Source organism: Hypomesus transpacificus, chromosome 4 (assembly GCF_021917145.1).
Source record: "Hypomesus transpacificus isolate Combined female chromosome 4, fHypTra1, whole genome shotgun sequence".
NCBI lineage: Eukaryota > Metazoa > Chordata > Actinopteri > Osmeriformes > Osmeridae > Hypomesus > Hypomesus transpacificus.
The window spans coordinates 11,368,450-11,481,881 of NC_061063.1; the positions used below are offsets into that span (position 1 = coordinate 11,368,450).

The 113,432-nt window shown below is 45.2% G+C and overlaps 7 protein-coding genes across 8 annotated transcripts; 5 read left to right on the forward strand and 2 right to left on the reverse strand.

Moving 5' to 3' along the window:
• Nucleotides 1–754: 754 nt before the first annotated feature.
• Nucleotides 755–2,572, reverse strand: LOC124467456 (leucine-rich repeat and immunoglobulin-like domain-containing nogo receptor-interacting protein 1). The gene has a single exon (XM_047019741.1). The coding sequence runs from the start codon at nucleotides 2,570–2,572 to the stop codon at nucleotides 755–757; it is 1,818 nt and encodes a 605-aa protein (XP_046875697.1).
• Nucleotides 2,573–7,487: 4,915 nt separating this feature from the next.
• On the forward strand, nucleotides 7,488–10,529 carry LOC124467169 (cathepsin S-like). The gene is made up of 7 exons (XM_047019331.1): nucleotides 7,488–7,958; nucleotides 8,206–8,328; nucleotides 8,464–8,616; nucleotides 9,014–9,238; nucleotides 9,600–9,765; nucleotides 10,050–10,152; nucleotides 10,234–10,529. The coding sequence occupies exons 1-7, from the start codon at nucleotides 7,839–7,841 to the stop codon at nucleotides 10,331–10,333; spliced, it is 990 nt and encodes a 329-aa protein (XP_046875287.1). The 5' UTR covers nucleotides 7,488–7,838; the 3' UTR covers nucleotides 10,334–10,529.
• A 742-nt stretch (nucleotides 10,530–11,271) lies between these two features.
• On the forward strand, nucleotides 11,272–37,814 carry spire1a (spire-type actin nucleation factor 1a). Its single transcript, XM_047018964.1, has 18 exons — nucleotides 11,272–11,772; nucleotides 15,639–15,670; nucleotides 23,574–23,810; nucleotides 25,737–25,862; nucleotides 28,905–28,979; nucleotides 29,199–29,363; nucleotides 30,122–30,208; nucleotides 30,598–30,727; nucleotides 32,128–32,175; nucleotides 32,720–32,886; nucleotides 33,179–33,245; nucleotides 33,420–33,568; nucleotides 34,965–34,991; nucleotides 35,731–35,868; nucleotides 36,371–36,441; nucleotides 36,543–36,570; nucleotides 36,713–36,867; nucleotides 36,983–37,814. Exons 1-18 carry the CDS (start codon nucleotides 11,526–11,528, stop codon nucleotides 37,239–37,241), a joined length of 2,208 nt encoding a protein of 735 aa, XP_046874920.1. The 5' UTR covers nucleotides 11,272–11,525; the 3' UTR covers nucleotides 37,242–37,814.
• A 3,911-nt stretch (nucleotides 37,815–41,725) lies between these two features.
• Nucleotides 41,726–46,901, reverse strand: klhl38a (kelch-like family member 38a). The gene is made up of 4 exons (XM_047019307.1): nucleotides 46,521–46,901; nucleotides 43,909–45,265; nucleotides 43,674–43,779; nucleotides 41,726–43,531 (listed from the first exon to the last, which is right to left on the reverse strand). The coding sequence occupies exons 1-4, from the start codon at nucleotides 46,742–46,744 to the stop codon at nucleotides 43,242–43,244; spliced, it is 1,977 nt and encodes a 658-aa protein (XP_046875263.1). The 5' UTR covers nucleotides 46,745–46,901; the 3' UTR covers nucleotides 41,726–43,241.
• Nucleotides 46,902–49,180: 2,279 nt separating this feature from the next.
• fam91a1 (family with sequence similarity 91 member A1) lies at nucleotides 49,181–65,571 on the forward strand. Of its 2 annotated transcripts, none has more exons than XM_047019273.1 (24): nucleotides 49,181–49,460; nucleotides 50,000–50,084; nucleotides 50,672–50,823; nucleotides 51,955–52,012; nucleotides 52,901–52,968; nucleotides 53,300–53,413; nucleotides 54,086–54,176; nucleotides 54,670–54,732; nucleotides 55,490–55,596; nucleotides 55,784–55,822; nucleotides 57,070–57,182; nucleotides 58,344–58,453; nucleotides 58,805–58,914; nucleotides 59,072–59,158; nucleotides 59,476–59,605; nucleotides 59,990–60,138; nucleotides 60,765–60,899; nucleotides 61,162–61,275; nucleotides 61,386–61,458; nucleotides 62,171–62,317; nucleotides 62,984–63,097; nucleotides 63,299–63,422; nucleotides 63,540–63,609; nucleotides 63,896–65,571. In XM_047019273.1, exons 1-24 carry the CDS (start codon nucleotides 49,389–49,391, stop codon nucleotides 64,082–64,084), a joined length of 2,514 nt encoding a protein of 837 aa, XP_046875229.1. In that variant the 5' UTR covers nucleotides 49,181–49,388; the 3' UTR covers nucleotides 64,085–65,571. The 2 variants fall into 2 exon arrangements, with proteins under 2 accessions (XP_046875229.1, XP_046875230.1); XM_047019274.1 differs by having other exon boundaries at nucleotides 62,984–63,085.
• Nucleotides 65,572–69,588: 4,017 nt separating this feature from the next.
• On the forward strand, nucleotides 69,589–71,723 carry lratd2a (LRAT domain containing 2a). The gene has a single exon (XM_047019288.1). The coding sequence runs from the start codon at nucleotides 70,064–70,066 to the stop codon at nucleotides 70,898–70,900; it is 837 nt and encodes a 278-aa protein (XP_046875244.1). The 5' UTR covers nucleotides 69,589–70,063; the 3' UTR covers nucleotides 70,901–71,723.
• An 11,677-nt stretch (nucleotides 71,724–83,400) lies between these two features.
• Nucleotides 83,401–101,007, forward strand: znf516 (zinc finger protein 516). The gene is made up of 5 exons (XM_047019742.1): nucleotides 83,401–83,752; nucleotides 93,093–94,723; nucleotides 95,283–96,620; nucleotides 97,975–98,039; nucleotides 99,183–101,007. The coding sequence occupies exons 2-5, from the start codon at nucleotides 93,271–93,273 to the stop codon at nucleotides 99,231–99,233; spliced, it is 2,907 nt and encodes a 968-aa protein (XP_046875698.1). The 5' UTR covers nucleotides 83,401–83,752; nucleotides 93,093–93,270; the 3' UTR covers nucleotides 99,234–101,007.
• The last annotated feature ends 12,425 nt before the right edge of the window (nucleotides 101,008–113,432 follow it).

Here is a 113,432-nt window from a genome sequence, read left to right on the forward strand (position 1 = left end):
TTTGACAAGGTCCCCATTTTCAAAGCAATATTTGGCACAGGTCTGGTGCAAAACATCTAATGAGATACCTTTTCCAGGCAATATAGAATTATAAAAGGTATTAAAATTCTAAAACCAAGGAAAATATAAAACAAACTAAAACAGCCTCAATTGAATGACAATGTATTCATTGACATTCTTAATTATGATTGACACATTTGAGAGACTACTGCCTACACTGGTTGCTATTTCTCTTTTATTATACAAAGTTTAGAGAAAAGCATGGACATGGAACATGGAAGTATATTTGACACATTCAATTAACATCTGAATGATTTATAGCAAATTATTACATTTTCCCCTGTAACCTGGGCACCCTATGATTTAAACATTATGCCCAAATGTGGATAACATAAGTTTTTTGGAGCATTTTCACCAGGGTCAGAATACAAGCAGTTATACAAAGCCTAAAGCAAGATATGTTATGTACATATAAGAAAACACTATTTAATAACTGAAAATGTCTTTAATTGTATTAAAGTAATGTATAAAATCATTCCAGCATCCCACAAAGCCTTTATTGGTTATGTAGTATGGTAAACACCAAAAACAATTGACTTTCAAGTCAGTTTAGAGTCACTGGTGCTTATTGTAATTGTGTTGTTTTTGTATTTTTTCCTTCTTATTGTTGTTTTGCCTTTTCTGATGACTTTGTACAGCACTTTGGTCTGCATTGGCTGTTTTTAAATGTGCTCTATAAATAAACTGACTTGACTTAAATCAGTTTCATTGTGAATCTGCCAGATTCCACGCGGTTTCCACTACCGTGACCTGCAATGGTGCTTCGTGGCACAAAGTCAATTGTGGCTGTGTGTTTGATCTGACCTTTCCCCTGGCTCCAGAAAAACATGAAAACGAAACATATAACAACAGAGCCAATGAAGGACAGAAATCCCAAGGTCACCGCGATCACCAGTGTTTTGGCATCAAACGGAAAAGGTTGATGTGCGTGAGATGACCCGTTGCCGGCAGGGTAAGACAACGCCGGGTGAATCCTTCTGGAGTGGTTCTGGGAAAATCCCCACACTTGAAGGCCTACGGCGATGCTGTCGTTCCCTGCAGCGTTGGACGCTACACACCGGTATGCGCCGCTGTCTTGCACCTGGGCGTAGCGAACCTCCAACGAATTGTTGGGTAAAACATGTACCCTCCCCGTGGGCGACAGAGGTATGCGCTGTGGACTCAGCCAGATGATCGAAGGCTTGGGGTCACCATCAGCACTGCAGTAAAACAAGACTGTATGTCCCTCATCGATCCGTACTTGTTGAGGTTTTCGGTTTAAAATTCTTGCTTGACGGCAGGTGAACAAACCCGGGAGCTCAGCTTCAGAGAAGTCACGGAAAACCCGGCCCTGCACCTGGACCGGGGCGGTGCAGACTGGCGGACGCCCGCCAAAGTCCAGATACAGGCGCCTGTGCACCACCCATAACAACCGGCAGTCACACGCCAGTGGGTTCCCGTCTATACGCAGGGTTTCCAAGTTAACGACGGAATGGAAAGCCTTCTCCTCGAGTGTAGCTAGAAGGTTTCCAGACACATTGAGCAAACGAAAGCGTTCCAGGCCACGGAAAGCTCCAGGCTCGATGCGCAGCAGTCCTCCGCCCACCAGATGGAGCTCCTCCAGTCGTAGCAGCTCTCTGAGGCGGTTGCCCTGAATGTACGTGATTGGATTAAACGAAAGGTCAAGATAGCGAAGGTAGACCAGGTGATGCAGTGGAGTGTAGGGCATAGTGCTGAGGTTACAGTGGCAGACAGTCAGAGATGTCAGGTTTAAGCCAAAGAGACTGTTTTCCGCCAGGGTTTCCAACCAGGGGCAGTGTGACACGATGAGTTCCCTAAGACGCCCAAGGCATCGGAAAGAATTATTTGGCAAAGTCGTGAGACCAAGATGACGGAACCGCAAGCGTGTCAGTCCACTTAGTTGCGCCAGAGCCTCTGTTGGCACAGAGGTCAGATTGCAGTGGTCGAGGTGAAGCTCTTGTAGACTGGACAGGCCTGTAAATGCTCTCTGCGAGACATAGACCAAGTCATTTTCTCCCGCCTCTATCCTCTGCAGGGCTGCCAAGTCACGGAACGTGAAATCAAGCAAAACCAGAATCTCATTTTGACTGACGTCCAGGAGCCTCAGTCTGGTCAGGCCAGAGAACACCCCGACAGGGATTATCTTGAGACGATTACGAGCGATGCGCAACGTTAGCAGGTTTTGCAAACCCAAGAAGGCTTCCGCCTCGATCATGTTCAGAATGTTGTCACTTAAATCCAAGTCCCAAAGTTGGGTTAGACTGGAAAACTGCTGACGTTCCAAGGTTTTTATTTTGTTATAGGTGAGATTCAGAAGCTGGCTGTCTGTCGAGAGTCCATCTGGTACCTTGGGGAACTGGCACCTAGAACAGTTCACCTCAAGCACCTCAGAGTTGCACCGGCAGCACAGCGGGCAAGGCCATGAGGTGTCAGCAGCAAGCACCACACTTGCTGCCAGAATGTAAAAGATGACCCTGCACAGCCACCACTGGACCAAGGTCTCCACAAACATCTGGTGAGCTGCCTGCACAGAAGAAGCAACAAATTAGCACGTGGTGAAAACGTTGTTCATTTTTATTTTATTTTCAATTAAATTACCAGCGGCTAATGATCTAACTACATTTGGGTGCTAATATGTCCTGTTTCCATGAGGCCCCCTTGTTTTTTTTCCTTCTACGGAAACACATTCTGCCAAAAGCTATTTAGATCTTGTCTGTTTAAACATACGGTTTTAAATCTTTTGATTTGCAGATGGTTGTTGTCCCATATGTGTGGCTTGCGCAACTGAGATGCGTATCATTGTCAGCAGCAAGCTTTCACTGTTCATTTCAGTTTTAATGACAAATTGAAATGATTTCCCTGGCATCATTTGATGTGCACCAAATAATGATTCCTTAGCTAGGATACACAATAATTTTGCTGAATTGTAGATTATCATGTCTTGATCATTACAGCTATTCACCACTGGGCTGGGAGGCTGGATCTTATCATAACCGGATAACTCCCGATGGCAGGTTCAGCTCTCTCTGGTAATAAGCATATTTCCTGTAATAAAAGAAGAATTGTATATGTTAAAAAAGGCTCATTGTGAAATAATTTTGATAAACTAGACATCAAAGTGCATTGATTTATGCATATGAATAAAAATAGGACAGGATATTAAGGGAAAGATGTAATCATATTCTGATTCTAATTACTCACTAAGTACTTAGAACTTTGGAATCAAAGTACTTAGTTCTTTTCATCTTGCGTAACGCTGACCACAAGCCTACTTGTAGTGGATAATCTAATGGATTTATGATTGCTGTACCTGACATTGACCTTATTATAATAATAACTTTTGGTTCACTGACAGTTCCTGACATTTTGTGCATTAATAACAGCTGTTTGTTGAATTTTTTTATTCATTTATTTGCAGTAGCACAATAATAGCAGTTCTAAAGAACATTACAAAATACTTTTTAAATTGTCTCAAAATACTTTTTAAATTGTCTTAATTTACCTAACTTCTGATTTAAGCTCAGTCCACTTTAAGAGTACAGATCATTTTGTTGGTTTAACAGTTACAGGTACAGATGATGGCATTTCTGCCAAAATATCCACCTGCACTGAATGGACAGTCACCCGTTTTCAATTCCGTTCACTTTTAATATCCATTTGGATAGATACAACCAATCATGGCTACAAATGTGATCTTGGTTGTCTAAAAAAATGCCTAATCGGCACTCCTCTGTAGTGATTGTATCAATCATGCCCCATGTTAGGCAAACAGATGCGATTGGCCCGGCACCATCGATGCCCTGTGTAAATCTGTTACCACTTGTTTTGCCAGAGCCAATAAAACATGATCTCTTAGATGTGGGTGTAATAGGTATGGTACGTGGTCACTTATCATTAGCGCTAGTTACACAGACCATGTACTGGGGTCGTTTGGAGCACCGGTTCATCAAATGCTTTGCGTGTTGTTATGAATGTCACTATTTGAGTGAAGCCTATTAAAGTTTCAGTTCCACTTAGTGTTTTGCCAAGTTTCATGTGCTAAGTGTTGAAGTGGTGCCAAATGCAAGTGCCAATTTGATGGATTGTAGACAGAGGGTGTAAGGGATTATAACTGAGATACATGCGTGACTGTGACTACAAATACTGCATTTAAAGACAAAAACATGGTCTGTTAACATTTAACATTAGTTAACATTTATCAAATGCACAACAAATTTGCATTTTAGGTCTTTTTTTTGTTTGTCCATTGGACATGTCAGTTGATTTTTTACTGACATTTCTGTTGTCTCAATTACTGCTACTGTGACTACAAAAATTATTTCAAAATATTTCATTTGTAATAAACACTATTTGTTGTGTGTTTATTACAAATGTGAATCTGGGTCATTATATTGTGTCCATATATATATTTTTGGTTTTTGAAGTTAGTATTAAGTGCACAAAAGGTAATTTTATCACAAAGAACAAGATAAAAGCCTGTAATGATAACATGGGATAGGATAAGGGAAGCAAAAGAAAACAGATGATAGAAAGTTTTCTGGGTAGGAAAAACTCACCATTTGTTGGATTTTGAAGACACGAGGTAGACATGTTTCCATAATGGAATTATTCTTGACAACAATGTAGCAAAAGACCATCCCATTGCTGTAGACCATGCATCAGCAAGCAAACTTGCCTACAGTTACATCTCACTTTGTCTTTGCACTGCAATAATTATTTTTCACTCCTCCATTTATGCGCAAAAACATTTGTTAAACGTCTAACACATACGCTGAGTCAAGCGATAGACGTGGCAAACAACTCTCACATCTATATCCAACATCATTAGCTGACAGAAATTTTTTGGTATTCCCTAGTTGCTGCATTTGTTGTCCTTGTGGCAATAGAGATGCAGCTCTTCCTGTGCTATGGGAGACATGCTGGGGGATTATAAAACGCAATGATGAAATTCAGCCAGCGCAATGCTTTACTTCTCAGGAAGCATTTTCCAAAGGGATGATGGGAAGCAAGGAAGGGGTCAGCCAAATGGAGAGATTTGGGTATAACACCAGATGGGAATGGAATTAAGGACTGGGGGATGGTTTCAGAAGGATCCCTCTTTACGTCTTGTGGCTTACATCAGTCCTTGTCAAAATAGGACAGAGGTGTCGTCACAAGTACCACTGCAAATGTGCAAAAAGAAAACAACGTGTTTTGGTACATATTTAAAAAAAAGATGACAAGCCCCCTGATGAAATACTGTGATCATTTACGTCATCCCCAACAGAAGACTTAACAAGCTACTGAAGGGACCAGAAATTGTTATAGTCAGTGACCAAATTCTCCTACCCTACACTCTGAAAGGAAATGGCAGTTGGTTATAAAAAGGAGAATCTGTATTGAGAACCAGAGGTCGTAAGGGGACATTTGAATGTAAATAATAGCAGAAATGAGGCATCTTATGTAATTTTTTTAAATAATCGTATTTGCTGAAACTACACAAATCCTATTTTGTATTCTACAGACCATGATCGCAGTCTGCTTCACAAATTTCTCTTAAGTTTGTAACTTCTATTGTTTACTATTGTCTGTCGACCTAATTTTACATAGAATATAATATCTGGAGATCAAAATGAATGTAAAGGGAATGTAAACACATTTAGATAATCTTTTATTTGTTCAGCCTCTCAGGATTTGATGCTTAAGCTGCGAATGGTCAGGGTCCTGTTCTTAGGCTAACAAATCCTTTCGTAACACTACTGATTGTCGTAGGGATTACTTCCCTATTTTGTCGATTTATCGCTGAAACATCCGTGATGTAATGAAAAGATGAGGAAAACAAACAAACAGCTCAAGTCTTCATATAGAGAACATTGTTTACCCTTGTTCGTAACCAATTTTTTATGTAAACCATTAAGCTGTTGGTTTGAGTTTTCAGTGCATACTTGGTTTCAAATCTTCATCCATGACTTAGGGTTAGGGTCAAGATCAAGACTGGTTGTCAAATAAACAGATCAACAGAGCTCAACATTGCACTTACCATGGTTTGATTGCATTTGGATTTATCCTTTACTTTTATAAACAAGTTCAACCTGCAGCCCAGTTCTTGGTTTGACCTTAAACCTTTGGATAGTTGAAGTTATATTTTACCATCTACAAAACTGATTGAAAGTAGACTTGAAAATATGGAACTCACTTTCTTAGTCACAATTGGATATAGTACAGGTAAACTATATTCTCATCTTTTGATGAACAAAAATGTTAGTCTGTTTTAGGACAGCATCAAATACTTGCTTTGACCTTAAATGTATTACTCAGGTTGCAATTTGTAAAGACCTACCTTGTACCCAATCTTTAGACTCCGCTTCCTCCGCTTATTACATATTCTCAGACACCCCAGTTGGTTTGTACTGGAGAAAATGATGAATCAGGAAATCGCCATCTGTTGTCTTGGAAACCGCACTCATGGGTTTTTCTCTCCATACCCCGTGGACAGGAAGAGATTGGTGACGCAGGCACAACTCATCTTTTGCCAAATGTCACTTAGGTCATTAAGGGTCTTGGCAGGGCAGTCCCTTTGTTTCTATGTCTTCATACCAGTGTCTGACAATAGGTCCAAGTCATGCAATATAGGCTACACCTCATAAAATAAAAACCTGAATGGGATACATGTACTACACTAAATGTGTCGATTTCTTAATTATACTAGTTATAGTTACTCCTGTGTAGCATATGCCTAGGAGTGAGAATGTATGTTGTGATGTTTGCTATGGACTAGGCCTACTATCTGACGTTTCATTGTGTTTTGTAGACTGGTGACAAATCTTAACGAGAAATGATATCTCAATAACAATTAAATATCTCGTTGCAAGGACACACAGCTGTTTTGTTTTTTCCTTTTCTGGCAGCAATAAGCCGTCGTGTTTGTGAGAACTAGCCTACTGCGGCGAGTAATATTGGTGGTTACAGAACGCAGTGTTCTAATGACGTCACCAACATCAACACATTTAGTAATTTCTTACAGTGACATTCGTGATTAGCGGCTTCGTCTCTGTAATGTGTCTTATTCAAACAAGGCATGTTCAAAACTTCGTCCTCTTTACAAGTTAAATGGGAGATTGCAATCATGATTTAGAAGTATTGCCGCCACCTACTGTTCTGGAGTGTGGGCAGCCAGGCAACCTATTGAAACAAACTCAACTAATCATAAAACAAGCAAAAAATACCTCCACCCCAGTTTCTCGAAGAAACCAAACTGTGCGCCGCCCCCCAAAATTGCACTCACATACACCGTGCTTATTATAAACAAGCGCAGTAGAAACGCTGTAGGCATCCCTTTCCATTTACTCCTTTAATTAATGGGCTACACCCTTCCAAACTCACTAACCTTAATCCTGAGGGTGACACTCGCTCCGTGCCTATTTAAGCAATCGTTAATCGGTAAAAGTGAATTACGTACACGTGTGAATCACTGCGTACATTTTTGTTATGGCATGATCAGAGACAATTGGGATTTTGGTTAGTAATTGTGTCGACGACGATTATTTTAGTTACTATAGTTGACTGACTTCACGCCGTTATTACCTTTAGTCTGATGTAGATATTGCAATATGGTACAGTATTAGGATACTTCATGGCACGGAGATAGACAGACCTGAAGTTACCGGCAACCTACATATTCAACAATCGGGCCTACGTTTTAAAGTCACTCTTTCAAAACCCCACCACAGTTACCGTTTTTCCAAGGCTACATTACATTGTCTAAGAAGTGAAAATTGTTACTATTAGCAATAGGAAAGATGTTCGGAAGCCTGTTATTTGTTCTTTTGTGGGGATCTGGAGTCGCCTACACCGAATACACTTTAGATGAGCAATGGGACCTTTGGATGAAGATGCATGGTAAATTGTACCTGCATAAGGTATGGGGGAATAACGTTTCTCAAATTAAATTAGTATTTGTTGGTTTCCTGAATCGCATGCATTGACAAAAGGAAATGAAATAATTTGATTTACTTTATTGAATGACCTGTGTCATTGCACCAAAGCAAAATGGTCATTATGTTGTTTTGTGAGTATCAGGTGTCTTCCAGACAGTACACTATTTACAGCACATGGATAATGTCAATGCATTTTTAAACTTACAAATTGGAATGTTCTTTTTGTCAGATTGAAGAGTTTGGCCGCAGGCGGGTATGGGAAGAGAACCTCAAGATGATTAATCTGCATAACCTGGAGGCGTCAATGGGCATGCACACGTACGACCTGGCCATGAACCACATGGGAGACTTGGTGAGTGAATGGGCTTTACTCTTACTACAATACTGTGGCTTTCCAAGCGTGGAAAGGCCTGAAATAATACTTTTTTTAAATGGATCTTCTCAATATCTTTTACGGATGGCTTATGTAATCATGTCCTTCTGGTAGACTCTTGAGGAGATCTCCAGCACACTTTCAAACATCCGCGTACCCACTGACCTGGAGAGGGGGTCCTCAACCTTCACTAGGATGCCAGTGATATCTGTGCCACTATCTCTGGACTGGAGAGAGAAGGGCCTGGTGTCTGAGGTGAAGTTGCAGGTAAAACCACAAATTAACTGCCACCGTATGTGGTTAAACCAGCATTTTGGCTTTGAAGACCATTTTTATTGATATGGTTACTTGCATAACCATGTTCAGATATGAAGGGCAACATCTCAACTGTAATCCTCTAGTATCCATGTAACTGGAGCCATGATTTGCTGAAATAAAGAGCTAGTGTATCATGGCAGGAACTGGAACAAGATGGCTGGCTTTTTAGTCTCTGTGTTGTGTTGTCAAAATTATAAAGGCATCCCATGAACTGAGGATAACTATATCTGCAAACTATCATATTTAGTTGAGGGGACATGCTTACTAGTGATCTACTGTTCCACAGAATCAACCGTAGAAATGTGGTCTAGCTGGATTAGATCAGGATATTTGCCCTGTTCTGCAGGGTTCCTGTGGGTCTTGTTGGGCCTTCAGTGCTGTAGGGGCCTTGGAAGGTCAACTGAAGAAGACCACTGGAACCCTTGTCAACCTCAGCCCTCAGAACCTGGTGGACTGTTCTGGAACGTACGGCAACTATGGCTGCAATGGCGGCTTCATGACCAATGCCTTTAAATATGTCGTAAAAAATCAAGGGATTGCGTCAGAGGCAGCCTATCCCTACGTTGGCAAGGTGAGTCTGATGTAGACTTTCTACTAGAACAGTGATTTCAGAGAGTATGTATAGCAGACATATAATGCCATAAGGTACTTTTTAATTGGTTTGTTAAAAGCTTAGCTATCTAGTGATCATCAGATGTAATTAGAGAAGGTGGAGGTGGGATACAGGAAGACGAACACACCATATCGATGGTTCGTGATTGTATTAGTGGTAATCTATGGACTGGTCTCAGATGCATATTGTAATTAGCAGATGGGTGTGAGATGGTTGTGATTGGTCATCAGGGGTGTGTTGCTGAGATTGCGTATGCGGTGTGGTTTTAAAAGGTTTGTGACCTCAGCTGAATCTTACTCCATTTGGTTTTCTTTTTTAGGAAGGAGGGTGCAAGTATGAGACAGAACATCGAGCCGCTAACTGCACTGGTTATGAGTTCTTACCCAAGGGGGATGAGGAGGCGTTGAAGGAGGGTCTGGCTGTTATCGGCCCCATCTCTGCCGCCATCGACGGCTCCAGGCCAAAGTTTGTCTTCTATCACCAGGGTAACGATTCCAAATATTGGCAACTGAACTTTTATCATGATGATGGTTAACAACTTCACCTCTGACAATTCTCTCCCCTGATGCAAGTCTACGCTGGCCACTTTATGTCACGTTCAGTTGGACGTGTTTTTATGCTGTACAGATACATTTTATACTGTACATTATGAGCAATAATGAAGCAAAAACCGACAGGCAGGTAGCCTTCTAGGAACAGTGTTGCCCTGCTTTGCGTACTGTTTACACAGTGATAATGCTGATGAATATAATTTGACTGTCCTCTACAGGAATTTATAATGACCGCACATGTAAAAGAAAAGTAAATCACGCTGTCTTGGTTGTGGGTTATGGCTCTGTTGATGGACAGGACTACTGGCTCGTCAAGAACAGGTTTTTATGGTTTCCTTTTTGTCCTTTCATGATCCAGAAAGTAAAGATGTAATATAGTAAATGTTGTTCCCTTCACTGCAGTTGGGGTGTATACTTCGGGGACAGAGGCTATGTCAAAATGGCGAGGAATGAAGACAACCAGTGTGGCATAGCTTTATATCCATGCTACCCTATTATGTGAAAACCATACCAAGGATTGGATATTTACCCGGTCGTTTTGGAGTCTGAACAAAGCAAATGGAATGGTTTGTGTATATTCACCAATGAAAAATGTTATAATAAAGAATAACAATTGTAATTTTTTTTTTTTTCACTACCCACAGCATTACACATAGCATGCCAGAAGGGGGCGTTCTCACTGCATGAGACGCAATATACATAGCATGCCAGAAGGGGGCGTTCTCACTGCATGAGACACATGCAAAAGCAAAAGCAGAGTGGCAGACTTCAATAAACAGACTCCGTGAATGTTTGAATGCTCTAAAATCATGAGAAGCTTACCTGCATTGAGTTTTATATTGTGACTAACTGCGTAAAAATAAGTCCTAAAATGGCAGTTCAACATGCATGGGCCAATTCAGCTTTGATTAGTTTGCTCAACAAGTGATTTGTCAGCATTCACACAGTTCTTTTGAATCAAAATAAATCCTATGAGAAATATTTTGTATTTGAGTTGTTATTTGGAAATCCATCTTAATAGCTTGTCATGTTTTAAACCCACCCGGTTCTGTCTATTGACAAAATACCATGTGAAAAAAGGTCTACAACCAAATAAAGGCTAGTATTTAGATATGCAAATAAGCATGTTCAGCACAATTTATAAATCTGTTTAGAGGTTACTAAAACTTTCAAATTTGATTTCTCCTTCTGGGTAACAGTTCTGGTTTTAGGCTATTTCTTAGCAAAAAAGAGCCTAAACTTGTCTTTGTACTTTAAATGAGGGCTTATATTATTTACCTCAACTTAACATCAGAAAATATTCTTTTGGGAGCACAAAATCGATCCTATTGATTGAATAATTGGTATTGTGTGTTACTAGCTTGGGGATGGTGTTAACAGGGCAGACTTTGAGACCATGCAGAAAAGGTTGTGGCGTTAGAGACGAATTGGCGTAGGCAATAAACCGCTGTTGCACTAAATCGGTGGATAGGGAACGGGTGACGAAGACGGATGCATCAGTGTTGTCAGCGGCTCTTCATTTGTAGAGAGACCATATTATCGTTCTTTTTGTAATATTTTTTGTCGGTAACAGTGCTTATTCACGTAGGTATGATGTGAGAATGACCAAAAGGTCAGGTACAGACGGTTGAAAGTTTATCTCACCAACGCTTCTCCAAGATATTGGCGTCGATTTAAACGCCAGGGACGTTAACATGGATTGTGGGGATGGTGCAGAGGAGCTGTCTTTGGAAGAAATTCTTACCTTATACAGCCAGCCGATCAATGAAGAACAAGCATGGGCTGTTTGTTACCAGTGTTGCCAAACTTTAGCTCAAAAAAATCGGAATTCCAAATCGACTGGCGCGTCAGTTGAGGACTGTGTGAGAAGAATTGAAGGTCCAGGGGATGTTCGTATTCGGCGAGATGGGACCGTGAAATTGCATTACCTAGACAGTACAGGTAAACAAATAACTAATTGCTTGATGTCCTTTTATGTTGACTTATTTATGCGTTAACAATTTCAAATTAACCCGACTTGGATAGAATGGTTGATTGAATTTATCACGTCAACATAATTATGAAGCATACGAAACTATGCATCTTAACAGTGGCCATGTTGTCGCCTTTTCAGCCATGTGTTGATTTTGTTTACAGACTTGGCTAAGCAGAAATCATGTAGTATAGATTATAGACCACCATGCATTTGATTTTAAGAAACGAGTGACTGACTTGGCTTCTAGAAAGTTAGAAATATTTCCAGTGACAAACACGTTATTTAGAGCTCCTTGTTTTTATTAGAAGTGGGCAGGATTCTATTACGCTATTTTCCAATTTAAAGACAATTGTTCAAACGAAGTCTGCTGATAAGAGAGCGTTAGAGGCCACATTTTTGAAGTGTGGCATTCAGTCAACCATGATAATGTGTTGTGAAGTGGAGAATACCATTAAAAAGGGGGCTTTGAGGGCACTTTCCCTGGTTGGATTAATCGTTGCCATATTTTAAAAACACGTATTTAAATTTCAGTTGTAGCCAAGGACGACGTTTCCTTAACTCTAAAATTATAACGTCAATAAATTCAAAACATAATCAGATGACATGCTGGCACAATGCTGTTTATAGTAACTTGAAATGAGATGGATTTCGTTCTTCAGGGTTTGCCTGCTTTAGCTTGGAGGACAGTCACACGCATATAGCCTACCCTTCCATAAATGTTTGAGTGGGGGAGAGGTGAGGCAATAACAATGCCTGAGGCATTGGTTTTGATTTGCTGTTCTCTCTATTGAGAACTTATTAGCAAAGCCTTCCCCCCCCTCCCTCCATCCCCTCCACCACCATTATTTCACTCTATCCACCTCTGGTCTTTCGGTCCTCTCATACTACTGAACCCATCACAGCCTTTCTTTGTTCGGCAATTCATTCCAGAAGCGTCTGTCTCTTGGTTTGGTTGAACTAGTCGATCCAGATCAGAATGGTACTTCCAGGCGTCCCATGTTCCCTTCAAAGCAAAATGAGACTGTCACATCTAAAAACAAATGGCCTACATTTAAAAAAACGTGATTTAAATCGGCCATAAGTTTACTCAGTTTTCCATTTGAGATTTCCAGAAAGCTGAAGGTAGGATTTGCAAAACAAGACACGTAATTTGAAATGACAAGTCACTCAGCGCAAGCGGAGAGAAAGTCGTAGGCCGAACTTGCTACTGCTCCTTAAAGGGTGCTTAGATATTTTGGGATGTTCTTGTCTGTCCTGATTCTCATTAGGGCTACGGATGAGAAAGACGTGAAGTCTATTAAGCACATGTCCCAGCCCTACAGTTAACTCGGACGGCCACAGTATCTTCGGAGGTTACTATCAGTGCAGGAATTCAGGAATATAATTAATGTAAATACCACTCAGCAAGTTGTGCTAACTGTTTGATTGGGCTTCCGGCAACATTAAGGCAGTCCTCTTCTTAGACCAGTCTGACTGATGACATTCACCTCACTGATCTCGGTTTCATCACGACCTAGTCCGGTCATGAATCAAACTCTCGTTGGGGCAAGACTCCCTGTCTCCCTGGAGAATTGAGGGTTTAGTGCTTTCTGAAACGACCAGAGAGAATTGAACTGATCCACAGAATCGCAGTCAGGGGCTGTTTCAGGCTCCAGTGATGCAGTTCACTATGGAGACGGAAAGAGAAGTGGAACCGCTCTCTCCTCGGCTGTTTTCATTAGTATATGGACGGGAAACACTAGGTATAGTTGCATTTGCTAAACATATGTTCTTTAAAATAGAGATTGTTCAAACAATCTAGAAGACCATTCGAGTAAATGGTTTACCCAAGGCCCCTGATAATACCTGGTTAAAAACATCAGACTTTTGTAGGGAAATTTAAAATTAGACTCCTCCAAAGTGTCCTTTACAAAGTTTTGTATAACCAGGACAAAGAGGTTGGTGTTAGCCTGAAGAATGAATAGTCAGGGGCGGCACTAGGCAGCTTCAAATATGCCAACCGGGCTTTATCTGGTGGAAAGGATAACTTCAGGGTTGCTGTCCTAACCTCTCCTGACTGTTGAAAAAGCAGGCCGGTGTTTCTGAGGTTATGGTTAAAACTCCATTGCAGTGGCTGTTTTCCTCCCTTTCAACTGCAAATCCTCAGGACAAGACTAAAGGCTGATACAGAGTTTACACAGTTAGGCATAAACTACAGCCAGACAGTGTTGCTCAGGGCAACAAATAAAGTTGTTCTTCATGGAAGTTAGACACGGAAATCACACATCCAACAAAACTGCTCATTGAGAGGGAAACTTGTTTTCTTGTATTTTCAATTCTTGGAGGAGAATCATAGCCTTGGTACAGGGATTTGTTTCCAGCTTGTGGAAGGTTGGAGGGACGAGGAAGAGAGGCCTGTTTTCTCCCTGTGGACTGACTTCAAAAGTCCTCAGTGTCTTGCGTACCTTGACCCCTGATGTGCGGCTGTGTTCCTGGGTCGAGGGGAGCTGAATGATCCTGACAACTGCCGCGTCTCAACCTGCGTTCCTCTTGACGCGAGAGAACAACATCTTGCCCTACATACAGAATTGACTCACACGTTCAAAGTAACATTTGTCAGTATAGAACCAACAGTTTCGTTATTAAAATAGAATGTGTTTCAGATGCGTTTTATGGTTCCCTTGGAATGCAATCTGACTGATGAAGGCGGGTATATCAGTGGTGTCAACAGCTCATGCGCAGAAAAAGCTGTTTATCTTTTTCAAATTTTCTGTTTTAACAGTGAATGAGAGGTAACAATCAGTCTGTTCGTCTCTCTCTCTCTCTCTCAGGCTATTGGCCGATATTGAATGAAGATGTTCAATAATCACAGCCAAAAGAAGAATGACTGTTCTATGTCGTATCAAAGAGAGTAATTGGGATCATCATGTTATTTAAATGATTTGAGATCCGACTTCTGTCATGTTGACCTCCCTACGTACACAATTGTTTATGTTAGATAGAATCATCGGTTAGGCTAGATCTGACTATAATCATGTAATGGGATACATGTATTTAAATTGATAAATTGTTCTAGATTAGATGCATTGTCCAAAACGATTGAAGGCCTTGTCGGCTATTGATAAATTCATTGATATGGACGTGGTGTAAGTTCGTCAGTTTTATTTTGGGTCTCTGTTTTTGACCGGTGCATGAGCCCTTGTGGCACATCGTTTCACACCATGAGAAAAGGGTTCCCATGGAAACAAGTCTCGTGTTGGCTGGGAGGGGGGAGGGGGGAGGGGGGGTGTAGGCAGCAATTCTCCAATAGGATTGAACACACAGTATATCCCCCCCCTGTCAACTCATATATACACCCAGACTATAATCTGTCTCTCTTTCTCAGTGGTCTTACCACACTGGTAAATGAAACCCAAAACGTCTCTTAGCAATTGAATTAATCAAAAACATGGGGACTGGGATTGAACATTTTGACTGTATACTTTGAGTCGGGATTTTGGTCTGTGTTTTGACAGAGAAAAGGCATCCTGTGCTTTGTGCAGCCTGGCATATTCTCTCTCTGGTGACCTTGTGTGGTTTTAATATTTGATGCTGTGTAACTGTCTGTGGTGAACACCCCTCGACTCTCACTGGGGAGACTGTTTGTGTTCTGTGTAGTCAGTCATTTAACCTTTTAATGAGTGTATTCATCTGAATCTACACATGCAGCAAACTGGAGTGTTGCCCGCCCCTAGCCCCCTCACCTACAGCTTGACAAATACAACACAATGAAACTTGAGGTGGGATGTGTCTGGGGGGAGGGGAAAGATGGAGATGGCTTTGAATAACTAATATTTCTCCCTTCTCTTCACAGATAAATACAGATCTGCCGGCACATCAGAAGAGGTGAGTTAAATATACTGTCTTTCTCTCAACTGAGGATTCTCCACCGGTTTGACTCATCACATTTTAGTGTTTTCAAAAGGTCATGAATGACTTGGTTTGGGTGTGTATCTATCCAGGGAGGCGATTTAGCTGCAATGTAGCTGCGCACCCTCAGTTTTCACCATGGTTCAGTCACATGGCATTGATCAATCATACCTAGGTCTGGTGGTCATAGATTCATCTGAACTTTGCAGTTGCGGTTTAATATGGACTTATAGTCACCAAAACCAGTGACACTTAGACGTAGTCTAAGATAGTCTTAGTCGTAGATGACGACAGGGATTGTCTTCAGTCTCAGGAAGGAAATAATGATTTGGTTTCTTCTATAATTGTACCCACCCAGTGACCACATTGGAAAATCTTTGTCGCCTTTCAGACATCAAAACATTAGCATGACATCTATGATGCAATGCTAAGCTAACAACTAGTCTTTAACTAACAGACACGAACGAGGACAAGTTTCTACCTAGCCTTTCAAATTTTCCGATGTAGGCCTACTGAACGTACCACCCGAAAGATGAATCCAACATGAACTCAAACATGAGTTCCTCAGAATGAATTCATGAAAGGCTGTTTACTTGGTTCCTTCCAGCCTTGACAACAAGCCAATGTGTCACTCCCAGATGGTTGAGAACGACTCCATACTGGCCACAGCAGCTGACGTCTGTGTAAATAGGGGAAGGCTTGGCCACCAGCTCTGCCTTCACAGATGGGGAGTGACAGGAGACCTACATAGACGCTACTTCGACCCAACACACACACACATACTTCTTTCTGACTTAAACACGTGAAGCACCTTTTTATAGCGTCTTAATTACTTTTGACACAGGACTGGTGAAAATGCATTCGAACAAAATACACACACACACACACACCCCCCTTACACCTGTAGGCAGTCATGCTCTTGGTAAACAACGCCAACTGCAGCATCATAATAAATAGGGGCGAGACACGTGTGTAGTGTTTGTTCAGATCGGCCGATCATGAGAAAGGACACAACTCTCTCACGGTCTCTCTGTCTGCACATACAGTAATTATACAGGGCGTGTGTGTACTTGTGTGTCTGTGCGCGTGCGTGTGTTTTGTGTGTGTGTGTGTGTGTGTATGCACTGTCAACAGCTCGGTTGGACAGCTTACTTTTCATAGCTTGTTTGCACTCATCATCTCTCCTTCTGCTTGTCTCCCAGATCACATGATCACATGAACATTCCAGAGTGTTAAGCCAGTTCAAGATGGCTTGTTTCACTGTGCAGTGGAGACTCAATTTAATTGTTTAGGTGTTTTTTCTTTTTGTTTTTACCATCCAAAACACCTCTTTTGGTGCGTTTCTCAGATCATGTGATTGTCTCTGCCCTAGACTTGGCGATCTCGGTCTTGAAAGTTCAAGTTCAGCTGATCGTAGCTGAGCGTTCATGACAGGCCTGGTCTCATGACCCAACCAATGTTGGCTGACGTCTCGTGTCTGCAATAGCTTCTGCTCCATGATTTAATGCTGCTGATCTCATTTACGACATATTATGTTTATATTATGTTGTATCGTATTGGATACAGTAGGTTACACACACTAATTACACCGTGCCACACACACACACAGTCTGTTTCTGTACTCCCAGAGTTTGTTGGTTCGGTCAGTCCATCTAGATCCCCGTCCAGCCAGTTGTCAGCCAGCTTGGTCTTCATCATCTCTAATCGCTGGCTTGCATCATGACCCATTTCCCCCTCTCAGGGTCCTAACTTAGTGACCGCTGGAGACCGCACGGACTGGAGTGCTCAATGACACCCTGTTTTCTGGTTTAACTAGTCCAGTAAATGTCATTGTCTCAAAATATGAAGAACCACATGTGTATAAGTCGGTCAAGTATCAATTTAATGTCTTGTTGCTAGGTCAATGCATCTCAACACTGCAGTACATTTTATTATCTTTATGATCTTTTTTGTGAATCCAACTAAAGTACAGAATTTATAGGTTTTTGTATGCAGTCCCTTTAAGGTTTGGATCGCTGAATGATTTGTCACACTGACCAATCCTTTGAACCGTCACAGCCTTCTCTATACCATACAAACTGGTTTAACCCAGTTCGGCACCCTCGTTTGGGATTATGGTGAGATTACACAATGATCAGGTATCCTATTAGGGGGATTCCCTTACAGAAAGGTGGCTACATCTGGCCTTTTGGTATACTTGTGGAATATTGCATTTTTCTGCATGATAATAGCATACCGACAAACCGTTCCCATGACAGTAACCCCTGAAATACTGTTTACTTCTTGTCCTTGATTATCGACTGCACCTTGGCCAGTAAATGCACTATTTGCACGTTGGAGTAAAGTATCAGCTACATGTTTCAATGTAAAACAACAGTTTAACGTTCACAAAACAACAGTTTAACGTTCACAAAACTCTTCACCCAGTCACAGTAATGGTACTGGGGTATGACATGCATATATTTGGATACACATTCTCCTGACTTGTCCTACAATCATAATAGCATTGTTTCACTTGAAAATAAAAACGTAAAACCTGGCTTCTTGGATTAAATATTTGATGAGGTGTGTGTGTGCACACGAGCGTCTGTGGGTGGCAACTCGGGTTGAAAACCCAGACGCACAGTAGAAGATGCCAGAGCAATCTCAGCAGTTTCGTATCAGCGAGACTGGGGGAAGGGGCGGGCCAAAGGGTGATGTGAGGATGAAGGGGCAACTAAGGTTGCCTCAGAAATGTTCCGTCCAGGGCGTTGGCTGACTGACTGTCTGTCTGACTGACTGGTGTTGGGATGCTGCAGGGAAGATGGAGCAGCCGTTACTGCGGAAAACTTGGTCTAGATTTAGCCTGCTTATGTAACTTCTCTGCAATGTGTGTGTGTGCGCCTGAGATTGGCTCCCCTCGACTAGTTACGAGTACTCAAGGAGGCTGTGTTTCTGGTTTGGTCAGTTTTTTTTTGTAATCATCTCTCAGTTTTGCCATTGGCCATCCAATGGCAGACGGGGACCTTGGCTGACCTTGTCCCCAAAATGCATTGTTTAAAAGGCACAGAGGGGTGCCGTGAGACCCACATTATTGAACAGATGTAGCCTATAGTATCCTGAGGTCATCATTAGCACCAAACCCACGCTAGCCACCCCCAATTGATGGATGGGATTCCAGATCAAAACTCTTTGATTATCTCTACTGAACCTCATAATTCTGTTAGTCCATTTCCGTATGTGGTCATATGTTGCATCGATAACGACCTAGATGCCTATTCATTTGAGGTTTTCCACTGATTTCACTTTCATTAATGTGGATAATGGTGTGGGTGCCTTTATTGATTCTGACTGGTCGTTTGGCTGGAGGACAAGGCCACCGTGACTGACAATCCCCTACAGCTGTGTGTGTGTGTTTGTGTTTATGCGTGTGTCTGTCTCAGGGGAATCCTGAGGGGCTGAGCGGTTAGGGAATCGGGCTATTAATCAGAAGGTTGCTGTTTCGATTCCCGGCCGTGCCAAATTAATTTGTGTCCTTGGGCAAGGCACTTCACCCTACTTGTTTCAGGGGGGAATGTCCCTGTACTTACTGTAAGTCGCTCTGGATAAGAGCGTCTTCTAAATAACTACATTTACACATAAATGAATATGTGAGCTTGTTGAAGAGAGAGTGTTTCAGAGAGAGAGAGACACAGCTGGAGGGAGAGCGAGTGATGGTGGAAACCTGAAACAAATGTCTCATTCTTCTCCTCGTCTGTGTTAGTGTAACCAACAGGCCTGGGGTCTTGCTGGCCTCGCAGGCGGGCTGCACATCAGTAGGAGCACACAATTAAGGGCAGTGGCCACCACAGCTGCTCTGGGAGTCTCCCCTCGAACAGAAACGGTGCTTTTCATTTGGAATTCACCCTCCACTCAGGGAAACGCCCACTGTGCGAGGTTGATGAGGAGTGATTTCATTAGCTGTGCGTGTAGTTGTGGTACTTTGGTAGAGCACATACAAAGTGTACCTCAACATTCCAAGGGCACTACTGCAGAGTTCCCCTTCTCAAATATTTTTGCAAAAAGGTTTCTAAAAGGTTAGAAAAACGGTTTTCAGGCATATCTTTGTATTTATTTAATTAATTTCCTTTCTCAGCTGCCATCTGAGACCACAATAGGAAGTGTGACCGCGTCTCCAGCAATGATGTCATGTAAAGAACCCAGCTCACAGATGCATTTTCACCAACAGTCATTGTCTTGTGTGGTGTGAGAGAAACTGTACCCCAGTGAGAATAGAAACAGGATCAGTCTGACAGGACACAAGACTCCCTTTCAGGAAGATGAAGCATTCTGGAATGCTGAATTGCAAACGTGTTCTATCGTCCTGTAATTCTATAGACCATAATTCTAGAGCGATTTGTATCGATGAATCTACTCTTGGTTTGCGATTTTAACGAAACAGATTTAATCTCACAGCTCCTTCACCTCATTGCCTGGCTTTAGATATTGTTTCATATCGCGATGAGATTTTGTTCCCTCAGAACAAAACAAACCTTTGGGACGTCACATAAATAGTTTGGCTTTCTGTAATGTCGGGGTGAGGTTAATCAGGTTGAAAGTGCCCTGGGTTGTTTGAACATCTGGTTGATTAAGCCGTAGGCTCCTGCAGGCTTCAGTTACATCACGTACTGTACAGTGCAAAATGTCTGGAATTCGGTAAACGGCAGATTTTCTTACTGCAGCGTGAGTTCTACCTTAAGTATGGGCTTGTCGGTTGTACACTCGTGATGACTGTGTTCACTTTAGCACGAAATGGAGCATTAGCCTACTCTGTGACAAATTACATTTGTTATTTTGGTCTTGTTTTTGTTTCCATGGGCGTCGATCTGTTCTAATAGTCCTCTACCCGCCGCCCCCCTTTTGAGTCTCAATCTCATTTGAAGACTTCTGACTTGGCAGGACTGGGATGTGAGTCCTGGATTTCCCTCCTGTGTCTCTGCTTGTGTGCCTGCAAAAGCTGTTCTTCCTTCACCCACACCTTCCTATAATCAAACCAATTTTACCTCAGTGTCTTTGACGGTATGTTTGACAATAAATTAACAGGGATCAGATAGGCTGTATAATACATTGTGCAATTAGTGATGGTTAATTATTAGAATAGAGAATACTAACAACTTTTATTACATTGTTATTTGTTTAATTGTAGTAGTTTTTTTGTTTTTTTGGATGCTTTTAATCTCCACTGTAAAAATGACTTTCGCATATCAAACACTAGATTAAGCACAGCTGTGGACATCACCTGTGCTTATTTTAAACTCCTGAAGCGTTTTTAGCATTTTCTCCTGTCGCATGCCATTTGTTGATTGTGTCAACTAGATTGCCAGTAGACGTTCTGGAACAGAACATTCCAAGTTGTTTTCTACCCTTCCGAAGAGCACATGAGCAATCTTTTTTTTTTTTTTTTTTTTTTTTTTTTTTTTTAATCCAAACACTGTGGCCACTATGTAATGCAGGTCTGGCAGTTGGCTTGCTGGTGCCACTCTTGAATGTACACTGTACCACCTGTCAGTCAGTCACCTATCGGATCTCTGGACCATGGGCGGGGCGGGGCTACTGGTTGACTGGCCTCTGATTGGCTAAACGGTCTTTTGAAAGTTCAATTGGCTGCTAGGCTGAACGTGCTGAACGGTCATGCCAGTGTGTCTCTTCAATGTGCGTGTGTGCCTGTTGTGTTCAGTTGCTCAGTGGGCTCTCATCAAGGGTGAAACTGATTTCTAGAATAAGAAATAGTATCATAAAAATAAACAAGTAGTATAAACTGAGTAGATTCTACTCAGTTTCTCTGGAGTTTGTATCATACTAGGCCCAACCCCAACCCTACTAAGTCATGTTTGCATACTGGACATGTTGGCCGTGACCTCTGAGCACTCTGGATCCGTTTAGAGACTGGCATGGGGACGAAATGTCTGTCGTGGTTCGTCCTGCCGCTGACCAGCGTGTCCCCCTGGCCCGTCAGTCCTGCCCCACCCCTCTAGGACTCACAACAGGATTATGAAGTTACATAATGATAAAGACCGTTGGAGGGTATTTGTGTTAGCCATCAAGGGGCCATGAGGCAGGGTATAGACCTTCTGCTGTATGCACTATTTGTTTGTCGCTTTGGATAAAGGCGTCTGCTAAATAAATAACATGAACATTAATTATGGGCTGGCACACAGATGTCATGTATTATAACATCAGAACTTCGGGAAAACAATGATCTACAAAGGCCTTTCAAAACGTGAAGTAAATCCCTTGACTGTATCCAGGTGTTCTTTTTTTGTCCTTACTAAGTACTGAGTTTTGGAAAAAGCAATTATATTCTTAAAGGGATTTAGTGAATGTTATTTGATGAATAGGGACAGGTCAGTACACACTGAGGCCACGCCCTCCTCACCCACAGCCTCACCCTCAGAACTTGTTGGGCGACTCCCTTTCACAACAAATTCACTTCATGTCCTCACATGGAAAGAAATTATGACTCACCATTCCTTTAGAGAGAGGACACACACACACATTACTGACTGACCTACCTAGCCTGCTGTGTCCTTTCAGTATAGCCTTTAGCATTTTAGTATGGGATGGGACTTTTAGTTACAGTACTAAGCATGAGCCAAACCTTACCTGTCAAAGTGCTCTATTAAGATGGACTCTAAATGTAGGCCCGCCAAAGGTGTGCCCTTATTCAGCCATGCTCTGCTCACCATTTCGCTTTCATATAGTCAACTCTCTGGGTTCCCCGGTAGCTCACTGGATGTGCGTAGCATGCATCCTTACTGCCACGGCCCTGGGTTCGACTCCTGCCTTAACTGTCCGATAAAGCATGAAAACTGTCAAAGATATCTCAAATTACTGTCTCACTTTTAGTGCATGTGTTGACTTAGTTTTTATCAGATTTGTTTATATTTCTAACTGTAAATGGAAAATTGCCAGTATTGGTGAAATGCGTTGTGGGAGCTTGGGTTGTCGACCCTGAACGGGCGTTTCAATCCTGACCTTCACTGTGGTCTCTCTCCGTTCCACCCCTGGTTCGCATAAATAGACGTTCACGGTCAGAGTTTAGGACCAGGTCACACCAGGTTCTCAGTTACGTGTCCAGGATTGTTTTTGTGTTGTCTTGGGGACACTCAATGTCACCTGATTGATGAGATAACGTCCAACGTTGAGATCACCCCTGTAAACAAACGGGTCACTTAAAAGATGATTCGATTGTGCGGCGGGACAGAATGCTGCCCGTTCGGCCAGGTCACCTCAGTGGAGCCTTTGTGTGAAGTTGTGTTGGTGGTTCATACGAAGTTAAGATTAGTCAAGAGATTTATGGGTGACTGTTAATATCCGGTCGCAAACTGTGTTAAAGTTGTTACATAAAATAGTTTCATGTCTGGTCAGGAGATGATGGAGGAAATGGTATTTTCAGAAATAATTGTAGACTCATAGCAGTTTGGTTCCTGTTCCGTCCTGTCCGATGATGGTCCTCGTGACTTTAATACATTTCAGGTAGAATTTGTTATTTTGTGATGTCAGTACTCTGCTATGCAAACGTTAGCCCAATGCTGTCTCCACTTTGACCGTATGTTATCCCTGTCATCACTCCCACATTATCCCGATGCTACGTTATCCTCACATTGTCGCTTCATTACCTTGACATTATCTCCCATCATCCTTATACCATCATTGTATAGTCTCTAAAATCACCCCAGAACAATTCTCCCCATGGTTATACCACACCGTCGTCCAGCATTTCACCAAGATTTTGTCAAGATTTTTCCAAAAGTTAGCCAACGTTTCCCCACATTTTGCAAGCGTTAAGCCACATTTCGCCAGTGTTTCCCCACATTTTGACAGCGTTTTCCAACAATGCTCTCTCCCATCCCCCCCGCAGGTGATTGAGTCCTTGGGCATCATGATCTACAAGGCGCTGGACTACGGGCTGAAGGAGAACGAGGAACGCGAGCTCAGCCCTCCGCTGGAACAGCTCATCGACACCATGACCAACATGACGGAGTCGGAGGGTGACATCTGCCCCGACGAGGGCTACGAGGCCACCGAGGAGGAGGACGAGGGCGAGGAGAACCCCAGCGTCACCTGCAACGTCAAAGGCTTGCGGGACATCATCACGGTGAGTGCTTTGGAGCGTTAGCGAGCAAGACCAGAATCAGAATCAGAAAGGGATTTATTCGCGATGAAAGTTTGCACAGACAAGGAATTCACTTTGGCAGGAAGGTGCATACAATAAACATATAGGAACCTAAAATTAAAATATGTGGACTATCTATACTAAGGGTACATAAACTAGCAGTACTAAGACCAGAGTTTTTTTTTAATGAAGGATGTTTGAGGTGAGAGGATGAGTAGATTTGTTTTGTTAACATTCTGCTAATGAAACTACTTCAAATTGGATTTGAGGTGTTTTCAGACACCTCAAGGTGTTTTGAAGTGTTTACTAGACAGGAGGTGCAAATGGGAATTCTTTCTTTTTGGCATCTCCGACTCCCATGGTGTTCAGAGTCTGTTCCCTGAGACCCTCCCAGTCACCGTCACGGTTTCTCACACAGTCTTGTCTGTTCGGCCTCCAGAGACCTCTACACACAAATCCCTCAGCATCTCTGCAAGGGGGCCGCTGGTAATCACAGCTATGTAAACACCCTTGTGTGCATTTGGGGGGGGAAAACGGCTTATAGGTCCGGCAACGGTTATGCACTCTCAGACCTCTTGCTATATAATGCCCCCAGTGTCTGACCCTGGCTCACTGTGAATAGAAGGTGTGCTCATAGCCAGCTGTAAGTGCTCCAACAATTGGCGTATTAGTGGGTTACAGTATGGCAGTTATTGGTACTATTAGATAACTGTACCATACATTTTGACACCCCACTCCTAATTTTGTCATTCCATTAAATAAATAACAATAGGCATTAATGAAGATTTCTATATATATATTTTTTTTCTGCTTCTTTCACTTAGTGAAAAAATAAAAGGATAAATAACATGTAAGCATGTGAATGTGTCATTAGATGAAGATACATTTGGGTCATACAGATTTGCAAGTGTAAGACTTGGATAAACGGTAAGTGCGGAATAAAGATATGTATCTTCTAAACCCGTTTTTGAGAAAGCACAGAAAAGATTTCCATTTTTTGAAAACAGAAATGATCTGTACGCTCGCTCCTTTCAGTTTTACAATCTCTTGCTTTTGGCTGTGTTACATCGCCAGATTACAGTAAAAAAAAAAAAGATTTGAAGCAAGGCCAAGCCCACAGCTATGAGTTACTCCCTTTTTGTTTTTTGAGAAAACCTTTAGTGTAGAAGGAAACTAGAAAAACCACCCAAGCGTGAGAAACATTCCCACTGGCAGTGTCAGGTTCCTGTAATTCCCCCAAACATCAATTTACTCAAAAACCAGACTTACTTTCAAACACAGAAAATGTAACACAGTCCCTGAAGGACTTGTTAACTTGTTTATCGGGGTTTCACATTTGACATTCAGCCGTCCTGTCAGTGTGCTGGTGTCAGTGCACCTGTATCTTTCCCCTGAGCCTCAGACTCACTGGGAAGACGGCATCTCTGCTGTGTCAGCATCAGGCCAGCATTCCTGACCAGGGCCTGGTGCCTGAGGCCAACGAAGGAAGGGAAAAATGTCAATAGTCTGGTTCCTTCTATTGTTCCATTCTAAACTATAAATGTCTCTTCTTCACTCTAGAATACCACAGAGGTCAGGGCACCAAATGGAGCGTGTTAGTGGCATGACTTGCAGGAATCTCTGTGTGTGTTTATCTGTCATACCGTGTTCTCTGTGTCGATAAGGACACGTGGAACATCAAGTGGTAAAAGCTGCAGATGGATACTAATGCTGTTGGCATCTTTCAACACAAAACCACCCTCTCGTGACTGTACACATTGTTTGTTGTAGTTTCAATGCAAGACAATATAAAAATAACTCTTTTATTTTGATAACATACATTCTAAACATAAACCTTTTTATAATATGATATTTTGCTCGCAACTTCTGTTTTGACTGTAGTTTAATGTGCTAACTCCTCCCCTCCAGCTGTGTTCGTCTCACCTGCCCAGTCCAACTGATGCACCCAGCCACTACCAGGCGGTGTGCCGTGCTCTCTATACCGAAACCAGAGAGCTGAGGACCTTCCTGGAGAAGATCCGAAGTGCCAAGGAGGTGAGACGTCACCTCCAGTCCAGTGGTTCCAAACCCTGGTCCTCAGGGAACACCTGTCCTGCATGTTTTAGATGTTTCCCTGCTCCAGCACACCTGTTTCAAATGAATGGGTGGTTATCAAGCTCTGTGGAAGCTGGATAATGACCATTCATTTGAATCAGGTGTGCTGGAGCAGGGAAACATCTAAAACATGCAGGACAGTGGCCCCTCGAGGACCAGGTTTGGGGAACCCTGTTTTAGATGTTTCCCTGCTCCAACGCACCTGATTCAAATGAATGGGTCGTTATCCAGCTCTGCAGAAGCCTGCTTATGACCATTCATTTGAATCAGGTGATTCTACTATAGAGACGGTATCTGCTTCTCACAAACACCTGTTCTAGAACAAAGACAAGCTTTGTTTGTATGGGCATTTACGATTCAGTTGGTAAGTTAGTATTGGCAACCCTGCCCCCTCTCCCCTGTTTACTGGCCTCTACAGAAGATCCTGAGGTAAACCACTGAAACTTGATTCACTGTTGGTGTGGAAACGACCGTGGAAATTCGGCAGGTTCTCGATTGCCAATCGCAGGAGTGGTTGAACTATTTCACAAATCATAGTCGTCATCAATCTTGTTTGCTCGTGTTTCAACCCTCTACTCTCCGTGGGAGGTTGTCATGAGTCATAACTAAGGCATTCGACTGCATTGCAGTTCTGGATATATCTAGCTTCTATCAATGAAAACAAACAGTATAAATCTAATTTATGCATCATAGTTATGAATGGGGGAACTTGCACAGCAAGATAAGACATACTTGATGCTTATCTTGAAGCCTGTAAGGGTAGCATGATGCCTGAAGAACACGTACTGGTTGGACTGGGTCATTAAGACATGTGGACTTCCCCACTAGTCCCTGTTCCAACCTGGGACTTCTTCCAGAGAGAGTCCTGACCAGGGAGCATCTCCACCCCATCTGCTAAATTTAGATTTGTTTTGGTGTGCTAAACGTATTTGGTATTGTCAATAGATAGTTGCCCACTACATTGATTAAAAACAATTTGCATCAGGACTGCCTAGCATTTTGTAAACACTGATTTAATGTACTCCCCGACAGTAAATCAGTCATCAATCATCACATTCTTGAATCAGTTAAGCATAAAATCATTCATCAATACAGCTATAGATTTCTTGGGCCGCAAGCGTATGTCTGTGTTAAGTGTGTTCGTGTCTGGACACTTGTGCTCCCTGTCTGAACTCTCAGACATCCCAGTCAGCTAGCAATCACTCTCTCCCTCTTCCCCGAGACTGCTTAGCGATGCTTTGATAATCCCAGTCTCACGCTGTGTCTGTGACCAGTCTCTGCCCTGTCTGAGATGAACCCAGTCTACCACCAACACTGGCCTCTGGGGCCAATAGCTTCTCCCTGGTTGTCATGACTTCTCCCTGGTTGTCATGACTTCCTGCTAGGTTGTAGCTCCTGCCGTGTGCACTGTCTGGAAAACGTTTCATACCTGAGTGCATCCTTAGTTTCACCCCTACAGTACTTTCTTGTAGACTGTTCACATTTCTCCATAATGAATTTTCAACCTGGGTGTGTCTATGTGTTGGTATTATGATGTTGCCTAAGGGCTGTTTTGGAAACTGTTACATTGGTTCATGGATACAAAGCTATTAAATACAAATTCGGTATAAAAAGTTAGCGTCCATTTTTTAAAGTTAAGCACACATGTACACAGTTGAATACAGGAATGCAGGGGTGGGTTTAGCCCTTTCTGCTTACATAATGTATGGCTCCAAAGCCAGCCAAGCCCAGTCTTATTAGTTTGTTTGCGTAAGGGGATTACGACAGGACCGTAAGGGGGGGCGATAGGGGTTGCTTAGCGCTCTGAGGTACAGCGTAGTCCACTCTATAATCAGGGATAAAATCATATGTCATGGAACTGGCATGGTTCTCAGTAACGCCCTGCCAATAATGTACCCAGGCATGTGTGTGTGCTCGCGCAAATGATAGTCACCTGGGCTATTTGTTAGTCTTTGTGAATGCTGATAGCTATGAATAAGAGCGTCTGCTACATGACTAAAAAATGACGAGATTAGATGTTTGCGTGTTAACAAGCAGTTACTCCTTTAGAGATGTTGGGAGTGGGCGAGAGTGGAGTGCTTTGGTAGTGTTGAAAAAGAGAACGGGAGGGAGGGGTAGAAAAAGAGGATGGAAGGAGAGAAGGAGGGAGACGAGAGGAAAAGGCGAGGAAAAGTTTTCAGGTTGTTCCTTTTGATCCTTCTCTGTTGGGTGGTGATTTCCTGTGAAACTATTTTGTGACTAATCAGTTCTGGAGTACATCCTGCTTGGTTACCCAGGGCCAGACCAGACTTGACAGCTGTACTTGCTTTGATCTGTGGGTATAGAGTGTGCTGGAAGCAATTCCGCCATGCCCCCAACATTGGGCGGTTTCAGACATACTGTAGGAGTGGGATAATCCCTAAGGTCAGGAAGCCAGGTCGAGACCTTGTACCAAAAGGCGGGTGTGCCAGCCTTTCATGACAAGTCACCAAAGAGATGTCACAAACATCCTGCCATCAAGCTCTAGTTTATTAAACTAAAACTCCCCAAAACTACAAGGGGAAAACAGCGTAAATGTTCTAGGCTCAAATTGACTTGTCAGCTTTAGGGAATCGTAGTCTATGGCTGTCTGCAGAGAGAGGCCTTTGGCAGAGTACCAGATATTTAAAAGGCATAGTTAGTGGCCCATTGATTCTAGCTCACAGGGGAGGCAGGTCGATGGTGCCAGTCTGATGGGGATCGAACAGGTTAGATATTTGACCTGATAGTTCCACACAAGAAGTAGCCATCAACTGACTATCGTGCCAGACAGGAAGTGCGTGCCAGACAGGAAGTGCGTGCCAGACAGGAAGTTCGATGTCTAAATCAACCTGGGCTTTGTTGTGGTTTGGTCCAGAGCCACAATGGAGATGATTATATACACTGTAACAGTCCTCTTTAAACTAGATGGTTCTCAACGTCTTTCCTTCATTTCACTTACTCTCTGTCTGTCTGTCTGATTAGAACCTGCGTAAGATGGAGGGCGAGACCCATGGCGAGCCTGTCAAAGACCTGAACGAGCTGCAGAACGCAGATTGGGTAAGAGAAGAATGTCATGCTGCGAAATTGACTCTAACGTCGGCCAACATAACGATCGAACAGACAGCAAAGCAATCAACTAAATGCAGCAAAACACATGACTACTGCCCTTAGGGGTGTGTCTTTCATTATACATGAAAATATTGCATGATAAAATAAAAAAGATGTCCCACCCACATTTGAACAAACTAATCTAAACAAATGACCCTTCCCCCCCAGGCCCGGTTCTGGGTGCAGGTGATGCGAGACTTGCGGCACGGCGTCAAACTGAAGAAGGTGCAGGAGCGGCAGTACAACCCCCTGGCCATCGAGTACCAGTTCACGCCCTACGAGATGCTCATGGACGACATCCGCTCCCAGCGCTACAAGCTGCGCAAGGTCTTGGTGAGTCGTCTCGCCTGCGCGTTTACACCATAGGAGACTGAGTTTTTTTCCCATTTCATTTTCCTTATTTCAACACCTTAAAGCTGCTGTATATCAGTTACACTGTTTTGACATTGACCAGTTTGGGTTGGACTTTCTTTGAGTTGTGTTCCTTTTGTTTCACAGCGCTGTTCGTGTTCGACTAGTAGTCATATTTGACTTGTAATCTTGTTTGCGGAAATAATTGACAGCGTAGAATACTGGCACCTTTTTATCACATATTGCTATAGTAGTAGTAACAGTCTTTTATAGTAAAGAAGATGACTGCTTGTTGTCGTCTCAGCAGTGTTCCCACCAGTAGGATGAAATTCGAGAAGCCATTTGCAGGCTTTCAAAGGGCTCTCTCGCTCTCTCTCTCTCTTACTCAGAGAAATGCCACATCAAGCACCTGGGCAGATCTGAAAAGAGTCGTATCAGACAACAGCCTGACCTTTGTTCCCTCTCCACAGTCGTATCTTAGGCTCCTGGTTTGAACAGGGCAGCAGTGTGCTTCAGAGCTTCACATAATTACAAGATAAGCGATACAGTCGATAACGATAGTCACATTACAGAGTCCTGTCAAAGGCATCCCTAAAGTTATTTAACCATGTCCTTTGGGGTCATCTCAACATGTAATAAAAGTACATATTTTCTTTGCACGTTTTGGCACCCTGCCTCAAGCACCTCCTAAAGCACCTTTTGAACATTAACCCCTAACCCTGCAACCTCTGGTCTATCAGGTGAACGGAGACCTCCCTCCCAGGTTAAAGAAAAGCGCCCACGAGGTCATCCTGGACTTTATCCGCTCCAGGCCACCCCTCAAACCCGTAAGTACATTACACATACCCGCATTGATGTTGGTCCTGCCCAGTGTCATAAAACCAACACACCCATCGCATAAGGCGAAACAAATACACCTCAGTTCCTTTCAAATGACCATGTCATGGATTTTCTTGATCCTAGATTTAGCTAGCTGGTGAAGTGGATCTGAATACTGAGAAAAATGGATTCCATTTTTTATTGATAGGAAAGCCAAAGCATCTGTTAATAATTGTATTAATGTCAGCCAAATGTAACATTTGATTTATACCACAAGTGACACTAGAATCACCACCAGTAGTAATCCAGTAGTTGACCAGCGTTGGTTAAGACTTAGTTAGCGTTCTGCTGGCGCTGTCGTCCTACCCCTGAACCCTCGGCGTCTCTATGGCGACAGGTGGCGTCCCGTAAACTGAAGCCCCACCCCCCGCGGCCCCGGAGCCTCCACGAGCGCCTGTTGGAGGGCATCAAGGCAGAGAGGAAGCTGAGGCCCGTGTCACCTGACATGATCCGCCGCAGCCGATTGGGTGAGCGCCACACACACACGCACGCAGCCGATTGGGTGAGTGCCACACGCACACACACACACATATATATACACATGCGCGCTGCACACACACATTACAGGTTCTTGACAGGACACAAATTGATTAGATTTATCTATCTGCGCCAAAAACAAAATTCTGTTACATAACAAACATTGGCAGTTGCCCAGCCTTACAGGGTGTGCATGTGATAACCCTACTTTTAGAAAGCTGGTGTCAAGCCAGGACAGCCCTATCAAACGCCCCTAACCTAAACCGGTCTGCTTGTACTCTGCCCCCTGCATGACACAGAGCCTAATAATGGACCCACAGTGAACTCCCTCCCCTCATAATCTCTAGACCGAATCTCCTAACGTGAACCCTGCCATCAAACATAAACATGACTTGCATAGGGTAGGAACCCTAACCCTGACATAGCTCTTTCCTAAACAACCTTGTTAAAGGGGATGAAGGAGTTGAGTGATACAGAGCGCACAGAGCTTTGCTAAGCTTGTGTTCTTTTCTTCAGTGTAATACCTTCATATTTGTAAGGCCCTGAGAGGATCAATGCTAATGATTTAGCGGTGTACTATACAATACCTCACAACATTCCTTTTGTTTGTTGTAATCATGGAGTTGCTTGTACTCCTAGTAAATGTTTACAGTGTTTGTATTGTCCGGTACTTCACTGTTGCGTAATTTGTGAAATACCTCAACAAGTTCTATACGTCTGAACACTCAAACTCAGATCCTGATTAGTGTGACGTCACCACAGCTTAGTTTGTTTAAATGGTGAAAGGGGGGGTGTTAAGAAATCACTATACTTTCTGGTCTTTATTGTTCTTTTTAGATTCTCATTTATTCATTTATTTCCTTCTGCTTCATTCCCCCTCTTAACACTGACACTGTTCAGTCATTCGGCCTCTAACCATGTCTATCAGTTTTGACTCCTCAGGTAAAATTACTAAATTACTGTCTGTTTGTGCTAGTTTGGTTGCCCTGTGTTAAACACTGTTCAGTTCAGATATACAGCAGCTATGTCACTTCACAGCCCCCCACACACCCCTACCTGTGCAGACGTGTATGTGTGTGCTTGCACAGCCTTACATCGTGCTAACCCCCCCCTCCCTCCCCCCGTCTCCCCCCTGCCGTGTGGCTCACATGAAGGCGCTTCTGCTTGACTTCACCTGGCTCAGGGGCACCTGGCTCGTCGCAGCAGGCGGGTGGGGGGAGGCGGTCTGGTCATGTGACGTCCGTCTGGTCATGTGACGTCCGTCTGGTCATGTGACGTCCGTCTGGTCATGTGACGTCCGTCTGGTCATGTGACGTCCGTGTGGTCATGTGACGTCCGTCTGGTCATGTGACGTCCGTGTGCTAACTGAGGGTTGTGTTTTCCTCCGTAGGCGCTGGGAAAAGCATCAGCACCCCTCAGGACTTGTTCCGCAGCTCAGGTGAAGTATTGCAACCTCGTTTATGAGGCGCGTGTGTGTGTGTGTGTTGGGTTAACACTCTATGAAGGGCTCCTTTGACTCCTGTTTAAATCTTCCTGTCTCTCCTTCATCTCTTTAGTTAAGGCACATCAATATTTAATCAGCAACTCGGCCACTTTGAAGCACGGCCGAAGCAATAATTAATGTTGCCCATCTCAACTCTCTCGAGTTGGCATCGTCCAGGACATGCCTTTTAATTTATGGGACTTCTGAAGTGGCTTTGATCGATTTTTACAAAGTACTTCGCCCTCGTTCAGTCAGCATCGAGTGGTTGTTGCTCGAGCGTCTTCATCTAGTATGTGGGGGTGCGATGTCTGAGCGGTTAGGGAATCGGATTGTTAATCGGAAGGTTGCCGGTTTGATTCCCGGTACACAAATGAAACACAAAGGAAGCTCAGACTACAAGAAGACATGGCATGTCCAGGCCAGAGAAAATGCCCCCAAATATAAAGTAGTATATGGAAGCGACAGCGGTCTGACTGTGGCCTCTCTCCTCCAATCACAGACATGGACGCCCACGACGCCCCCAGGAAGTTGGCGGTCAGCACGCTGGCTCTGGCCAATGGAGCGACGCCAACTCACACACCAGGAAGCAGCGGCCTGCCCATGTCTCAGAGGAAGAGGCTGCTGAAGGCTCCGACCCTGGCCGAGCTGGACAGCTCAGACTCTGACGTAAGACCAGCACTCTCCTCTCCCCCCCGCCTCCTCCTCTCTCTTCACCCTCTTTCAAGCCTTACTGGCTGGTGTACGTCCACGGGTCCAGCCCTTAGTCCCTCCGACAGGTCTTTCGGAGGAGGCGAAAGAGATCGCCAAAGTGCCCATCCGGGTCTGGTCGCGGCCTGTTCTAGTCTGATAAAACGTTTGTAACCCTTGGAGCCGAGTTTTGCAGCTTCTTGGTTCTGACGGTGTATCTGAGCCCCTCGGTGACTGGTTGTGATGTGTCTGATCTGCTGTCCAATCACAGGAGTCGTCCAGCAACCAATCAGCGAGCAGCCCTAGCGTGTCCCCAGACTCCCTCATCGGAAAGAAGGGTAAGATCAGTCCCGTTCTGTTTCACTCTCCGTCCTGGGTTTTCTGGACCTTGACAAAGCCTCAGTCTAATATGTCATGCTCTCCCCACTCCCCCCTCTCCTCCTCCACCCCCTCTCCTCCTCCACCTCCTCTCCTCCTCCTCCACGCCATCTCCCTCTCTTCCTCCCCCCCAGCCCCCCCCAGGTTCCTGCCCGTGTCCAGGTCCTTCACACCCCAGACAGACAAGCGTCCGTCCCCCCCCCGCCGGCACTCCATCGAGGAGGAGGCCCCCACCAGCATGCGGCCCATCGTCGCCTCGTCCAGGCAAAGCTCCAAATCACTGGTGCGTTCCCATGACGACACTCCCCTCAACCACAACCCACCTCCCCTCCTCAACACTGGGGGGGGGAACTTGTCTTATGAATTTGAACACTTGTCGGGTATAGTTAGCTGGTTTTACACATCACAAAGATGGTAAAAAAGGTGTCTAGAGGAATCTAAAATTATTTACAACCAATTCTTAAGTTTGGTCATTTAATTCAGAGTTATATATCATTTGTATATTAATAATCCCCCAGCATCATTTAATCAAGTTATAAATGAAGAAAAAAACGTAAAAATCGAAGTGAGGACATTGACATGACATTCTCAGAGGATGACAATAACTAACAGCAAGCTCCCACCACCACCTCTCTCCCAAACTCCTCAGTCTTGAGGCCAGCGGGTGACTGAATAAACCTGGCACTGGTCATGTGAGTGCACACGTGAAGAGTGAGAGAAAAGGAGAAATGGAGAGCCGTAATTGGAACCTCATGACCTGCAGTTGAAACAGCCGAGGGGGGATACTAGCTTATCATTCATCTGCCTCTTGACTTATTATTGACTTCCTGTGAATCCAGTAGAGCAGGCTTCTTCATAGAATAGAGTCTTAACTAATAAGATCATTAACCCCACCCTGTCTGGCTACTGTCTTTAATTTAGTCAGCAACTACACGTGATAGGGGACCAGGAATGAGTCCTGCAGCTCCTTCTTTAATTTCCCGCTGAAAAGCTTTTCTGAGTAACTGAGGTTGATGCCTCTCGCACAGTACTCTCTCAATGAGGCACGTTTTTCCCTCTCGTGAAATTTCGGCGAGCGCCGCATCTCTTAATGATGTTCAAGGCCGCCTGAGCATGGCGATGTGCAGAAGAACTGGGACTTCTTTGTCCCCCCCCCCCCCTTCCCTCCAGACTAAGGCACAGCCCAGCCTGACAACTGAGAATATAGATCTAAAACGACTCTCTCTCTTTGCTGCCACGTACTGCTGCAGATGCCAGCGGAGGCGAGTGCCAAGGTAACTTGGTCACACTGTCCACCTGCTTGTCTTTAGGTGGACGTGTTCTGTGCATGTCTCCGTTTCCAACCTTGTCTGATGGGTTTTATTGGAAACGACAGCGGTTAGTTTGAATGTGATCGGGAGCTGTATCATTGATAGCTGTCGAAGCGTCAGGAGGAGGATTGAGATTTAAATAAGCTGGCATGACGTCAAAAACCACACCAGGCTGTTGTAGTGTGTGTTGTGTTGTACGGTATGTTGTGTTTTGTGTGCGTGTTTGCTTGGTACAGTCAGAGTACTTCATGTAACGGTTTCTGTGCCTGGGAATATCAAATGAGGCTGAAAAAAGCCTATTTTCTTTTTTCTTCTTCTTTGGTTGTGCTCAAATGAACACGGCGTCATTCTGTTCCCTCCAAACATCAGGTGGCGACCGATGGCAAGGCTCACGGGGTAGGTCCTAGATATGACATCATCATCCCGCGACACCAGCACCTTCATCAAACATCAGCAGCTCTGAACCTATACTAACACTGCTTTGGGGGAGTCAGGTTTCAGCACTAATAATCTCCAACCAACCAGGCCTAGTCTCCCCTCCGTAGATAGGAGAGGATTTTACAATGTAAAAAAAGACAACATGAGAGAATGGTCAATCCATAATCAAACCTTGTTCCTCTCTATGATGAGAACCCAAATATTCAATGGGTGAATCGTTCTGAATCTGAATAGTTTCAACATTACGTGTCCTTATCTTCCTGTGTTCCTGGGAATAAAATGACTCTTGACTCGTGCTTGGTTCAGAGTCATTCGCTCCCATGATCCAACACTCCAGTCATTGTCCTCACTGAGCACATCATCTGTTACGTACTCCTGTTTCGGAATGTGTGCTGTAATGGGAATGTGTGCTGTAATGGGGATGTGTGCTGTAATGGGAATGTGTGCTGTAATGGGAATGTGTGCTGTAATGGGAATGTGTGCTGTAATGGGAATGTGTGCTGTAATGGGAATGTGTGCTGTAATGGGGATGTGGTGCTCATGTGTGGGATGCACTCTACGCACGCTGCATTGGTCAACCATATCCATGGCAACTGTCTTTTCCAATCATCTCAACGGTGGGAGCGGGAAGTTGGGCTCGCGCACGGGCGCATGCGTCAGGGCGGGTTTATTAAACGTGTGTGTGTGTGTTTCACAGGAGGAGTTCTGCTATCCTGTCGAGTGCCTGACCCTCACCGTGGAGGAAGTGATGCACATCAGACAGGTGCTGGTGAAGGCAGAGCTGGAGAAGTTTCAGCAGTACAAAGATGTCTACAACGCCCTGAAGAAAGGAAAGGTGAGAACGCAACCGCCTACCTCTCCGTAGCTACACCCGGATCTCTGGAGGCTTCAACACCATTTGTATTTATTATTTTACCAGGATTCCCATTTGAGATAAATCTATTTTTCAAGGGAGACCTTGCCAAGACAGGCAGCAACATAAAAACACAGTTATAGTCAGAAGAACACAGAATTTATCATAATAAAATAATTGAAAACTGATTCAGTTATGTGACCTGGGAATTTAAAAACATTGAGATTTATAAGAATAGTGTGAAGACGAGGGTTGGGCTCTGCAGAGTTGTCGGGAATTTAGTCGCCCCCCCCCCACACACACACACATTCACTGACTAAATCCCAAATCCATCCCTGATCCCACAATTTACATTTAGTTTAGCAGATCTTTCTTGAGATTCAAATCAAGACAACTGCCGTCGACTTGGTTTGACAATCTGTTCCCACAAAGAAAGGATGATGTGGTTCCTAACATGATGATGATGATCCTTCCCTCTCCTCAGCTTTGCTTCTCCTGTCGCACCAAGAGGTTTTCCCTCTTTACCTGGTCGTACACCTGCCAATTCTGCAAAAGGTAAAAGCCCATCACAGTCGAGATTATGTTAAATTCAGTGTTGCGTTAATCTGTATTAGAATTAAGGATTTGATTCTGAGATGATGACGTTTTCCCTTTAGGCCGGTTTGCTCTCAGTGCTGTAAAAAGGTAAGAGGAATTCCTCCTTTCTTTCCTGACTCTTCCCTTTAACTCAACTCATAAACGACCGCTTCCAAGCCTGCAAAGCCATCCCCACACCCCAGAACCAGTCCCCAGATTCATCCAATCACATCCTCCGCTGTCGTTCCAGATGCGGCTGCCCTCCAAACCCTACGCCATCCTGCCCATCTACTCCCTCGGCCCGGGCACCCCCGCCAAGGAGGAGGCCGGCACCGCTGCGGCTTCGGCTCAGCCGGATACTCCTTCCTCCGTATCCGGACACCAGCGGCACAGCCTGAGGCGCAAGTATGTTGTCTCTCAAGTCCTCACCACCTTCGGTCTACAGTGTTTCAAGAATGGATGTATATAAGGACATAACATTGAACATTTCTATCTGATCCCCCCCCCCCCCCCCCCTCAGGCTGTCCAAAGCCAACAGCAGCGACAGCGGTTCACGGGACCTGGCAGAACTCCCCAAGGAGCTGACGGAGGACTGGTGCACCATGGAGGTGTGCGTGGACTGCAAGAAGTTCATCTCGGAGATCATCTCCTCCAGCAAGCGCAGCCTGACCGTGGCCACCAAGCGGGCACGCCTCAAGCGCAAGAGCCAGTCCTTCTACGTGTCCTCCACCAACGCCAGAGACTACCGGCCCTCTGAGAGGACCATCAACGAAGTGTGAAACCTTCGCTTGGATGGTAGACACTACTCCGGGGGTCTCCTTAAACCTCTTTAAAGTGCTGTATGTGACGTGGTGGCTTTTGTAGATGGAAGGTGAGGGTCTATCAGGTCAAGTCTGTAAGAGAACGTCTGCTGAGCGATGATCGTAGGATACGTAACGGTTGTTCTGACCGACGGTGCCAGTAACTAGAGTATTCCAAAGTAATTCCCAAGAATCTACTGTAAGCTGGTCAGTGGTCCACTTAACTGCATCTCCTGTGCAGACGACTGACTTGGTTTCTTTGACGATATTCAAAATGGTGGTCGTCTTTGGCAGGTTCTAAATACCAAACCTTTCTAAAAAAGTGCCCAGTAAAAGACATTCCTTCCCCAGTTGAGTATGGAGGTACAACTATATTCCATTTATATCTATTTGATCTGATGTATTTGAATGGCTCTAGCTATCTGAGGGGTGAGTAGGTTTCACACATAGCTGCTGTGGTCATGGAGAAGAATCCAACCAGAGAATGTATATTTGTAATAGTCACATGGAAGGAAGTGTGCTGTGTGTAAATAGTCGAGCGAAGGATCCCTTGTCAGATCTTGGATGTAAATAAATACCCAGTTCCTGTTTACGCCCTAGCCCTCAGGAAGAACTAGCCGATCGTCTATCTGACAGATGCACTGTAGATCCGTCAGTAAGGTCTGACACAGTTCTGGATTCTTTACCATTCCCCAACCCTCTTTTCCTACACTTTAATGAGTGGCATGATAACAAATGACACAACTTGTTTTGCAAATTGGAGATTTGAATACAGGTTGTCGGTCAACTGAAGATGTGTTTTGGGGAAGTGCAAGTTTGGAATGAGTTCAGAGGTAGTTTCATGTGGGTTTTAGCCACTTGTGTATGATATATTTTAAATGATGTGCCTGGTGCCAAAACCGCTCCTCCTTACATTACATTTACATTCCTCCTTCTGAATGATCTGTAATTATGTTGACTAGTTGTTGTATTGTAAATAGTGATGGAGCTGGAAACTGAACTGGAAGGTTTTGCCCTATTCTTAGCTAGCGCACAGTGGTTTTGACTGTGTCCTTGTAAATGCTGTACATCCAAATCCTTCAAAAATAGAGAATTATTTCTAATACTCAATCACTGTCATTATTATTATTATAATTATTGTTATTATTTATTGTGTATTCTAATATTGTCATAGTTTCTATTATTGACATTCTTCAAAATTATTTTATTATGTATTGGTCTTATTAAGTTATTGACTCAGCTATATATCTGGAATAACACTTTCTGGAGTGATCAAATTGTTTGTCAAGTTCCTGTCTTAATTAATTAAATGTCTTCATGTATATGTTTGTTTCACAGTGCAAATTTCTAGGGTTCCTCTGGGACAAGGGTTGATTGTGTGTACACAATCTGGAGATGGGTTTAGAATTCCACACCACACTGATTGAATGTAGGTAACAGGGTATTGTGGGGTTTCCAGAGTGTTTTTGCCTTGATTTTTTACTGTGTCTCTCAGACAAAAAATTTGACTGATGCACAGACACTGTGCATGCACACTTCCTTACTTAATATAAAAACACACAACCTTACAGTTTTATTTTCTATAATTTGATTGCTTGGTGATTCCCGTGGTACTATGAACAATGTCCACATTGACCAGAACAAAACGGACCAGTTTGAAGATCATGATGTCATATTTTATATTTTGTCTGACCTTGTTTGTTTTGATACCAGTAAGGCAGAAATGGTGTGAATTATATCCATGTATTTTTTTTTTTTTATGAACGAATGACAATAAAATGATCCAATTCTTTCAAACAATGAAATGATTGAATTCTTTCAAATGATTTTTCATTATTCCATTGATTAGGTACATCTGTTGATATTTTTCTAATGATAAAATTACATTGTTTCACAAATATAGAACTTGAACTTCAGAGTCTGTGTAAAAAACATTCTACCCTTTCAAGTATTCAATGCATTTACATTTAGTCATTTAGCATACGCTCTTATCCAGAGCGACTTACAGTAAGTACAGGGACATTCCCCCCGAGGCAAGTAGGGTGAAGTGCCTTGCCCAAGGACACAACGTCATTTTGGCACGGCGGGGAATCGATCCGGCAACCTTCTGATTACTAGCCCGACTCCCTCACCGCTCAGCCATCTGACTCCCAATGCATCTCATGTTAGACTCATGTACCAGATTTACACACAAAAAATGACCATGGAAAAGTCGACCAACTAGGACATGGAGGAACACTTGATAATACTCGGTTCTCAATACTGTGAGATTTTTTCTCAAATGCAGTCAGCTCCACCTGCTGGTCATTCTTGAATTTGTATCAAATGATTTCTTCCACTAGATGGCGCCATGTGTTAAGTGCTGGGAAGTTTGCTAGGCTTTCCAACTCAAACTCTCTGGAGAGCAACCCTCCTGTTGGAACTGATTTTATTCAACTTAACAAGCTTATTATTTAAAAGATGTCAGATGAGGACTGTAGTGGACACTTAGAGGACAGAAGATGATCCAGGACCAAACCTGGGCAGATCAGATTCAAACCGATGCTACTCGGGTGAGCATTAAGTTGGCATACGAGATGTTTGCTGAAATGTAGTGCTGAAAATATTTAGACGAAAAATTATTTTAGGCTCGGTAAAGTGATTGTAGGCTTTTCACTTAACTAGAACTTGAGAAAACACCCTAATCAGAACATGTCAAATGAAAAAAACAAAAAACTGTTAACCAAGTCCAGTTCCTGGAGTGACAGGTTTTCAGCACCTGTCACTTCCTAATGACCCAGAGTTGGGCCAGTTATACAGGTGTAAACCCTCTGTAATCCCCCTGTCTGACACACTTACACAAGGCTGGAATTACAGGGGGGGCACTGGGTTCTCTCATAACAAACCAGCCCCCCCCCCCCCCCCCCCCCCCCCCCCCCGAACAAAACAGAGTGTTTCACTCTTTGAAGATCGCAGTGGTTGTTTAAACTAGAATTTAATTTGATGTTTTTAGATTTGGGAGTCAGGTGGCTGAGTGGTTAGGGAATGTTGCCGGATTGATTCCCCGCCGTGCAAAATGACGTTGTGTCCTTGGACAAGGCACTTCACCCTACTTACCTCGGGGGAATGTCCCTGTACTTACTGTAAGTCGCTCTGGATAAGAGCGTCTGCTAAATGACTAAATGTAAATGTAGATTGCAGCGCACCACAACAACAACAAACTTTTGACAGCACATATATACAGTAATTGACAGTCAATTCTAGAAATGTATTGAGGTATCTTCAACTCATGGTAAATCAACAGAGTAAACCATGCTATTAAAGTACACAAATGATCAAAAATATCCAATAATCATCACATGATGTGTTAATGCTAATTGGTATGACAATATTCAAATGCATCCCTACCAGAGAGCTGTTCTAATGATAACCCTTGTATTTATGGATCCATGGCCAATCCCCATTAGAAGGGTCGTTTGGGAATGGAGTTTCTATTATTGAGGCTTTAGAGTATGTGTGTGTAAGTGTGTGTGTGTGTGTGTATGTGTGTGAGCTATCATCACTGTAATGCTACACCCGGGGTTAGCACAGACAAGGCCCCAAATAGCCTGGTTCTGCCTCCCCTCAGGGTGACCTTCAGGGTTCCATGGTGGACAGACACACGTCAGTAAAGAGGCTGTGCATTTAGCAATACCTCAATAAAAATTTGATCGCATGTTCTTGTCAACGGGGGTAATACTGTACTGGCCAACAAAACCAAACAAGAAACAGGTGACTGATGTCAGTGGACTTGGTTAGGCCGTTCACTAACAGGGCATGTTTAGGACGTGCGTAGACTTACCGAACAACAACAGTTTGGGGTGGGAGACAAATGACTGGAAAATATGTTAATGGTTCATTCTTTAGCTCCGCTTGGTTGCTACGCTGGTGATTCAAAAACAAGAAAGGGATGGAGCTTCTAGGGTTACCATTCACCAGCACATTCTCATGGGGCCAATGCAAAACACTGTTGTGAAGCATGTGGCCAAACACTTCATAGAAGAAATATTCCATGTCAAACTGCTAAATGCACAACGACTGTGAAGTGGTCGATCCTTTTTAGAAAATGTATTTGTCAGAAAGCGCAAAACGAAAACCGCATCCCCCTGATTAATATAATGTAACTTTGTTTCCAATGTTTCGTGGTTTTTAATGTTGTGCAACAGATCGGAAACTTCAGATTCACTGATAAATGGACCTTTGTGGTTTTGTAACCAGATATGTCCGTGACCTGTGTGTTGACAGCGTTCTAACTGTCCCTGCAGAATGTGACTTGACCTGCTTTAGAGACCTACAAAGACAATCCTCTATGTGAAACTCAGTTAGGCCTACTTAACCTAGCTACTCATCATGGCAAAGATTGCAAGGTTTAATACTGAACTGTCCAAAGACACAATCAGAAAAAGGTTTCATTTAGCAAAAAATGCTCTTTAATAATAGCCACATAGAAATAAGACTTAATTCTTTTATAAAACACAAAGAATAATGAATATGAACAATTTAACACATTTAGTAAATAAAGATAAACATAACGTTTCGTAGAAGTAGACGGAAACCGATATGCTAAATGGAGACGTGAAACACAAGGAAGCTACTCACCACACGACTTGCGGTTCCCGTGACAACGGTTGTAAGTGACAAGTGACTGTGCAACAGGTGTAGTATTAGTTAAAGAGGGTAGCATTAATTATATCAGTAAAATAGTTATTCGTATTCTCAACATGGCAGTAAAAGGTGTATTTTATAACCATACACGTTCTCCACAGATGCATGCTTCCGATATTTATTATTCTCACTAAAGGTAAGGTAAGTCCATTTTTAAATGGGCGTTTTTTAGAATTTTTGAATTGTGAACAGTTTAAGTGAGCTGCCTTAACCTGGAAGTATTTTTCTAAAATACTGTATATTGAAGCCATACTTTCTGTAAAGTAGTACACCTATAGCAGCATATGGCAACTGTAGAACATTGAGTGGCCTTACGGTTTTGAAAAAACAGCTGTATCATGTTCACTACAGGAGTTACAAGTTGGTAATATGATGAAATAAAAAGAGAGAGCATGTTTGCCATACAGGTTACTTATATTGCTTTTGTAATTGTTTTGCAACTTGAGCCCCACAGAATATAAGAGGTCTCAAAATATATTTTCTTTAAAATGTTTAGGCCTACCCATTACAAAACACCTCTTAATGAAAACACAGACACACCATGCATTTCTCAGCTGATTGCAATGTATTGGTAATGTTATTTAATTTCAATAAATAGTCAAGACACCTACAAGAAAAGAACAATATTACACACAACACATTTTTTACATTTCTCTCAGGACTTGGGGTAAACATATCCAAGTGTTGACCATTTTTCAGTAAATTGTTAGAAGTTTTAGCAGGGTTTAGGAGGAATGTAATTTCTCTATAAAGTGGCTATTGACACGGCTGAAAGCCTCAGCCTTATTGTGGTAATTGGAACAAGGGAAAAATCGTAAAATCCAACAACAGTAGGCCGCTAAATAATTACAGGGCATTGATCCATAATTGTAAGGTTGACTAAGGAATACAGCCATCTGCTTGTGGATAGTTTTGGATCAAGCTTGAGTCTGGACAGCTGTGTGTTGCGTAAGTCTTTGGTGTCCTTTGCCTGTTCTTTGTGGGGTCCTTAGTTTACTCCCAAGGCTAGTGTGACACCTCTGTTCGCCACCTGAGGTCTTCTTTGATTTAGAACACTGCAGATGCTAGCTAGCCTACCATGCCTTGTAGCCCTAGCATGCCTGCTAGCTTTGCATGACAGTTAACCTAACATACCACCAACGACATCACTGAACCGTGACGGAACGCCGCCAATTTGAGATGGTTTGCCGTCCTGGCTTGGGAGAGGTCAATAACTTTGGCATGGGGGTCAGGGTTGAGGGGTTTGTAGGTGGGGTAGTGTTATAAATGGGCAGGGGCCCAAGGAGGAGGTAGGGGTCAGGGTGGGTTTGGCCTATTTGAGACACAAACCAAGGGTAGGGAGCCGTGGTCGAACAGCTTGTAGGGAAGTGTCCCCCTCGAGGTCCAAAGATCTGTCTTTGGGTCGTAACACTCAAAGCAGTCAGAGTCCTCGATGACATCTTGACTGTTGAGGAAACGTCCACCAGTCACATAGATCTTGTTGTTGATAACCGTGGCGCTGTGATGCATTCTTCGCTCCTTCAGGTTCTCACATTTCACAAACTTGTTGGCTTTGGTGTCATAGGCTATCATTCGCCGAGTGTATCCTGAAAAGGGAAAACAAAATCCAACAAAAACAATTAAACTGAAGCTGAAATCAATAGATTAAGGTTGTTTTTTTTCTTTTTCATGTAGATAGAGTCATTAACTCATACAGCATGACATACAAGGATCACCATCTAGACTCACCTCCTATGATGTATATCTTGTCTTCGATGACAGCAGCAGGTGCACACACATTCTTCACCGTCCTGGTCTCCAGTCGAGACCACAAGTTACGAGAGATGTGATACACCTGAACAAAGAAAAACCCACAACCTTATATCAGTTGCCATCAAAGCTTATAGAGTACCCATTGGCCCATAACGTACTGTACACACTGAAAACACACCCACACGAAACACATCCACAGAACTTCTCTAACCTGTATCAGTCGGACAGGATTCTGCATGGCGTCCTCTCCTCCGAATACGTAGATCCTCTGGTCGTTAGCTGCTACAGCCGGGTGGAGTACTGCCGTGGGCAGGGGTGCCATGGCCTCCCATTGGTTAAACATGCTGTTGTACCTCTCCACTGAGTTGGAGATCTGTTTGTCCGGCCCGATGCCCCCTAGAACGAAGATAAAGTGCAAGTAGGAGACACTCTGGTGGGCGTAGCGAGGCTCCAACATGGGCTCGGCCGTCCGCCATTGGTTGGTCTTCAGGGAGAGGGTGTAGACGGTGGAACTGACGGAGCTGTCTCCGGACGCCATGCTGAGGCTGAGCCCTCCGACAACGTAGAGGATGCTGTGGATGCAGACGTAGGCCGCCTTGTAGAGTCGCAACGGCAGCTTGGCCAACCACTGCCACCGCTGGGTCCGTTCGTCGTAGAGCAGGGCCTCCCGAGACGTTTGCTCGTTGTTTTTGCGCCCGCCGACGACCACGAGAGTCTCCCGGCAGGTGTAGCGGCGTGGCGTGGTCCACAGCGGCTTGAGCTCGCGGCCACACTTGGCGCTGACGGAGAGCATGAGGCGCCGGACCGAGTCGATGATCTCTGTGCAAAGGGTGGAGGACTGCACGAGAGGGTCGTTGGCGATGAACTGGAACAGGTAGGTTGGGTGGATGTGTCGCAGGCGCACCTTCTTGAAGAGGTCGTGGATGGCGCCTCGCCGCGAGAACGGGTCATGGTGGATCCAGGCCAAGAGAGTCTCGAAGACCTGCTCCTCCTCGGCGCACAGTCGGTCGTCCTCAAGGTAGCACATGAGCTCGGGCAGGGAAAGCTCGCAGAAGTCTTCCGAAGCCGCGACGTCCGAGAAACTCCGCACGGCCATTTCCTTGGCCTTCTCCTTCAGGCTGGCGCAGTGAAGGATCTCAGACAGACGCACCATGCTCAGGCAGTTCTCCGGGCTCAGCTGCTCCTGGAGGAACGTCGAGCAGGCCTCGAAGAGACGTCCGTAATGCAGCATGGACGCCGCCTGCATCAGTGGCAGCACGATCTCCATGGTGATGGTGATGGCGCCCGTGTAGACGTAATCGACAATGCCGCTCAGCACGTCGGGGGAAACGCCCTTCAGGTCGACGCGGGTCTGGCTGCTCTCTAGGAAGTTGCTGCAGAACATGGCCCGGAAGTAGGGACTGCTGGAGACCAGGACGTTTCGGTGGCAGGGGATCTCCTGGTGCTCGCTGCACAGAAGAACATCCGTGAACATCCTCTCCAGACGGAGGACGTTCAGCTGGGTGAGCAGGTGGCTCGAAAGCTCGGGGTCTTTGAATGGGAAGACCTCGTGCGATGTGCAGGCCATTCTATATGTGTTATCGGATCGAAGGAGACAGAGAGACAAGCAAAGAGAGAAAGGATTCATGTGAGGATTGTTAAGAGGGTGAACATATTAAATTGACAGGTACAACGTTGCAATACTTTATAAAATCCCGCAGACGTTTTAGATCAACTGAGCTCAAACTTTCTTCGCAAAATCTCTCTGGCCTATATTCTCCCACATTGAAAGAAAGGAAGGAAAGAAAGGAATCCATGGGCCTTTGCCCTAAAATATATAAAATTGTAGTCATTTCCTGTCCTAGTCACAGAAGAGTCACAATGGCAAACCTTTCCCAATTAAACACCAACTCTTCATGGGAAATGTCAGAGCTACCGACACGGTTTTCTATTTCCACTCCGTCTCCCTAAATCATCTTAATGCATTCCATATAGGATTCAGCCACATCTCAATCTCAGTCTTCATCAAGGCTGACTTTATCGGAAGTTGATGTGTCACAATCCCAGCTGTTTCTCTCTCTCTTTTTCTCTCTCTCTTTTTTTTCCCTCTCAGTGGGTTTGCCCTTGACAGCCCTGGCGCTTAGACCAGGGGCATTTCATAGGGCTATTATCAACACTAAGTCTTCTAATCACCCCCGAGACAGCTACTGGTAAACATGGGGTCCACCCAGCCAGAGTTATATTTGGCACATAATCATTATTCTTTATTATTAACTGCTGTTGTTCATGAGTGACACCCCACCAGTGGTGGTATTCCCCAGACTTTGTGGAACACAGTCTGGAATTCATCCAGGCTTGTTAGGGACTGTTCTAGAATACATTAATAAACATCCAAACTTTTGCGCATTGTTCAGCATTTGACTGTTTTTTTATGATTCTTGGATACATGCTGGTAACTTTCAATGTTTTTATTGAGTCCGCTTAAATATGACATCAAAAATTCCATTCCATTTGAAATGTTTATGATGATTACCGTAATTAATGACAGCCATAAAGATGCATTTCTTCTTGGCGCTGAGACAAAGTCATTGCTGGGTGCTGTACATAGCTGGTACTACAATGACCCTTAGAAATATGGTTACAGCATGAGGCTGGATCAACGCATCAAGAGCCCACCTAAGAGGAGCATAACAGTGTCTTTGACCAATTTAGTAACCTTCACTAAAACCAACAATGCCATAATAAACTCATTAGAACTTAATCAAAGACTAGTTATGACTAAAGTCCCCAATTACTTACGACTGATAACTCATAACTGCCAAAGGTTTGAATGGGTCTACTTACCTCTCAACTGTCAAGTGATGACATCCACAATCTCCCACAAGTCTGTCTGGAATCAGAAAACACTCAAAGAACCCCGAAAAGCCAAAACATTGCGCGAAAAACCAGCGAGGCGAAACTTTTACGAAGCTAATGAGATGACATGCTAGGTAGTGCGCAGTGTGTGAAGAGAGAAAGGTACTGTGAGGTCTACAGTTCAATGTTTGCCATGAGGCCACTGTGCACATTCCTGCTGCTAAGAATAGCTACCGGGACACACTCCTCCTGTCCTGGGTTCTCATGTGACAGACCCCCCCGTCCCCTTTCCCCCATTTGATAGCGCACTTCCAGGGCAAATCCATCACAGCTCTATGTTTACTATGGCAGGAAGACTGTGGGGTGCTGGTTCAGCCCCTGAAAGCCCACCCAGGATGGCGTTTGATTCTGCCGCTACACTCGACCCTTACCCCCCCCTCAACACTCCTACTCCACACGCCTCTGCCCTACCGCCCCCCCCCCAGTTGCCACCCAGCCTCAGTTTGTGCAATCCAGGAAGTGGGTAAATATAGGCTGGCGCTGATGGCCCATCCTGAGGCAGGGCAACAGCTGAAGCCTCCAGAACCAGTTACCTCGGTTTGCCCCGAGGTGAGCCTGTGGAGGGCTGAAACGGTGGTGGGCCTGGGCGGAGGTGGTAGGTGAGGGAGGGAGGGCTCTCTGAGGCCAGAATCTCTTATAGGTAGACCTAGTTATACCTAACTTCCTTACTGTTTTTGTTTTTCTCTTTTTTATAGCTCTATGTCTGTTATTTTATATGGAACTTGGCGTCTGAAATAAAGATTTATATATATATACTGTATTTACATCAATACATTTCCTCACCTCACACGTGCTTAGAAGAATGTCTTAGAGGGTACAGTGTTTGAAGCTATTTCCAATAACAGTAATTTAACAAAAAGTCCTGCTATATCTTCCAACATAACTCCAGAGTGCAAACCACTGATCTGGCAACCCACCCCTCCTTAAGCGCTCTTTTCCGGAGGAGATGAGATGAGTTACCGTCATGTTTGTTTAACTGCATACATGGTGGAACCAGAGATGCAGCGGGATAGATTGAATAACACAGCAAGACATGTCTTACATGAGTAAGACGTCTGCTGGTTAGGCCCCGTCATTCGTCTGGGCATACAGTTTTGGTTTGGTCAACTGTTGAAGGGTAACTCTATACTGTTTATTCTGGTTACCCAGTGACAGCCTAATTTACTGGTACGTTACATGTACGCACAACAGCTTCTCTATGACGAACCTGTGGATTTGGCCGAATTCAAATTACACTTTATATGGAGGGTTTTCACCGATGTCACGTTCTGGGTGGTAACCCGGATGCGCGGCCATATTGGAGGCACTCGGCTTAAACAACTGAACGGAGTACAACCAAAGAACGTATATTCTATACTCTTTGGTACAACTGTAGCCATGTCTAAACGACCGAAATGGTCATCAAAATGCATCCAAGATCCAAAGGTATATAGGGAAGGACTTGGACCACAAGAAAAGGGTCGATATTTTGAGAAATTAGGATTTATTGGCGGTGCAGATCCCTACCAGTTAGCTCCCTCTAACGCTACTTGGATCCGTGACGACCCGGTGATTCTGCCTTCAGTTGGATATCCCGATATTGTTAACTACCTGGTTTTCTCGCCGAACCCATACACATGCAGTAGTTTGATATGAATTATATTATGTCAAAGTCAGCTTTATAGTAAAATAAGCGCACAGTAAAAACAATAAAAGCCGTAATTGTTTTTACTATTGACTATTACAAATATTATCATTACAATAGAAAATTTGTTTTGAGCCGCTGAAATAAACATTTCACAATACCTGACAAGAAATGTGCCGAACAAATCCGTATGTTGTCCAGATTTTTCCCTCGTAGATCTTGGTTGAGCTTTGCCAACCACAAGCGCCTCCTTTCCTCTGACAATCTCTGGCATTCCTTTCCCTGGTTTTTAATAACTTTTGGAAGTTGATAATATACCAAATGTTTTTCACGATCTGTCCTATTTGTACAACCTGAAACACGGCAATAATTCACCATTTTCCTTGATGACGTTCGGGATATACTTCCGTGCCAGTGCTTTGTTGTGATGCGGAGTGCCTCCAAGATGGCGACTTCCGGTCAGATGACGCGTTGGTGAAAACCCTTTATACTTGTACACTTTTAAACACACTACAAAAATGTAATAAAATTCAATTGCATTAAAATATTGCAAAGGGATATTAGTGTTCATCTTTAAGAAGTATGATTGGACGGCACATTGGACGTATTTCCCTCTACCATTGTATTTGAATAATGAGTTTATATGTTTTTTTCTGGAATATCGGAAATGATGTCAGTACCAGATGTATTTAGCAACAAAAACTACACAACTGACATTGCAAGTTTAGGGTAAGTTAAGTGCTATTAAAAACACATTCAAAGACCCATTCAAGGACATGTAGACATGTTCATTTTGTGTCACAAGTTTACTACAAACGGACAGCAAACTGGGGTACACTTGTGATACAGAATGTGTGTGTATTAAGCATCCATTAATCAAATCAATCAACGCGTCATCGCAATGGGTAGATCGTTAACGACCCCCCTCCGTTTGCAACACCTCATTGGTCACGCCTCGGACGGAAGTGACGACCATAACTAAAAGCGTGACGAACGGTGGCACGAAAATACAACAAGGAAGTGGACATTTACTGAAAAGGAAACCTATACAGATTGCAAACATCGCCAACTTCAAAGTTATTTTGTTCATTTGTTAAGTGTCGGGGGGTATAGTCATCTTGGACTTGCCCAGAAGCCCGTTGCTGTTATTGTGAGTCCCGATTCCAGAAGCAATGAACACTGACGTGGAATTTCACATTAGGCAGAATTATCCGTGGAACAAGCTACCAGCAAATGTCAAACAGGTAAGTCATCGCTTGAGCGATTTGTCATTCATGGAATCCGCATTTATACGGTGAGAAGTAAGCGTCCCCACAAGCGCCGTTTGTGTTACCATATGCACCTGCATTGGCACTGAGTTTGTCATTCAGTCGAAAGCCACAACGGACCATCTTCAAAGCACTAGTACATTAGCTATGCTAGCTGAAGCTAATCTCATCACATGACTCGACGAGTGATACGATGATACCGTATGCATACCAATTGTATTTACGTGAACTAGCTATAATAGCGAAGGAATATTGGTAGTATTTTCTTTGATAGTGACAAGCTAAAGGTGTTGCTGCAAGCTAGCTATAGCCTCTAGCTTTCCTTGTGTAAATCCCACCTGATCCCACCACCACCGAGCTATTATGCCAAGATGTCGTGTTTAACTGGAGGCGGGTGCATGCCAGTGCTTGACTGCACACTGTCAATGTCAAGCTAGTAAGTAATAGTAAATGCGGCACTCAAGTGTCCTTTTGTATTATCTCTGTCCATTGCAGTATCTTGTCTTGTTTTACAGAGCCTGGGAAATTCGCAGCGAGAATATGAGAAGCATGTTTTGCTGTACAGTATTCGGAATCAACTACGATTCCGCAATAACCTAGGTGAGCATCCTATATATCAGCTCTCCTCATTGCTTCCACTAATTAATTGATGTCAGAACAAAATATTGTCTTATAGCCTACCATGTTGGTTATGTTGAACACAAAGCTGCACTATACCAACTTAATTAACAGATAAATAATATCCACATTCATGACTTGTAATGTTGTACATGCATGATGTCACATGTAAATGCCATGTCTTTATGCATTTATATCTAGTTGCATTATAGCTGTCATCAAAAATGCAATATGTGAAGTCCCAAATTGAGTTGCAGGGTCTCGATGCATCTTTTGATCAGATAATTGGTTAGCTAATTCATTTACATTTAGTCATGTAGCAGACTCTCTTATCCAGAGCGACTTACAGTAAGTACAGGGACATTCCTCCGAGGCAAGTAGGGTGAAGTGCCTCGCCCAAATACACAACGTCAATTTTTTTCACTGCCAGGAATTGAACTGGCAACCTTCTGATTACCAGCCCGATTCCCTAACCGCTCAGCCACCTGACTCCCCATTTGTACCCTCCCTGTACATTTTCCTTCTTTAACTGACTTATTTCCCCCTTGGATGTGTCCCTGTCTGTGCAGTGCGACACGTGAGGAAGGATGAAAGAAAGTATTACGAGGAACTACTCAAGTACAGCAGGGATCACCTGATGCTGTACCCCTACCATCTGTCTGACATCATGGTGAAAGGCCTGAGGATCACTCCCTTCTCCTACTACATAGGAATCATGGAGGTACGATGCCAGACCTGCGACTGCCTTGTGCTAAAAATGTAATAGAGATTGTGACGGTTGAATTGAAACTGACATCATGGAGGATCATGCACAACATCATGGAGATAATCAACATTATGGAGATAATCAATATTATGGAGAAAATCAATCTGGCATGGGTTGTCATTTACATTTTTAATCTCCTTATTTGTTTGTGCTTTTTTCCCCCTTGTGCATATGATGTTTTTTTTGTCTTAAAAAAAATGACTGCCACTCACAAGCTGTGCCAAGTGCTGCTGGCACAAAGCAGGTGTGGAAAAAATGGTTTCAGGGCTAGGCTGCTTAGTCAACACAATCTTTTTAGCCCCAGGAAAAAGACTATTAGTAAAAACATTGGTGTAACGAAAAGGCCTTTTTGGCAGAATTGAACCTATAGTATCGGGTGGGCAAAAGGTTTTGCTCTAAATATTATTCACTTGTGTTCACTATGCGGTTGTTTTTAGCATTATAATTTAATGTCTACCATCCCCCCGCTAACAAGTGGCTGGAAATCATTGTTACTCTCGACCGACCACCTCAGCTCATGTCATGTGACAACTGGGTGGACTTTGTCTATCCAAGTTCTCCGTGTTTGTGTGTGTGCCTTTTGTGTACTGTAACTGAATACATAAGGAGTGTTGTTTAGTCAGACCCACTGTCATATCTTAAATGGTAAACGCATTAGTAATGAGTTCCAAGGTCTAGATTGTGACTCATTGGAAGGTTTGTTAGTTCCATTGCAGCCTTTGAGGTTGATTTTGCGATTGTTGTATTTCAAGTGAATAACGGACTGATTAAACATTCAGAATCTGTTTTCATTGTCATGCTGCTCTGAACACAAAACCACATGATTTTTGTTCTGTGTGGAAAAATGTAGAAATTTGCCTTCTCGCTCGCAAAGTCACATTTTGCCAAACCATCTACATGACTGAAGGAGGGATATGACATACTTTGATAATCCCTTTTATGTGCTTGGTGAAAATGGGAAGTTGGAAATGAGCTCTGCGACTTTCTGTTCACAATTAATCAAAGCTAATGAAATTGTAGCACAAGAAGGGAAATTGGTTTAATGTATTTTTAATTTTATTTTTTATGATTGCTTCCCACTTGTAGGACATAATGAACAGCGAGAAAAGTTACGACTCCCTGCCTAACTTCACTGCTGCTGACTGTAAGTCTCTCGTTGACCAATTATCTTTATCTGATTAACCCTGTGCATATATAACATATGTGTCTCATATTTACAGTAGTAGTTAGCCAACATTTTGCTTTGAACTGACCCAAGTCACTGTCGAAAAACAGCAATTTCAAACGCGGGAGTTTTGCAGGGTTATTTAATTTATAGCCGTCAGATTAACTAGGTTTTGACAGTGGGCAGATAGAGATCTGTCCCCTGTACCTGCCTGACAGAAAGCCGCCATCAGGCAGCCAAACCTGGGATCGGAGGGTTTCTCTGCTCTGATCTCTGGAAAGACTGAAGCTGCAGTGGTCTTTTTGCAACTCACTCACACCTGGATTAGGGGCAGCAATGGACATCACTATTTTGAACTTCTCTTTGAATCTCGAACCTTGATTGCAGATTCCCTGCCTAGTTTTCACCACGGCGCACACATTATCACGCCGCAGGTACCCAAGGACAGGGAATGGAGGGTGGTTTAGTGAGTGGGTGGGGGCAGGGTTTAGATGTGCATCAGACTCTTCCAGTTGTGGACGTTTCAGGAAAAGCAATTATTTTCCAATTTACCTTTTGCTTAGCAGAGTCTGGGTAGGCCGACACTAATCAGGATATCTCCCTCTGCCATTTGCTGCTGCAAAATGGTCAAATCAGTCAAAAGTAATGTGTGACTAAGGTAGAATATATCACAACTTGCAGGAAGTTGACAAAACTTGAAACAGAAGTTTGTGGAGACACCAAAGAGTTCCTTCTGTTAAATCAAGACTAACAATTTCGAACTTCTTCTGATCTAAGTTAACCATCAGAGAAACTATTCTGTAATGACTACAACTGTTGAGGCGTCGATTGAAATGAGGTTGAACTCGTGTTCCCTTCCCACCTCAGGTCTAAGGCTGATGGGCATAGGAAGAAACCAGTACATTGACCTGATGAACCAGTGCAGGTCCTCCAAAGTAAGAATGACATTTGTCAACAACTCACCTTCTGTTTCCTGTACTGTATTTCATGACTTCCTCTAGACACAAGGATTATACAGAGGTTCAACAATAAAATAAATTATTTACTTGAATGAACTCATGAGACGTGTACTAAATGGACACATTTGATATGTACATATTTTCCATCAAACCTTTAATGCCCATTATAGAATTTGAACTTTGTTGTAGAAACCACTAGAAATGTAAAACGTTTGCCCTCAAACTAGTCATATACATATAATATTATAATATTTTAATTTCCCCATGACCTCGCCCACACCACCTGCTCTTTGTTTTCCCCCATCAGAAATTCTTCCGTAGGAAATCGGCTCGAGACCTACTTCCCTCCAAGCCTGTGGAGATCTCTGTGGAAACCTGGTGGGTGGCGCAGACAGGATACATCACCGAGGACGACATCAGGGTACTGTCACAGTCCTAGTCCACTTTGACCAGCCCAGAGCAGATAGCGCTGTTTGGAGATGTGCAAAGATGTTTTCTGGTGTGATAGATGCGTACCAGGGGCCTTCTGTGATTGGCTTTGCTTCTTGAAGACGAAGCAGCTTACCAGCATGCTTGTGTTGTTTTCAAGCTCAACAAACTAATTTTGGAAAATAAAATAAAGGGGAAAAAAAGCATTGGTACAAACCATAAAGTCAATTGTTGCACAATTGCACAGTACCAAAAGCAACACTGAGATTTACATTTAGTCATTTAGCAGACACTCTTATCCAGAGCGACTTACAGTAAGTACAGGGACATTCCCCCCGAGGCAAGTAGGGTGAAGTGCCTTGCCCAAGGACACAACGTTATTTGGCACTGCCGGGAATTGAACCAGCAACCTTCGGATTACTAGCCCGACTCCCTCACCGCTCAGCCATCTGACTCTTGAGCATGCATCTTATAGTTGTTGTTGCTTTTCGTCTATCAAACGTCCATGTGCCACCACTACGACTATCCAAACTGGTTAGATTTCGTCCCTGCTTCTTTCTGATTGATTTCACGTGGTGCTTTTCTTCCCTCCACTGTCCATCTGCCACACACACACACACACACTTAAAATGCCAGCAGCTGTGTGTGTTGTGTTTGATTACAGATCTGCTCCACGGCAGAAAGGAAGGCCATCGATAAGATGATCGATTCAGGACCTCAGCTGGCTGGATCAATGGAGTACAACGTAGTTCTTAGTAAGTGCAGTCTCCTCCACCCAACTCCCCTTCTTGCAAAAACAGCATTAGTGTATATCTGTATCTGCCTGGCTGTACTGTTAAACTTGAGGTTTATTGAAGAACAATTTCCAGTGAATAGCTGTCTCTCTGGCCTTACATTTACTGGTGCTGCAGCTGTGCTTGGGCTTTATGAGATTGAGACTGATATCAGGCCACAGGCTGCAATCACTAACATAAGTAGTTTCGGAGAAGGGAAGGTTGCTTTTTTTTACATTCAAATGAAACATTGCTTTTTTTGTAGGGGAATTTTACAGCTGTGTTTAAAAGATGCAGTAGGTAGTGGTTGAATCCATTGTACTGGGCGTTCAACCTTTCATTTTGAAGTTGTTGCTCCGTTGTGAAATGAAATAAAGCTAGGTACATTACAAACAGATCACTTTTTCTTTTGTTAATTACCTTTTGACTGACGGTTCAAAACATCCAAAGTGTGACTCTCTCCTGTGTTCCCCAGGTCTATACAACAGAGGCTACATCTACTTAGATGTGCCCATATCTGATGACAGCTGCATCTCAGGTGTGTATGTGTGTATACCACCTGTCTTGTTTTCTATCAATGTCCCGCCAAGAGTTCTAGATAGAAAGCAATCTTTATTTCACGGCACAGTCCAGGGCCCTGATGGTTAAGGATTATGGGTAATTGAGTTCTTAATGATTGTCAATGAGGTAATGGATCATTACAGATCCATTTGGCTGTGAACAGGGTAAAGAAAATGTGGATACCTTTTAGATCCCTATGGTAACTTCCCTTTTAGCACTATTTACTGTGTTGTAGATTTTTTCTTTGTAAAAAGATAAGTGTTGTTTTTGTAACTATTCAGCTACACACATTTTTAAAGAAATGTTTGCGATTTTAGAAAAAGTCAAAAATATTAACATTTATTTACATACTTATTCAGTGCTCTACTTCAGTCATTTGTACACGTTTCAAGGATAAGTGAAGCAAATTAGATGCATCTTACCACAATTTGCCACAACAAGAGTCTGAATGCTTATGTAAATGAGATCAGTATTTGATTTTCCATAAATTTGCTAACATTCCTAAAAAGATGTTTTCACTTTAAATATAAGTAAGTGTAGATGAATGGGGGGGAAATGGCAATTTGATCCAATTACAAAAAAATCACAAAACAAAAATTGGCCAAAAGTTAAGGGCTCCAAATACATTCTGACACCATTGAAAAATGTTTTAATATTTTTTTCTTTAACCTACATTTCTGTCTTGCTGTTCCCATTGCCTAACCCCTCCATACTTATGTCATCTACTATTACAGTGCCCCCTCTTGAAGGGTTTGTGATGAACAGAGTCCAGGGTGATTATTTTGAGACTCTGCTCTACAAAATATTTGTCTCCATTGACGAGCAGACAAACGTATCAGAGGTGGGTTTGGTTTTCCACAATACGCTTGATTTCGGTCCATTACCTGTAAACAATTATTTGTATTATCGTTTGCTTTTTTTGAGAAGAAAAGTGATGTCTCAACGGTCTCACCAGCTTCTTCTGACCTCCTTTTTTTTTCCTTTACCCCTCTCTCTCTCCTTCCCACTCTCCCTCTGTCTCAATGCAGCTTGCAAACGTGCTGGAGATTGACTTGGGTCTAGTGAAGGTGGGTTCTCTTTGCAGGGTGTGGTAAGAGGGTATCAAGGCAGAACCCTGTTTGAAGTTGCCTAAGTTGCAATATTTGGTGACACTATTTGAATCTGTGGCGAATCTGACTCTTAAATTGATGCCAACAAAACAGTGAGGCAATTTGAAAGGGTTCCACTGCAGTCTGGAAAGGTTTTAGAACAGAACTCCCATTAAGTTTTATGGGGCAGTTTGCTAATGCACGCGGCGTGAAAGTGAGTTTCTGTATAAATTGCTGTCTTATCACGTAAGACAAAACAGATGACAAACAGATATTCTATCATGTACAAAGGAATATACATGTATGAGAAAAACACACACACACAGAGCATTCAAAGCATTACATGGGTGCCACAGCCAGTGGCGGTTCTACACGGGGGCCTACAGGGGCCAGTGCCCCTGTAAAAATGTCCCTGCCCCCCCCTGTGGCCCCCCTGAGCTGACTGAATAAGAAAATGAAATAAGTTGATCAAGTTATTATGATTTTATGCGCTAGCGCCAAAAGTGGAACTAATGTGCCCCTTTCATTAAACACTGCCCCCCCCCCCCCCCCCCCCCCCCCCCCAGTAAAATTAGTTTAAAAAAGCCACTGGTGACGGCTTCACATCCTGACTACATAGGCAACTATGAGGTCGAAGCATTTGAGTCAAATCCAATCTCCGACCTAGTTTTGCCACATTTCTTTTCACTGTGCTGGGAGACAACGAACCACCTCAGGGAAAATGGACTCGGCAGTGAGAGTTTGAGACGCACTCTCCTCATTGAATGTCACTTCCTGTTTATTTAAGTGCTGTACTTCAGGAATATTTGGTGAAATGTTCTTTTTAGTCTGTAATAGCAACGTTGAACACAGCGAGGTAGTACTTTTAACTTGAATCGTTTGGGTGTCAGAAATGTTCCTGAACGCTTTTTCAAAGCGATCCGTTCAAAGCAGGAATTTCCTAAGACCATTCAGACCTGCTTTGACTAGTAAAATACCACTCAAAATGTCCCCTTCTCTTTTCTCAAATTCTCAAAAATATTGAGGTTAAATTGGATTAGCATTTGTATAACGGGCATTGTGAATGAAAGGTTCATTCACCTTCATGAATAAAGAGCAACGATACATGGGATTGCAAGTCTATTAACACCGCTAATAGACTTTGATAATGCTTTGTCCAGTTTCAAGTGACATTTAGCAAGTTTCGACTGGATGTTCTGTTAATGTGATTTCTACTGTTCCATCAGAATGCAGTGTCCATGTACTGTCGACTGGGTTTTGCCCTGAAGAAGGGACATGCGTTCAGTTCGGACCTACTCCACCCCACCTGGAAAAGTGCCCCCTCAGTCAACAGACTAAAGTAGGCATTTTGACCATATGCCGTTATTTCATCTCCGTCTTAACGTTTTTCCACCATACTTTGGTTGATTTGCTTGTGAATGCGTACATACTTCCATCTGAAGATGAAGAATTTACACCTGTTGAATTCAGACGAAGGTGGAACCAAGAGACTAAAAAGGTTTTAACAATCAGAATGTCTTATAATTTCAAGCGGAGAGACTCTAACCAAGTCTCTGAGGTACAGCTCTGACTTCCTCTCTTATAGGCGAGTGTAGCCAACGTGACTTGGCTAAACCTACTCCTTTTAGTATGTATGTATACATACACACCACCCGCGCCAGCTTTCGTTGGCGTAGCTGGTAGTGGTCGCACTTTCCGAGTTGGAAGTGCCGAGTTGGGCAAGATTAGCCGTGTGTGTCTTCCGACGACTAGCGTGACCACGTCTGTTGCATGAGGATGTGTGTTAGCAGAAACAAAGGTGGTTGAAGGACATCGTGCAGGTTGAGATATTTCAGGGCGGTCTTGATTTTGTCGCAATAGACAAATGTTTTCCTCAAGCAGTTTCCAACCGTCAGGCCATATCTTGCCTAACAATCTTTTACCCCTTAGGAGATGGGCTTGGTACATTGCACAGTGACGAGAGCAAAGCTTAAGACATTTCCACAGCAATTTTTTCTTCAAAGCATATCTGCCAATAATAAAATAATAATCACATGCATTTTTTGTTTGTTTATCTGTACATCCATCCTTTCTCAAGGCCGGTTCTTGCATCCAGACACTAAGCATTTACGTGTGGTTCATCCCCAAGTAAAAAACAAAACAAAAAAACATTGAGTGCATCAAATATTTCCACTTATGTACTTGCAGGAAAAATGCACCATTATCACCGCATTCAGTTCTCCTTTCAGACACCTGCAGTTACCTCACACATCCCACTCAAACTGTCCAACACCAGCCATTTTTACACATATATATATATATATATATATATATGTTCTATATATATATATGTTATGTGTCCTTCCTACCTAGTCAGCTAAGAGCTTCAACCTCTAGTTGCGTTACATTCTTGATGTGTCATCAGACATGGCAAAAATTTCTAGAACAGATTGGTTGCATCTGAAAGAGGACTTCCATGCAGACAGACTGAACACCATGCTGTGTTGTGTGGGTGTCTTAGGACAACCATGGACCCCCAGAAAATGCTTCTGTCATGGGAGCAGGGCAGCCCGGTCATGGAGGGGGGTTCCTCGGCCACAGACACTGACACCACCAGCCTGGAGGACCAAGGTACCTCCGCACCACCCTGGTGTTTAAATACAACACCTACTTTACAACAAGTTGAACATGGACAAGATGGTGAAATATTAACAGTTAAATGTATTATTGTTGTGTCGATAATATCTTAAACGTTATAACAGTCACTGTATATGGTATATGATTATACTAGTAATGGGTTACTGCTGTGAAATTCATGGATATAAATGTGTGCGTGTGAGCATGTGCAAACCCTAATTTTTGTCACTCGTTAGCGTACGCTGTAATCCCAAGTACATGCTGCCTAATGGAACCCCATGGGTAGCCCCCCCTGAGGGCCAGGCCAGAGGAATTATGGGACATGTCGTTTTCTCTCTGCCACAGACACAGCCAGCGTGGGCAGCCTAAGCGCCCCGGCTCCGCCCACCAAGAGAATCGCCTTCCTGTTCGACTCCACCCTCACCGCCTTCCTCATGATGGGCAACCTGTCGCCTGTGAGTGTCTACAGGGAGAAGTGTCTGTGTGTGTACTGGTTTCTTCGCTGGTAGAAACCACAGTCCTGTTGCTATAATTTGATCCATTATATGCTGTGGGTACAACCTCTCTGTAACACCTACCCCCCCCCTCCCATCCCCCGTGTGTGTTTCTCAGAACCTAAAGAGCCATGCGGTGACTATGTTCGAGGTGGGGAAGCTGTCGGACGAGACCCTGGACAGCTTCCTGGCTGAGCTGGAGAAGGTGTGTCCTTATGAAGCACTGTGAAGCCTTATGAAGCACTGTGAACCCTTATGAATCACTGAAGCCTTATGTAGCTCTGTGAAGCCTTATGAAGCACTGTGACCCCTTATGAATCACTGAAGCCTAATGTAGCTCTGTGAAGCCTTATGAAGCACTGTGAAGCCTTATGTAGCTCTGCGAAGGAAAGCATGCTGTGTGGATGTTGGATGTCACTTTGCCAGAGGCAGCAGACCAAGATGCAAGCAATACACAGCAACACACACACACACGGGCACATGCACACAGTGTGACCAGGAAGCCCTCTCTCTCCCGGTCAGGTGGAGAGCACAGCAGAGGGGGAGGCCCAGAGATACTTTGACCACGCGCTGACCCTCAGGAACACCATCCTCTTCCTGCGATACAACAAGGAGCTCGCCTTCGACCAGGGGCCTGACATGCCCAACATCGGTAACCTATCTTGGCCTCTGCTCTCACTCACTCCCCCTGGTACCAGACTGGATGTTGATTGCGGACAGCCTGTAATGTGATGCAATGAGGACATGGGTAACAGAAAACAGGGAAAAAGTGATACGATTATAAAGTATTAAAAGTCCAAACTTTATTTTAAAAAAAAGTGAGAGACAGAAAATGTAAGGGAGAGAGAGAGGGGAGGTCATGCAGGGAATAACCCGGGTTGGATTTGAACAACTAGTAGGAAGTAGATGCTACCTAGAATCGTTCACCACTTCCACGCTGAAATCACATCAGGGTCCTAACCTCCCCCCTGTTACAACCCTCTCCATTGTTGTTTGTGGAAGCGAAACATCTGAATGTCATGTTTCCCTCCTCCAGGCCTTCCCCTAGACCTGCTTCGCTGTGAGAGTCTACTGGGTCTGGACCCGGCAACCTGCAGCCGAGTCCTCAACAAGAACTACAAACTGCTGGTCTCCATGGCGCCGCTCAGCAACGAAATCCGGCCAATCAGCAGCTGCACGCCCCAGGTAAACCCACGCCACCCTACTTCCCCGCTCCCCGAAGTGTGTGTGGCTGAGTGTTGGGTTGCTTTGTGCACCTATCCCTTTACAATTTCTGTGTGTGTGTGCGTGTGAGTGTTTACTTGCTTCGTGTCTGAGTTGTGTGTGTATGTGCGCTGCGTGAATGCACAGCCTGAGATATACCCCCTCCTCTTCCACACACCTGAGACTCCACGGGCTCCCCCAGCACCTGGCCAGCCTCCAAGCCCCTCCCACAGGGAGGCAAGCCCCTCCCATCAGGAGGCAGCCTTTGAAGGGAAAGAAAAAGAGAAAGATTCAGGAACCTGAAAACAAAAACATGAAAACGATTCTCTCTTCTCTCCGGTGTTCCCTTGCTGTGCCTCCTGCTCCTGTTGTTTGTGTTTTGGTTTTTCTTTCCTCTGATGCAAACTAACATACTGGAGCCAACAGCCCCTCCCTCGGGGGTCAACAAAAGTCATTCCACAGACGTGTTTGTGTTTGTGTGTGTGTGTGTGTGTGTGTGTGTGTGTGCGCACGCACACCCACGTGGGAGGGTGTTTTTTGGGGAGGTGTGTGTTTGGTGTTTTATTTATCTAAGCAATTGATGTGTGTGTGTGTGTGTGTTCCTCCAGCACATCGGCCCAGCCATCCCTGAGGTGGGCTCCATCTGGTTCAAACTCTACCTGTACCATGTGACTGGCCAGGGCCCGCCCTCTCTGCTGCTGTCCAAGGGCTCTCGCCTCCGGAAGCTTCCAGACATCTTCCAGGTTTGTGTTTGATGTCCGCAGTCAAAGATCCTTTTCTCTGTGTCAGACACACTGTAAGAGATGCTATGTGTGGTACAAGGGATGAATTACAATTTGATAAAAAAGGTTGTGTGTGTTTTACACTTTGCAAACACATGGCTCATAGATTTGAGATCTAAGATGGTTTTAAAATATTTGTCCATTTACTTGTAAGCGGTATGTACAGTCAGGTGGCTGAGCAGTTAGGGAATCAGGCTAGTAATCAGAAGGCGGTGTGTTGTAGGTTTACGACAGGCTGCTGATCACTTCCTGGGGTCATGACCCTGGCGTGGTCTCGACCTCCAACGTGCTCGCTATGCTTAATGACGCCCTGACCCACTCTGCTGTCCTCATCCAGGTACGGACACACACACAAATATAGGAGGATTGAATGCAAGGAAGCACTTTTTTTGCCAATGTTTGCATCTTAATCTCCCTCAATGAAGTCGATTTTCTCCGTGTGTCTAGGGTCACGGCATACAGGGGCACGGAGACACCATCCATATTCCCTTCCCCTTCGACCAAGACGACCTGAAAGGAGGTACGTTCTCCATGAGGATTTTTTTTATTATCAAAAAAATTATTTAAAAAAATCGGGATATCGAAATTTTAATCGAATCATGACCCAAAGAATCTATTTGAGTTGAATCGTGAGGTACCGAAAGATTCCCACCCCTATTATACGCTTTTGTATATTCTCTTCAGGCGATTCCGTTGAGGCTGTCTGTGCAGCACAAGGTGCTAGCAGTGCCCTGACTCAAAGTTAACAATCCCCAGGAGAGCTAACTTTACTCCCAGACAGACTTAAGTTCATTACTACCCAGGTATAAGGCTATTGGTTTAACCAAACAGTAATAACAAACTTGAATACTTACTGCGGAAGTCTAGGCGCGCTTGATTTGTCTCCCAGGCCTGGGACGCAGGTCGGCTGCACACACGTGTGTCCCATCTGTCGTTCCTCAGTTCATCGACTTCATCAAGGCTGTCTGGCTTGTCACCAACAAAATGTACCATCAAAGTATATTCGATTTGTATAGACCTTTTTTTAGAAGCGCACAAAAGCTTGTTGTTGCACACCGCTTTCGAAAACAAAGGGCTTCACAAATGTCAACTCAAGGGAGAGAGATGTCCAACCCCTTTAAATGTGGCGAGGGAAGACGAAAACAAAACAAACGACATGAGAAGTGAAGGGAGATGACTTGGGTGAGTGGGGGAAACGTATGTCTGAGTAACTGGGTGTCTCGTCTGTGCAGAGTACTCCACCTCCAACATGTGCGTGCACAAGGCTCTGCTGACTTTGAGGGAGCAGGTGGACCTGGAGCACCAGTGCGGCTACGTCACCATGCTCAACCCCAACAACAGGCACCGTCGCAGGGGCAGCGACGCCAACGACTGCAGGGGTGGGGGACCGCACACACAGACACAATAATATATGCATTGAAACACACATTTGCTCATATTGGCATGCTCATAGGTACAGAGAGAGAGAGTGACACACACACACACACACCTGTCAACTGAGGATCAACAAGTCCTAATCACTTTCCCATTCATGGAGCAAATTTTATAACTATCGCCACCAATTGTCTAATTTATTTGTGAGTGCAAAGAAACATTTGCTTGCTAATAAACGAGAATCAAACTCTTAGGATATAAACGTACTGTTTACTCGGAGAAGATCAATCCGGTAAAGATCAATTCCACTACTCCTGATAGAGATGCTACTTTTCAAACTGATAACATGCTTGATAATGCATTAGAGCTGCACAGGTTGAGATGAGATACAGCAGGGAATGAGGCCAACACAAAAGATTGGGCTCAATTGCAGCATCAGTGGATTGTCAGGTTTGATTTAAGGAGATGCAACTTTATTGTCCATTTGGGGATGGAACTTTCCCCTGCCGCCGCTATAAAGAGATCTCGGTGTGAATGCGAATTAAAAAAAAATAAAAATACATATACTTTTTTAAAGAGTGGCTTGGTCTAATCCTGGTTTTGGAAACACTGACACAAATTGTGACCTAACTTTAGCCCCTCTCTCTCCTCCCTCCCCCCCCCGTATTCAGGTGACACTCACCTTGGTGGGGGCTTTGACACCAACGGTAGCACCGAGTCTTTTGAGCTGGTCACAGAGGAGAACGGCGAGGGCAAAGGGAAGGGGTCAGAAGGTAGGTCCTCAGGTGAGGTGTCTTCGGTCAGGTAGAGTCACATGGTCTGGGGTGATCGCCTGTACCTGGTAGAAGGCTCATCTGTAGTCTTACTGTGGCTTGCGCAGCATTCTCTTACGTGATTGTATGAATTTCCGGTTTTGGAAATTAGTGCTTTAATGCTTCCATTTTTCTCACCCTCTCTCTCTTTCTCATACACACACACACACACAGGGTCTTTCAGCGAGGATGAGTGGGTCCCTCTGGAGTTGTGTTTTGGGATGCCTCTCTTCAGCTCGGAGCTCAACCGCAAAGTGTGTCGGAAGATTGCCTCCCACAAGCTCTGTGGCAGAGACAGGTGGCTAAATCACTTCAGACTGGCCGCTTTCTGTCAAGGAAAGAAATGGCACAAACAAAAACAAAAAAATGTATTCTGTCTACAAGTTTGATATCTATTTTTTTATTTTGATTTCAGCCTTCAAGAGTTACTTTACTCCAGCCGGAAGCTGTCGCTGAAGGTCTTGAGTTTTGTTCAGTCGTTCCAGGTGAGCGCTTTCTTAGCTTTCCTTTAAAGTTCCATCTTAGAAACTGACCGCTTTGAAACAGAATATTATTGCACAATAACACTGAAATTTTTTTCACTTGTACTTAAAATAGATAATTTTCTCACTAAAGCAACATCTGAATACCACAGAATTTATTTTGGGGTATTCTGACTAGTGACACTGACCTTGTACTGTGTATCCCCCATCCTCCCATTATCCCTTCCCTCCTACGCGCCCCTCCCCCCCCCCCTCCCCCTCTCCCTCTCCCTACCCTCCACCCCCACAGGACGGCAGTCAGCCTGCAGCAGACCCAGACAGCGGGGTGTCGGGTCCTCTCAGCCAGCCCCCTGCGGAGAGCGGCGTGCCCCTGCCTGCCCTCAACCTGCTCTTCAAGGACGGCACACTGAGGGAGTGGTCTGGCCGGGCCCCGCCTCCTCTACACATCTCCGCCCTGCAGAAGGACCAACCAGCCTAAGTCCCGCGTCCCCGCACATCACGAAGGAACTCCTGCCCACACGAAACCCCGCCCCCTGCTTCCACGCCTGCCTGTAAGATCACACCCGTCGCCCTCCTGGCTACGACCGTCACGCGCCCCTCCGCCAGTCCTGTCCAGTCCATTACCCCGAAGGAACAGCCCTCATCAACACCAACCCCCTCAAGCCACTACAGTACGTGATTGCTTGTGTTTATATAAAGCCAGTGTGAACTTTGCTGTGGCGTTGCTAGCCCGGTCTGTGATGGTCTGTTCAAGTGGTACTGGTGTAACAACTGAACCTGACAACGTTTAAAAAAACGAAATGGACCCAACTGAAACGAGCAGTATTTTTGGCAGATGTCACACAGTACCACAAAGTGTACGATATCAATGGATGTTTTTCTGTATCTTGCCTAAATACTCAGTTTGTTTGATGTTCTCGACAACAAAAAAGAATCACAAATTAACCTCGACACTGACTGACCAGTGTCAAAAGACTCTTTTGGGAAACCTGGTTAAAGATATATAGGATCAATCCTGTAACCGGAACAGGCATCTCACTCACTCTCTGCCCCCACACACACACACCCATTCAGTGATCTGTTGCATGATTCCTTTGCACACCTATTTAACGAACTGCCTTGTTTGCGCATTGAAGTTCTAGAAAAGACAACATCGTTTTTTTTCCTTTTATTTGCACTTTGTGGTGCCATACCCTGTGGATAAATATAATGTGTACAGTACGTAACATAACAGCCTGAAGAGAATATACTGCATATGAATATGCAGGCCTACCATTTCCTCATAGAGAACCAGTATGTACCAATATAAGGAGTTTTACTTTTTACAATTTTACTTGCTGTGTTATGTGCATGGTTTCCAGAGATCTTGGCTGCCAGTAGGTGGTGTTTTGTTCTAGAACACAGCAGTGATAGGTTACGGTGTGACCTGATGAACCTCTGTATAATCACTGCAATCTCTCTGTTTCAGGGAACACCAAAGACCAAACATATAGTTTTGTGTTTTTTTTAATCTTTTATTTTACTGCCTTATAACGTCATTAGCCCCATATCTTGTATTGGGACGGTTCCTCCTGGGTCGAATGTGTACTAATACACATTCAGGTGTGTTAGATTAATCTTTCCCAGCACAATGAAACCAATATCCAAGGGCACACCTTTGCCATCTCTGCAAGCAGGGCAAGTTGAATCAAGTGCACCTAAAGTAGCAGCAAGGTTCCTCTCCTGATCCCAGCGATGTGCGGGGCACAGCTGGGGACTGTTGCCGTGGTCCCCCTGCTCTCCAAGGGGATTGGTTCACAACTGTGTTGTGCAAAAATCTTTAGATCTGTATCTAGACTGTGGAGCCGGGTCACACGCGAGTTACAAACACCGTTAGATGCAGGGGGGGTGACCTTGATTTCATTTACCTTGTAAACAAAAGTGATGGTGCTTGTCTGAAAAGAGACAGTTCTGAGCGAAATCAAACAGACTTCCAATACACGTCTCCTATAGAGACACTAGTCCAGAACACCAGATTGGACAAAGTCACAGGAGCTTAAGTTACTGTCTAGAGTTTTAGCTTGATGCTAGAAGAGTTTCCTGTGATGTCAGTCAGAAGTGGTAGTCAGAAGTGGTTCTCAGAGAATCCCACTCGTTTCCATGAAGCACAAGGACTTGTGTTTTTTGCCTGTTTTGAGCCATGTTGTGGTTGTTTATAGTAATAAGGAAGGAAAAGAAAAAAGCCTAACATGAGGTCCAGTCAAAGCATGATGTGTATGTAGAGATCATTGTATGTATTGTGTGTGTGTGTGTGCGCGTGCGTGCGTGTATATAGTGCAATGTTTGAACCTTTACCTACCCCTAAACTCTACACTCCTACATGCCTGTGTCCTCCTTCCTAAACAACAGTCTACCATGAATGTCTGGCTGATCCATTCAGTGACCCTTCTTACCTTCTACACCAGTGTTAGGGGAAAAAAAAACTGCTAGTTTTATATAACGTTACCTTGCATTGTAGAAAGTTCTTTGTTGTAGCTTGTTTGATGGGACTGTGTGAATAATAATAATTAAGGATCCTGTAATTCAACAGGTTCAAAAACAGGTGACATTCCTTCACCACATCCTCCATCGCCCCATTCCTTGATATTTGTTCAAATGACAACAAAAAAATCTAATGTGTAAAAAGTATATGAATATATAAATAAATATGTAATAAGACAAAAATATTCCCTCCCTGCCAGAATGTGTGTGCAGTGGTCTTTTTCATTTCCTGGTCGCTATGCTTTTGCCTCGCAGCCAGTAATACTCTGGTTTTGGGCAGTTATTTTTCCTCGTCTTGGGCTCTTGAAAACTAACCTGACCTTCCTGATTTGTCACAGATATTCCACCTGGGAAGTCATCCTTGGAAACTTCGGAAAAGGGCAGACTCTTTCATAAATACATAACACTCGTGATTGGATGAACCATCTGTCAATCATTTTCTTTTTCGAGGGCTAGCTTCAACCATACCAGTAGCTGCCAGTAGTTCCTCATAGGACGTTGTTCGGTCCAAACCACTGTGGTTTGGGCACAAATTAATAACTTCAAGCTTGTTAAGATGGATTCTTACGTCATGTAGATAAAAGAGCAGAGACTCAAGTGCGAGGAGGTAATCATTGTCTATTCTTTTTCACAAATTGTAAATACAACACACCTCCTTTCCTCGATTAAAAAAAAAAAAAAAAGAAATTGCTGGTATTTTGCTCGATCTCCTGGTTTTTTAACCAACCGGGCACTTTTAAATGGATGGAGGGAAGCATTAACTCCTGGTAGAAGGGTGAGGAATTGTGATTGCAGGGTCGGGATGCCCCCAGCTGTGTCTCCATCAGGCACATGTAGTCAGCCTAATTGACTAAATACTTCTGTTCCCGCAATTTCCCAGCGCTGCAAATTATACAGTATCACCAGGGGCCACTGAGGGCACAAACTGGGTCACTCCGTCTGAGGATACTGGGGTCTGACAATCACAGGCACAGGCAGGGGCTAGGTGTCAACACCCTGTCAATTCCTCTTATTTAAGTAAGTAGGACATCTGTAATAACTTTGAAAATGACTTAAAGCAGACTTCCAACTGAAATGACGTATTGATGTAGTAGATGATTTATGGACAATAGGCAAGAAAAAGGAAGATTCTAATTAACTGTGTCAACCATCTTCAAAAAAAAAAATTCTACCTTTTTAAACAAAAAACAACTGACTGCTATCAAAATATGTGACCTCTTGTCCCAAGACACAGACCGCAACATGTTAATCTTGGCCGACACTCATCAGCACCCGAGGTCTAACTGTCCACCTTCGACATGTCAAGCACGACCACTACCAGTTATGCCAACGGAAAGCTAACAAGACATAGGACTGCTGTGGCTTTTAACCGATATATCAATATATACCGATACATTTCAGGGCAGGGTTGTGTTGGGCCTTTTTGGGCCTTGCCACAAAATGCACCCCTTGCTAACTTTTACTAGGAAAGAGCCAGACTCGTGAAACGTGGTTAGTCATACTAGTCCCCTCAATATACAGTAAGAATCATTTGATGCTAAGATATACAGAACAGAAGTTATATGGGGGGTGCATTTGCAGGCAGGGCCGGATTGGACCTTGCCACGAAATGCACCCCTGCTTACTTTGACTTGGCAAGCACAAGATGCCTGAAACCTATGCTATTCAGATGTGGCGTGTGTGTACGTTTTTCATACCACCCCTGCATAAGTCAGTGACCAACTTGGGCCACCCCAGTCCAAAGGGTCTGGACAAGCTGCTGCACATATTCTGCCAACAGCAATCAGGTCCAGATGTGGAAAAAAAGTTTTGAAGAAAGTTTAGATACTTTTTTTAAAAATCCCGAGTAACCACAGTAGGTTTCAGGCACTTGACTCTTTCCTACTAAAAGTTAGCAGGAGGTGCATTTCGTGGCAAAGCCCAACACAACCCTGCCCGGAAATGTGTTTATTTTAGTTTTGTTTAGAAAGGTAGAAAACATTTTTTGGGAAGGAAGTTGAGACAAAAATACTTGGAAACCTTTCTAAACTATTTTTGTCTCAACTTCCTTCCCCAAAAATGTTTTTCTACCTTTCAAAACTTTTTTTCTTCAGAAATACATTTCCGGGCTGGGCTGTGTTGGGCCTTGCCACAAAATGCACCCCTGCTAACTTTTATTAGGAAAGAGCCAGATGCCTGAAACCTACTGAGGTTACTCAGGATTCAGATGGCTGAGCGGTTAGTGAGTCGGGCTATTAATCAGAAGGTTTTCGGTTCGATTCCCCGGCTGTGCAAAATAACGTTGTGTCCTTGGGCAAGGCACTTCACCCTACTTGCCTCGGGGAGAATATCCCTGTACTTACTGTAAGTCGCTCTGGATAAGAGAGTCTGCTAAATGACTAAACGTACTAACATTAGTCCCTCAATATACAGTAAGAAGAATATTTCTTTCACAATTTGTATTAAACCTTTCAAAACTGTTTTTTCAATACATTTTTTTTTACCGGACGATAGCTATAAAAATATGTGACCTCTCGTGCCCAAGTCGTCCAGTTGTTGACCAGATCAGTGATTGTCTTTTTTACACGTGCCAAGGACAAATAAGTCACCTGAGATGGTTTGGTTGGTGTGTCAGACAAGGAGGTCACATGGCGATGCCACCCACAATGGAGGACTGTGGAACTTAAGGAAATTGGGAGAGAAATTGATAGTGGCAGAGTATGACACGACATATCTCAGTTTGTCATCTTGACTTTGTTAAATGGCGGAGTGGTGGCTGTGAAAGTTTCTGTCAGACCAATGTTCCAGTGGAATAGCAATACGAAAGCAACAGGAAGTCAATGTCTGCATCCGAGAATGTGTGAATCAAAGATAAACTGCATCCAATCATAAACCAACCTGATATCCATGATGCAATCGGGGGTTTGATTGGTTAGGGTTTATCTCTGATGTTTGAATTTGTTTCCTTGTAGCAGAGAGGTGTCGCCTCAGACTGCTATATCATAAACCTCTGTACAACAAACTTACCCAAACTTATTCAGACATATTCCGATGTTCATTCAGAATTGTAGTTTTAGTATGTCAATCTACCAGTCTTTCTCTGAGCTAATGGGTATTCAAATTACTCAAATTACATTTTTCTTTCTTTGTATCCTCTCCATGGGCACAATTCTCTCTATATCTCAATATATATTGCATGCATGGAATTCAGTACTGTGCAGATCCATTAGAATACACTATGACCATTTTGGATAAAAGCGTTTTGTGTTTTACCAAGGTTGGAATGACATTTTCACAGCAGCCTACGACAGTCAAAAATACAGCGTCTGCGCAAGACATGTACTAAACGCTTTCTCGCCTAGAAATAAAGTGATACAACGTTGCCTTTACATAGATTGTCATGACTGATTGACATGACATCTGATTGTGCCATGCTGAAATTGCACACTTCCACTTTAAATGGGAACCAGTTTGTAAGAGCAGCAGTAGCTGTGCCAAGCGCGAGATCTGCCGTCGTGTTCGCGCACGCAGTTCACTGTCGGGATCTTGATGCAGACTACAGTTCGGAAGTAATATTTGGACCAGTTCATCGTTTTCAACCAAGGGTAACACATGTCCTGCCTCCTTTTACATATTGAGTAGCAGACGTTCTAACTTTCGCGTGAAGAATCAAGTGAGGCTTGAGAACCAAGCTACACCTGGATGAAGATACCACTTTGTGAAATAAAAGCCTAATTTTCCCTTCATCAGCGTAGGAAACAGATCCACTTGGAAATTTAAGCTACGGTGTGTATTTCGAGAGACCTGCAGCTCTCGATGGATTCGTGCCTATTGGCAAGGTTTTAGTGACTTTAGTGCGGTCGTGCCTACGGTTTGGCAGATGGCAGCGATCTCCCAGTGGTAACAGGTGGAGCCGCGTTCTCCACCAGCATCTATTACATTTCAAAGCAGAAGTGGCATGGGAAATCAAGTGGACAAGCTGTCACATTTAAGTTATGCAGAAGTTCCGACAGTGGACCCAAACGGGTTGGACACCGAGGAAGGTCCACGGATTGGAGTGTCATACATTTTTTCGAATGATGACGATGAATTGGAGGAAAATGTCGAAGGAACAGGAGACCAAAATCAGGAAGAGAAACACTATGACAAGTGCAACGAGGTCGAATGTGCCGTTTACAATCGAGACGAATGCATTTATGATAAAAGCATCAAGAGTTCAGACCTCAAAACACGCTCTCCAGAGAATTTACTCAACATATGCAAAGCGGGTGACTTGGTGGAGTTTGTGGCAACCGGTCAGTACCCACACTGGGCAGTTTATGTTGGAGACTTACAGGTCGTGCACTTGCACCGCGCTGAAGTCAAGAACAGCTTTTTGATAGATGCTAGCCAAGGCAGAAGATGCAGGATTGTTAACGAACTGTACAAGTTCAAACCCTTTGGTCCTGATATGGTTGTACAGAACGCGATGGAACAGGTTGGTTCAAAGGAGCGAGAGCTGAGTTGGAGAAATTCGGAGTGCTTCGCCGCTTGGTGTCGATTTGGTAAACGCGAGTTCAAAATGGGCGGAGAAATACGAATAGGAAAACAACCGTACAGGTTGAAAATATTCATGTCGGACAAACAGACCCACGTGCTCGAATTTCAGAGTCTGGAGGACTTGATTATGGAGAAGAGGAGAAACGACCAGGTCGGCAAGACGTCTGTGATCCAGGAACTTGCCAATCATTTGAAAAGTGTTGTGGAGATCAAAAATGATACTGCGCCCAGTGAAACATTTCAGAGCCCGCTGTGAAGTTGATGATTTGATGACTTTGAAATCGTGGCTGTGCAGGGTATCTCTTTCTGATTTTTATACAAAAATGTTTATGGCCAAATTCCAAGGTGCATTTAATGCAAGCAAGCCTTAAAGTGCTAGGTGATTGAAATGAATCATGTGTCATAATAGTCTTGACTAAGTATTTTTAATGCACTGGACCAAGTTACTTTAGCCTTAAAGATTCAACCATTAGAAATCCATGCTGCTGTTGCATATACTTTGAATAAAAATGCCTTTTAAGTTGATATCTTAGCCAACAATAGCCTTCATCCCATGAAAGTTCAAATTCCATTTTACTACCCCATCTGTTAGTACAAAATATCTCTTAAAATAGCTGTTGAAAGTAGGAATTGAGCCTTTTTAAAGTCATCAGAATATGAAATGATTTTGTGATGTTGGACGAGGTTAATCAAATTGACTGTACCAGCTGTTCAAATGAAGTAAATTACGTCTCATATTTGAATTTTGAACTTCTCTTCCAACACCTTCTCACCACCTTAAGAGGCTGTAAGCCTGTCTGGCTGCTTGATACCTGGTCATCCCGTCTGTCCTCCCAGAACCACTTCACGTCCTCTTGTGAGATGCACATTGTGTTTCAGTGTCAAATTCAAGGGCGTGAATTATTGAGAGTTTGGCTTGGCCTACTCGTTTAGCTTTTTAAGGGTATGTTTTCAAATTTTGTGATCATTATTCCCTCAATAGCTCTACAACTGGATATGGGTAGGCAGTTAGTTGTATGTGTGGCCTTGGTTCACTCATTCCCTCTCTCTGGCTTCCTCACTGGCTACCATTTCTCAATTCATAGTTTCAAGCAAAATAAATTCATGTATGAAATTTACAGTGCCAAGTTTGTCGAGGCCATCAACCTTGGATAAAGTGAAGCAATGTTTTGTATGAGGCCTGCCTCTATAGTTGCTATGCCTTCATAGGCCAGTCTTCACAGTTTACTTTCCTATCCCTACTCTTTTTTTAAATCTGGTCTTGAGCTAGAAAAGGACAATGCTGAAAGTGTCAGTGATTGGACTGTGTGGGTACGAACACTTTCTTTTGATGTATTTGTGAAAAATGTGTGTGTGTGTCTCACGCACGCAAGCACCGGTTCATCAGGCTCTCCCTTAATTGGTGGGAGCATATGGCATTAGAGAAGGTCGCATGTGATGTTACCGCTCTCAAGGATCCAAAACAGAGAACGCAGAAAACGTCAGGATTTTCCCCCCCTCTCCCAGCGAGGCCATGTAACGGTCGGCAACACCGTGCTCTGTGTACACCCACTGTCTGGCTCAGTTAGAAACCACAATCATCAGATATGAACTCCTCTCCTCCTTCTCAAATGGATGGAAATGCAAGCATGTTGTCAATCAATATTCCAGAGCAGACCTAATTGTACGCAATTGTCTATTCTTGCCTACAGGTATATGCGCGTTTCTCATCCATGGGATGCAGACTGAGGAAGATGGCTCTATTACGAGAGAGCAGGGTGTTGCCAAATGTTAAACTGCTTGAGTGTGGGTTGAAAGATGACATATGGTGCAGAAACTGCAGGTTAACCACACGTGCGCACACAGTCAATTTTCAGAAACAAGTATTTGTCCAAGACTAGTGGAGCTGCAATTTAGTGTAATCACAAGGTTCACCTATGAGCAAACCTGCAGTGCTGTGCTCTGGTGATTAACAACCAATAAAATGTCAACTAGACTGAAATATCTACTAAAAGACACAAAAAAAAACGAAAGAACATTGAGGAACTGGCCCCTAGAGACACAGAGAAAGTGAATCACTCTTGCAAACAGACAAAGCCTGCCAGGCCTGTCTTTAAAGCCACCGAAAACAAAGAGCGCACTGTGACCACGCAAGTGTTTTATGATTCAACCTCAATCTCCTCTTCCCAGAGACCACCCTGGGCTAACAGACGGTGGCGGGGAGGAAAGGCAGTGATTGCACCTGACATGCAGAGGGTGAGTAATGGTCGCTCACAATGGCAACTCAGCCGTCTTTTGTGCGTCACTTCAGGTAGACGGGTGACAGTGGCTCTAGTGAGGAGAGTCAGCAACAAGTATGATATATTTAGGGATATTTGGTCTACTGTTAATGGTACACGCTGTGTTTTTTCAATTATAAGTAGTTTGACTATTAACCAGCTAAATTGGAGGACGCAAGCGGTGATTTCGACATGTCAGCCCTACAATTTTTTTCCTATTGCTCTGACCTGTTTGTGCATCTGAGTTTTCTGGCAGTGTTCCATGGGACTGGATTTGTGATGTGCTTAATCAAATCCAGCAGCATTGGAGTTTTCAATGTGAACCCAAACTTTATCAACTTTGTGTTGTTCTCATTTGCATATTTTATGAGGACACCAAACTTTTCTTTCATCAATCCAATTAGTGTCGCTTACCCAAACACCTGGAGGGTTATTTCATTTAATTTTGTGGTAATATGCCTTATTGCTTAAAGCGTTTTTTTTTAAAACTTTTAGATAGAAAATAATGATGTCCTGTTAATACCTGTGCACAACTCTCCTGTTTGTTTATTTTTTTCTGGTCACAATGTTCCCTCTCAGTGTGTTGTCAAGGCCAGAGGACTAAAAACTCCTTAATTCTGTGAAGCCATGTGTAAAATTATGCAAATATTCCAGAAGATTAGTTGGTAGTTTTGTATTTAACATCTGCACTTATCACGGATAAGATATACAATGTGAGTCGAAGGAGAATTAGCATTGCGTGCTGCTTGAATCAGCTTTAAGTCATCAACACTGTTGTGCTGTGTTCCATGAAGGTTAAAGGCGATGTAATAAAGACAGTAGATTGAGTGTGCAGGTAAGGCTTATGTAAAACGTCCGTATGTATCATGGCTACACCTTTTTTTTTTTTTACACGCAGTTTATATCTCTGAGCTTCTCAGAATCAGCTTATAGATGTTTATAGAAATTGTAGTCGGTAAGCACGAAGGCAGTATTTGTAATGTTCGAGTTGATTTGCATTCCTAGTTCCTCGTACTGTAAAGACTTCCTGTCACCTGCCAAACACGTAAACAGCAGTCATGAAACAGAGTGGATAATTGCTTGTTTTCAAAGCGTGATGTTCTAAGCACCATTAGGTCAGACCACACTCATTGCCAATCTTCATATTAGGTACAACTGCAGGGGAAAGTGAAACGTTTCAAAGCGTTCAATTCGTTATCCAACATTTCTTCAAATGATTTGTAAAACAAAGGTTTCTTTCTCCCAGACATGCTTGTCATGTTTGAGGGTCTTTTTGAAATTGGTGTTTCACCAGTTGTGTAATCTACAACAGAACACCTTTCTTTTTTCTTGTCATCTCTGTAATTGAACTTGGTAAGGTGTTAAGGAGGTGTGCGATTGCCAATACAAGATTTGCATGATGCCTCCCACACTATCTTGTCTAGGTCCTTAAATCCAAATTATTCATAATTTTTCCAACTGCTATCAAGGAAAATACATTTGGTCTAAACACTTAAGGAAGTATATCTGTGACATGCTTGTATTTGGAGATCCTTTCTCTCTCTTACCAAACTCCTCCGCTGTTTGGCATAGACCCCTTGATTGAATATGAACGACATATGATTTTAATAGGCTTTAAGGGTTTCTTCTCCCAATGCACTGTTACATAGGAGCATACTGGTCATGTAATTTTGATGGTGTTTGGTAGTTAATCTCGTGACAGCCGACAGCCGTGCGCAGCCTCGTAGCTGGCACATGCCATCTGTCTGCTGATCAGGGGACCAGGGAGTTGCGAACTGTATCTGTGTCACTGTTCTCACCAAGGCTTTGGAAAAAATGAAGTGAGAGGAAGTCACCTCCAACTCATAAATTAGGTTCCTTTCTCTCCATTCGTGTTAAAGTGGTTTATGGGTGGAAGAGTAAGGTCATTGGAGATCCTGTGTTTTAAATGTAACTTCAAACCGGAAGTAGATTTGAACGTTGTCCCCGCATAGGGCCCCCCCAGGGTCTGATTGATCTGTAGAATTATAGGGGCTGCCCCTTTTGTGCCTGTCAGTTTAAGAGTTCGGCCACTCTACCGTTCACCTTTCTGGGATTGAGTTTGGAGCCTTTGGCTCGTGACTGTCTTCTACAGTGCACAAAATACATGTCAGAAGATCCCCCATTCTAATGACTGAATGGATGAGTGATATAACCGATACGCACACAGTGAAGTGAGCCGCATGCTGAGCTATATGGCAGAAATTGTCCCTGAAAAGTAAAATGTTGGGTTTAATCATTTTTATGTGTTTTTGTATTACCGTAACCCCTACACACATGCATGAAAGCCACAACATTAATTGCTTCACAAACTGCTTCTGACGGAACGGTAATGTTTCACTTTGTTTGCTTTTGTCTTCTTTTGAACATCCAAAGTCGACATTTGAAACATGAAGGGCTGCTTGATCTTGTTTATCTATTCTTAAAAGCAAAAAGCCCATTTGATTACAGGGATGAAAGCTATCATTAAGGAACATGGGAGAAGCATGCATATGATGACGCGCTCACCAAATTCAAGCTGTTTCTCTGTGCTTTTAAAAGGTATCTTGAATCTCATAATAACTTCAAATAAACCCAGAGCAGGACGTTGGAGATGGGACAATGGTTGACAAAGGCCAGTACGGTTGGAAAACAATGTGTTTTTCCCGTCTGTAAACACACGCTTTCTTTAAGTCAGTTAAAGTCACCTCAATAGCTGTTTGAACAGTTGACAAAAAGTTCGCACAACGAATCATTTTGTTTTTCACCCCTTGTTTGCCGCTTTCAAAGCACTTTCATTTCTGCGTTCCATCATATTTCTATGGATCAATCCTCCGACAGCGAGCTAACACCGCACGAGGCATATTTTGATCACTCTTACCCAGAGTGCCTGCTGGGTCAATCAAAGCAGTGGAAATTCCAGTGCTTCAAGAGGCCTGATTGCAATGTCAGGAGGTTGTAACAGCATGGAGAGCGAGCACAAAGGAGAATCACTGCGTGGGGAGAGCAACAGCCGAGTGCCTTATTCTAACTTGATTAACACAGGGTGTTTTTTTATTAGATCAAGCCGAGAATAATATCACATAGAGAACAAAAGAGCGGGAAGGTGAAGTTTAATGTTGTTGTCCAACATCCAGAAGAACAGTACCCCTGTTGGATTGAATTTAACCCAGCCAATTTTCATCACAGTTGGTAATTCATGTTATTTTTGACTATTATTTATAAGTTCCTCATGAACCAGGGGGCCTGAGTTTTGAACACGATGTTTATGATCTTAGAATATAATTTGTTTTTACTGGAGGGGCATAATCTACCTGAGTTAAAGGGTTGAAAGTCACTCAAATGTATTGACGTATAAATGTTTCTTGTAAGTAGACATTTAGGGAAAGTCACATAACCTAATTCAGATAACATGCAGTTCAATCTCGTGGCTTCCCCATCACTGCTAGCAAATGTACATTAGATAACCGTTGAGTCACCTGTTCTGACATATAACCCCCCATGTAGGCCCATTACCTTGAGTCTCTGTGCAGTCTGAAGGTTCAACCAAGGTCTACACAACGGGAGGCTCGATGTGAAATGTGGAATATAGAGATGGCCAGCGAGTTGCTCATCTTTTGGTCTGTGACTCAAGACTGATGGAATATAAGGCTGAGTATTTGAACTCTCCTCCCTCCCTCACTCCTCCCCTCCCCTCCTTCCACTTCACGTAATGGTTCCCGTCTGCCACGGTGCGAAACACCTGATGTAAGTAGCGGGTAAAAGTCATCTGTCAAGAAAAAGAGACTGCTGCTAGGCTCGCTGGAACGTAATTGGTAGGATGACTGCGTTCTGGGGGGTGCTGGAGAAATATCGCTCTGCACTTGGGAGTCGGAAGAACAGTGCGTGTTAAGAACTGTTGGTTGCCGCCGCGCCTCTGATGGGGGGCGAGGGCTGGCGGGTGGGGAGCACTCACGCTGGGCGCGAGACACATGAAAGAGGCGTGCAGCTACGCTTAGGCACGATAACAATCAAACAAGGTTGAGAGCTTCCTCTTCTCTTCCTCTCTGCATGACAATGCCGGTACGCATCACATATTCATAGACATAAGGTTGGAAAATAGATATTAAGATAGGACATGAACACACGCGCTTGCGCGCACGCATAATACATGATGACAAGGTAGACTAGGCCTACTTGAAGATAAGAAAAAAGCAGGCTAGGCTATAGTTAAATAGGCAATTTCTCCAATGGGCCTAGTTATTACCGCAAGTGTGTCTGGTTGCTAATACACTGGTAAACATCTAACATTTTCTCAATACACCCATGTTTGCATTACGATGTCTGTGGAAACAATGTAAATCATGTTAAACTAAATGGATTATATTCTCTAAGATCTCTCTAAGCATAATGTATATAAATGCAACCCAAAAGTACTACTGTAAAAGAATAGGCTTTAATAGGCTTACTGTTGGACTAAACCACAAGGCCTATAACATCGACCATGCCACAAATCCTAAACCTCACCTGTTTTAGCGACAACATCGGAAAACCTGACCCAAGATGAAAAACCTTGGGGCAGTTTTTCTTTACCATACAACGTTTTTTAAGGCCCACCTGTGAGTGTCCTTTTTCATCCTGTGGAGAACCACTCCGCATTCCCCAGACTCCTGTACCAGAGCTGCTAACAACCCCATGAATCATATCTCCCTCAATTACAGCCAGCAAAATCGCTGCCTCACAGCGGGGGTGCTCTCTAGCCCAGGTGTCTGTGCCCGGCGAGGGGGAAAATGGAAGGGTAGTCTGCGTCAATCACCTTCATCCCATTTTCTCCTCAGCGGACACAATGAGTGACTCATTCTCTAGGCTTCAGGAGCTCAAGCAATTGACTCAGCTGAGTTTGAACCCTGCAGAGAAATGTGGAGCAACCCGAATCCTAGGTTGATTCTGGTTTTGACACCCACAGGACCAGGCGCCCGAGGTAGGTGACTTATTTGACTGAAAAGGCCCTGCAAACGTTGCTTTCAGACTTAAGATCATTCCCATCACCCCCCCCCCCCCCCCCCCCCCCGGGCTGCATTTTTTAAGTAACTAATTGTTGACTACTTTCATTTGCACATTTTCTGGACCCAGTGACATAAAAATAAGTCTACAGTCTTTACACTGATTACAAGAAAACGACAATCCTTCAAGGGGCGTTTAATCAGTTAGGCCAAGAACATTAGAGCTCCTGAAGGCTGACACAATATACTCTCTCTCTCTCTCTCTCTCTCTCTGTCTGTATCTCTCTCTCTCTGTCTGTATCTCTCTCTCTCTAGCTTATGCTACATCCTGTGTTTCCCTTCTCTGTCAAACATTTGCACATCCAGAAAGGTGTAAGACAAGCAAGGGGAAAAGAAACATTTGTCTGTTTTTTCATTCCCACTGCAGGGTGGGTATTAGCGTAGTGACAGAAGGGTAACTTTCACCTCACAGCGTGAGGGCGGGCAGGAAGTCATTCGAGCATACATAGGTGTGCGATTAGATCGAAGGCCCGTTCTGGTTTCATATATTGACTGTGCGGCAAGTGGCTGTGAGGTGATTGCGAAACTAGGATTGTGATGGTTTGGAGGGTGGTGGTGGTGGTGGGGGGTTGCTGCTGTGTGATGGGGTAGCCCCCGGCTATTCCAGAGGACGGGTGACCTTCAGACTGCAACAGCAGTATTGTTACGGCACTGTTATTGTTGGATATGCCTCTTCACGTGGGCTGCCTGGACTAGATTTCAATAGGCACCCGGAGGTTTCCAACACTCTTCCTGTCTATTCTTCTCTAGGGATTAGTGGGAGACAGCAGTGACGAGAAGAGAGGACAGACTGAGTGTGTGTGTGTGTGTGCGTGTCGGAGGTGGAAGAGTGTGAGAAGAAGAGGGGATAAATAGATGGACAGAAAAAGACACTCGGGAGAGGAGTGAGAGACTGGGATAGAAGCAGACTGAAAAATGAAGTGTGTGTGTGAGAGAGAGAGAAAGAGGATACTGAGGTAAGAAAGGCTAGACATTGCAAACACAGAAGCACCGAGGAGACCAACCCCCACAGGTGTCCACCAGGCCGATCCAGGTGAGGTCGGGGGAGTGATCACACCTTTTCTCCTCCAAGGCTGCTGTTTTTCCAGTCCTGTAACAGTCTATGTAACCTAGGGAACCCAGGCCTCTAGGTGGGTCATACCTGTGGGATTTAAAGGGCCAGGTCCCCAGGTCCTCATAGGCTGAGCTGCAGTTTATGCAGCTGAGCTTCAGTTTATGCACAGAAGGAATGATGTGGTGTGTCGTGGGGGAGGTTCCTTTTCAACACTTTATCGAAACGGACAAACTTTATTGTACAGTATACTTCTCACGGATAGAAACTGGTCTTTTTCATAGTAAAACTAAATGTCAACAGAATCAAATCTAAGAACTGGGGTCAGATGGCTGAGCGGTTAGGGAATCAGGCTTTTAATCAGAATGTTGCTGGTTTGATTCCTGGCTGTGTCAAATGACGTTGTGTCCTTGGGCAAGGCACTTCACCCTACTTGCCTCAAGGGGAATGTCCCTGTACTTACTGCAAGTCACTCTGGATAAGAGTGAACTTTAAAATATACCTTTGAGTTTCTCTCTAGAATTTACATGTGCTTATGGTGGTTCACCCAATGCTGGTTTTCCTCTTATAAAGCGTGTGTAGTTCTTGACATGATAAGGCCCTCAGCAGTACAGGTGGTGTAATTACAACCTGACAACGTGCACACACTGAACCCAAGTACAAAGGGCCAACAATCATCTTCAGATGATCATCACTACAGCTCATGATGAACGGCGCAACGTTGAAATGTAATTAAAATCAACCGTCGCCCCGTTAGTTTAAAAGAAGGCATGTTTAAACCCTCTCTTCCTCTCTTAGTAACTGTCTTTGTTTGGCAAACCTCCTTCCTTTTCTTTGTCCCCATGCCTCCTCTTTCCAGCGACTCTTAAGGGCTCGCCCTCCCTCCCTCCCTCCCCCTCTCTCTCTGTCTCTCTCTCTTTCTCTCTTCTCTCTCTCCGTCATATTAACCATCTGTTAACCATCATACCATCATATTAACCTTCCAACTATCAGTTTTGTTTTCCTAAGCCCGTTTTCCACCTTCAAAGACACATACTTTAGGTGTGTGTGCATGCAGTATTTGCTCCTGCTGGAACTTGGAGTGAAGACCTCAGTGTCTTTCTAACGGCATGACTGCACACTCCACTAAGAAGAACAGTGGCTAACATTACACACGTTGTGTGTACAGGAGACCTTTTGAGGAGCTTAACAAGGTTTGCTGCTTAATCCTTTTGCGCTATGCAAAAGAGCAAGGCTGAAAGAAAAGGCCCTTTCACTGTTCTCTGTTCACCAACACCTGCCTCCTCCACAGGGAGGTCTAGCTAAACGGCAGGAAAGGGGGTAAAACTATTGTGAAAGTGTGTGTGATCAAGATTTAAGCCCTATTGGAGCAATGCTGCTTTGTGTGCCTCTGTGGTTGTGCTGTTCTGTCATACACTGCAATGTGCTGTAGAGAACTGAACTGGATTTTAAAGTAGAGAGAACGATGGTTCTAGAGGGATGCTGCTGTTGTTGCCAGCCTAAAGGCAGACTAAACAAGCTGTGTGTGTGTGTGTGTGTGTGTTTATGCATTTTGTACAGTATGTTTTTTTGTGTGTGTTCAAACCTGAAATCCTTCACTGACAGATTAAAACCTGGCGACATTGAAGGAGCGTTCATGGAAAAAAGCTGCAGTTGTTTCACAGATCCCCCATTGAACATTCCAGCTCTATACCTCTTATCTGAAAGATGTTGTAAGTTGCCCCCCCCCCCCACCTCTCTCTCTCTCTTTCTTTCTAATTGGCACACGCTCATTCCAGAACTCTATCCCAGAATCCAGGTCGCGTGGGGTTCGGGTTAAGACTGTTGCTGAGATGACTGATCCATGGATTTCCAGGGAAAGTACAATAGAAGCTGTGTGTTGGGAATCTAATCCCCGGGCTGGATGGTTAGCTGCTTGCTAATCGGGCCCTTTTGAGAGGGCATGCCAGTTGAGTTCCGTTTAGCTCCCCCCCCTCCCCCCACACACACATACGTAAGGGGTAGGGGTTCTTAAGCAACCATGACCAAAGCAACATACAGTTGCTGATCTAATCTTGTCCACTAACCGAGAGGGGAGAGAGGGGAGAGAGGGGGAGATAAGATAGATGTCTTATAGTGTGGCCTTTGAATTCAAGGTAACGTTTTTTCCCCCAAAACAGTGTTTTGTTGTTGGCCAGTAAAACCATGCTAGTGAATGTCATTCGTTTTTTTTTCCTCAGTAGTACATAGTATGCACAGAGCGCCATCTGCTGACAAGGCTGTAATGTAAAACACCTACGATATAGGCTACTGTAATACAGGTGTGTATGGGGGGGCGGGGGGGGGGGGGGGGGGCGGGGGGGGCGGGGGGGGGGGGGGGGGGGGGGGGGGGGGGCAACATTCAAGAGTTGGCCTGCTTCTAAAGTACTAAGAGTCAAAAGATATACGATTTGATTCGGGAATCCCGAATCGGGATGTAACCTAATTGTTTTCAACAGAGACCCCTGATAAAAGGGAAAAGCTGGCAAACAGCTTATCAAACTAATATACCAGAGAGCCGTTCACCAAACCGAAAGTTAAAACCCATTGATTAAGAAATGAAACTCTAGCTACGCCTCATGTCTTGTTTGGTTGCTATGCTCAAACGTGAGGCGGTTGTCTGAATATGGTGCCACCTTGTGGCGGCGACGTGTAATAACAGTCTATATTGGACGCTGCGTCTCGTTTTGAATTGTGTCACGTGCTATGAAGGCATACGGAAATGGATTGTCACTGGCTCATTCTTGTGTCTTGTTTTATGTAAATTACTCCAGGACCACTAAATTAAATTGTTGGGGTTGGAAAAACCTGAAATCTTTTTTTCTTTTTTTTTTGACAGATTATTTCCTCATTCAATTATTGGTAGGACCACTATTAGCCTCCTAACTCCTCAATCTGAGTGCTTTATTAGAAGCTTCCCGCGACTAGTGTGTATACACATGACACTGGTCATGGCTGTAGGTTATGAGTCAATGCCACATCAACAGTATCTGTATGACTAGAATACAGAAGTTATCCGTGTTCTGATGGTGGCTCTGAGCATGGTCTTCTCTCCCTGAGCCTACTTCTCTAACACTTTTTGGCATCCATTAACATTTATTTTACACCTTACAACACTCTACACATCCACTGATCACACATCCACTCCGTACACTACTGATTTAATCCAACCGTTATACTGATGTGTATACTTGACACTTTGAAAAGGGTATTTTGTCGACGGTTATTGCATATGGTTAACACGAGGGGGCGCCATATTTAAAACACACCGAAGCCACATGTGGCTTCACGCAATTTTAGGCTATAAAATTATAGTAAAAAGCTTAACTTAATAAGGTAGTAAATAGGAATTTGGAATGCAACCATAACGTGTCTAACGCATATCATAGACCTTTAAGAACAAGCATTTTTTTAATTCAATTTGGGAAATGGATGATAAAGACTATATGGGGCCTATTGTTTTTAAAAACCAACCGTTAATCTGTGGTAAAGTGCCGTTTAACAGTGAAGGTTAGCCCACCCTGCGTAGAAGTAGGCCTAAATGAGAAACTTAGTGAATAATGTTAATAATAAAATGTTTAAATGGCCAAAGACGAGAGGAAAAGTCAAGACTAATGCAGACAGTTCAATGCAGAACCAACTCATAACTAACTGGGCTGGGTTGTTTGATTTGCAGTGAGTAGTTGCCGGAATAAAAAGCATTATGATACATTTTCAGATCTCTTTTTGTGGAAAAAAAAATACCCACCTTGAGATGCCAGAAAAAAAGACAGGCCGCCTGAATAATTTCTGATCTTCGTTTAGTCTACCAAGTTATAGGCTTGTAAGATGAAAACAAAAAAGAAGTAGGCATATCTTAGCTTACAGCGAACTAGAACATAGTTGTTGTGATTTTTGTTTTGAATCAATGGATATCATTAAAAAACACTTTTGATAAGCTATAGCCTATGTATCAGTGTTTAATATCTCAATTTAAAATCAAGCTTTTCAACCATTTTGGCTCCCAATGCCCCCTATTTTAGTTGGAAAAACGGCTCCTGACAGCAAAAAGGTTGCCGACCCCTGGGATAGCCACTTCGCACATCCATCCACTGTGTAGGTGGCGCGTCAGGCAGAGACATCTTCACTTTGTCGCATGCCATCGATGTGTACCGGAGCCTACCTTGCCCGTATTCACTCCGAAGAACGTTACGGTGAGTGATCTAACAATAATGTCCATTATTCTCACTTTGATAATAGCTTTTGGTGTAATTATTTGCATAGCTTCTAGCCCGGCACCGTTGTTGTTTTGTGGGGGACGGGGGGAGGGGGCGGATGGAGGAGAGGATTAATGCTAACAGATAATTCCTTGGGAAGGAAGGAAGATAATTATAATAGATAATTGCGATGCGTAACAACTGTAGGTCTGCTGGGAACATATAGGGCGGAGCTAATTGCCACTTTTTGTTTTGATGCTTTTTTCTTCATGTGGGAGCATTCGCTTGTCTGACGAAAACTATAAGCCGATTCTTTTTCAAGGGTATCTAATCGTAAGTGGACGACATGGGACCGGGATAAAACGACCCAAAGAAAACTTTGCACTTTGCGCAACGGAGTAATAAGGAACTACACAATAGGAATGGTCGTTTTTTAACCATTTGACAACTTTCATTGGATGTTTTCAGAGTTGTGCCAATCGTTAACGACGGAAAATTAATTCCCCCACTCGACCATTATTAGAGCACACTTGCCTTAGTTATGAGGTAAGGGGTTTAAACAGCGGCTCAGATTCAGAGGACGATGTGTAGACTATTATTCGAAATGTGCTCAATTTGCTCATTCAATGATTGCATTACTCTCCTTTAGATTGGATTACATTTTGTGTGTTAATAGACATTGCGTATTAGGTTTGTGTAGTTTTGGCAAGTAGTCTACAGCAATCAGCAATACTCTACTCCAAGGATACCTTCCCGTTTGATTTGTCCTATGGCCTAGACCGATTCACAGAAACATTTAACTGGTCCAATCAAGTTCCACTATTATGTGCTTCTCTATTCATCTATCCAAACCGTACTATCGGTGCTAACCCTGTCAAGGCACGTACACAAACTTGTGTTTGTGAGTGGCCCTAGCACAAGCGACAAGGCTGCTATTGTACCGGATCAGCAGCAGATTACTAGAATTCCTTTTCTGTCTGCTCTGAATGGCCCCTTAGTCTCTCCATCTGCCTTGTCTAAAAACCCGTATTTGCAACTTTAATAACCTGAATACCTTAATAATGTATGCTGTTGTATTGCTAATGGTCACATCAACAGTTCCTGCTCATATTTAGTTTGGATAATTACTTTAGTTAAGATACCTTAATTACTTTAGGTAAGATACCTTCTATCAGCCACAACTATCAACTTGGTTCCTTCAAGTACTTCTAACATGCAATAACGGTACATAGTTAACATGAGTCTTATTACCATGTTCACTCTGTTAGATAGCTATGTGTTGGTTCAAGCACATCTTGTTCAGCAGTTAGCTTCAAACTCTCTTTGTTGGCCAGGAGATCTCTCCGTAGAGCATATCACCAGGCTGGGAGCCAGTAACAGAGCTGACACTGTTGAGTCAGAGGAAACATTTAGACAGTGGCCATGTTCATCTCTAATGAAGCTGTTGAATGAATCACACATGTAGAGGTTTGTTTACCATTCACCATGGCAGTTCAGAGTGTGTGTTGGGTGTGTGGTGTGTGTCAGTAGCATAGCCTGAATTGTATTCTTGGGGGATCGCATCATAAAATAAGATGGCCACAAAAAAAAAAATCAGACAATTCTTTAATTTTAAATGTAAGCAATCAGAAATCCGCAGGGGACGGACATGTAAACATGTCAATGAGGGTCCCCCAGTCCTCCTGGTGGTAAACCACTGGTGTGTGTGATCGTTCCAAAGGAGAAGCCTTTACCCTGCTGACAATATTTTCCCAAAATCTAAACTGATGTTTAACTTTGATAGTTATCGGATAACTAACTTGGACAGTGGTGCTTTTGGGTGGCTGCTTCTCGGTAAACAGAACCAGCTAGTGGACTAAACATCAAGCTTGGCAGACGATTGTAAAGACTGTAAAGATGTACAAAAGTTGATGAGTCATGAGGTAGAGGAAGGTACAACAGAGGTCATGCAGGGGTCATCACGAGTTGCGTTGACAGGGTCACAGGTCAGACCAAAATAACCTAGTTGAAAAAAAATACCCCAATTAGCGTGTTCAGCCAAGAATTGAGTGAATAATGTTTACTTTTATCAACCATAGATGCCAGGTTCCTGAGGTGAATTGCGAACAGATTTATTGATGTCTGTTGATGGATGAAGCGACAGCAAATACAGGCAAGCGGATACTGTACGCGTGCTGTACATCTGATGAACAACAACAACAGGCCTGCATTCATATGTGTGTTTTATCAAAATATCCGCGCCACACACACACACACACACACCCACGTATGCACTCACATTGGCCAACACACAAGCACGCTCACACATACTAACATAAACACTCACACGTACAAACCGTGCCACACACAAACAGACACACACACACACACACAGACACACACTCGAGCACGCAGACACTGAGTTGCAGTATCCCCAACCCCCTTCGTGTGGACAACATGTGGGGGGTAATCCCAGCTATTAGGGTAATCTTCTCAACATGGCAATCAATAGGAAGTACGCTCAGCTCCGAGCTAGCAAGTCTGGAGGCAAAATCTCTGCAGAAGAAAAATGATTTAATCACACAGATTAGGTTAAATAGATGGAGAATAGGGGTGGGGGGGGGGGGGCTGGAGCACATATGCTGAGTTTGGATTTTCTCAATCTGAGACGGGAGATAATTGAAAAGGACTCCTTCCTGTCCTTCAGATGTAGTAACTTGCTCGCAGAGCAACACCTGCCTGGTCTTTTAGTTATTGGAACATTTTCCAATTATCACCCAAAAACGATATAGACCTTTAGTTTGATTTATTTTTGGGGTGGCAGCATTTTTTCCACTTTATTGGACAGCCTATAAGCGAAGTGTGATGGAACAGGCAAGGAGAGGGCATGCAGCCAAGGACCCAGGCAGGATTCGAACCCGCCCTACATGGTGCGCGCAATAATCCAGTGAGCTACCGCACTGGGGCGCTCCTTATAGACCTTGTAACACTTTCATTTCCAGTAGACAGATATGAAACAGACAGTAAAACGTGGGGCTGGGTTAACAGTCATCTCTACACCGGTGTGTCTAAGTTGGCACAGATAAAGCTGTGGTCTTGGACAGTAGGCCTGTAGTAAACCTTCAGCTCTTATATGCAAATCCACTTCTGTGTATACAGCTGCACGGCCACACTGGATCTTTGTTACAGTAGAACGAGTTTGTTTCCAGGCTGTGTGTTAGTGATGGTGAGGGGGATTAGCAGCATTAGTGTAAGTACGCTGGATGTGAGAGAGAAGATGAGGTGTGTGTGTGTGTGTTCACCACACCTGCGTTCGATACCCAGATCGGTGACATCACAGAGGTATTCAAACGCGATTGGCGCGTGTCTGTTTTGAATCGCGGTCGGTACTTCTGAGGCTGATCGGCTGGTTTTGAATGCAGCTGGAAGATCGAATCAAACGCTCCCAAAGTCTGAACATGGTGCTTAGCTTGTGGCTGACCTGAGGCTGGCGTGTCCGTGGGGCTATTGTGCGACAGGAGCTCAGCGTAGCAGCTGTGTGTGTGTGCGCTTGCATGTGTGTGTGCTTGCGTGTGTGTTTGCGTGTGTGCTGGTGTCTGGTGAAGGGCTTGGCTCAGGTCAGCTGGCTCTACAACCACTTAAAGAAATGTGGGTGGAAGGCAAGAACGGATGTTCTGTGTGCGTGTGTGTTCTGTGAATATATGTGAGGGTAATAGCGCGTCAAGCATGCGTCTTCCCCTTGTCCACAGACGCAACTGTTTTGTTGCTGGACACGAGGACCTGGCGTGTGTGTGTATCTGTGTGATGAACAGGTCTGGCAGGCCTGTGGTGGATCCTGTTATTTAACCACGCCGCGATGCTAGGGAGTCGTGTTGGAACGCTGCCCCTTGCTTTTGCCATTCTGCTCGTACCAAACGTCAGTTGACATAATCACATACAGCCATTTTGTGAAGGGATCTCACTGTGGCACGTCAACAAAGCATGGCGTTGCAGCGAGACAATACCGCCCTGTCTTCTGCGCTACGTCGCACGGCAAGGGCTGGGGATGTGACCAGATGGAGGGGGAGGGAGGGGAGGAGGAGGAGGGGAAAGGGGGGGGGTGGCCACAGATCTGCCAGTGTGCTCTTCGAGACAGGAGAGAAGACCAGAATGGATGGCTCTCAGGGTGTCACCTTACCTCAGACCCCTAAGAGACCAATGAGGGGGTGTTGTGAAAGATGCCTGCCCCTCCCATGAGAAACCTGACCCCCCCCTCCCCTCCAACACTGCCACCGGCTGTGGTTATGATGCACACGCACACGCCAGGTTGAGGTGGGCCGGCTCCCAGGTCAGGTTACCCGGTGCTCTGTCCCAGCCCGGGGAAACGTACAGCTGTAGGATCTGTTCCCTGGAGAGCTCAGCTCTGAGAGAGCTCTGCTCATGGGATGGAGACTCTTGTGTGAAACTCTCCAGAGTCGATTTAAGAAATGTGCGCCGTTGCCAGATGTCTTTGGAAGCGAACATGTCTGTGCTCGCTGGAAGTCATGTCTCAACAGGACAACATGCTGATGAATTTGTCTGTTTAGCGTATTTGTACATTTGCATAAACACTTAAAACAATCATAATTAGTGTCGTTGCTGGGATGAACACCATTTTTTTTCTCGATTTATCACGTACAAGTAGTGTGTTTATTCTGCAACAGGCTCTAAATCCAGCCACTGGTTTGATCGTTAGTCTCTGACCTGCCGTGTGATGTCATAGTTATGTAAGCCCTTCCTGTCACACGGTGGCCTGTACACAGGAAGGACTGTGGGATGCTGGGGGTTGTTGTACCTGTAGGTTTGTCCTCCGTTTTGGCCTCACCTGATTTACATCCCAAACGTTTTTAAAACCTCCTAACAGTTTCACTAGTGTGCTGTCACCCCCCCCCCCCCCCCCCCCCCCCCCCCCACACCTTCCTTTGCTTTGTCATCAGCTTGATCTGATAACATAGAGAATTATGCTAATAATGTTAATCATGCTAATAATGCGAATGGCATGATTAAAGTGAGATGAATAGATTGTAGTGTTTGTGTAGGCGACTGTAGAAATACCCGATTGTGTTAATGAGTTGATCGACACAGCACACAGAGAGAGAGACAGAGAAACAGAATGGAAGAATATGTGGAAACAAAGCGAGAAAGAAAGAGAGAGAGAGATAGAAAGAGCGAGGGAGAAACAGAGTGAGGGAGATGCAGAGCCAGTCTGGGCTGACCTAAACATTATAATCTAATCCCTGTTGAGAGTGCTTTTTTTAGAGAGCAAGTTAATGCCACCAGATTATGCTCCTCTGTGTCCTGCACCAACCAATCCAGGACGAACAGAAACCATGTCGACGTTAAGGGGGCTGCCCTCACCTCAAATCTCCACCCAAAACTCACGACGGGGGGATGTTTGTGGTAGCAGTGACTGAGAGGGGGATTGTTAAACGTGACTGTGATTGTTGTTCTGTTTCTGTGGTCGACTTGATAGTCTACTTTCCATAAACACTGTGTGTTAGCACACACAGCTAACAGCATGACACATCCTTCCCTAATCAGGTTATAATCAAGCTAGTGTGCTTAAGGGTGCTCTCTGCCTCTGTCTCCTCTCCCTTCGCTCCAGCCTGCACAAACACTGGGATGGCAATAGTCAGGTCAATGACCATCTGATCACATGCTATCAAGACTAATCCCAGTGTGTTTGTTGTGTAACAGGGCAGGGAACTGACCAAGGAGGGGGTGGGGAGGACGTGTGTGTGTGTGAGTGTTGATACTGTACTCCCACCTTGCATATCACCAGCTATGTATCCTCTGTCTGTCTCTCTGCCTGTCTGCCTGCCTGTCTGTCTGTCTGTCTGTCTGTCTGTCTGTCTGTCTGTCTGTCTGTCTGTCTGTCTGTCTATCTACATTTACATTGAGTCATTTAGCAGACATACTTATCCAGAGCGACTTACAGTAAGTACAGGGACATTCCCCCCAAGGCAAGTAGGGTGAAGTGCCTTGTCCAACGACACAACGTCAATTGGCACGGCCGGGAATCGAACTGGCAACCTTCAGATTACTAGCCCGATTCCCTAACCGCTCAGCCACCAGACTCCACGAGTTACTCGACTATCTGCCGTGTAATCAATCTATCTAGCAATCATGAATAATCTGACATGCACAGGGTGCAACATCACACAGTATGCCAAAGAGTCATTCATACAGTGGCTGCTTCAAGCACCTCCACGCTGTGTCTCTGACAGAGCGGGCTTCCAGGAGCGGGATTAGCCACTGGCTAGCCTGGCCCACGCGCCGCACGCCTCCCCATCACGACCCAGTAAACAAAGCTGCGCTTCAAGGGCCTCTAAGCTCTGACCTGGGTCTGACAGACGGCGTCAGGCTCGTCACCACTCACTTTTGTCTGTGAGTGGGACAATGCCAGGGCCAGGACGCAGACGGGTCCACACCAGCGAGGGACAATTAGGGACTGAAACGGTACGGGCAAGAGGTGATTAGTGAGGGCCAGATTGAGCATTCTGTGACCTGTCTGAAAGACAGGAAGGTGACTGTTTTGGGGTCACGCAGGTCACAGCTTCTTTTATTGAGAGGAGAGGAGAGGAGAGGAGAAGGGGGGAGGAGAAGGGGAGAGGAGAGGAAGAGAGAGGAAAGGGAGGAGATGAGAAGGGGAGAGGAGAGGAGAAGGGGAGAGGAGAGGAGAAGGGGAGAGGAGAGGAGGAAGGGGAGAGGAGAGGAAGGGGAGAGGAGAGGAGATCCCTCCTGAGTCTGCAGGATGGAAGTCGGTCCGTTCTCATAACTCTCCTTAATGAAATGAGAGAGGGACAAGAGACATTAGGAAAAGGAATCCCCTGGCCTCTCTCAACCATAGTCAACACCTAAAATAACCAGACAGAGGAGCGGAATATCAGTCAAGCCCATTGTGTTTCTGCTGTTTAGAAGCAGGTCGTTTTCATTCCGCCAAATAACACAAATTAGCACAAGAGGCTCTAAGACTATTCTGACCACTTTGGAAGGGTAGCATCCGGCTGGTATCCTGACTCTGCTGTGGGCGTGGGGGTATGTGTGTTGGCACAGCGTTGCAGCTGATTGTTGGACCATATGTGGATGACTTCAGCACAGACACATATGTCCACATGCACAGGGATGCACTGACACAAGGAGTAGACCCACACGCACGGGAACACACATGCTTACACACGCAGGCTCACATATTCATACACGCTACACGCTAACACACATACAAAAGCACAAACACATAAAAAAGCACACACACACACGCATACAAAAGCACACACACACACACATACAAATGCTGTGGATCCCAGCTCAGCATCGGTGTCCTGACCATGGGGAGTTAGTGCTGAGCTGGTGAGGACGCCAGGCTGAATCAATGTGAGGACAGCTGACTGGTCGGGGCTATTCATCTGCCAAAGAAAAGAGAGAGGGAGCGAGGGAGGGAGAGAAAAGAGAGAGGAACGAAAGGAAAAGAGTCATTGCCCTAGAGCAACATGTTTGGGTCTTTCTCTGTGTGGATGAGTCTGACCTCTTCCTGGGCTCTTTATATACTGCTATGTGTGTTTTTCTGTGTCCAAGAGCTAGTCAGGCTGTGTGTGTGTGTGTCCATATGCAGAAGCAAGTGAGGCTTTGTGTGTGCGTTTGAGAGAAAGGTTGTTTTTCTCTAACATTGGCTCTGCTTCTAACTGGGGTCGAGTGATGACCATCGCATGGAGTCTACACTTTCCAAATCCAAGTGTCTTGTTAAACTGTGTGGGGTTTCTAGTGGGTGAAACTGCATGCCTGTGTCGTCATCGTTCTCCGGAGATAATAATGTTTTCCATAGGAGATGTTCAGTATAGGGTAACATGTATTGTTAGACGCATAACCTTGCAGTTTTGAAAGGGTTCACACACACGCACACACACGCACACACCCGCACACGCACCCACGCACACACACACACACCACGGAGAGGACCGGATGGTTCCCTTGCCCATCTGTTGCCTTCCTCTGACATCATCTATTGTTTTAACCAATTACAAGGCTTCACCTTAACCCCTTAATTGCCACCCTCCTGTCTCTGGCGCCCAGACACAGCCAAGCAGAGGAACGGGCGTCTGCTCTAACCTAACGGCTCGCTCTCCGAGCACCTGCCATCTCCGAGAGCATCTCACACACACGCCCCACACACACACACCCCACACACGCACTACACACACACGCCCCACACACACGCACGCACCACACACACACAGGCTCGCACCACAGGCTTATAAACACACCACCACACAGACCTCAAGACATAACCACACCACACAAGGAGATGTACAACACATCACACACCATTTCAGACACACACACACACACACACCACAGGAGTGTGCCAACATACGTACCACACACACGTACAGGCACACACACATGTCACACACACTTACAGACATACATACACCACACACGGAGATATACACACACCACACCCACACTTACAGACATACACACACAGACATACACACACACAGCTCCCTCTCCACTGCCCGTGTCAGTTTTGGTTGGTGTGGAAGAATGGTTTGAAACACAGGCACATGATTGCATGCTAGCAGACACACACACACACACACAGGCACACACACGATCCCCTCTCCCATGTCGTGGTGGCTGGAGACAGGACAGAGCAGTGTCTTTTCTCCTCCCCCTCTCCAGACATCTTTCCAGGGCGCTGATGGACCCTGGGTTCAGCCAACAATAGGAGCCCTAGACCCCCTGGTGAGAGCTGTGGGGATAGACGTGAGGCGATGTGACAGTTCTGGTGCAGATAACACAATGGCCGGTTTTTCCCGTGGCTGGCTGGATGTCTGTCTGGCTGATTAGATGACTGGATGGCTGGCTGGATGACTGGCTTACTGGCTGACTGACTGGCTGACTGACTGGATGACTGGCTGGCTGACTGGATGTCTGGCTGGCTGACTGGCTGGCTGACTGGATGAATGGCTGGCTGGCTGACTGACTGACTGACTGACTGGCTGGCTGACTGGATGACTGGATGACTGGCTGGCTGACTGGCTGACTGGCTGACTGGCTGACTGGATGAGTGGCTAGCTTGTCAGATGGCCGGTTGGCTGGCCGTGGTCTTGGGCAGTGAATACTTCTGTTGCATAATTAACATCTACCTCCTTGAGTTCTGTTTAGCAAGACAAACTTTCCTGTGATTTTAAATAGTTATTAACTTTCACCAAATGCAACCTTTTCTTAACTTGCCCGGTAAAGATCTATTGTAGTTTAGATTTGGACACATTTGATCATTTTCCTTCTTACTATAATTTATCGTATGTTTGTCTGTATGTGTGTTTTTGTATGTATCTGTGTACGTATGTGTGCACACGTGTGTGTGTGAGCTTCAGATGTAGCTTGCTGGTAATGGATTATTGATCCAGGTTTAGAGTGGAGTAGCCTGCAGCGTCATGTCATCCAAGCTAGTTGTACCACTTCACGCTTCAGCACACACACTCAGTTTAGGCATGGGGGAGAAGAGGACACGCACACACGCACACACACACAATGTGTAAGGACAGCCATCGCTCATTCTGTAGGGGACAATGGCCATTCCAAGGTCTCTGTGATGCAAATTCCTTTTCTTTTCTTTTTCTCTCTCTCTGACTTACCGACACACTCACTAGAACACAGGGAAACTCCTGCATGGGGACGTTAGGAGGACTTCAGAAGTCTGAATGCGTTTCAGAGCTTATGAAGATTATAAATATATATTCAAAAAGATTGTCTTAAACAAAATCTTTAAACAACGGCGTACTGCTGTTACTCTTATATTATAATTGTCTTGTGTATTATATGTGTAAAGTAATATCTGCGTGCATTGAAACACTTAAGTCTTTTGTCTTGTGTTTGTCCTCAGATTCGTCATGGAGAAGTAGCGTTTCCAGATAGTCTACCTCCAAAAGGATGAAAACAGAAGCAGCGATGGCAGACCAATCTCTCTGACACGAGTTATGAGGACTACACAACCTGTGCAACAAAGCGAGCAGGTCTGATCTGTTTTTGTTTTTACATCTGGGACTCTAAAGCCTGTGACCATGGAGGTGGAGGGGAAGGAGGAGGTGATGGGGGACGCTAATGTGGAGCTGGTGGAAGGTGCCACCTCGGGTCACACCTGCCGGGTCTGCGGACGCAGTTTCCCTCTCCTGAGCTCTCTGTCCCAGCACATGCGCAGACACACCCGGGAGAAGCCCTACAAGTGCCCCTACTGCGACCACCGCGCAGCCCAGAAGGGAAGCCTGAAGACCCATGTGAGAAGCCACAAACTGGGTCTGGTTCTGCAGAGCCTGGGGGCCGAGGGCGAGGCCGGGGGGGAGGCCGGGGCGGAGAAGGGGGACCAGGTGAAGAAGGAGGACTCTGATAGGCTGGATGAAGCCGCTCCTCTGACCAATGGCACCGCTGCCAGGAAGCACAAAGTCAACGGGCGGACGAAGAAGAAGGCCTCTAAGAAGAAGACCAGAGAGGCTGTGAGGGAGGAGCCTCCTCAGACCAGTGGTGAGGCCGCGGAGCCTGCGGAGGCCGATGGACCGGACTCTGGAGGTGAGGCCGGGGCCGAGGTTGAAAATGGGGGAGAGGCTGAAACTGAGGGAGAGGCTGTAGCCGAGGCCGGGGCAGAGCTGGAGGCCGGGTCGGGTCCGTTCCCCTGCGGCTCCTGCAGCCAGGTGTTCCCCCGAGCCTCGCTCCTGAAGACCCACATGAAGAAGCACCGCTCCTCCCAAGACCACGGCTGCCGCATCTGCGGACGTCGCTTCCGCCAGGCCTGGTTCCTCCAGAGCCACATGCGGATCCACCGAGCCAAACCCGCCCCCCGGGGCGCCGAGGGGGGCCAAGCCCCGGCCACCATCAACGGCGCTCCCCAGGAGCAAGCAGCCCTCGCCAACGACGAGTGCCTCTACGAGCTCTGCGCTGGCTGTGGAAACTTCTTCCACGACCGCAAGACCCTCCGGGTCCACGAGAGGGTCCACAAGCAGAGCCACGCCAGCCAGGCCTCGCCTCCCCAACCCGAGGGTTCCGAGACGCCGGCCGCCAAGGCCCACTTCCTGGGGTGTCTGAACCTCCGTGCGGTAGGGCGCCGTCTGGAGGAGGGGGGCCTGGGAGGGAGGATTCCTCAGCTGGACCCAGTGAGCAGCTACCAGGCTTGGCAGCTGGCTACGAGGGGGCGGGTGGTGGAGGTGGCGGAGAAGGGCCCGGGCTGGGTGGAGAGGCTGGCGGACGCGGAGGTGGCGTACGGCAAGGACAGAGGCCAGTACGTCCCGGCGAAGACGGACAGGAAGAGGAAGCAGCTGGACGTCGGCCCCGGGGGCAAGAAGAAGAAAGGAGGTCCGGGCGGGGAGGGGTCCGGGGGCCGCGGGGGGGCGCTGCACCGGGGGGGCCGGGCTCTGCTGACCGGACTGACCCCCGAGGCGTTCCTCGCGCTGCAGAAGAAGAGGGTCCGGGAGGGGCACACGGCCACCAGACACCCCAGCATCATCACTGACACAACTCACAGAGGTAAGGCCACCAGACACCCCAGCATCATCACTGACACAACTCACAGAGGTAAGGCCACCAGACACCCCAGCATCATCACTGACACAACTCACAGAGGTAAGGCCACCACTTCAAGGATACTGCTCAACTGATGTTGGCTACAACATTAGGACTTAGGACAACATTAGACCAGACAGAATTGGAAGGATATGCCTGGGGGGGATATTAATAGATTTTATGCCAGCATTTTATTCCTTGGATTACTTTCAGCGCAAACAATTTACTCCTTGTTTCTGTTATAGGTCGAAAATATTATTGTAGAGAATAGAGACCTCTTGTGTTATATTAATGAATTACACATTTGTTCATTCAAATTCTGTTGTGTTTACTGTCAGTTATTTTCCCTGCTGGCTGTGTTCACAAACAAGCTAACAAACCTTCCTCATGCTGTTGAATCATTTAAAAACCTATTCTGTGTAATTGTCGGTATCACTCCAAGTTCGCCCGGTGTATTAACTGACTGTGGTTCTGTCCTGACTGCTGATTGGTTAACGCTGACCTGTCCTCCTGCTGTCCCCAGATAAGAAGCCATACTTGTGCGAGCACTGCGACTTCCACACCCCGGACGCCTCCACCCTCAGCGCCCACCTTCTCAGGCAACACAAGGACTTGATACACCTTCACAACCAGCGCGGCGCCAGTCAGGATGACCCCAGCGGGTCGAAGGGTTACATGGGTTACCTCAAGCTCCGCAGCACCCTCCTCAGCCTGCCGGTCTGGAGCCCGTTCGCCGGCTCCGCCTCCCAGCAGATGAGGCCAGCAGCGATTGGCCAGCCCGGGACACCAGGAAGCACTGAGGGACGAGGGAGAGGCGATGCCGCCGGCGACGCCAGCCTCCTCAACCTGTCAGTGCTGGCGGAGGGTCTGAAGGAGGGTCCGGAGGAGGGTCCGGAGGAGGGTCCGGAGGCTGGCGTCGCCAAGCCCGTCGTGCAGGCTGAGGGCCGCTTGGTGCGTCACCAGTGCCCGTACTGCGTCCACACCACCCACTACCCAGAGGTCCTGTGGATTCACCAGCGCGTGGCTCACAAAGTGGACGGCGCCAATTCCCAGGCGCCCAAATGGGCGCCGCACGTCAACGGAGTCAAGGGCGCTAAGTCGGGGGGTGCCAAACCGGGGAGACGAACGGGACCTCCGCCTTTCCTGGAGGGCAAGGACTGCCCCGCCCTCCCTCTGGCGCGGGCTCAGCGGACGCAGCCCCCGGGTGACGCCGCTACGGGCGCCAAGAAATCGACACCAAAGACTCCACATCCAAACACCTCGTCTCCCTCTCCCGCTCCCCAGTCCAAACCCACCGCTCAGCCAGCGAGCTCACGCTCGACTGGGGAAAAGGCGCCCTCTAGTGTCCGTAAAACACTCCTACCTCAGAAGAAGTCCAGCGCTCGCCCCGGACACTCGGCGGCGAGCACCGGGAAGCCCCGATCCTCCGGCGACCGTCCCAAGGTCACGCCGTCAGCCGCCAGTGCCGGCGGCGACAGTCCCGGGCTCTCCTTCCACCCCAGCAGCAGCAGCCTCAGCTACGGCCGACACAGAGCCTCTCCAGAGGGGAGCCTGCTGCCTCAGGAGGGCCTGGGGTTCATCCTGGCCAGGAACCAGGCCCGCACCGAGCGCGCTCCACACTCCACCCCCGACAGGACCCACCGCCACAACCAATCGCAAGACACCTCCACCGTCCCCAAGGGTCACGACCTCTGGTCGGTCATGAACATGTTCGGGGGTCATGGAAGTGGGGGCTACCTAGGGCCTGGGGCTCCTCCCATGGAAGTCGATCTTCTGAGTCTCCTGAAAAACTACAACCCCCACGATCTGGCCGCCCTCTACCAGCACTGGGGCTATGTTGATCCCAGGTTTGAGCCGCAAGGTAAGGAGAGGAATGCTGTAGGGTTTTGTAGTCCTGTATCAGGAGTTAGTGTGTTCTGTCACCAACACCACCACACCAACATGTTTTCTACAAGGCTGAAAGTAGGTAATTTTGTGCTGGTTTAGAGAGCTGTTGGGATTATCTTGCTCCAGGATGGTAGCTAGGAACAAGGTTTAGTCTGTGTGACGAGATGTATTTCAGCGTTAGATCACAAGTTAGGTTAACACTGCTCAGTTAAAACCAATGAAAATGGCCATAAGGGCAGTTGGGTAACATGTTGTTTCAGGAGGACATGTGTTGCTGCTAGCGTGGGCCTGGAAGGGGGAAGTTGGTGCCATGGCCACCCAAAACAAACCATCCAAATTAGACAAATAAACAAACTAAATATGGGGTGGGGGGGTTTACGAAAAAATGCTGCTTCTCTGTTGCATCTGAAAAAATATGCACAACAAAAAAAAAGACAAAAAAGTGTTTGAGAAAGGGTGGGAGAGAAAGTGAACATTTTCCTACAAAAAGAGAGAGAATTTCAAAAACTGAGATAGAGAGAGAGTGAAAGAAAGAGGGAGAGAGGGAGAGGAAACTCACCTGACATGTGACACCAGAGTGCAGAGGGCTGAGGGCACTTCACAGGACTCTGGCTCTTATTTGCAGTAATTTATGCTCCTTCTCCCAGGCAGCACGTGTCTGCCTGTCAGAGCAGCGCCTGGCGACTGCTCCCTGTCCCAGCCCTGGAGGTAGCCTCTGCTAATGACACATTAGACATACTAATGATGCCCTTCTGTACACGCCTTTAAAAGGACCTGTTTCCTCGCAAGGAGAAATTTCACACAGAAATTCACACAGACCTCAAGTGTCAAACGAGTATGTGTTTTGTCATGAATTGTTTTGGTGAAGATCCGGTTGCCTCTCTGTACAGTAGATCCGGTTGCCTCTCTGTACAGTAGCTCTTCTGAGTGCTCTCTCCTAATTACGGAGAATAACGTTTGGTGAAAACCGAATTGTTAAATTCGAAGTTTTGGATTGCAGTGAAGCCTTTTTGGAAGTGTAAAGATCGTCAGACAGACTGGATATCGTCTAGCGTACCTCACTGTTTCATTTGGTCGCTCGGTCACTTATGTTTTCTTTGTGCGTGTGTGTGTGTTTGTTTTGCTTTCATCCTTTACTGGCAGTCCTTTGTGATGTAACATAAACATCTCTTTGAAAAAAACGTAATCGATTATTAATCAGATGCCACTTATGGAGAAATGATTGTGCATGCTAACTAAGCGTAACTAAGTGCATGGTTTAACCTGTAGTGTATACAGAGCCATGTCCTGTCTGGGTGGGAGTTGACGGCTCTCTGTGCTTCTTCCAGCCATGCTGCAGGCTAACGGACATGTGGGACAGGAAGTCCTCTCCTCCTCAGAGGCACCCAAACAAGTACGTTCTTTATTTCCTGTTTTCTTTCGCATGTTTGTTTGTGTTTATTTGTGTGTGTGTGTGTAGGTGTGTATGAATGTCTGTGTATGTGTGTGTCTATGTCGGTGTGTTTGTCGCTGTGCCCCGTGAGTCTTAGCAGGCGAGCAGCACGTCACTGTCACCTCCCTCGCAGCGCGCCAACCTGACGACGCCGCCACGTTTGAAGTCGGCGGAGGCGGCTGCCTCCGGGCGGCGCTCAGGGAGGGGGGAGGCCTGCCTCAGAGGTCTGCCTCGGAGGTCTGCCTCGGAGGTCTGCCTCGGAGGCCTGCCTCGGAGGTCTGCCTCGGAGGTCTGCCTCGGAGGTCTGCCTCGGAGGTCTGCCTCGGACGCCTGTCGGCCCGCTCCGGTGTTAGCCCCCCGGGGGGGCGACAGGAGAGCAGGAAACCTGACGACCCCTCGGGGTCCGCCCCCTCCATATGGCCCGTTGTCCGCCTGTCATTCACCCCCACCCCTTTCGCCCCCGCCCCCCCCCCGCCCCTTTCGCCTCCACCCCCCCCCCCCGCCCCTTTCGCCTCCACCCACCCACCCGCCCCTTTCGCCCCCACCCACCCGCCCCTTTTGCTCCCCCCCCCCCCCCCCCCCCGCTCACTCTCCCTCTGTCGTCCTCACCTGGTTTGCTTTAGTGGAGCTGAGACTCGACACACAGGGAGACGAGGCCAATGATACCTTTCTGAACGGCCAGGTTGTTGGCATTTTGTCGGTTGTGGGCATGCGAGGCCCCTAGAGATGACATGCAGTGCTCATGTGAGACCCCTAGAGATGACATGCAGTGCTCGTGTGAGACCCCTAGAGATGACATGCAGTGCTCGTGTGAGACCCCTAGAGATGACATGCAGTGCTCATGCGTACTTTACAAATGAGGCTGAGACACAAAACAGCTCACTTACTCACTTTGTTAAATGAGAAGTCAGTGCAACCTTCATGAAAATGTGTTTCTTTGCAGTTACATGACAGTTAAAGTCACCTTAATGTAAAGTCTTATTCCTGATTATTCTAACGGTCTTCAGAAGGAGTTTAAAACCTAGAAGTGCGTTTGACGACACCGGGTCGTACGAGATCTGAACTGACTCTGTCTCTGCCCTCTCTCGTCTCCCTACTCCGCAGGTCAGTGGCCGGTCCTCCATGTCCACTCCATCTCTCCGTAAAGCCACATGAAGACCCCCACGCCCTCTGCCTCGCCCTCTGCCTCGCCCTCTGCCTCGCCCTCTGCCTCGCCCTCTGCCTCGCCCTCTGGGACCGCTCCGCAGCAGGGCGGGGGAGGCCCAGGCAGCTGGCCTATGGATCCTATCTCAGGAGAATCTCCCCGGAGTCACGCAGAGAGCAGGCGATGTTGGTAAAGGCCCAGCGATGAATCTCTGGTGTTCAGAGAGCGAAACACCTGCAGTATGGATACAGGTCGAACGCTGGCTAGCAGGATCCCGCCAGCGACAGTTGCCTACGTCTTCCAGGGGTTTGATGAAAACATTTGTAGAGCGTTCTCCTAAGCCAATCAAACACATTTCCCCGTTATATTTGACAGTGTGGAAACGGGTAGTTCAGATCAGTGGATTTGTATTTTTTCAAACATTCCAAAAAAACATCAACTGTTGTTTTGCCCAGAATTGGATTTTCTTAAACGTCGTGACAGATTGTGAGGCCTCCTGCTCCTTCATAGACCAGCTTTTTCTTGGTTTGTTGCTACGGTGAAGTGTGTGTCCACAGGGTGAAAGGATGGTTTAGTTACCCTCCTACGTTGGGATCTTCAAGACATCCATCGGACCATTTCAGTTGGATGCGACGATGATAAGCTCTCCCTGCGCTGGTGTTGATTTACTTTTGCGTGTTCAGTAATTTAGTTGTCTAAAATTTTGTGTTGGGTGGAAATTGTATTCGCTCGGTTATGTCAGTGCTCCTCATCTTGTCGAAGTCAAAACGTTGGAAGGAAGTACCAACTGTCTTGCCATGAAATACAAGAATCAAAATCTCTACTGGAAACCTTTTGCATGTTTTTTCTACATCCACAGCAAGCAACACAAATGCAACGTTTGAGGTAAATCTTAGAGAATGTTTGCTGTGAGGAAACTGACAACCAGTCTCCTACTTTTCTGACAGACTACACGTGATTCTAGAAATCATCTAGGTGTTCGAGCCCAGGTACGGATGTTTTAAAATGGTTTACTTTATTGGATTCTATTTATGTTGTTCAGTAGGTAGGCCCACCTATCAGTTATTGGTGAAATGGCTGCATTTGAAGGAGAAATTAGGACTCTACTATGGACCTAATAAAGTTATTACAGGTGCCAGTTTGAACACTGTAGGGCGTAGTAAGGATTAGTATCTTGTATTTACAGCGCATCCAATTGAGTTGACTCTGATGTTTGATTTTCAAAACATTATTTAGTACGGTTTGTCTTAGGTTATCTTTTTGAAAACAACTTTGTCAGTTGCTTTTTAGTCTGTTTTGTTGTTGTTGTGCCGAGTCAGTGGACATCTTCCAGTTAAAATGGCTTCCGCAGCCTTATGCTAGCTGCACTACAGGAAAGAAAGCCATGAAACGTCAGTTAATTCAGAAGTCCATGCTGCATTATTTATTTAGCTGTACATAGTACTCGACATTGTTCAGTTTTGTGTTTTTAAGTGTTGTTTTTGATAATGGGATGAAATAAGTTGTAAAGTGGTTGAAATGGACTGGTGAAATCCCTTTTTTTTGTATTTTGGACTTGTTTTGAATCCGAGTGAAACTCAAAGCCAGATAAACGAGGTGAGCAGTGTTCTGGTGTACATGATGGCTGATACTGTGGGCCTCTGATCACTGTAATCATCTACCCATGTCAGACTCCGTGAAGCAGATGATGCACCGGTTATTTTCACAATCGCAAATGTACAGAAATTCTTTGGGGCTGTAGATGACAGTAAGCCGTGTTTTTAAAGTATTTAAATTCCACAAACATCTGGCAGTACAAATAAAACTTGATATATTTGCAGTCTTTGTCAGTTTTTTGGGTTCAATATTTTAAAGTGCTATCGGGAAGCATTTGGGTTATACTTGAGGGCGTTCGGTGCATAAACAAACTATGTGGAGCTGTAATAGAAAACACCTATTAAAACAAAACGGTGCAGTTCTCTCTTTTGCCAGGCGATAGAGCTCTTTGCTAAGCTGTGAGGAGTGTCAACACAGGAAGGTGTGCAGTCTCTTACAGAGACGGGTTCCCCATGGATCCCTATTTCTAAACGAAGGCAGATTAGTTATATTGAAGGTCAGTTTTACTATTTTTTATTTTATTTTCACAATTTATTTCTCCTAGTTTCACATTTTAAGACTGGATTGAACCAGGGTAAGTTGAGCTGGTGTTCAGCAGTGGACAACACGGTTAGATGAGATGCCATCAACAGTTCGTCTTGTGTAGAGAACCAGAGAATACCAGAGAAAATCAGAGAGAACCACATATAACCTGAGAATACCAGAAAGAACCAGAGAGAATCAGAGAGAACCAGAGAAAATCAGACAGAACCTGAGAATACCAGAGAGAACCAGAGAAAACCAGACAGAACCTGAGAATACCAGAGAGAACCAGGGAGAACCTGAGCATACCAGAGAGAACCAGAGAGAACCTGAGGGAACCTGAGGGAATCTGAGGGAACCAGAGAGAACCAGAGAGAACCAGAGAGAACCAGAGAGAACCTGAGAGAACCTGAGAGAACCTGAGAGAACCAGAAACTCACTTCATCCCCACACCTCTGTTTGTACTGCCTTGACTAATCTTGATGACATGATGACAAAATAACTGCATTGTCAGGCACATACACACACACAGACACAAACTGACAAAAAGTCTTCAAGTCTTCAAGAGAAAAAAAAACGACAACCTTAGAAAACCCTCATGCACTCAGTCATAGCTAGTGGCTCCCGTGTCACATCCTGTTAGTCAGCCAGGGCAGTAGCCACTACAAGCCGGCTGACAGCATCAGTCATCTGCCTGAAAGCCAGCGATCATGTCTGGTGCCACTAGCAGGACGGGGGGCCCTGTTTGCCCAGGGGTCTGCTGACTGGATCATGTCTCCAGCACGGCACAGCAGCCATGATGTCGGCATATGCTCCCTGACAGGGAGACTGGAGAAGAGCCCTCCTGCAGTCAGAGCAGGAAGACGGACTGGTGGCAGATTGATGTGACATGTTCCTACTGTCAGTGAAAAAGGCTGTGTGTGTGTGTGTGTGTCGTGTGTGTTAGAATCTGCCTGTTAAACTGTAGAATATGACTGTAACATCTCCCCCCCCCGTCCCCCCCCCCGTCCCCCCGTCATTCAACGGCAGAGCACCATTCCCACAATGCCCTGCTTCTCCGTTCCTAGTGTAGCTCCAGAGGACCCGGTTGCTGTGTGGTGGTCGTGTGAGTGGATTGGTCCTGGCACGCGCTGCACGTGTAAATTGCCTGTCCTGTCTCGCGAGGATCTCTGGAGAGCAAGGGGACAGGTGGCCATCTTGGCAATAACAGATGCTGAACTAAACACACCCATTGATGAGACTGTCTGCGAAGTGAGACAAAAAGCAGGTGAGAACAGCGTCAGCACTTCATTGTTTGCTCCTTCTCCAGGCAAGGTGCCCCGCTTTGGTAGGCCTGTAAACTGCTGTTTCCTCGGAGACCACAGACCTGTCAAACGCACACAGGCCTGGTGTCTCCAGTGTAGGCCTACCTTGTGGAAGACAGCTTTTTAAAACATCCGACAGCTTTTCACAACATCTGGACACGTATTTCATTTTGGGAGGCTGGAGTAGCTCAGTGGTTGGAGCTGTTGATAGCAGATCAAGTGGTTGCAGGTTCAAATCTTTCTGGTTTTGTATGAGGTTGGATGAGTGTCTGCTAAATGACTAAATAACTGTACATACAGTTTCACTCCAATTCTTAAGCTGATATTTCTCAGACATTTGGATCCTACTGTACAATTATTTGTTTCACATTATTATCAAATGTACATGAAACATGTTCTCACATAGGTCTCACTCTTACAACTGTAACATTTAAACTAAACTGCCACTTTTCATTGAAATCATCTCGCAGACACTTTCATCTAAAGCGACGTACAAAACAATCAAGATTCACACTTGAACTTTTCTTCCCACGCGTCGGTTTTCAACCCCTGGGTAATTCCCCTGGGGGGAGTTTCACGTCGGGTCCCATGTCTAAGGGGAACCCAGATGGAGCCAGGGCAGGGAGGGTGGTCGGCTGGATGCGTGCTGGTGCTGACCTCAGTCTGGCTCCTCCCACAGCTCCAAAGCAGGCCACACCCACAGGAGCTTGGTTCAGGGACTGCAAGCAACCAGCGAGTAAGTGAAGGTTGCCATATGCTCCGACCACCCAGAGAGAGAAGCCTCATTAGATATGGGTTTGGATCACATTTTGTCCCCCATAATGGCTATTACAAGAAATGCGGGGGCCTCCCCTGACCAGTTTAATTCCCTTGAGCCTCCTTTCTCTCTCTATTTTCTCTGTCTGTCTCTCTCTTTCCCCTCTCTCTTTCCCCTCTCTCTTTCTCTTTCTCTCTTTCCCCTTTATTTATCTCTCTCTGCTCTTTTGTCTTCACATGTTCTCTTTCTCCTTCGTTTGTTCACACAAACAACCACGCACACTTACATCCGCCGCGTGGAAAGGAGATGGATGGACATGTGTCTCTGGTGTGTGTCTATGATGTGTGCGTGCGTCTCTGATGTGTGTGTGTATGTGATGTTTGATGTGTGTGTGTGTGTGTCTGTGATGTGTGTGTGTTGTCTGTGCTGGCCAGGTATATTCAGCTAGCATGGCTCATTACATCCCACAACTATGATGTCGTGCCTGAAATGTTGAAGCCTCTTCTGCCGATCCCTCCTCCCCTCCACTTCCTCCCTCTCTCATCACCTCTCATCTTTTCCCTCCCTCCCTCCCTCCATTTTTTTTCTCCATATTTTCTTTTTCCCCCTCCTCCTCTCCTGCCGCCTATCTTCTTCTTCTCTGGTGCTCCTCCGCCACCTCCCTGCCCCGTTGTCTCCCCCGAGCGAGCCAACATCTCCTCTGTTCGGTGTCAGCAGACTTTATCACTCCTGTGAGGGATGGTCGACAATCTGAGAGAGGCGGCCATTACGGAGCGCAGCTGCAGTTCCAGTGGCAGAGGGCCTCTGGGCTGAGTGATGGATCTGACTGCAACTGCCGCTACGCAGCAGCCGCGGCTCAAACGCTGGGTGATCGCAGGCCTAACGAGAGAGCAATCTCCTGCCGCCCCCGCCGTGTGACGGATGGCTGGAGGCAGCCGTTAGTATTGGCAAGCGATTGACGCGGACGAGGTTATTAAGAGTTCCCCCACCCCCCCCACCCTCTCCCCCACCCCCCCCCGCCCCCCCCCCACTCCTCCCTTACATCCCTGACCCCTCTTTAGTGTCCTACCGTCACACACACACACACTCACACACTCCTCCCTCACAGACACTGACCGCGGGTTGACATCCTCAGATGTTCAGAGGGGGGAGAGGGAGAGGGGCGTGCGTCATCCATCACCAGCTGAGGCCTGTTACTGCACTTACTGTTACAGACACGCTTCTGAATACGGCGTTGTCTTCTTCCTCACCTGCAGATAGCTCAGGGCGGCCATGTTTGATGCTCCTCCAACATCAGTTTGTTAGGACATTTCTCTTCAGACAATACATCGAACGTATTCTTATATCTTATATCTTTGGCTTTGTCCTTAACTGACAGATTGTGAAAATATGTAATTCTTGCATCCACTGGTTGGTTTGAAATGTTGATGGTTATACAATACTACCTAGTACCATAAACAATCCCGTAAGATGTATATATGTACTGTATCTGAATTTTGATTCAGAAACAATGCCCTCTGATCAACACCCACGTGCACATTTGACCCCCAAAATAATATAACAAATTAGTATGATAACATTGAAAATTGTCACCGTGAAAACCTCGTCTGTAGCAATGTTTTACCTCAGAGGACTCTGGGTAGTCACACACGCACACACACAAAATCATCCATATGAAATGGTCAGCTACTCTAGAGGTCGGAAACCAGGGAGGGAGGGGGGGGGTGGGGAGAGGAGGACGGGGGAGAGGTGGGGAGGGTGGGGAGAGGAGGATGGGGGGGATGGGGGGGGGGGGGGGGGGGGAGAGGAGGAGGGGAGGAAGACGGGTGGCAAAATAAAGTGAAAGAAAGATGGAGGGTAGTGGGAAGAGAGAGGAAAAAGCCTCCGCTTGTTAGAGGAAAACAAACATCCTGTAGCAGCCTGCTTAGCAGCGCTGCTCTGCTGCCCGGCTGATGAAGAGACCGTGTCTCCCACCAGCACGCCAGCACAGGGACCACTCCATCTCTTCTGGGGGGGAGGAGAGAGGGGAGGGAGGAGGAGGGAGAGGGGGGAGGAGGAGAGAGAGAGGAGGGAGGAGTAGAAGAGGGAGGGAGGAGGGGAGAGGAAGGAGAAAGGAGAGGGGTTGTAAGAGACAGGAGAGGAAGGGAGGGAGGAGAGAGGAGAGGAAAGGAGGGAAGAGGAGGAGACAGGAGGGAGGAGGGAGGAGGAGAGAGTAGAAGAGGGAGGGAGGGAGGAGGGGAGGGGACAGAGAAAGGAGAGGGGTTGTAAGAGAGAGGAGAGGAGGAGGGGGGAGGGAGGGAGGGAGGGGAGAAGAGAGAGAAAGAGAGGAGGGGAGGAGAGGGGGAGAGAGGAGGGAGGTTTCAGCCCTGCTCTCCCTAGTGGTTCCTGCTTACAGTACAGCACAGCCTCTCTGGTCATGTACTACTTAATGCCACGCACAGAAACACCCTGCTACTGTGGGCTCCAGCTGCAGGAGACCCACTTAGATCAACTGCGCCCTGACCGAAAACACTGGGGACGAGGGGCAGGGACACTGCTGGGACACTGCAGGGACACTGTGTGGGCTTGTTAGTTATGTGCTCGGCTGGGGACGTGTTGATTCAAGGTAAATAATGGAAGAGGTCTGTGTCACGTCACTGGAATCCAGCTTCAATTACGGAAATCTGGATGAATGACTCGGTGAGCCTTCGTATCAGTTTGTGTTTCTAGGTTTTTCTATATTTAGGGAACATATGTCAAGGATAATTGTGTACTGCTGGATCACACTAGAGGTGATTTATGCATTTTCTTATAAGTCTAACCCCAATTTCATTCTGTGCGATTCTTTATATGTTGATGTGTTTGCCTTCCTGTCAGGAAATGCCTTCATGAGGATTCCTCTGGACCAGCCAAACAGTTCAGCAGGCTAGCTTCAGATCTCAGTGTTCCACTGAGTTAACTACATCATCTCTTTGAGTGTGTGTTAGTGTGTGTGTGTGTGTGTGAAAGACAGAGAGACAGACGGGGGGAGACATCCTGGGGGAGGGGTGAGGGGTGGGGACAGAGGGGAGAAGGGGGGTGTGAGTTAAGTAACAACCGACCATAAATACTACCCAAATGTGATTTGCACCGAAGCCATTGTCATGAAACTGTGTTCGGCACGCGAGAGATAGAGACGGAGTGAGCCAGCTCCCAGACAGGGAAGAGAAATAAGACGTATCCATCAAATTAACACATGGGCGACTTGATTGTAATCTCGGCTCAACTCTATTGTGGCTTGGTCCTGGCCTAGCCCCTCAGGCTGGGTGATTCATCAATGCAAAGCTAATAGCATCAATATGAATCTAACTAAAAATCAATATTTCATTACCAAATTGTTAGCGGGAATGAAGAGGAACGAGCGGGGGGGGGCGGCCGTGCGCTTTGCGGCGGGAGCATCTGGAGTTCAGTCAGACAGCGTGAGTGATGGCGGATGTTGGGGGGACGTGGGGGGACGTGGGGGCGGGGGAAGGACAAGGAGGACGGCCTGGATAGCGTGGCAAGGTGCTCTCTCTCCCCTCGCTGACCACGACCACGCTGGGACTGTCCTCTCACCGTCCACGCCAGGTGGGCCGTCTCCCCCTAAGGCTGGACTGAAGCCTGCTTGTCTTTGCGCTGCGCCTGGTGAATGCAGGCCGTTCCTCTACAGGAAAGCACAGAGAGAGGGGAGGATTCGCAGAAGATGGCCCTGGGCCGGAATTCAAACCTAGGTCCTTGCGGTTAGGCTATGGCCCACGTTATATGCCCTCCACCTGGCGGGTCACAAGTTTTGAATAAGTGTCTCGCTTCACAGATGATCCAGGTGAAAGCGCACCTGAACTGTCTTATCTCATAAAGGATCATAAAGGAGAGCAGAGGGGGACAGCTAAACAGGAGATGGACCACACGCAGAACGGCAAATAGCATGTTCATCCTGGGATGTCCAGGAGTGATCGATTCAACGCAGGGACTGTGAACCCCTTCCCTCTGTTAGTGGTAGACACCCCTCGCTCCTGCATTTAGGTGTCTGTACTGTGAACAAACATCCCTTACACACATTTGATTGCGCTGAAGTAGACAAAGCAGCTGTTTGCGTACAGCCTTCAACGTAATTCCCCCCAACCTTATCTCCAACCCCCAGCCAAAAAAACCCTCTCTGCTTTAACCCCCAAATCAATCACTGCTTCGTAAATCAGACGCCGTTGTCTCGCTTACATCAAAATTGTCGTTCTGTAAACAGAGAAACACTGATAGTTCATAAACCAAAGTGTGGAACAAACTAGACTCTCTCTGCCTCTACGTGTCAGCGGCCAGACTCCAGGAGGCAGTGCCTCTGCCTCTGAGGCACTGCGTCTGAGGCAGGAGACCCAGCGGCCTCAGCCCTTTGCTGCAGAGCATAATTAGTAGCTGCAAACCAGCTCAGCTTGAACACTATTAGAGCGGATTAAGAAGTGCTCCAATTGTAATTATGAAAGGAGATGGGAAAGAGCAGGTGTTTACAAGGAGAATAAAGAGCAGGGGGAACCCTACGGAACATCACTGAGGGGGCAGTCGAGTCAGGGTCCCAACAGTCTTCTCTGGACAGTAACTTCACATCCTCACATCCTCACAAATGAAGACTCAACATAGATGCACAAACAGAGTAAATGGTCTGAAGCAGAGTGGAAGATGGAAAATTCCCGCCTCGTCTCGTGGATGAAAGAAACGTAGAAGCAGAGGAGGAATGTTTTTTAAGACAACGATTTCATACTGAGAACCCATGTGAAACACAAGGCCGAGTTAGCAACCAGAATGTCACTTTCCAACCCCCTCCACACGCACACACACACCAAACGTCCCCAGACTGTCACGCTTCTCGTGCATGTGATTAGAGTTGCAATGGAACGGTGAGGATCTGCTAAGAGGGAACATGGAGGACGGAGGTCCCCTGGGTATTGCGCCAGATGTTTCAAGCACGAGGACGGCAGCAGAGACTTGGGCATCTCAGCCCCCAGAGTACACGCCTGCTCACATATCTGGGGTGTGGAGACTAGTTAGAGCTGAGAGAGGCGAGAACAAGAGACTTTTGTTCTACCAGCTCAAACACTCAGATGGAGAGAGAGAGAGATAGAGATAGAGAGACAGACAGAGAGACAGAGAGATAGAGAGACAGACAGAGAGACAGACAGAGAGAGAGAGAGAGAGAGAGAGAGAGAGAGAGAGAGAGAGAGAGAGAGAGAGAGAGAGAGAGAGAGAGAAAAGAGAGAGAGAGAGATTCACTCCCCTAAACAGTGTGGGAGAAGATTGATAGATCTCAGTGTGACTGTATGTCTTGTGTGATAGTGAGCGTGTGTTTTAAAAACAAGACTTCTTGGGGGGTTTTTCCAGACACAACCCTCAGTTTCTGGAGCTTTCAACTCGCTCGACCACAATATAGTTAAGCGCCATTTTATTTAGCGCCATTTTAACACACCAAGCAACGTGTATTTCTCGCTTTGATGATCAGTAAAGTGCTTGAGAACAAAATCTAAATGGCACGACGACTTTAAACTGACACAACACGGTAACAAAAGTTTGAAGTGAAGGCCGTATATAGCGTGCCTCACCTCCTCTGCCAAGTCTCTCCTCGCTCCTCCGATGAGCACAAAGCGATAACACCTCCTCGGCTTCTACAGTTCTGAGAGGAGTTAACAGACACCTTGTGAATCACTGTTCGAGAGCACAATTCATCTTTGTTTCAAAGAAATGTTTAGCAGATGGCTCTGGGAGTTTTTGACGCAAGCCCACCCACAAAGATGACTGACTCACTCCTTTGTCATACCTATTAGGCGTGCGGCTGAACTGGAACGAGCTGGGACTGACACCAACTCTGTGAAAGTGACGGTACTTCGCTGTGAAAGTGGTGTAAACTTTCACGGCTCTGTTTGAAAAAGTGTTGTATTTAAATGTACATATATTTAAGAATTAGAGAAAAGGATCCAAGTTAAAAAATACAAAATAAAAGAATTACTAAGGTGACCTCTGCCCAACCGACAATAGGCTTTCCAGGAAAATGAGACACTACTGAGTTGCGAACTCTTGTTTTTGTTTGAATTTTAATGACATTAGGAAGAATCGACGAGGCGGTCGAGGAGGCTAACTTGGAAGGAGAGACGGAGTGGGAGATTTCGATCTCTATCGTTTTCCTTCATCAGCTATTAGCTGTCCTCAGCAGGGTAGGTTCCCAGGGGCCTTGCTGCTCTCCTGGGAGACGCTCAGATCTGCTTATCTCCCCTGTCCACCTGTCGGTCCCTCCAGTGGGTCCTCTAGCCTGCTGTCCATCCATTACTGTCACAGTGGGATTTGTAAAGAAGGCATGATTGACATGCTTAGTCTGCAGCTTCATCTCCCGTGAGTCAGTGAGATAGGCTGCAAAGGAAACTACACGGCATTTCTGCCATTTTGGATCAGATGTAATTATTTGTCTGTAATCTGGGTTTGTTATTTTAGATTGAGAGATTCTGCATCAGTGGTGTAAAAAAACCCACAAGAGTCATGAATGTAGAGTTTTATGTTGATCGGTTGACCCAGATGAGAAATATGTGAACAGGACTTTCCAGAGGCCAAAGGTTTCAGTTGAAGAAAACAAAAGAAGGAAAAACACAAATGGGCAGTTATGAGTCAATATACAGCCTTAAAAGGTAAAGAGAAAACAAACAAAAAACACGGCCCCCAAATACATTATTTTTTCTGTTTATTATATATATAGACATATCTATATATATATATATATAATTAGAGACTCTTGCAGTGTTATTTACATTTACATTTATTCATTTAGAAGACGCTTTTATCCAAAGCGACTTCCAAGAGAGAGCTTACAAAAGAGCATAGGTCACTGATCATAACAACGTGATAGTCCCAAACATTGCAAGTAGCCAAAACATGAAGCATACATTGTGAAAAGCTAAACAAGTGCCAAAGGGAAGACCCATAAGAGCGTGCAGTTAAACAAGTTACAAATTAAACAACATGAACCACAAAAGTGCAGGACTGTACCTGTAGAAGAACAATCAACAGTAAAATATTTCACAGCGAGTACAAGACTTAACTTCGTTATATCTAACCTAAAAGAGCAACATGTCACTCAATAAGAGTCATTGTGATCCTGGAGGAAACTAACTAACAAGTCCAGCCAAGCATTCAATTATTATCAAATGTATTCCCCTGAATCTGAACAAACAGTAGAAAAAAAACTATAAACAAGCCCCATGTTCAGGGCCAATGTGTCCTTTAGCCTCTCTGGAAGTGTTAAAGCAGTCCTCTGCCCCTCCGACAAACTGGCACGAGTGGCAAACTGCCACCACGTCGCCACCCGTTCAAACATCTCCTCACACATGGTTCCAGTTGACTCTGTGAATTAGACTTGTTTACCCAGATGCCTCCTCCCCTGCGCCAGACGTATCCCTCACAACAGAATGGGGTCAGACGTGCATTAGAGACATAGAGGGAGAGATTCACTAGATTAGATTAGTTGAAGCGCTTTGCAGGGTCGCCGTTTTGACAACACGTTTCCCCGAGGCATGGAGTGATGGCTACTGGATTGCTACTCCTGACGTGGCAAAAACAATGTGTTGATTTGGATTCCCTGTTGGGTAGAGCGCATTGTCTATAGGGTTTATGGAAATATACGTGTCATTGGGGCTAAGTTAATTTTGGCCTCTACCAATTTAGGTTATGTCAAAAAACGGGAAGGGAGTGAGAAGAAGCAGATGACCTCTACAGTGAGGGCTTTCTGTTGAGGGCTTTCTGTTCACTGCATGTTACAATCCAGTGCAGTTAATGGGAATGTTACGGCATTAAATTCCATTGTCTGTTTCTCTTTGGAAGCATCGTGGTTTCAGAATAGAAAGCAAATGTTAGTTTGACCTTGAAAGTGCTTAAAGAGGAAGTGTTGTCTTCCATTAAGATTATACTTAGCCAAGAGCACTGAACTATGTAGGTCTAGTTATCACTGTGCATGTGTAACCTCTCAAACTCTGAAACAGGGATTTATACAACAACAGTAAGGACATTTTTATTTAAAGACAGCGGCGTCTGTAGCTAGTGGAAAAGCACACACAGAAGTTATCCCCTTTGCACGGCGCTCTGAACTATTCCAACGTCTTCTTCCAAGAGAGAAAGAAAGAGCTTGTCTCTTTCGTTTTTCATCTTTTACTTTCTTTCCTTATTCTTTTTTTATTTGTTCTTTTCCTCTGAAGAGAGATTTGCTCGGCCTTTTGTTTCCCACCGCCAGCTTTTGTTCTCTCTCCACATTTGATTCCTCAGGATCGAGGAGAAAGCCATGATTGTCTAGCCTCAGGTAAGATTTTGTAGGTTTACATATCAAAGCCGCTCATTTTTTTCTGCCCCCCCCCTCCTTCTCTCTCTTTCAGTCTCACAGAAGATTGTTTGCCTTACCACAAGAGAAGAACAAATCCGGCGAAACAAAAGGGATTATCTGCGCTCTGACGCTGTCGCGTTATTTATCTCTCCAGCTTCTCCAGGGTGACATGTCGGTGTCGCGAAAACCCGACATGGTACACACAAGGTAAACATTCGGAACAAAACACAGTCTTTGTCAGTGAAGAGGCATTCTAGTGATCTTTCAACCGCCTGTCTAGTTGTCTTCAGGATCGCATTCAGTGTTTTTTTCATACATTTTATTGAATGTATAAAAGCTAAACCTTTTATATAAAAGAGATTGTGCTGAGTTGAATGATACTGATTTCTTCTGAAACCGTTTTTCTTGAAGCAGTAAACGATTGGAATCACACCAGAAGTACCGTGAACGCCAGATACCGTGTTGGATGAGGGTCAACGACGCTCAGAGGATAGAGGGAGGACATGGAACAAGATGAAGACAGTGTTGGGGGGGGGGGGGGGGGTATTTGGTGTTGTTTTTGTTACTGAAAGGAAGACGAAAGAAAATGGTAACGTTATTGAACCCTAATGTGGTGTTCGGGTCTGTGGGGCCCATTTTCAATGTTTACAAAAAGAACAATTATACAAGCATTTGTTTTTCAACCTGAGACTGATTGGCCTTGGGTAATTCTTTGTGAAGGGAATGTAAGACGATACGTTTCCATGGCACCCCCTCCTATACATTTTGGATAATAATAGTGTGCACGTCGACACTTCACTTAATTCATCTCGCCTCACTCTTCTCGATCCCGACGCTTGTATAGAATCAACAATCGAGCCCCGGCATTGGTCCCGGCCTTCGTCCCATATGTTCGTCACATTAAAACCATTTCACTTGTCACGTCAGAAACACGATCCTTGTCCACTAAACGTTTCCTACACCTCCGGTTGGATCCGCAGGAGGATGTGACGACAGTGTAGAGAGCGTTACTGATGTGGGTGCAGATCGGACTGGACGCAGAGCATGCTGGGACGAGAGGCCACGTGTGGGGTCCGTGTGACTGCAGTCGCAGAGAAACTAACCCGACATGACAGTATTTTGATAAGGGTCATCATTCCCCTCCACACTAACGCCCTGTAATGCAGATCTTTACTGGATGATCACACACTTATTTCAGATTTAGCTCTCGCTAACGGCGAGAAGTGGGGAAGAGAAATGGACGAGGACAGAAGGAGAGAGGGAGAAAAGGAAGGATGGGAGAGAGAGATGATGGTTTGGAAATCAGATCAAACTTTATTTGTGTTGCCCTTTTGACAAGCATGGTCACAGAGCGCTTGACAGACGCCCATAGAATCTAAACCAACCTTCTACCAAACCAACCTCCTCCCAAACCAACCTCCACCCTCAAGAGGAAAAACCTCCCAGGGAAACTCAGGAGAGAAAGGGGAGAAGCCTTAGCTTTAGCCGTCCAGTGAGGGATTCCCCTCCTCCAGAGACGGCCGGTGACACAGAGAGGTGCAGAACACAGGCTGAACACTTATGCAGCGAGAGTAGAGCTAAAAATGTAAATGTGCGAATGGTAAAACACACAAATCCAGAGTTCCAAATCAGTAAAGCATCGGCACCGATTTGCATTGGCAATAAAAGCGACACACTCACTTGAAACATGGAC

Coding starts and splice junctions, on each gene's coding strand:
- lratd2a (XM_047019288.1), top strand. CDS start 70,064: ATGGGAAATCAAGTGGACAAGCTGTCACATTTAAGTTATGCAGAAGTT.
- klhl38a (XM_047019307.1), bottom strand. CDS start 46,744: ATGTGCACAGTGGCCTCATGGCAAACATTGAACTGTAGACCTCACAGT. Junction 45,266..46,520: donor CATCACTTGACAGTTGAGAG/GTAAGTAGACCC, acceptor TAACACATATAG/AATGGCCTGCACATCGCACG. Junction 43,532..43,673: donor CAAGATATACATCATAGGAG/GTGAGTCTAGAT, acceptor TTCCCTTTTCAG/GATACACTCGGCGAATGATA.
- fam91a1 (XM_047019273.1), top strand. CDS start 49,389: ATGAACACTGACGTGGAATTTCACATTAGGCAGAATTATCCGTGGAAC. Junction 49,461..49,999: donor TACCAGCAAATGTCAAACAG/GTAAGTCATCGC, acceptor CTTGTTTTACAG/AGCCTGGGAAATTCGCAGCG. Junction 58,915..59,071: donor TGATGGGCAACCTGTCGCCT/GTGAGTGTCTAC, acceptor TGTGTTTCTCAG/AACCTAAAGAGCCATGCGGT.
- znf516 (XM_047019742.1), top strand. CDS start 93,271: ATGGAGGTGGAGGGGAAGGAGGAGGTGATGGGGGACGCTAATGTGGAG. Junction 94,724..95,282: donor CACTGACACAACTCACAGAG/GTAAGGCCACCA, acceptor TGCTGTCCCCAG/ATAAGAAGCCATACTTGTGC. Junction 98,040..99,182: donor CCTCAGAGGCACCCAAACAA/GTACGTTCTTTA, acceptor CCTACTCCGCAG/GTCAGTGGCCGGTCCTCCAT.
- spire1a (XM_047018964.1), top strand. CDS start 11,526: ATGGATTGTGGGGATGGTGCAGAGGAGCTGTCTTTGGAAGAAATTCTT. Junction 32,887..33,178: donor TGGACAGCTCAGACTCTGAC/GTAAGACCAGCA, acceptor GTCCAATCACAG/GAGTCGTCCAGCAACCAATC. Junction 34,992..35,730: donor CCGATGGCAAGGCTCACGGG/GTAGGTCCTAGA, acceptor TGTGTTTCACAG/GAGGAGTTCTGCTATCCTGT.
- LOC124467169 (XM_047019331.1), top strand. CDS start 7,839: ATGTTCGGAAGCCTGTTATTTGTTCTTTTGTGGGGATCTGGAGTCGCC. Junction 8,329..8,463: donor TGAACCACATGGGAGACTTG/GTGAGTGAATGG, acceptor TCCTTCTGGTAG/ACTCTTGAGGAGATCTCCAG. Junction 10,153..10,233: donor TACTGGCTCGTCAAGAACAG/GTTTTTATGGTT, acceptor CCTTCACTGCAG/TTGGGGTGTATACTTCGGGG.
- LOC124467456 (XM_047019741.1), bottom strand. CDS start 2,572: ATGTTTGTGGAGACCTTGGTCCAGTGGTGGCTGTGCAGGGTCATCTTT.